Source organism: Opisthocomus hoazin, chromosome 39 (assembly GCF_030867145.1).
Source record: "Opisthocomus hoazin isolate bOpiHoa1 chromosome 39, bOpiHoa1.hap1, whole genome shotgun sequence".
Lineage (NCBI taxonomy): Eukaryota > Metazoa > Chordata > Aves > Opisthocomiformes > Opisthocomidae > Opisthocomus > Opisthocomus hoazin.
In genome coordinates this window covers 463,400-598,539 of record NC_134452.1, presented here as the reverse complement: position 1 = coordinate 598,539, position 135,140 = coordinate 463,400, and the positions used below count along the sequence as shown (strand labels likewise).

Here is a 135,140-nt window from a genome sequence, read left to right as displayed (position 1 = left end):
GGAATGGCCTGGGTGGGAAGGGGAATGGCAGGCGCTGGGAGGAGGGACTTCCACATGCCCATGTCCTTCTGCTCTCTCCAGCTGGCGCGGGACAGAAGCAGGGCTGACGAATACTTGGAGCAGAGCCTGCGGTACCTGGAGGATGCTCAGCCCAGCTTGCGAGAGGAGGCCGTGAGGTTCATTGGTGAGCCACAGCCCTGCAGTCCCTCTTTTGGCAGCCTGGCACCCGCCCCTGCCGCTGCACTGGCACGAGCGTGCTGGGGAGCAGGGGCTCTGACCCTGGTGGTGGACACTGGGACGCAACCTGCGAGCGCTGTGCTGCTGCTGCTGCTAAGGCAGGCGGAGGTGCAGCCTTCAACAGGAAAATGACTCCGTTTTAATAATTAAAAAGATGGAACAAGAAGCCCGTGGGATCCTTCCGATGTGCGGTGAGCTGAGGCAGCAGCGTCCTTCCTGGCCTGTCCCGCTGCCTGCAGGACCTCTACCCCCTCGGCTCTCCCTGGCCCCAGGCTTGCTTCACCAGTTCAGCCCTGGCTGAGGCTCTCCCCAGCCGAAGCCGCGTTTCTTCGTCCCCTGGGCAAGTCTTGTCTGTAGGGAGGCAGAGGGGAAATGGCAGCCCCCGCAGGAAGCGGCATTGCCCGCAGAGCTGCCCGACGCTCTCCAGCAGCCCGTGGCAGCACAGCACCCACTGAGCCAGGGTCTCCTTGTCCCAGAGCCCCAGCTGCTCTGCTGGCCTACAAAACCCAGAGGAAAGGAACGCAGAGCAGAAGAGAGCAGAGAAGCTTTAGCCCAAGCAGCCCCTGCTCAGACATCGCGCCGCAAGAAAAGGCGCCCGCTCTCTGCCAAGCTTGCAGGTTATCGTTGGTCCCAACGTTGAGAGCTGCCCACCTCCAGCACGCTCTGGGCTCGCACATCCTTGCGTGTGAGCCAGCGCAGAAGTTCTCCTTGCCTTGAGTCCCACAGTGCTTCTGCACACACGGCACCCCGGTGTGCAGGGACGCTGCTTTGAACGACAGCCCCGCGAAGGACTCGGGTCGCAGCCGCGTCTCCTGGCCCTGCAGCCATCTTTCCCCACTCCCACAGCTCAGCCTATACCCAGCAGCAGAAGCTGGGCTGTGCCACAGGGGCCTGCCGTCCCCTCCAGCACGCAGCCAGCACAGGGCACAGGAAGGGTGCTCCCAGCTGCGGCCACCCCGTGGGTCTCCGGGCATCCCAGCCAGGCCCAGCGTCTGCTGTTGCTGCACGGCCACATTCCCCCCGTCGTGATGGGCTCCGGAGGGTTTCCCAGTGGAACACAGAGGTCTGGAGGGGGTCCGATGGCAACAAGAGGGTCACCCCCCTACCGAGTTTCCAAGGCAGCGAGTCCTCAGCCACCTTTTCCCATCCCGTCCCAGTTGCCCCCAGTCGCCCGGCCCCAGCCAGCTCGGGCAGAGCAGAGCTCTGAAGGTGCCCCAGCGTGGTCATACTGGGCAGCGGCTCCATGGCAGCTCTCAGCTGCCGGAGGTGTGGGGAGACAGGGGCTGCGCCAGGGTCCTGGGGGCAGTTTGGCGGTTCCCACCAATCGCAGTGCACATGGGCTCCGTGAGGGAGCAACGTCACCATTTCCCCCTCCGCCTACCCAGCCGCTGCCCCGCCAAGTCCAGAAGCCGCACTGATGGCAGCGGCCCCCTCACGGGGGAAGATGGCAGGCCCGAAGCACAGAGCACGGGCTCTAATGGGGCAGAACCCATCCGTATTTTGGGAGTGACAAGAGGATCCCAACAGCTGACTGTGGTGGAGTCCGAAGTGAGCCGAACTGGGAATGAGTGGCAAAAGCACCCCGTTTTGACTGGCCCCGAGGCTCCGTGCGTCCTTGGCATCCACTGTCTCAGGAGAGGGTGTTTCGAGGACCCAGAAGGGTACTGGTGGGCTTCTGGTGGAGCTGTCTTGGAGACGGAGGAAGTTCAACAGCTGTCTGCCTTGCCCGGTCTCTCGGAGGACCCTTTTGTTGTGGGGTTGCTGAGGACTGAAGAACAACAGGCTCCGATCACTACCACAGCTGTGCACCGGTGGCAATATCGCCCCAACCCGATCCCCAGCCAGAAGCTGATCCGTCAAATGGAGAGTCAAGGAGGGATCAGCAGGATTTGCTCATCCTTGACCTGTCCTGTGTGTCTGGCGCGAAGGTCTAATGGAGAGTGGAGACTGACAGCAGGCTGTCGTGGCCAGGATGAAGTCATCCTGGTGACTGTGAGCTCTAGCATGCCGGACATGCTAGAACTTCACTATCCACTGGAGTCCAAGGCAGTGGAGTGGTACGCCACGCTGACGTGTTCTTCTCAATGCACTCGGCAGCAGAGTGTCAGCCAGAGTTTGCTGTCCCTTGGAGGGGCGTCCAGCATGTGGGGTTTGCTGCGGTAGAGCAGGGCCTGTAGGCCTTGCTTGACCAAAGTCAGTGATCGAAGGATGCCCTGATGAAAGACTCAAGGACTGTGGCAAAGTACAGCCAAAGTAAACAAGAACGGAAGCAAAGATTCATAAGGAAATGGGACTGAATGGTCCGCCAAGAAATGCAGGTGGCGAGTAAAGATGTTACTGTGAGAAAGTTATGTTCTGTACTAATGAGCTATATCCTGTACTAATGAGAAACTAGAAATCAAATATAATTAGTAGTTGTCACCATAAATATCAGGTATAATCTGTAGCTGTCACTAGAAAAATGCATGTTCCGATGAGATATTCTTGAAAAACAGTATACAAGGTACTGAATCTATGAATAAAGTTTGACATTTGCAGCATTCATATTGTATGCGTATGCTTTGTCCATCTTCACAACGGACTTGTCGCAACAATTGGTGACCCCGACGTGATTCGAAAAGGGGGACGTGATTCGGTTCGAATCAAGAGACGTGACACAGTCCAAGAGACGATGTGATTCAGTCCTAGACACTATGTGACACCAGGAGACGACGTGATTAGAAGAAGGTAATAATAGTCCAAGAGACGCCTTCTGATGTGGTGGTGAAGGGCGCTGCTCGAGGGGTTGGTTTCCCCGGCGATCGAAGAATATCGTGCAGCGGCGGTTTACCCCTGGCGATCGAAGAATATCGCGCAACGGTGCACCAAGGTGAGCAGCTAGCTATTACTATGGGATCTACTGTATCAGTAGAGGCCAAAGCTGTACTTAATATTGTTATGACTTTGGCGAGTAAGCACGAGGTGCCACTAAAAGAGCAGGATGTAGCAGATTTGTTGCTATGGGGACAGCACAGAAACATATTCCCCTCGGTGGAGGAGGTCTTTGATGATCATTGTTGGAATGCTTTAGAGCGAGATCTCTGGGAATCAGTTACTGTGGGGAATAGAGACGCTGTCCGCTTAAGCCAGATTTGGCGGCTTGTCTCTCAGTTAAGAGACACGAAGACGGAATCAAAAGTTACGCAGGCTGCGAAACAAGCTTTGTCGGCAGAGTCGCCATCAATTACTGCTCTGCCTGTAGATGCGAGAGACTTTTTTGGTAATACTGTACCTCCAACACCCTTGTTAGAAGAAGGTGATGAGGACATGGAAATTCTTATTGATCCGAAACATGTCCCTTTGCCTGAAAAAGGCAGGAGCGGATCCGCAGCACGCCGGGGGGCGTGATTATCAGCAGTATGGGTTTCACTGTATCAGTGTTGGAAAAGGCGGCGCAGAAAAGCCTGCCGGAATTGGCGGATCGAGTCAACGTTAAGTTAACTGAAGGAGAGATATCAGGACTATTATTGTGGTACCGCATACGAAAGCTGATAACAACGACAGATCGGTTGTTCGACTTGGATGTGTGGCAGAGAATCGGGGACTCTGTGCAGGTCGGCAACAAAGGGGAGCGAATATTAGCCCCTGTTTTTCAAGCTGTCAAAAGCGTGATCAGCTGAAAGGAACAAAAGCTCAATTGAAAGATTTTACAGAGAATTTTGAAAGAACAAAGTCTTGCAGTTTAAAATCCCTGAGGAAATCATTACTTGGAAATCAGTGCATACAGCTTTAAATGCTCTAAAACCCGCAGAAACTATCTTACAAGCGGCTGCTACTTCTCCACCGTTATCTCCAAAGCAGGGACACAGCCGCAGCCTTTTGAAATCTTTAACCCCACATACGATGAAATTTCTAACCCAACACGAGAAATGAGGGAGGTAAATCTGCCAGAACCTGACGATCCTTTAAATCCAGAGAAATGGGAAGTGGGGTGCAAAATCCGGCATCCCGAAAGTGTACAACAGGGTCCCTCTACAGCAATTGGCGTACCCGACCTGAAATGAAAGCAGGGTGAATTCCAGCATAAAACCGCGCAGTCCCTTCGACACAGCACAGCCCGCAGTGCCAGCGACCACCACACCAGACGGGGCAGTGAACCTCACACGTGGTGGGGCACACGGCCCCCCCCGGGCAACCGGCGGCACGGACCGGCCTGATTCGAAGATCCGGTAAGAAAAACCTAACAGTAAAATGTATACTGTTAAGCAGGTATTCTTTATTGCGGCGCCGGGCACACGGGGGATTTCTCCTCCAAACGTGCGCGCCAGACACCCTGTTGCTTCAGGTTAAATACAATCACACAGGTAATTATTCATTATATTTCTAGGAACTAATTAGCATATGTAAATATCTTTCACGCATGTCTGTTAGTATCTTTGGGTGGTCTTCGGGGGTCCCAAGATGAAGGCCCATCCTCTTCATCACGCTGTTCACTGATTGACATTTGTTTCTGCGCAAACTCAGTTCTAGCATCACGTATATCATGTCCTTCAGGTTGTTTTGCTCCAGTCTTGTTGCTCTCTTGGTGCCTCCTTATCTCTGTAGCTTAGCGCATTGGCCCTCCCAAGGCTGAGCTGTCTGGAGTAGAGTTATTTAGGAGTCTCTTTTATCCCACAATTATCCCAATTATTTGCTGAAAATCAAGACCATTTTTTTTTCACTTAATTGTTTTGTCTAACGACTAAGTGATAGCTTGTGCCCATGTCCTTCCACTACATTCCTTAATGAGAAAACAGGGATTAGTGTAACAGTTATATTGTTAGATCACTATGCATGCAGAAATACAAGTTACAGTACTAAAGACTACTAAAAACTAGAGAATATTAAGGCCTTTTTGTTATAGTTTCACATTTCTTACAATCCTCTCTATCAGGCCCCCCCCCCCCCCCCCCCCCCAATCCCAGCGCGCCGGCCCGTCCCGGCCAACCCAAAAGCGGCACGGCAAAAACCATCTTCCTGACATTCAAGGACTTAGTTGGAAAAAGTGTGTATAATTCAGTTACTGCAGTAGAATTCCTTGTATCCTTATCACTGCAAACTGTTCTAGCTGATTATAATATTAATGTATGCTAATGAGTTCTTGAGAGTGCCTGCTTTCTAGGGCTCCAGGGTTAAGTTTTGGAGAGTGAATTATTTTGCTGCTTTCTGGTAATAAATTTTGGGCACCCAGGTAGGATCCTGCTCTTGAACATCAATGGTTAGAGGGATCGCAGGACCTCCAGCCGGCAGCGAGGGTTTCTCGGGGAGAACCTCTGATCACTGGACCAAAAGGTTCTGAGCAAGGACCATTAATAAGGCAAAGGCATTCTTCCAAAATTTTTTTTGTTGCCTGCTTGCTAGTCATAGTAAAAGCTTCACAGCATCGGGCTATATCCCCCGGGAGAAGAGAAAGTGCCCTTCCTAAAGCAGAATTGAAAAGAGAGAACTCTGCCTGAAACTGAGGCTTGGGAATTTGTCTGCTAAATGTTGAATATTATTGTAAGTCTTTGTCTGTTCATAAGTCTTTGCAATGCAAAAAAAAAACCAAACAAAAAACTATCATAAGTCTTTGCAATATTTGGATTTAAGTTGAAAACTTGGTGCGCTTGTGCGTGTGCGGTCGCGACTATAAATGTGTGATTTTATGTGTTTGTTGTCATAGTGTTCGTATTTCTGTGTTCTAATAGATTTATTTGGTTTCTGCGATCTAACGGATTTGTCTGGACTTAGTAACTGCCTTTGCGTCTTTGGTTTGGTGAGTTCTGCAGTTATTGTATATACTTAGAGAGTTATACCCTTAGATACATTAATTTAAACCTAAGTGATTAATATGAATACAGGTTATGGTATGCGCTTCACATCTATAAATCTTTTTATTAGCATTTGTGTTCTTCTGTTTGTTTTTAATATTACACTGTAACAGGGCTGTTACTGGACCATAAAGCCAGTGATGATGCTTAAGTGTGTCAATGTAGCACTTGCTTTAAATTCATTAAATAAAAAAGGGGGAGATGTAGAGTAAGCAGTGATTATATTGGTTCTGTGTATAATACGCATAACACAAAAGGCACATAAGGCTGGAGTCACAAATTTTTGTCTGTCATTACAACAAGTTGGGAATCTTTTAAAACTTGCTTGATTGGTATCCCATATATAAATATATCTGAATTTGGCAATTGGACCCATCTGGGACCATCGTTAAATGAGTCGATCGTTCGGCAAACAGCCCTACAAAACTCGTGGACTTATGAGTCTACGGCAATGGCCCTGTTAATAAAAAATTTGAATAAAACAATGTTGCCTCCCCAAGAATTAGAACTCTTGGGCTCAGACCAAGCTGGCGGCTGTTGGTATTTTAGTACCAGCACTGTTAGAGGCGAGGATGATATTGAGACGCGAGTCTCTCCTCAGAAGGAGTGGTATCAAGACAGTTTTTACTGCAATGATTCTGCCCCTCATCTACCATATAACATTACATAACCACGAGCTTTACCACCTAATTATTTTTTGATATGCGGCGATAGGGCATGGCCAGGAGTGCCGGCCCTGCCATTTGGAGGCCATGTTATATTGGAAAATTGACCTTTTTGATGCCACGTAAACAACATTTACAGTGTCTAGTACAAGTGAGTAAAACAGTGAGTGAAATGGGCCACCAAAAAAGAGCAACGGTAATGCTCAACGAAAAATGTGATGATAATGTTGTAGTGTGGGGAAAAGCATTGTCTATTGCTGGTTCTCTTTTTCTTCCACAGTTGTCATCAATCCAAGCGTTGCAATCTCTACACACCCTGGCCTGCTGGGCAGGCAAACAAATGAATAAAACCTCAGAAATTCTGTATGATCTGGCAAGCGACCTAGATAGTGTTCGCCATGCGACTTTGCAAAATCGAGCTGCAATAGACTTCTTCTTATTAGCACATGGACATGGGTGTGAAGAGTTTGCTGGTATGTGCTGTATGAATCTTTCGGATCATTCACAATCGATTCATAAAAAGTTACAAGAGTTGATGAATAACATGCGTAAATTGTGATCTGAAGATCGGTTTGACGACTGGCTGAGTTCCTTAGGAATTGCCGGCTGGATAAAAGATTTAATCAAGTATGGTCTCATTATTTTATGCTCAATTATTGTTTTGCTAATAATCTTTCCTTGTATACTACAATGCGCTATGTCTATACTTATGGGACTGATGGATACGATTTTAAGAAAGAAAAAAAGGGGAACTGTGGGGTTTGCTGCGGTAGAGCAGGGCCTGTAGGCCTTGCTTGACCAAAGTCAGTGATCGAAGGATGCCCTGATGAAAGACTCAAGGACTGTGGCAAAGTACAGCCAAAGTAAACAAGAACGGAAGCAAAGATTCATAAGGAAATGGGACTGAATGGTCCGCCAAGAAATGCAGGTGGCGAGTAAAGATGTTACTGTGAGAAAGTTATGTTCTGTACTAATGAGCTATATCCTGTACTAATGAGAAACTAGAAATCAAATATAATTAGTAGTTGTCACCATAAATATCAGGTATAATCTGTAGCTGTCACTAGAAAAACGCGTGTTCCAATGAGATAATCTTGAAAAACAGTATATAAGGTACTGAATCTATGAATAAAGTTTGACATTTGCAGCATTCATATTGTATGCGTATGCTTTGTCCATCTTCACAACGGACTTGTCGCAACACCAGGACACCTGGAATCGACTGCCCCACCCAGCCCCACCACTTGCCAGGGGCTGATCCAGAGTGCGCTGGAACAGGGGGACGCTCCGGAACTCCTACAGTGCCTTGATGACATCATCGTGTGGGGCAACAGAGCAGCAGCAGGTTTTGAGAAAGGGAACACAAGAGTCCAAATCCTTCTGAAAGCCAGCTTTGCCATCAAACAAAGTAAGGTCAAGGGATCTGCACAGGCGATCTGGTCTTTAGGCGTCAAATGGCAAGATGGCCGTCGTCAGATCCCAATGGATGTGATCACCACGACGGCAGCTACGTCTGCAGCGACCAGCAAAAAGGAAACACAAGCCTGCTTAGGCATTGTGGGGTTTTGGAGAATGCACGTTCCCCATTCCCGCCGGGTCGTAAGCCCTTCCTATCGAGTGACCCAGAAGAAGAGTCGGGCATCGGTCAGTACAATTGCTCAGCGCCCGCTGACCGCTGCCCAGTTAGTTGCCAAGCCGTGGCACCCTCCAGCTAGTTAACCCCCATGTATGCTCAGCATGACACCCTGCGGTAGGGCAGAGTCCTTGGCTGCGTAGTCCTGCTTAGCAGCTGAACCGAAACATCAGCGCGTTATCAGCATCGTCATCAGCCCAAACCCAAACCGCAGCACTCCACTAGCTAGCAGGAAGACAACGAACTCCATCCCAGCTGAAACCAGCACACCATCGGAACGGGGCGGGGGGAGTGAGCGAGTGGATGTGTGGTACTCAGTTGGCGGCTGGGGTTAAACCACGACAGCCCCGAAGCCCCCGCAGAGGCTGGAGCGTAGCCCTGCCACAGTAGCCCAGGGATCCTCCACCGTAGCGGGACCACGCAGCCATCCCTGAGGGCAGCTCGGGGTCCCGCAGAGGGGTCTGGGGTGCGCTAAAGACCTCTGGAGGGGTCTGGAGGGGACCAGTGCTGGAAGACACGAGCTCTGCCTGTTTGGTGGGAGGAGGAGCAGAGTTAGGGCGACACAAAACCAGGATTTCTGCTGGGCTGGAGTGAATCTGACACATTTAACGCCGTTGAGGGGCAGGGGCAGGGCTCTGCAGTGCGCCGAGAGGCAAGGGACGTCGTGGGGGCACGCCGGGGTGTCGGAGCATGGTGCTCTGGGAGACGCGGGAGGGCAGCAGGGAGGTCCCGAAGGGACACGAGGGCAGAGGGGGGCTGGAGGTCCCGCGAGAGCACCCAGGTGCCCGGGGCTGAGAGCCCCGGGGACGCCCTGCCCCTCCCTGCCTGGGTCACACTGGGGCCCTTTGTGACCTCACTTGCTGACATTCCACTGCACTGCACGTGGTCACCACAGCTGCAGCCTCCAGCCCGCAGTGTCCGGCAGGACGGCGACGGGACAGGGCAGGAGCTCGCAGCTGGCGAGGAGCCCCCGAGCGCAGCCCACGTCTTTCCCCGCGGCACCGAGGCTTTTTGCCGAAGCTTCCCCCTTGTCCATCCCTACCCCTTTCGTCCGTCCCGCAGGATGGCCGAGAAACCCCCCAGCCACCCCAGGGTGGCCTGGGAGGAAGACAGTGCTCCCCAGGAGAGCAGCTCTCTGCCAGAGCCCTATGAGTTGTGTGTGGTCCAGCCACTGCAGAATGGTGAGTGAGGGGCCCCGTGGGTCTGGGCAGGGCTGGGGCCAGCGAGCGCACCCCACTCAAAGCCAGCATCACTATGTCCCGGCACGCTGGCAGCGGGGGTCCCACGGGTGGTGGGCGTGATGCTGCCTCAGTGCCGGCTCCCAAAGAGGGAGAGAGCAGAGGGGACCCAGCTCGTGCTCCAGGGCCGTGCTGTGGGACGTGGGGACTTTTCCTGCCCGGCTGCAAGCCAGCTCCTCAGCCCGCTGCACTGGGGGCTTTCCCCGCTGCGCCGTGCTCCAGCATCACAGCCTGTCTGCCGGGCACCCTCCAGCCCTGACACGCACGGGACGACTGTGCCCGGGGAGGGGGCACGGGGCTGGACGGAGGGCAGAGCTCCTGCCTCTGCGCTCTCCTGCCGCCAGACGCTCTCTGCACACCCCCTGCTCTCTTTCTTTATTAGAGTCGGACTGGTTACCGGCGTACCAAGAGGAGAGAGAACTCGTGGAGTTCATCGTGGCCTTCGTCAGCAGCCCAGAAGAGGTAACCGTGGCCATTTCCGATGCGGCTGTGCTGGCGTCTTCTGTCCGTGGTCGTGTGACCCCCTCGCACGCTCCCTGTTTGTCTCTCTGTCGCCCGGATGCCAGGATGCAGAACACAAGATCAGATTTCTCAACAGCATCTGCAGGCTGCTCAGAAGCACGCGGCTCACTGGCTTGTCAGAGGGCCTGGATATCTTCTGCCGCAGATTCAAGCTGGTAGAGAGTATTGAGGTGAGGGGACACCTGGTGGATCTGGGGAAGGGGGCAAGGCCCCCAGCACCCTGTGAGGACAGCGCTTCGGCAGGGTGAGGGTCTGGTGGCACGGGGTGCTGGCAGCTGCCAGGTCCCATCCCAGTCGTGCTCCACAGATGCTGCTGGACGAGGAGCCCAGGGACCAACTGAGCACACCAGTGCGGTACTTCGCCATGGATGCCATCGCCGCATTGAGGTACCTGCCCGTCCCTCCTGGGGACACTGCCCCACAGGTCCGTGTCCACCTGCACGAGGCCTCGAGGCACCTCTCTGAGCCAGCACCAGTGTCCCACTGCCCCCCCCCCCTCTCTTTGCAGCTCAGTGCGGAGGGTGCTGGAGGGCAAAGAGAGAAGCCTCCTAGCAGCCTGCTTCAGGAGCATCTTCTGGCTTCCTCCAAAAGAGGAAATAGAAGCCCAGCACTTCGCTCTCTACTACTCGGTAAGGGCTGGGTGAGCTACAGGAGTCTTCCCTTGGCGCCGAGAGGTCAGGTCAGTCTCCTGGGGGGAGAGGGACCATGGGAATGGCTGCCACAGCCCTTTGTCTTCCTTGCAGACTCTGATGGCCATGGACAACATGCTGGAGAGCGTGGTGCGCAGCTATCCTGCCTCCAGGGTCAGCGAGGGGCTGCAGAGTATCTTGCAGGTCTGGCAAGGGCAAAACGTGGGCTTCACAGGGGCAGTTGCTCCCTGTGGGGGAAGGGGGTGACCCGAGGGGCAGGAACCCCACCACAGACTTTGCTTGAGAAGATCAGAGGAAGCCTTGGTGGACTGAGCAGGGCTGCTTCTGCTGCCGCGCGTGTCTGCTCCCAGGGCTCACCAGCAGCTTCTCTCTTCCCAGATGCTCTTGGCTTTTGCCACCTCGGACAATGTGGCTGTGCAGGAGAGGGCTCTGCAGAGCATTACGTTCCTCAGCCGCTTTCTGGCCGACAAACCCACGGTGGAGGTATGGAGCCAGGCACCCTCCAGCCAGGCCACCTCCCCCATCTCCCTGCACAGCTTTGGCTGCCGACAGCTCTCCCCATGCAGGGCTGCTGCCCAGCTTTGGGAGCCACGGCCAGCACGGCCCAGCAAAGCCCTGACTCTCCAGGGATGCAGACCTGGGCACTCGGGGCTTCAGGGCTTTGGCAACTGCTGCCCACCGTCACCCTTTCTGCTGTTCTGCCTCCCTCGCCCAGGCCTGGGACCACGTTGGAACGGACATGTACGGCCATGTCTGCTACAGAGACATCCACATCCCGATCCTGGGACGGCTGCTGGGATGTCTCATCCTCTTCCAGTCTTCCAGTGAAGCAACAGCCCTTCTGGCTTCAGACGCACTTCGTTTTCTCCAGCAATTCATGAGGAATCAAGCCAGTAAGACAAGTTGGGGTTGGCTCCATCCCTTGGCACACAGACACCTTCTGATGGGTCTGCATCTCCTCCTGACCTCCTTTACCCTCACAGCCGCTTCTCGCGGCATCCCAGCTCTCGGTTTGCTGCAGAAGATGAGTGCTCTCCTGAAGGCCACTTCCCTGTTAGTGAAGAGCACATCCATCTCTGCAGCACCCTGGCCGCCCCCTCCAGCGCTTGTAGCGAGAAGCTGTTCCTGATACCCTCCAGAAATCTCTTCGACCACTCGTGTCCTGCCATCTTGCAGGCAGATCTGAGGGGGGTTGGTAAGCTTGCCGGCAAAGCTGCCGTGTCTCATTGGCTCTTGTGTGTTTGCCCCGCTGTTTAGGCTGCTCACAGCTGCGTTACGAAGTTGAAGTTGCCTACATGCATTGTGCAGCTGCCCTCATAAACAGGGTAAGGAGCTCCTCGCTTGCTGGGACTCTTCTCCGTGGTGTCGGCAGGGCACTCGTGTGAGCAAAGGCGTCCAGAATGAATTGGGCTGTCGTGGCCTCGGTGTCCCTGGTGAAAGCGTTCCTGCTTTCCTTGAGCAGGGATGATGCCATGGCTGCACTCGGCGTCCCAGCAGCAGCTCCAGCCCTCCTGGCCACCAGCAAGTCCTGGTTCGCTGCAGCACCAGCACACTCTGCCCAGGAGCCCAGCCCTTCTCCCTCACCCTGGGGCCCTCTATTCTCATCCTCCCACAAGCAGCAACCGCAGTCCCTGCTGCTGGCTTTCCCGCGGGCACTGCCGCCAGCATGGCTGGCCATCTCTCGCCAGGGCTGTGGCACTCGGTGTGACTTCTCCTCGCTCCCCGCCTTCCTCCCCTAGAGATTCGCACAATACCTCACACCTGAAGAGAGGACAGGCATCGTGCTGGTGGTCATCGAGGCGATGAGAGACTCCAGCATCTTTGACCGGGTGGCAGCAAGGAACATGCTGGAGGTGGTGAAGGAGGACCCTGACTTCTGGCTGGCGGATGTAAGTGGGCTGTGGCTGCGTTTCCCTTCCCTTCAGCCCTGGTAGGCATTGCTCCTCCCTCTCTCTCCATCCCTCCCAAACCCAGCTGTCTCGGGCACCTGAAGCCACCTCAAGGCAGCAGAGAGGGATGACAAGGGCAGCCGAGGAAGCGGCTGCACTCCACTGGCAGCACCATCCTCAACTGTGTCTCCTCCAGGTGTCAGAGATCACAAGATGCATCCACGATAACCTGGAACACATCAACACAGAGTCAGCCCATCAAAGCGTGGAGTCACTTCTTCTCCTGCTCACCAACCGGAAGCCCATCACGGTGTTCATGAGCCTCCTGAAGGTCTCTTCACCAGGAGACAGGTACTCGCCCCAAAAGCCATGAGGGCTTGCTCCCCGATGAGCAGGGCCCCTCCATCCCACCACGTCCTGCGGGGCTGAGCCAGGCCATGCTGCCGTGGCCGAGGCAGCCCTGCTGACACCCTGCCTTGCAGCGCTGATGTGGCCGTGTGGGAGGTGCTGCTTCAGCAGCCTTTCGATAGGATCTTCAAGCAGTTCCTCATCTGGCTCGAGCACAAGATGCATTGCAGGCTTCACTCCTCCATGACAGACATCTGTATCCATCAGTTCTATGTGAGTTACCAAAAAAGGCCTTGATCACCCTCGGCGAGCCCTGCAGCCTCTCCTGGTGTCTCACTGCTGTCTTTGCTTCAGGTGACGGCCCCCAGCGAGCTCCAGTTGGAGGCTGTTGGTGACGAGTCCCAGGTTGAGAGCAATGAGAGGTGCCCAAACCTGGTGACGCGTTCCCTGTTCCTGCGAGTCCTCATCACGCTGTCGGAGAGACCTGACACGGTGAGCAGGGCATCATCTAGGGCAGCCGCGTTGGCTGCTGAGGGCTGGGGCGGTGGGTGGGGTGGTGGCTTGGCCTCGGCTGGGAGTCAGGCAGTGGGGAGACAGCTCCAAATGCCCTCCCTGCCACGGTGGGCCTCACAAAAGGGAAACTCTGTCTTTGATGCAGGCAAGAAAAATGCAGGCCCTCCTGCCACACATCCTGGAGATGCTACAGCATGATGACACCGATGTCAGGATGAAGGTCCTGGTCCTCTTCAGAAATGTGCTGGGCCACCTGACCAGGGACGAGGCCAGCCCCATCGCTGTGCTGCTGGTGGAGGAGCTCCCACCACTCTTTGACCATGTAAGCCAGATGGTGGAGCCTGAGCCCCACAGATGGGCGCCCTGCAAGGACAGTTGCCCTTCAGCCCAGCCCTGTGGGCAGCGCGCGGAGCAGAGTCTGCTCCCCCGCGCTCTCGTGGGATGGCTTCTGGGCTTTGCAGCCCCTATATCTGGGCTCCCCCCTACATCTCCCCTCACCTCAGCCACGACAACGCCCCTGCCCAGCACTGGCAGGCCAATGCTCTTTCTGAAGTCCACCTCTCCTCCTTCACACCAGGAGTCTAGCTGGATGCGAGAGCTTTCTATCAGCCTCTGCAGAATCCTGCTGCAGTCAGTGGTGGCGAATGACGAGCAGATGATGAAGACCAAAGTGTTGTCATTCCTGGTCCCGCTCTTCTTTCACATGAGCGACCGGGTCAAGAGCGTGGCCCAGGTACAGATTTCAAAGCTAAGCGTGGTGCAGGGAAGAGACCCCCGGCCGTTTGGGCCAGGGCACATCCCAGCTTCCTAAGGGCGGGATCACCCCAGGAACAAAGCCAAGAGGAGGGGGACGCCAGGTCTCCTTCCCCAGGCCGTGGTGTCATCTCCCTGCTTCTGCTGTTCTGCAGGCCTCCAGAGAAGCCCTCCTGGCTGCAGCAGAGCTCCTCGGCTGGAAGAAGCTCAAAGCCCGGGTGCAAAGAGGGAAGACATGGAGGATTGGAGAGTGCTTGGTGAGGACTAGCCCCAGGACCTGGAGACCCTGCCCCATCTGAGCCTTGCAGTGGGAGGGAGGGGGTCTCGGGACCCCCAATAGGGCTCCTGGCTAGGAGACGGGAAGGGGAATGGCAGGCGCTGGGAGGAGGGACTGCCACATGCCCATGTCCTTCTGCTCTCTCCAGCTGGCGCGGGACAGAAACACGGCTGACAAATACTTGCAGCAGAGCCTGCGGTACCTGGAGGATGCTCAGCCCAGCTTGCGAGAGGAGGCCGTGAGGTTCATTGGTGAGCCACAGCCCCGCGGTCCCTCTTTTGGCAGCCTGGCCCCAGCCCCTGCCGCTGCGCTGGCACGAGCGTGCTGGGGAGCAGGGGCTCTGACCCAGCTCTGTGCCTAGGGCTTGCCGCGTGTTCCCTGAGGAGCGAGCAGCAGATCTTCCGGCTCTGCAGGGGTGAGTAGGGAGCACGGGCTGGAGGAGATGCCTGGGGATCTCTGCACACAGCGGGGGTTCATCTCGGCTCTGTTGCTTTCTGTCACAGTCCTCAAGAACCTGGAGAGAGACAGCGATGCCTCCGTCCGTTCGCTGGCAGCTCAGACCATCCTCAACCTCAGCCCTCGCAGGCCGTGGTGGCGGACACTGGGACGCAACCTGCGAGCGCTGTGCTGCTGCTGCTGCTAAGGCAGGCGGAGGTGCAGCCTTCAACAGGAAAATGACTCCTTTTTAATAATTAAAGAGCCAGAACAAGAAGCCCGTGGGGTCCTTCCGATGTGCGGCGAGCTGAGCCGGCAGTGTCCTTCCTGGCCTGTCCCGCTGCCTGCAGGACCTCTACCCCCTCGGCTCTCCCTGGCCCCAGGCTTGCTTCACCAGTTCAGCCCTGGCTGAGGCTCTCCCCAGCAGAAGCTGCGTTTCTTCGTCCACTGGGCAAGTCTTTTCTGTAGGGAGGCAGAGGGGAAATGGCAGCCCCTGCAGGAAGCGGCATTGCCCGCAAAGCTGCCCGACGCTCTCCAGCAGCCCGTGGCAGCACAGCACCCACTGAGCCAGGGTCTCCTTGTCCCAGAGCCCCAGCTGCTCTGCTGGCCTACAAAACCCAGAGGAAAGGAACGCAGAGCAGAAGAGAGCAGAGAAGCTTTAGCCCAAGCAGCCCCTGCTCAGACATCGCGCCGCAAGAAAAGGCGCCCGCTCTCTGCCAAGCTTGCAGGTTATCGTTGGTCCCAACGTTGAGAGCTGCCCGCCTCCAGCACGCTCTGGGCTCGCACATCCTTGCGCGTGAGCCAGGGCAGAAGTTCTCCTTGCCTTGAGTCCCAGAGTGCTTCCGCACACACGGCACCCTGGGGTGCATGGACGCTGCTTTGAACGACAGCCCCGCGAAGGCCGCTCGGGTCGCAGCCGCGTCTCCTGGCCGTGCAGCCATCCTTCCCCACTCCCACAGCTCAGCCTAGACCCAGCAGCAGAAGCTGGGCTGTGCCACAGGGGCCTGCCGTCCCCTCCAGCACGCAGCCAGGACAGGGCACAGGAAGGGTGCTCCCAGCTCCGGCCACCCCGCGGGTCTCCGGGCATCCCAGCCAGGCCCAGCGTCTGCTGTTGCTGCACGGCCACTTCCCCGCATCGTGGTGGGCTCCGGAGGGTTTCCCAGCAGAGCACAGAGGTCCAGAGGGGGTCTGATAGCAAAAAGAGAGTCACCTCCCTACTGAGCTTCCCAGGCAGCGAGTTTTCAGCCACCTTTTCCCATCCCGTCCCAGTTGCCCCCAGTCGCCCGGCCCCAGCCAGCTCGGGCAGAGCAGAGCTCTGAAGGTGCCCCAGCGTGGTCATGCTGGGCAGCGGCTCCATGGCAGCTCTCAGCTGCCGGAGGTGTGGGGAGACAGGGGCTGTGCCAGGGTCCTGGGGGCAGTTTGGCGGTTCCCACCAATTGCGGTGCACATGGGCTCCATGAGGGAGCAACGCCGCTATTTCCCCCTCCGCCTACCCAGCCGCTGCCCCGCCAAGTCCAGAAGCTGCACTGATGGCAGCGGCCCCCTCACGGGGGAAGATGGCAGGCCCAAAGCACAGAGCACGGGCTCTAATGGGGCAGAACCCATCCGTATTTTGGGAGTGACAAGAGGATCCCAACAGCTGACTGTGGTGGAGTCTGAAGTGAGCCGAACTGGGAATGAGTGGCAAAAGCACCCCGTTTTGACTGGCCCCGAGGCTCCGTGCGTCCTTGGCATCCACTGTCTCAGGAGAGGGTGTTTCGAGGACCCAAAAGGGTACTGGTGGGATTCTGGTGGAGCTGCCTTGGAGACGGAGGAAGTTCAACAGCTGTCTGCCTTGCCCGGTCTCTCGGAGGACCCTTCTGTTGTGGGGTTGCTGAGGGCTGAAGAACAACAGGCGCCGATCGCTACCACAGCTGTGCACCGGCGGCAATATCGCCCCAAACCGATCCCCAGCCAGAAGCTGATCCGTCAGCTGGAGAGTCAAGGAGGGATCAGCAGGATTTGCTCATCCTTGACCTGTCCTGTATGTCTGGCGCGAAAGTCTAATGGAGAGTGCAGACTGACAGCAGTCTGTCGTGGCCTGGATGAAGTCATCCTGGTGACTGTGAGCTCTAGCATGCTGGACATGCTAGAACTTCACTATCCACTGGAGTCCAAGGCAGTGGAGTGGTACGCCACGCTGATGTGTTCTTCTCAATCCCCTCGGCAGCAGAGTGCCAGCCAGAGTTTGCTGTCCCTTGGAGGGGTGTCCAGGACACCTGGAATCGGCTGCCCCACACAGCCCCACCACTTGCCAGGGGCTGGTCCAGAGTGCGCTGGAGAAGGGGGAAGCTCCGGAACTCCTACAGTGCCTTGATGACATCACCGTGTGGGGCAACAGAGCAGCAGCAGGTTTTGAGAAAGGGAACAGAATAGTCCAAATCCTTCTGAAAGCCAGCTTTGCCATCAAACAAAGTAAGGTCAAGGGACCTGCACAGGCGATCCGGTCTTTAGGTGTCAAATGGCAAGATGGCCGTCGTCAGATCCCAATGGATGTGATCACCACGACGGCAGCTACGTCTGCAGCGACCAGCAAAAAGGAAACACAAGCCTGCTTAAGCATTGTGGGGTTTTGGAGAATGCACGTTCCCCATTCCCGCCGGGTCGTAAGCCCTTCCTATCGAGTGACCCAGAAGAAGAGCCGGGCATCGGTCAGTACAATTGCTCAGCGCCCGCTGACCGCTGCCCAGTTAGTTGCCAAGCCATGGCACCCTCCGGCCAGTTAATTTCCATGTGTATGCTCAGCATGACACCCTACAGTATGGCAGAGTCCTTGGCTGCGTAGTCCTGCTTAGCAGCTGAACCGAAACATCAGCGCGTTATCAGCATCGTCATCAGCCCAAACCCACACCGCAGCACTCCACCAGCTAACAGGAAGACAACGAACTCCATCCCAGCTGAAACCAGCACACCATAGGAACGGGGCGGGGGGAGTGAGCGAGCGGCTGTGTGGTACTCAGTTGGCGGCTGGGGTTAAACCACGACAGCCCTGAAGCCACCACAGAGGCTGGAGCGCAGCCCTGCCACAGCAGCCCAGGGCTCCTCCACCGTAGCGGGACCACGCTGCCGTCCCTGGGGGCAGCTCGGGGTCCCGCAGAGGGGTCTGGGGTGCGCTGAAAGCCTCGGGAGGGGTCTGGAGTGTACCAGTGCTGGAAGGCACGAGCTCTTCCTGTTTGGTGGGAGGAGGAGCAGAGTTGAGGCGACACAAAACCAGGATTTCTGCTGGGCTGGAATGAATCTGACACATTTAACGCCGTCGAGGGGCAGGGGCAGGGCTCTGCAGTGCGCCGAGAGGCAAGGGACATCGTGGGGCCACGCTGGGGTGTCGGAGCATGGGGTTCTGGGACACCCGGGAGGGCAGCAGGGAGGTCTCGAAGGGACACGAGGGCAGAGGGGGGCTGGAGGCCCCCCGAGAGCATCCAGGTGCCCAGGGCTGAGAGTCCCGGGGACGCCCTGCCCCTCCCTGCCTGGGTCACACTGGGGCCCTTTGTGACCTCACTTGCTGACATTCCACTGCACTGCACGTGGTCAGCGCAGCTGCGGCCCCCAGCCCGCAGTGACCGGCAGGACGGTGACGGGACAGGGCAGGAGCCCGGAGCTGGCGAGGAGCCCCCGAGCGCAGGCCACGTCTTTCCCCGCGGCGCCGAGCCTTTTTGCCGAAGCTTCCCCCTTGTCCATCCCTACCCCTTTCGTCCATCCCGCAGGATGGCCGAGAGACCCCCCAGCCGCCACGGGGTGGCCTGGGAGGAGGACGGGGCTCCCCACAAGAGCAGCTCTGCACCGGAGCCCGGTGAGGTGTGCATGGTCCAGCCACTGCAGAATGGTGAGTGAGGGGCCCCGTGGGTCTGGGCAGGGCAGGGGCCAGCGAGCGCACCCCACTCAACGCCGGCATCACCATTTCCCGGCACGCTGGCAGCGGGGCTCCCACGGGTGGTGGGCGTGATGCTGCCTGAGTGCCGGCTCCCGAGGAGGGAGAGAGCAGAGGGGACCCAGCTCGTGCTCCAGGGCTGTGCTGTGGGACGTGGGGACTTCTCCTGCCCGGCTGCAAGCCAGCTCCTCAGCCCGCTGCACTGGGGGCTTTCCCCGCTGCGCCGTGCTCCAGCATCACAGCCCGTCTGCCAGGTACCCTCCAGCCCTGACACGCACGGGAGGACTGTGCCCGGGGAGGGGGCACGGGGCTGGACGGAGGGCAGAGCTCCTGCCTCCGCGCTCTCCTGCCGCTGGATGCTCTCTGCAGCCCCCCTGCTCTCTTTCTTTATTAGATGCGGACTGGTTACCGGTGTACCAAGAGGAGAGAGAACTCGTGGAGTTCATCGTAGCCTTCGTCAGCAGCCCAGAAGAGGTAACCGTGGCCATTTCCGATGCAGCTGTGCTTGCATCTTCTGTCCGTGGTCATGCGTCCCCCTCTCACACTCCCTGTTTCTCTCTCTGTCCCCCGGCTGCCAGGATGCGGAACAGAAGATCAGGTTTCTCAACAGCATCTGCAGGCTGTTCAGAACTCCCAGCCTAGGTGGCTTTTCAGAGGGCCTGGATAACTTCTGCCGCAGATTCGACCTGGCAGAAAATATTGAGGTGAGGGGACACCCAGCGGCTCTGGGGAAGGGGGCCAGGCCCCCCGGCACCCTGTGAGGACAGCGCTTGGGCAGGGTGAGTGTCTAGTGGCACTGGGCGCTGGCAGCTGCCAGGTCCCATTCCCGTTATGCTCCACAGATGCTGCTGGACGAGGAGCCCAGGGACCAACTGAGCACACCAGTGCGGTACTTCGCCATGGATGCCATCGCTGAACTAAGGTACCTGCCCGTCCCTCCTGGGGACACTGCCCCACAGGTCCGTGTTTGCCTGCACGAGGCCTCGAGGCACCTCTCGGAGCCAGCACCAGTGTCCCACTGGCCCCCCTCTCTCTTTGCAGCTCAGTGCGGAGTGTGCTGGAGGGCAAAGAGAGAAGCCTCCTAGCAGCCTGCTTCAGGAGCATCTTCTGGCTTCCTCCGAGAGAAGAAATAGAAGTTTGGCGCCTTTCCGTCTACCACTCGGTAAGGGCTGGGTGAGGTACAGGAGCCCCCAGTCCCTCTGGGCTGCGCCCTGGTCTTGATCTGACCAGAGACCCAAGGCAGGGCAGGGGCTCTGCTTTGCTTCCCCACCCTCATCCCTTCGTCCCCTTCCACCGTGCCCGCGCACATCCCGTGCCGCAGGCTGCCCTGCCCACAGCAGACTGTCTGCCCCTGGGTCTCTCCCGGGCACCGCAAGGCTGGGCAGGAGTCCTCCCTTGGTGCCAGGAGGTCAGGTCAGTCTCCTGGGGGCAGAGGGACCATGGGAATGGCTGCCACAACCCGTTGTCTTCCTTGCAGACACTGTCAGCCATGGACAACATGCTAGAGAGAGTGGTGCGCAGCTATCCTGCCTCCAGGGTCAGCGAGGGGCTGCAGAGTATCTTGCAGGTCTGGCACGGGCAAAGCGTGGGCTTCACAGGGGCTGTTGCTCACCCTGGGGGAAGGGGGTGACCCGAGGGGCAGGAACCCCACCACAGGCTTTGCTCGAGAAGATCAGACAAAGCCTTGGTGGACTGAGCAGGGCTGCTTCTGCTGCCGCGCGTGTCTGCTCCCAGGGCTCACCAGCAGCTTCTCTCTTCCCAGATGCTCTTGGATTTGGCCACCTCGGACAACGTGGCTGTGCAGGAGAGGGCCCTGCAGAGAATTATGTACCTGTGCCACTTTCTGGCCGACAATCCCACACTACAGGTAAGGAGCCAGGCACCCTCCAGCCAGGCCACCCCCCCCATCTTCCTGCACAGCTTTGGCAGCCGGCAGCTCTCCCCGTGCAGGGCTGCTGCCCAGCTTTGGGAGCCGCGGCAAGCACGGCCTGGCAAAGCCCTGACTCTCCAGGGATGCAGCCCTGGGCACTCAGGGCTTCAGGGCTTTGGCACCTGCTGCCCGCCCTCACCCTTTCTGCTCTTCTGCCTCCCTCGCCCAGGCCTGGGACCACGCTGGAACGGACATCTACGGCCCTGTCTGCTACAGAGACATCCAGATCCCAATCCTGGGACGGTTGCTGGGATGTCTTATCCTCTTCCAATTTCCCAATCAGCAGACAAGCTTTCCAGCTTCACGTTCTCTTCGTTTCCTCCAGCAATTCATGGAGAATCAAAAGAGTAAGACAAGTTGGGGCTGGCTTCATCCCTCGGCACACAGACACCTCCTGATGGGTCTGCTTCTCCTCTTGACCTCCTTTGCCCTCACAGCCGCTTCCCGCAGCTCCAGCTCTCGTTTTGCTGCAGAATCTGAGTGCTCTCCTGAAGGCCAGCATCTGTTCTCTGCTGCTCTCCTTCCTACCTCCTTTCAGGATCTTGAAACACGCGGTTTTATGGTCCCCACAGACAAAGACACCATTGATCACCATGCCCCAAAGCCATGTCTTCCCTGTTAGTGAAGAGCACATCCATCTCCGCAGCACCCTGGCCACCCCCTCCAGCGCTCGTAGCGAGAAGCTGTTCCTGATGCCCTCCAGAAATCTCGTCGACCGCTCATGACCTGCCATCTTGCAGGCAGATCTGAGGGGGGTTGGTAAGCTTGCCGGCAAAGCTGCCGTGTCTCATTTGCTCTTGTGTGTTTGCCCCGCTGTTTAGGCCGCTCAGTGCTAATGGATGAAGCACCGCAGCTACGTTACAAAGATGAAGTCAGCTTCTTTCAGTGTCCAACCACTGTCATAAATAGGGTAAGGAGCTCCTCACTTGCTGGGACTCTTCTCCGTGGCGTCAGCAGGGCACTCGTTTGAGCAAAGGCATCCAGAATGAATGGGGCTGACGTGGCCTCGCTGTCCCTGGTGAGAGGGTTCCTGCTGTCCCTGAAGAGGGGACACTCGATGTCCCAGCAGCAGCTCCAGCCCTCCTGGCCACCAGCAAGCCCTGGTTCGCTGCAGGACCACTACACTGGGCCCAGCAGCCAGCACCGCCGGGCGTCTCTCACCAGGGCTGTGGCACTCGGTGTGACTTGTCCTCGCTCCCTGCCTTCCTCCCCTAGAGATTTGCACAATATCTCACACCTGAAGAAAGGACAGACATCGTGCTGGTGGTCATCGAGGCGATGATAGACTCCAGCATCTTTGATCAGGAGGTGGCAACTGACGTGCTGGAGGTGGTGAAGAAGGACCCTGACTTCTGGCTGGCAGATGTAAGTGGGCTGTGGCTGCATTGCACTGCCCTTCAGCCCTGGCAGGCATTGCTCCTCCCTCCCTCTCCATCCCTCCCTCCCAAACCCACCTGAAGCCACCTGAAGGCAGCAGAGATGGATGGGAAGGGCAGCCAAGGAAGTGGCTGCACTCCGGTGGCAGCACCATCCTCAACTGTGTCTCCTCCAGGTGCCAGAGATTATGAGATGCATCCGCGATAACCTGGAACACATTAACACAGAGTCAGCCCGCCAAAGCGTGGAGACACTTCTTCTCATGCTGACCGAATGGTACCCCATCACGGTGCTCATGAGCCTCCTGCAGCTCTCTCCACCAGGAGACAGGTACTGGCCCCAAAAGCCATGAGGGCTTGCTCCCCGATGAGCAGGGCCCTCCATCCCACCATGCTTCCCGTTCGGGGTTGGTCGGCCGTGCCCGCGGCAGCCAAAGCTGGCCACGGCAGCCCATAGCCCTGTTACCACGTAAGACCCCTCCCGCTGCCCAGAGTATCCCGAGAGAGAGGCAGGGTCTGCATCCTGCAGGGCTGACCCACCCAGGCCATGCTGCCGTGGCCGAGGCACCCTGCTGACAGAGCACCCTGCCTTGCAGCACTGCCCTGGCCTTGTGGGAGGGTATGCTTTCCATCTCTCAGCCTTTGGAGACGATCTTAAAAAAGCTCCTCACCTGCCTCCAGTACAAGTACTATGACAATGTTGTCAGCTCCGCGAAATACACCTGCATCCATCACTCCTCTGTGAGTTACCAGAAAAGACCTTGATCACCCTCAGTAAGCCCTGCAGCCTCTGCTGGTATCTCACTGCTGTCTTGGCTTCAGCTGATGGCCCCCAGCGAGCTCCAGGTGGAGGATGTTGATGACGAGTCCCAGGGTGAGAGCGATGAGAGTTGTCCAAGCCTGGTGACGCTCTCCCTGTTCCTCAAAGGCCTCATCACGCTGTCGGAGAGACCTGACACGGTGAGCAGGGCATCATCTAGGGCAGCCGCGTTGGCAGCTGAGGGCTGGGGTGGTGGGTGGGGCGGTGGCTTGGCCTCAGCTGGGAGTCAGGCAGTGGGGAGACAGCTCCAAATGCCCTCCCTGCCACGGTGGGCCTCACAAAAGGGAAACTCTGTCTTTGATGCAGGCAAGAAAGATGCAGGCCCTCCTGCCACACATCCTGGAGATGCTCGAGCATGACATCACTTATGTCAAGACGAAGGTCCTGGTGCTCTTCAAAAATGTGCTGGGCCACCTTACCATGGATGAGGCCAGCCCCATCGCTGTGCTGCTGGTGGAGGATCTCCCACCCCACTTTGAACATGTAAGGCTGATGGGGGAGCCTGAGCCCCACAGATGGGCGCCCTGCAAGGACAGTTGCCCTTCAGCCCAGCCCTGTGGGCAGCGCGCGGAGCAGAGTCTGCTCCCCCGCGCTCTCGTGGGATGGCTTCTGGGCTTTGCAGCCCCTATATCTGGGCTCCCCCCTACATCTCCCCTCACCTCAGCCATGAAAACGCCCCTGCCCAGCACGGGCACGCCAATGCTCTTTCTGAAGTCCACCTCTCCTCCTTCACACCAGGAGTACAGCTGGATGCGAGAGCTTTCCATCAGCCTCTTCCAAGTCCTCCTGCAGTCAGTGGTGGGGAACGACAAGCAGATGATGAAGACCAAAGTGTGGTCATTCCTGATCCCGCTCTTCTTCCACATGAGCGACCAGGTCGACAGCGTGGCCCAGGTACAGATTTCAAAGCTAAGCGTGGTGCAGGGAAGAGACCCCCGGCAGTTTGGGCCAGGGCACGTCCCAGCTTCCTAAGGGTGGGATCATCCCAGGAACAAAGCCAAGAGGAGGGGGACGTCAGGTCTCCTTTCCCAGGCCGTGGTGCCATCTCCCAGCTTCTGCTGTTCTGCAGGCCTCCAGAGAAGCCCTCCTGGCTGCAGCAGAGCTCCTCGGCTGGAAGAAGCTCAAAGCCCAGGTGCAGACAGGGCAGACACAGAGGATTGGAGAGTGCTTGGTGAGGACAAGCCCCAGGACCTGGAGACCCTGGCTCATCTGGGCCTTGCAGTGGGAGGGAGGGGTCTCGGGACCCCCCACGGGGCTCCTGGCTGGGAGACGGGAATGGCCTGGGTGGGAAGGGGAATGGAAGGCGCTGGGAGGAGGGACTGCCACACGCCCATGTCCTTCTGCTCTCTCCAGCTGGCGCGGGACAGAAGCAGGGCTGACGAATACTTGCAGCAGAGCCTGCGGTACCTGGAGGATGCTCAGCCCAGCTTGCGAGACGAGGCCGTGAGGTTCATTGGTGAGCCACAGCCCCGCAGTCCCTCTTTTGGCAGCCTGGCCCCAGCCCCCACCGCTGCACTGGCACGAGCGTGCTGGGGAGCAGGGGCTCTGACCCAGCTCTGTGCCTAGGGCTTGCCGCGCGGTACCTGAGGAGCGAGCAGCAGATCGTTCTGTTCTGCAGCGGTGAGTAGGTAGCACAGGCTGGAGGGGATGCCTGGGGGTCTCTGCACACAGCGGGGGTTCATCTCGGCTCTGTTGCTTTCTGTCACAGTCCTCAAGATCCTGGAGAGAGACAGCGATGCCTCCGTCCGTTCACTGGCAGCTCAGACCATCCTCAACCTCAGCCCTCGCAGGCCGTGGTGGCGGACACTGGGACGCAACCTGCGAGCGCTGTGCTGCTGCTGCTGCTAAGGCAGGTGGAGGTGCAGCCTTCAACAGGAAAATGACTCCGTTTTAATAATTAAAAAGCCAGAACAAGAAGCTCGTGGGATCCTTCCGATGTGCGGCGAGCTGAGCCGGCAGCGTCCTTCCTGGCCTGTCCCGCTGCCTGCAGGACCTCTACCCCCTCGGCTCTCCCTGGCCCCAGGCTTGCTTCACCAGTTCAGCCCTGGCTGAGGCTTTCCCCAGCAGAAGCCACGTTTCTTTGTCCCCTGGGCAAGTATTTTCTGTAGAGAGGCAGAGGGGAAATGGCAGCCCCCGCAGGAAGCGGCATTGTCCGCAGAGCTGCCCAACGCTTTCCAGCAGCCCGTGGCAGCACAGCACCCACTGAGCCAGGGTCTCCTTGTCCCAGAGCCCCAGCTGCTCTGCTGGCCTACAAAACCCAGAGGAAAGGAACGCAGAGCAGAAGAGAGCAGAGAAGCTTTAGCCCAAGCAGCCCCTGCTCAGACATCGCGCCGCAAGAAAAGGCGCCCGCTCTCTGCCAAGCTTGCAGGTTATCGTTCATCCCGACGTTGAGAGCTGCCCGCCTCCAGCACGCTCTGGGCTCGCACATCCTTGCGCGTGAGCCAGCGCAGAAGTTCTCCTTGCCTTGAGTCCCAGAGTGCTTCCGCACACACGGCACCCCGGGGTGCAGGGACGCTGCTTTGAACGACAGCCCCGCGAAGGCCTCCGGTCGCAGCCGCGTCTCCTGGCCCTGCAGCCATCCTTCCCCACTGCCACAGCTCAGCCTAGACCCAGCAGCAGAAGCTGGGCTGTGCCACAGGGGCCTGCCGTCCCCTCCAGCACGCAGCCAGGACAGAGCAGAGGAAGGGTGCTCCCAGCTGCGGCCACCCCGCGGGTCTCTGGGCATCCCAGCCAGGCCCCAGCGTCTGCTGTTGCTGCACATCCACTTCCCCGCACCGTGATGGGCTCCGGAGGGTTTCCCAGCAGAGCACAGAGGTGCAGAAGGGGTCTGATGGCAAAAAGAGAGTCACCTCCCTACTGAGCTTCCCAGGCAGCGAGTTTTCAGCCACTTTTTCCCATCCTGTCCCAGTTGCCCCCAGTCGCCCGGCCCCAGCCAGCTCGGGCAGAGCAGAGCTCCGAAGGTGCCCCAGTGTGGTCATGCTGGGCAGCGGCTCCATGGCAGCTCTCAGCTGCCGGAGGTGTGGGGAGACAGGGGCTGCGCCAGGGTCCTGGGGGCAGTTTGGCGGTTCCCACCAATCGCAGTGCACATGGGCTCCATGAGGGAGCAACGCCACCATTTCCCCCTCCGCCTACCCAGCCGCTGCCCCGCCAAGTCCAGAAGCCGCACTGATGGCAGCGGCCCCCTCACGGGGGAAGATGGCAGGCCCAAAGCACAGAGCACGGGCTCTAATGGGGCAGAACCCATCCGTATTTTGGGAGTGACAAGAGCATCCCAACAGCTGACTGTGGTGGAGTCTGAAGTGAGCCGAACTGGGAATGAGTGGCAAAAGCACCCCGTTTTGACTGGCCCCGAGGCTCCGTGCGTCCTTGGCATCCACTGTCTCAGGAGAGGGTGTTTCGAGGACCCAAAAGGGTACTGGTGGGATTCTGGTGGAGCTGTCTTGGAGACGGAGGAAGTTCAACAGCTGTCTGCCTTGCCCGGTCTCTCGGAGGACCCTTCTGTTGTGGGGTTGCTGAGGGCTGAAGAACAACAGGCTCCGATCGCTACCACAGCTGTGCACCGGCGGCAATATCGCCCCAAACCGATCCCCAGCCAGAAGCTGATCCGTCAGCTGGAGAGTCAAGGAGGGATCAGCAGGATTCGCTCATCCTTGACCTGTCCTGTGTGTGTGGCACAAAAGTCCAATGGAGAGTGCAGACTGACAGCAGTCTGTCGTGGCCTGGATGAAGTCATCCTGGTGACTGTGAGCTCTAGCATGCTGGACATGCTAGAACTTCACTATCCACTGGAGTCCAAGGCAGTGGAGTGGCACGCCACGCTGATGTGTTCTTCTCAATCCCCTCGGCAGCAGAGTGCCAGCCAGAGTTTGCTGTCCCTTGGAGGGGTGTCCAGGACACCTGGAATCGGCTGCCCCACACAGCCCCACCACTTGCCAGGGGCTGGTCCAGAGTGCGCTGGAGAAGGGGGAAGCTCCGGAACTCCTACAGTGCCTTGATGACATCACCGTGTGGGGCAACAGAGCAGCAGCAGGTTTTGAGAAAGGGAACAGAATAGTCCAAATCCTTCTGAAAGCCAGCTTTGCCATCAAACAAAGTAAGGTCAAGGGACCTGCACAGGCGATCCGGTCTTTAGGTGTCAAATGGCAAGATGGCCGTCGTCAGATCCCAATGGATGTGATCACCACGACGGCAGCTACGTCTGCAGCAACCAGCAAAAAGGAAACACAAGCCTGCTTAAGCATTGTGGGGTTTTGGAGAATGCACGTTCCCCATTCCCGCCGGGTCGTAAGCCCTTCCTATCGAGTGACCCAGAAGAAGAGCCGGGCATCGGTCAGTACAATTGCTCAGCGCCCGCTGACCGCTGCCCAGTTAGTTGCCAAGCCATGGCACCCTCCGGCCAGTTAACCCCCATGTATGCTCAGCATGACACCCTACAGTATGGCAGAGTCCTTGGCTGCGTAGTCCTGCTTAGCAGCTGAACCGAAACATCAGCGCGTTATCAGCATCGTCATCAGCCCAAACCCAAACCGCAGCACTCCACCAGCTAACAGGAAGACAACGAACTCCATCCCAGCTGAAACCAGCACACCATCGGAACGGGGCGGGGGGAGTGAGCGAGCGGCTGTGTGGTACTCAGTTGGCGGCTGGGGTTAAACCACGACAGCCCTGAAGCCACCACAGAGGCTGGAGCGCAGCCCTGCCACAGCAGCCCAGGGCTCCTCCACCGTAGCGGGACCACGCTGCCGTCCCTGGGGGCAGCTCGGGGTCCCGCAGAGGGGTCTGGGGTGCGCTGAAAGCCTCGGGAGGGGTCTGGAGTGTACCAGTGCTGGAAGGCACGAGCTCTTCCTGTTTGGTGGGAGGAGGAGCAGAGTTGAGGCGACACAAAACCAGGATTTCTGCTGGGCTGAAGTGAATCTGACACATTTAACGCCGTTGAGGGGCAGGGGCAGGGCTCTGCAGTGCGCCGAGAGGCAAGGGACGTCGTGGGGCCACGCTGGGGTGTCGGAGCATGGGGTTCTGGGACACCCGGGAGGGCAGCAGGGAGGTCTCGAAGGGACACGAGGGCAGAGGGGGGCTGGAGGCCCCCCGAGAGCATCCAGGTGCCCAGGGCTGAGCGCCCCGGGAACGCCCTGCCCCTCCCTGCCTGGGTCACACTGGGCCCTTTGTGACCTCACTTGCTGACATTCTACTGCACTGCACGTGGTCAGCGCAGCTGCAGCTCCCAGCCCGCAGTGTCCGGCAGGACGGCGACGGGACAGGGCAGGAGCCCGGAGCTGGCGAGGAGCCCCCGAGCGCAGCCCACGTCTTTCCCCGCGGCGCCGAGCCTTTTTGCCGAAGCTTCCCCCTTGTCCATCCCTACCCCTTTCGTCCATCCCGCAGGATGGCCGAGAGAACCCCCAGCCGCCCCGGGGTGGCCTGGGAGGAGGACGGGGCTCCCCACGAGAGCAGCTCTGCACCGGAGCCCGGTGAGGTGTGCATGGTCCAGCCACTGCAGATTGGTGAGTGAGGGGCCCCGTGGGTCTGGGCAGGGCTGGGGCCAGCGAGCGCACCCCGCTCAACGCCGGCATCACCATTTCCCGGCACACTGGCAGCGGGGCTCCCACGGGTGGTGGGCGTGATGCTGCCTGAGTGCCGGCTCCCGAGGAGGGAGAGAGCAGAGGGGACCCAGCTCGTGCTCCAGGGCCGTGCTGTGGGACGTGGGGACTTTTCCTGCCCGGCTGCAAGCCAGCTCCTCAGCCCGCTGCACTGGGGGCTTTCCCCACTGCACCGTGCTCCAGCATCACAGCCCATCTGCCAGGTACCCTCCAGCCCTGACACGCACGGGACGACTGTGCCCGGGGAGGGGGCACGGGGCTGGACGGAGGGCAGAGCTCCTGCCTCCGCGCTCTCCTGCCGCCGGACGCTCTCTGCAGCCCCCCTGCTCTCTTTCTTTATTAGATGCGGACTGGTTACCGGAGTACCAAGAGGAGAGAGAACTCGTGGAGTTCATCGTAGCCTTCGTCAGCAGCCCAGAAGAGGTAACCGTGGCTATTTCCGATGCGGCTGTGCTTGCATCTTCTGTCCGTGGTCATGCGTCCCCCTCTCACACTCCCTGTTTCTCTCTCTGTCCCCTGGCTGCCAGGATGCAGAACAGAAGATCAGGTTTCTCAACAGCATCTGCAGGCTGTTCAGAACTCCCAGCCTAGGTGACTTTTCAGAGGGCCTGGATATCTTCTGCTGCAGATTCGACCTGGCAGAAAATATTGAGGTGAGGGGACACCCAGCGGCTCTGGGGAAGGGGGCCAGGCCCCCCGGCACCCTGTGAGGACAGCGCTTGGGCAGGGTGAGGGTCTGGTGGCACTGGGTGCTGGCAGCTGCCAGGTCCCATTCCCGTTATGCTCCACAGATGCTGCTGGACGAGGAGCCCAGGGACCAACTGAGCACACCAGTGCGGTACTTCGCCATGGATGCCATCGCTGAACTAAGGTACCTGCCCGTCCCTCCTGGGGACACTGCCCCACAGGTCCGTGTCCACCTGCACGAGGCCTCGAGGCACCTCTCGGAGCCAGCACCAGTGTCCCACTGGCCCCCCTCTCTCTTTGCAGCTCAGTGCGGAGTGTGCTGGAGGGCAAAGAGAGAAGCCTCCTAGCAGCCTGCTTCAGGAGCATCTTCTGGCTTCCTCCGAGAGAAGAAATAGAAGTTTGGCGCCTTTCCGTCTACCACTCGGTAAGGGCTGGGTGAGGTACAGGAGCCCCCAGTCCCTCTGGGCTGCGCCCTGGTCTTGATCTGACCAGAGACCCAAGGCAGGGCAGGGGCTCCGCTTTGCTTCCCCACCCTCATCCCTTCGTCCCCTTCCGCCGTGCCCGCGCACATCCCGTGCCGCAGGCTGCCCTGCCCACAGCAGACTGTCTGCCCCTGGGTCTCTCCCGGGCACCGCAAGGCTGGGCAGGAGTCCTCCCTTGGTGCCAGGAGGTCAGGTCAGTCTCCTGGGGGCAGAGGGACCATGGGAATGGCTGCCACAACCCGTTGTCTTCCTTGCAGACACTGTCAGCCATGGACAACATGCTAGAGAGAGTGGTGCGCAGCTATCCTGCCTCCAGGGTCAGCAAGGGGCTGCAGAGTATCTTGCAGGTCTGGCACGGGCAAAGTGTGGGCTTCACAGGGGCAGTTGCTCACCCTGGGGGAAGGGGGTGACCCGAGGGGCAGGAACCCCACCACAGGCTTTGCTCGAGAAGATCAGACAAAGCCTTGGTGGACTGAGCAGGGCTGCTTCTGCTGCCGCGCGTGTCTGCTCCCAGGGCTCACCAGCAGCTTCTCTCTTCCCAGATGCTCTTGGATTTGGCCACCTCGGACAACGTGGCTGTGCAGGAGAGGGCCCTGCAGAGGATTATGTACCTGTGCCAATTTCTGGCCGACAATCCCACACTACAGGTAAGGAGCCAGGCACCCTCCAGCCAGGCCACCTCCCCCATCTCCCTGCACAGCTTTGGCAGCCGGCAGCTCTCCCCGTGCAGGGCTGCTGCCCAGCTTTGGGAGCCGCGGCCAGCACGGCCTGGCAAAGCCCTGACTCTCCAGGGATGCAGCCCTGGGCACTCAGGGCTTCAGGGCTTTGGCACCTGCTGCCCGCCCTCACCCTTTCTGCTCTTCTGCCTCCCTCGCCCAGGCCTGGGACCACGCTGGAACGGACATCTACGGCCCTGTCTGCTACAGAGACATCCAGATCCCAATCCTGGGACGGTTGCTGGGATGTCTTATCCTCTTCCAATTTCCCAATCAGCAGACAAGCTTTCCAGCTTCACGTTCTCTTCGTTTCCTCCAGCAATTCATGGAGAATCAAAAGAGTAAGACAAGTTGGGGCTGGCTTCATCCCTCGGCACACAGACACCTCCTGATGGGTCTGCTTCTCCTCTTGACCTCCTTTGCCCTCACAGCCGCTTCCCGCAGCTCCAGCTCTCGTTTTGCTGCAGAATCTGAGTGCTCTCCTGAAGGCCAGCATCTGTTCTCTGCTGCTCTCCTTCCTACCTCCTTTCAGGATCTTGAAACACGCGGTTTTATGGTCCCCACAGACAAAGACACCATTGATCACCATGCCCCAAAGCCATGTCTTCCCTGTTAGTGAAGAGCACATCCATCTCCGCAGCACCCTGGCCACCCCCTCCAGCGCTCGTAGCGAGAAGCTGTTCCTGATGCCCTCCAGAAATCTCGTCGACCGCTCATGACCTGCCATCTTGCAGGCAGATCTGAGGGGGGTTGGTAAGCTTGCCGGCAAAGCTGCCGTGTCTCATTGGCTCTTGTGTGTTTGCCCCGCTGTTTAGGCCGCTCAGTGCTAATGGATGAAGCACCGCAGCTACGTTACAAAGATGAAGTCAGCTTCTTTCAGTGTCCAACCGCTGTCATAAATAGGGTAAGGAGCTCCTCACTTGCTGGGACTCTTCTCCATGGCGTCAGCAGGGCACTCGTTTGAGCAAAGGCATCCAGAATGAATGGGGCTGACGTGGCCTCGCTGTCCCTGGTGAGAGGGTTCCTGCTGTCCCTGAAGAGGGGACACTCGATGTCCCAGCAGCAGCTCCAGCCCTCCTGGCCACCAGCAAGCCCTGGTTCGCTGCAGGACCACTACACTGGGCCCAGCAGCCAGCACCGCCAGGCGTCTCTCACCAGGGCTGTGGCACTCGGTGTGACTTGTCCTCGCTCCCTGCCTTCCTCCCCTAGAGATTTGCACAATATCTCACACCTGAAGAAAGGACAGACATCGTGCTGGTGGTCATCGAGGCGATGAGAGACTCCAGCATCTTTGACCAGGAGGTGGCAACTGACGTGCTGGAGGTGGTGATGAAGGACCCTGACTTCTGGCTGGCAGATGTAAGTGGGCTGTGGCTGCATTGCACTGCCCTTCAGCCCTGGCAGGCATTGCTCCTCCCTCCCTCTCCATCCCTCCCTCCCAAACCCACCTGAAGCCACCTCAAAGCAGCAGAGAGGGATGGGAAGGGCAGCCGAGGAAGTGCCTGCACTCCGGTGGCAGCACCATCCTCAACTGTGTCTCCTCCAGGTGCCAGAGATTATGAGATGTATCCGCGATAACCTGGAACACATTAACACAGAGTCAGCCCGCCAAAGCGTGGAGACACTTCTTCTCATGCTGACCGAATGGTACCCCATCACGGTGCTCATGAGCCTCCTGCAGCTCTCTCCACCAGGAGACAGGTACTGGCCTCAAAAGCCATGAGGGCTTGCTCCCCGATGAGCAGGGCCCTCCATCCCACCATGCTTCCCGTTCGGGTTTGGTCGGCCGTGCCCGCGGCAGCCAAAGCTGGCCACGGCAGCCCATAGCCCTGTTACCACGTAAGACCCTTCCCGCTGCCCAGAGTATCCCGTGCGAGAGGCAGGGTCTGCATCCTGCAGGGCTGACCCAGGCCATGCTGCCGTGGCCGAGGCACCCTGCTGACAGAGCACCCTGCCTTGCAGCACTGCCCTGGCCTTGTGGGAGGGTATGCTTTCCATCTCTCAGCCTTTGGAGACGATCTTAAAAAAGCTCCTCACCTGCCTCCAGTACAAGTACTATGACAATGTTGTCAGCTCCGCGAAATACACCTGCATCCATCACTCCTCTGTGAGTTACCAGAAAAGACCTTGATCACCCTCAGTAAGCCCTGCAGCCTCTGCTGGTATCTCACTGCTGTCTTGGCTTCAGCTGATGGCCCCCAGCGAGCTCCAGGTGGAGGATGTTGATGACGAGTCCCAGGGTGAGAGCGATGAGAGTTGTCCAAGCCTGGTGACGCTCTCCCTGTTCCTCAAAGGCCTCATCACGCTGTCGGAGAGACCTGACACGGTGAGCAGGGCATCATCTAGGGCAGCCGCGTTGGCAGCTGAGGGCTGGGGTGGTGGGTGGGGCGGTGGCTTGGCCTCAGCTGGGAGTCAGGCAGTGGGGAGACAGCTCCAAATGCCCTCCCTGCCACGGTGGGCCTCACAAAAGGGAAACTCTGTCTTTGATGCAGGCAAGAAAGATGCAGGCCCTCCTGCCACACATCCTGGAGATGCTCGAGCATGACATCACTTATGTCAAGACGAAGGTCCTGGTGCTCTTCAAAAATGTGCTGGGCCACCTTACCATGGACGAGGCCAGCCCCATCGCTGTGCTGCTGGTGGAGGATCTCCCACCCCACTTTGAACATGTAAGGCTGATGGGGGAGCCTGAGCCCCACAGATGGGCGCCCTGCAAGGACAGTTGCCCTTCAGCCCAGCCCTGTGGGCAGCGCGCGGAGCAGGGTCTGCTCCCCCGCGCTCTCGTGGGATGGCTTCTGGGCTTTGCAGCCCCTATATCTGGGCTCCCCCCTACATCTCCCCTCACCTCAGCCATGAAAACGCCCCTGCCCAGCACGGGCACGCCAATGCCCTTTCTGAAGTCCACCTCTCCTCCTTCCCACCAGGAGTCCAGCCAGCTGCGAGAGCTTTCCATCAGCCTCTGCAGAATCCTGCTGCAGTCAGTGGTGGATAATGACGAGCAGATGATGAAGACCAAAGTGTGGTCATTCCTGATCCCGCTCTTCTTCCACATGAGCGACCAGGTCGACAGCGTGGCCCAGGTACAGATTTCAAAGCTAAGCGTGGTGCAGGGAAGAGACCCCCGGCCGTTTGGGCCAAGGCACGTCCCAGCTTCCTAAGGGTGGGATCATCCCAGGAACAAAGCCAAGAGGAGGGGGACGTCAGGTCTCCTTTCCCAGGCCGTGGTGCCATCTCCCAGCTTCTGCTGTTCTGCAGGCCTCCAGAGAAGCCCTCCTGGCTGCAGCAGAGCTCCTCGGCTGGAAGAAGCTCAAAGCCCAGGTGCAGACAGGGCAGACACAGAGGATTGGAGAGTGCTTGGTGAGGACAAGCCCCAGGACCTGGAGACCCTGGCTCATCTGGGCCTTGCAGTGGGAGGGAGGGGTCTCGGGAGCCCCACGGGGCTCCTGGCTGGGAGACGGGAATGGCCTGGGTGGGAAGGGGAATGGAAGGCGCTGGGAGGAGGGACTGCCACATGCCCATGTCCTTCTGCTCTCTCCAGCTGGCGCGGGACAGAAACACGGCTGACAAATACTTGCAGCAGAGCCTGCGGTACCTGGAGGATGCTCAGCCCAGCTTGCGAGACGAGGCCATGAGGTTCATTGGTGAGCCACAGCCCCGCGGTCCCTCTTTTGGCAGCCTGGCCCCAGCCCCCGCCGCTGCGCTGGCACGAGCGTGCTGGGGAGCAGGGGCTCTGACCCAGCTCTGTGCCTAGGGCTTGCCGCGCGGTCCCTGAGGAGCGAGCAGCAGATCGTTCTATTCTGCAGCGGTGAGTAGGGAGCACGGGCTGGAGGGGATGCCTGGGGGTCTCTGCACACAGCGGGTGTTCATCTCGGCTCTGTTGCTTTCTGTCACAGTCCTCAAGAACCTGGAGAGAGACAGCGATGCCTCCGTCCGTTCGCTGGCAGCTCAGACCATCCTCAACCTCAGCCCTCGCAGGCCGTGGTGGCGGACACTGGGACGCAACCTGCGAGCGCTGTGCTGCTGCTGCTGCTAAGGCAGGCGGAGGTGCAGCCTTCAACAGGAAAATGACTCCTTTTTAATAATTAAAGAGCCAGAACAAGAAGCCCGTGGGGTCCTTCCGATGTGCGGTGAGCTGAGCTGGCAGTGTCCTTCCTGGCCTGTCCCGCTGCCTGCAGGACCTCTACCCCCTCGGCTCTCCCTGGCCCCAGGCTTGCTTCACCAGTTCAGCCCTGGCTGAGGCTTTCCCCAGCAGAAGCCACGTTTCTTTGTCCCCTGGGCAAGTCTTTTCTGTAGAGAGGCAGAGGGGAAATGGCAGCCCCCGCAGGAAGTGGCATTGCCCGCAGAGCTGCCCAACGCTTTCCAGCAGCCCGTGGCAGCACAGCACCCACTGAGCCAGGGTCTCCTTGTCCCAGAGCCCCAGCTGCTCTGCTGGCCTACAAAACCCAGAGGAAACGAACGCAGAGCAGAAGAGAGCAGAGAAGCTTTAGCCCAAGCAGCCCCTGCTCAGACATCGCGCCGCAAGAAAAGGCGCCCGCTCTCTGCCAAGCTTGCAGGTTATCGTTGGTCCCAACGTTGAGAGCTGCCCGCCTCCAGCACGCTCTGGGCTCGCACATCCTTGCGCGTGAGCCAGCGCAGAAGTTCTCCTTGCCTTGAGTCCCAGAGTGCTTCCGCACACACGGCACCCCGGGGTGCAGGGACGCTGCTTTGAACGACAGCCCCGCGAAGGCCTCGGGTCGCAGCCGTGTCTCCTGGCCCTGCAGCCATCCTTCCCCACTCCCACAGCTCAGCCTAGACCCAACAGCAGAAGCTGGGCTGTGCCACAGGGGCCTGCCGTCCCCTCCAGCACGCAGCCAGGACAGAGCAGAGGAAGGGTGCTCCCAGCTGCGGCCACCCCGCGGGTCTCTGGGCATCCCAGCCAGGCCCCAGCGTCTGCTGATGCTGCACATCCACTTCCCCGCACCGTGATGGTCTCCGAAGGGTTTCCCAGCAGAGCACAGAGGTCCAGAAGGGGTCTGATGGCAAAAAGAGAGTCACCTCCCTACTGAGCTTCCCAGGCAGCGAGTTTTCAGCCACCTTTTCCCATCCTGTCCCAGTTGCCCCCAGTCGCCCGGCCCCAGCCAGCTCGGGCAGAGCAGAGCTCTGGAGGTGCCCCAGCGTGGTCATGCTGGGCAGCGGCTCCATGGCAGCTCTCAGCTGCCGGAGGTGTGGGGAGACAGGGGCTGCGCCAGGGTCCTGGGGGCAGTTTGGCGGTTCCCATCAATCGCAGTGCACATGGGCTCCATGAGGGAGCAACGCCACCATTTCCCCCTCCGCCTACCCAGCCGCTGCCCCGCCAAGTCCAGAAGCTGCACTGATGGCAGCGGCCCCCTCACGGGGGAAGATGGCAGGCCCAAAGCACAGAGCACGGGCTCTAATGGGGCAGAACCCATCCGTATTTTGGGAGTGACAAGAGCATCCCAACAGCTGACTGTGGTGGAGTCTGAAGTGAGCCGAACTGGGAATGAGTGGCAAAAGCACCCCGTTTTGACTGGCCCCGAGGCTCCGTGCGTCCTTGGCATCCACTGTCTCAGGAGAGGGTGTTTCGAGGACCCAAAAGGGTACTGGTGGGCTTCTGGTGGAGCTGCCTTGGAGACGGAGGAAGTTCAACAGCTGTCTGCCTTGCCCGGTCTCTCGGAGGACCCTTCTGTTGTGGGGTTGCTGAGGGCTGAAGAACAACAGGCTCCGATCGCTACCACAGCTGTGCACCGGCGGCAATATCGCCCCAAACCGATCCCCAGCCAGAAGCTGATCCGTCAGCTGGAGAGTCAAGGAGGGATCAGCAGGATTCGCTCATCCTTGACCTGTCCTGTATGTCTGGCGCGAAAGTCTAATGGAGAGTGCAGACTGACAGCAGTCTGTCGTGGCCTGGATGAAGTCATCCTGGTGACTGTGAGCTCTAGCATGCTGGACATGCTAGAACTTCACTCTCCACTGGAGTCCAAGGCAGTGGAGTGGTACGCCACGCTGATGTGTTCTTCTCAATCCCCTCGGCAGCAGAGTGCCAGCCAGAGTTTGCTGTCCCTTGGAAGGGTGTCCAGGACACGTGGAATCGGCTGCCCCACACAGCCCCACCACTTGCCAGGGGCTGGTCCAGAGTGCGCTGGAGAAGGGGGAAGCTCCGGAACTCCTACAGTGCCTTGATGACATCACCGTGTGGGGCAACAGAGCAGCAGCAGGTTTTGAGAAAGGGAACAGAATAGTCCAAATCCTTCTGAAAGCCAGCTTTGCCATCAAACAAAGTAAGGTCAAGGGACCTGCACAGGCGATCCGGTCTTTAGGTGTCAAATGGCAAGATGGCCATCGTCAGATCCCAATGGATGTGATCACCACGACGGCAGCTATGTCTGCAGCGACCAGCAAAAAGGAAACACAAGCCTGCTTAGGCATTGTGGGGTTTTGGAGAATGCACGTTCCCCATTCCCGCCGGGTCGTAAGCCCTTCCTATCGAGTAACCCAGAAGAAGAGCCGGGCATCGGTCAGTACAATTGCTCAGCGCCCGTTGACCGCTGCCCAGTTAGTTGCCAAGCCATGGCACCCTCCGGCCAGTTAACCCCCATTTATGCTCAGCATGACACCCTACAGTATGGCAGAGTCCTTGGCTGCGTAGTCCTGCTTAGCAGCTGAACCGAAACATCAGCGCGTTATCAGCATCGTCATCAGCCCAAACCCAAACTGCAGCACTCCACCAGCTAACAGGAAGACAACGAACTCCATCCCAGCTGAAACCAGCACACCATCGGAACGGGGCGGGGGGAGTGAGCGAGCGGCTGTGTGGTACTCAGTTGGCGGCTGGGGTTAAACCACGACAGCCCTGAAGCCACCACAGAGGCTGGAGCGCAGCCCTGCCACAGCAGCCCAGGGCTCCTCCACCGTAGCGGGACCACGCTGCCGTTCCCGGGGGCAGCTCGGGGTCCCGCAGAGGGGTCTGGGGTGCGCTGAAGGCCTCGGAAGGGGTCTGGAGTGTACCAGTGCTGGAAGGCACGAGCTCTTCCTGTTTGGTGGGAGGAGGAGCAGAGTTGAGGCGACACAAAACCAGGATTTCTGCTGGGCTGGAGTGAATCTGACACATTTAACGCCGTCGAGGGGCAGGGGCAGGGCTCTGCAGCGCCGAGAGGCAAGGGACGTCGTGGGGCCACGCTGGGGTGTCGGAGCATGGGGTTCTGGGACTCCCGGGAGGGCAGCAGGGAGGTCTCGAAGGGACACGAGGGCAGAGGGGGGCTGGAGGCCCCCCGAGAGCATCCAGGTGCCCAGGGCTGAGCGCCCCGGGAACGCCCTGCCCCTCCCTGCCTGGGTCACACTGGGCCCTTTGTGACCTCACTTGCTGACATTCCACTGCACTGCACGTGGTCAGCGCAGCTGCAGCTCCCAGCCCGCAGTGTCCAGCAGGACGGCGACGGGACAGGGCAGGAGCCCGGAGCTGGCGAGGAGCCCCCGAGCGCAGCCCACGTCTTTCCCCGCGGCGCCGAGCCTTTTTGCCGAAGCTTCCCCCTTGTCCATCACTACCCCTTTCGTCCGTCCCGCAGGATGGCCGAGAGAACCCCCCAGCCGCCCCGGGGTGGCCTGGGAGGAGGATGGGGCTCCCCACAAGAGCAGCTCTGCACCGGAGCCCGGTGAGGTGTGCATGGTCCAGCCACTGCAGATTGGTGAGTGAGGGGCCCCGTGGGTCTGGGCAGGGCTGGGGCCAGCGAGCGCACCCCGCTCAACGCCGGCATCACCATTTCCCGGCACGCTGGCAGCGGGGCTCCCACGGGTGGTGGGCGTGATGCTGCCTGAGTGCCGGCTCCCGAGGAGGGAGAGAGCAGAGGGGACCCAGCTCGTGCTCCAGGGCCGTGCTGTGGGACGTGGGGACTTTTCATGCCCGGCTGCAAGCCAGCTCCTCAGCCCGCTGCACTGGGGGCTTTCCCCGCTGCACCGTGCTCCAGCATCACAGCCCATCTGCCAGGTACCCTCCAGCCCTGACATGCACGGGACGACTGTGCCCGGGGAGGGGGCACGGGGCTGGACGGAGGGCAGAGCTCCTGCCTCCGCGCTCTCCTGCCGCCGGACGCTCTCTGCAGCCCCCCTGCTCTCTTTCTTTATTAGATGCGGACTGGTTACCGGAGTACCAAGAGGAGAGAGAACTCGTGGAGTTCATCGTAGCCTTCGTCAGCAGCCCAGAAGAGGTAACCGTGGCCATTTCCGATGCGGCTGTGCTTGCATCTTCTGTCCGTGGTCATGCGTCCCCCTCTCACACTCCCTGTTTCTCTCTCTGTCCCCCGGCTGCCAGGATGCAGAACAGAAGATCAGGTTTCTCAACAGCATCTGCAGGCTGTTCAGAACTCCCAGCCTAGGTGACTTTTCAGAGGGCCTGGATATCTTCTGCTGCAGATTCGACCTGGCAGAAAATATTGAGGTGAGGGGACACCCAGCGGCTCTGGGGAAGGGGGCCAGGCCCCCCGGCACCCTGTGAGGACAGCGCTTGGGCAGGGTGAGAGTCTGGTGGCACTGGGTGCTGGCAGCTGCCAGGTCCCATTCCCGTTATGCTCCACAGATGCTGCTGGACGAGGAGCCCAGGGACCAACTGAGCACACCAGTGCGGTACTTCGCCATGGATGCCATCGCTGAACTAAGGTACCTGCCCGTCCCTCCTGGGGACACTGCCCCACAGGTCCGTGTCCACCTGCACGAGGCCTCGAGGCACCTCTCGGAGCCAGCACCAGTGTCCCACTGGCCCCCCTCTCTCTTTGCAGCTCAGTGCGGAGTGTGCTGGAGGGCAAAGAGAGAAGCCTCCTAGCAGCCTGCTTCAGGAGCATCTTCTGGCTTCCTCCGAGAGAAGAAATAGAAGTTTGGCGCCTTTCCGTCTACCACTCGGTAAGGGCTGGGTGAGGTACAGGAGCCCCCAGTCCCTCTGGGCTGCTCCCTGGTCTTGATCTGACCAGAGACCCAAGGCAGGGCAGGGGCTCCGCTTTGCTTCCCCACCCTCATCCCTTCGTCCCCTTCCGCCGTGCCCGCGCACATCCCGTGCCGCAGGCTGCCCTGCCCACAGCAGACTGTCTGCCCCTGGGTCTCTCCCGGGCACCGCAAGGCTGGGCAGGAGTCCTCCCTTGGTGCCAGGAGGTCAGGTCAGTCTCCTGGGGGCAGAGGGACCATGGGAATGGCTGCCACAACCCGTTGTCTTCCTTGCAGACACTGTCAGCCATGGACAACATGCTAGAGAGAGTGGTGCGCAGCTATCCTGCCTCCAGGGTCAGCAAGGGGCTGCAGAGTATCTTGCAGGTCTGGCACGGGCAAAGCGTGGGCTTCACAGGGGCAGTTGCTCACCCTGGGGGAATGGGGTGACCCGAGGGGCAGGAACCCCACCACAGGCTTTGCTCGAGAAGATCAGACAAAGCCTTGGTGGACTGAGCAGGGCTGCTTCTGCTGCCGCGCGTGTCTGCTCCCAGGGCTCACCAGCAGCTTCTCTCTTCCCAGATGCTCTTGGATTTGGCCACCTCGGACAACGTGGCTGTGCAGGAGAGGGCCCTGCAGAGGATTATGTACCTGTGCCAATTTCTGGCCGACAATCCCACACTACAGGTAAGGAGCCAGGCACCCTCCAGCCAGGCCACCTCCCCCATCTCCCTGCACAGCTTTGGCAGCCGGCAGCTCTCCCCATGCAGGGCTGCTGCCCAGCTTTGGGAGTCGCGGCCAGCACGGCCTGGCAAAGCCCTGACTGTCCAGGGATGCAGCCCTGGGCACTCAGGGCTTCAGGGCTTTGGCACCTGCTGCCCGCCCTCACCCTTTCTGCTCTTCTGCCTCCCTCGCCCAGGCCTGGGACCACGCTGGAACGGACATCTACGGCCCTGTCTGCTACAGAGACATCCAGATCCCAATCCTGGGACGGTTGCTGGGATGTCTTATCCTCTTCCAATTTCCCAATCAGCAGACAAGCTTTCCAGCTTCACGTTCTCTTCGTTTCCTCCAGCAATTCATGGAGAATCAAAAGAGTAAGACAAGTTGGGGCTGGCTTCATCCCTCGGCACACAGACACCTCCTGATGGGTCTGCTTCTCCTCTTGACCTCCTTTGCCCTCACAGCCGCTTCCCGCAGCTCCAGCTCTCGTTTTGCTGCAGAATCTGAGTGCTCTCCTGAAGGCCAGCATCTGTTCTCTGCTGCTCTCCTTCCTACCTCCTTTCAGGATCTTGAAACACGCGGTTTTATGGTCCCCACAGACAAAGACACCATTGATCACCATGCCCCAAAGCCATGTCTTCCCTGTTAGTGAAGAGCACATCCATCTCCGCAGCACCCTGGCCACCCCCTCCAGCGCTCGTAGCGAGAAGCTGTTCCTGATGCCCTCCAGAAATCTCGTCGACCGCTCATGACCTGCCATCTTGCAGGCAGATCTGAGGGGGGTTGGTAAGCTTGCCGGCAAAGCTGCCGTGTCTCATTGGCTCTTGTGTGTTTGCCCCACTGTTTAGGCCGCTCAGTGCTAATGGATGAAGCACCGCAGCTACGTTACAAAGATGAAGTCAGCTTCTTTCAGTGTCCAACCGCTGTCATAAATAGGGTAAGGAGCTCCTCACTTGCTGGGACTCTCCATGGCGTCAGCAGGGCACTCGTTTGAGCAAAGGCATCCAGAATGAATGGGGCTGACGTGGCCTCGCTGTCCCTGGTGAGAGGGTTCCTGCTGTCCCTGAAGAGGGGACACTCGATGTCCCAGCAGCAGCTCCAGCCCTCCTGGCCACCAGCAAGCCCTGGTTCGCTGCAGGACCACTATACTGGGCCCAGCAGCCAGCACCGCCGGGCGTCCCTCACCAGGGCTGTGGCACTCGGTGTGACTTGTCCTCGCTCCCTGCCTTCCTCCCCTAGAGATTTGCACAATATCTCACACCTGAAGAAAGGACAGACATCGTGCTGGTGGTCATCGAGGCGATGAGAGACTCCAGCATCTTTGACCAGGAGGTGGCAACTGACGTGCTGGAGGTGGTGATGAAGGACCCTGACTTCTGGCTGGCAGATGTAAGTGGGCTGTGGCTGCATTGCACTGCCCTTCAGCCCTGGCAGGCATTGCTCCTCCCTCCCTCTCCATCCCTCCCTCCCAAACCCACCTGAAGCCACCTCAAAGCAGCAGAGAGGGATGGGAAGGGCAGCCGAGGAAGTGCCTGCACTCCGGTGGCAGCACCATCCTCAACTGTGTCTCCTCCAGGTGCCAGAGATTATGAGATGTATCCGCGATAACCTGGAACACATTAACACAGAGTCAGCCCGCCAAAGCGTGGAGACACTTCTTCTCATGCTGACCGAATGGTACCCCATCACGGTGCTCATGAGCCTCCTGCAGCTCTCTCCACCAGGAGACAGGTACTGGCCCCAAAAGCCATGAGGGCTTGCTCCCCGATGAGCAGGGCCCTCCATCCCACCATGCTTCCCGTTCGGGGTTGGTCGGCCGTGCCCGCGGCAGCCAAAGCTGGCCACGGCAGCCCATAGCCCTGTTACCACGTAAGACCCCTCCCGCTGCCCAGAGTATCCCGAGAGAGAGGTAGGGTCTGCATCCTGCAGGGCTGACCCAGGCCATGCTGCCGTGGCCGAGGCACCCTGCTGACAGAGCACCCTGCCTTGCAGCACTGCCCTGGCCTTGTGGGAGGGTATGCTTTCCATCTCTCAGCCTTTGGAGACGATCTTAAAAAAGCTCCTCACCTGCCTCCAGTACAAGTACTATGACAATGTTGTCAGCTCCGCGAAATACACCTGCATCCATCACTCCTCTGTGAGTTACCAGAAAAGACCTTGATCACCCTCAGTAAGCCCTGCAGCCTCTGCTGGTATCTCACTGCTGTCTTGGCTTCAGCTGATGGCCCCCAGCGAGCTCCAGGTGGAGGATGTTGATGACGAGTCCCAGGGTGAGAGCGATGAGAGTTGTCCAAGCCTGGTGACGCTCTCCCTGTTCCTCAAAGGCCTCATCACGCTGTCGGAGAGACCTGACACGGTGAGCAGGGCATCATCTAGGGCAGCCGCGTTGGCAGCTGAGGGCTGGGGTGGTGGGTGGGGCGGTGGCTTGGCCTCAGCTGGGAGTCAGGCAGTGGGGAGACAGCTCTAAATGCCCTCCCTGCCACGGTGGGCCTCACAAAAGGGAAACTCTGTCTTTGATGCAGGCAAGAAAAATGCAGGCCCTCCTGCCACACATCCTGGAGATGCTCGAGCATGACATCACTTATGTCAAGACGAAGGTCCTGGTGCTCTTCAAAAATGTGCTGGGCCACCTTACCATGGACGAGGCCAGCCCCATCGCTGTGCTGCTGGTGGAGGATCTCCCACCCCACTTTGAACATGTAAGGCTGATGGGGGAGCCTGAGCCCCACAGATGGGCGCCCTGCAAGGACAGTTGCCCTTCAGCCCAGCCCTGTGGGCAGCGCGCGGAGCAGGGTCTGCTCCCCCGCGCTCTCGTGGGATGGCTTCTGGGCTTTGCAGCCCCTATATCTGGGCTCCCCCCTACATCTCCCCTCACCTCAGCCATGAAAACGCCCCTGCCCAGCACGGGCACGCCAATGCTCTTTCTGAAGAGGAGACTCCTTCACACCAGGAGTACAGCTGGATGCGAGAGCTTTCCATCAGCCTCTTCCAAGTCCTCCTGCAGTCAGTGGTGGGGAACGACAAGCAGAAGATGAAGACCAAAGTGTGGTCATTCCTGATCCCGCTCTTCTTCCACATGAGCGACCAGGTCGACAGCGTGGCCCAGGTACAGATTTCAAAGCTAAGCGTGGTGCAGGGAAGAGACCCCCGGCCGTTTGGGCCAGGGCACGTCCCAGCTTCCTAAGGGTGGGATCACCCCAGGAACAAAGCCAAGAGGAGGGGGACGCCAGGTCTCCTTTCCCAGGCCGTGGTGCCATCTCCCAGCTTCTGCTGTTCTGCAGGCCTCGGCTCTCCCTGGTCCCAGGCTTGCTTCACCAGTTCAGCCCTTGCTGAGGCTTTCCCCACCAGAAGCCGCGTTTCTTCGTCGCCTGGGCAAGTCTTTTCTGTAGGGAGGCAGAGGGGAAATGGCAGCCCCTGCAGGAAGCGGCATTGCCCGCAGAGCTGCCCGACGCTCTCCAGCAGCCCGTGGCAGCACAGCACCCACTGCTCTGCTGGCCTACAAAACCCAGAGGAAAGGAGAGCAGAGCAGAAGAGAGCAGAGAAGCTTTAGCCCAAGCAGCCCCTGCTCAGACATCGCGCGGCAAGAAAAGGCGCCCGCTCTCTGCCAAGCTTGCAGGTTATCGTTCATCCCAACGTTGAGAGCTGCCCGCCTCCAGCACGCTCTGGGCTCGCACATCCTTGCGCGTGAACCAGCGCAGAAGTTCTCCTTGCCTTGAGTCCCAGAGTGCTTCCGCACACACGGCACCCCGGGGTGCAGGGACGCTGCTTTGAACGATAGCCCCGCGAAGGCCTCGGGTCGCAGATGCATCTCCTGGCCCTGCAGCCATCCTTCCCCACTCCCACAGCTCAGCCTAGACCCAGCAGCAGAAGCTGGGCTGTGCCACAGGGTCCTGCCGTCCCCTCCAGCACGCAGCCAGGACAGAGCAGAGGAAGGGTGCTCCCAGCTGCGGCCACCCCGCGGGTCTCTGGGCATCCCAGCCAGGCCCAGCATCTGCTGTTGCTGCACGGCCACTTCCCCGCACCGTGACGGGCTCCAGAGGGTTTCCCAGCAGATCACAGAGGTCTGGAGGGCGTCCGATGGCAAAAACAGGGTCACACCCCTACCGAGTTTCCAAGGCAGTGAGTCCTCAGCCCCCTTTTCCCATCCTGTCCCAGTTACCCCCAATCGTCCGGAACCAGACAGCTGGGCCGTATCCCCAAGAGCATACGGAGATGCCAGGAGGACCCCAAGGGGCCATGGGGATGGCAGGAAGACCCCCCAAGGGGATATGGAGATGGCAGGAGGACCCCAAGGGACCATGGGGATGGCAGGAAAACCCCCCAAGGGCATATGGAGATGCCAGTGTAACCAAGGGGATGAAATCTGTTAACCGTAAACATAAACCATGATGCTAGTTATGTCCCTTGTGCAGCCCCTGCCCATCTGGACGTTAGGTCCGGGAACAGAGAGTTTGGTCTCTATGTAATTAACAATGATAAACAGTAATGGTAAAGGGGGATTTTTAATAGAAATAGCATTACTATGGTTGCAGGTATGTTTGTGGTTTTTATCTATTGTCTAAATTAACTGAAACAAAAAGTCCCATGTTTCCCACCTGGAATGTGAGCGGTGGCCTAGAAGCCAGTCAAGGCAACCTAGCTACAGCGACCTAGGTACAGCGACCTAACTACGGTACAAGAGCCAGAAGAGGACTGCGCATGTGCAGAAGCTGGGGTCAACCAGCGGACACTGTGATGAAGAGGATGAGCCTTCATCTTGGGACCCCCGACAACCACCACTAGGAGGCACTGCGCAAGCGCGGGTGGGAGGAGTGTATGAAAATGAACTAATTTTACTATGAAAGGGATAAGTTATGTAACCTAATAAATATGTATATTTTGATCTATATAAACTACACGGAAAAGGTATGGGGTATGCACGTTTGGTGGAATTATCCCCCGTGCATCCAGCGCTGCAATAAAGAATGCTGCCTTTTAACACTACAGTGGTGTTACGAGGTGTTATTCCCGGATTTTCAGTGACACCAAAAGAACTCTGAGGGGTCAACAGGTTGGCAGGAGGACCTCACGTAGCCGTGAGGACCCTTGGGGACATGGAGAGGTCAGGAGGACCTCTAAGGTCATGGGACCTTCTGGGTACACGGGGATGGCAGGAAGACTCCAAGGAGTCCCTTGGGTGGCAGGAGGACCCCTAACGGGATATGGAGATGCCAGGAGGAACCCAAGGGGCCATGGGGCTGGCAGAAGGACCATAAGGGGCCAAGAGCACCCTTGGGACCATGGGAATGGCAGAAGGACCCCAAGGAGTCATTGGGCTGGCAGCAGGAACCCAGGGGGACATGAAGACCCCGAGGGGCCATGGGGATAGCAGGAAGACCCCCAAGGGGATATGGGGATGGCAGGAGGACCCCAAGGGGCCATGGGGACTCTTGGGGACACGGTGATGGCAGGAGGATCCTTGGGGCTATGGCGGTGGCAGGAGGACCCTAAGGGGGACATGGTGATGGCTGGAGGACGCTAGGGGGACATGGGGACTCTTGGGGACTTGCTGATGGAGGGAGGATCCTTGGGGTCATGGGGGTGGCCAGAGGACACCAGGGGGACTTGGCGACCATCACCATCCTTAGTGTCACCATCCCCAGTGTCCCTGTTAGCAGGGAGCTCCTGGGGCGTCTGGGGTCACCATCACCATCAGTGGGTGGCTCCTACAGGGGGTCTGGGGTCACCATCCCCATCCCCAGTGTCACCATCCCCAATGCCCCCGTTAGTGGGTGGCTCCTGGGGCTCTGGGGTCCCCGTCCGCACTGTCCCTGCCCCCGGTACTGGCCCAACAGCCCTGCTGCCCCCGTCACTCCCACGGCCCGCCCCCCCCCCACTCCCCCCCACCCGCCGCTCCCCCGTTACCCGCCGGTTGCCGCGGCCCCCGGTGCCGGCCCCGCCGTAGAAGTAAAGCTCCCGGCCCACGTTGAAGCAGACCCGGCTGCGTTCGGCCAAGGCCCCCGCTTCCTCGGCTGGCAGCAGGGCCAACTGCACCATGGACAACCGCACCGGCAGCAGCACGGCCGGGCCCGGGCCTGCGGCGGGGCCTGCAGCGGCGGCGGGCGGGGAGGGCCCGGGGACGGCGGCGGGGCCCGCTCAGGGCCGGGGCTCGGGGTCCAGCAGACGGTACGAGCCCTCCCGGGTGCGGAACTGGCTCTTCAGCTCCAGCGGCTGTGGTGGGAGGGCCGCGGGGCCCTCGCCCGCCCCCGGGGCCGCAGCCATCTTCCCGCCGGAAGCGCGGCCCCGCCGACCGGAAGCCGCCCCGCCCGCCGCTGCCGCCGCCATGGCAAAGCACTCTGGCACATTCCCAGGAGGGACTGGGAGGGCCCTGAGGGGCACTGGGAGGACTGGGGGGGCTTCAATGCCACCGTCTGTCCCCAGGAGGGCACTGGGAGGACCTCAGGAGGGACTGGGAGGACCCTGACGGGCACTGGGAGGAACTGGGGGGGGGTTTAATTACACCATCTGTCCCCAGGAGGGAACTGGGATGAGCCTGAGGGGCACTGGAAGGACCTGGGAGGGTATTTAATGCCACCAGATGTCCCCAGGAGGGCACTGGGAGGACCTCAAGAGGCACTAGGAGGACCCAGTGGGATTGTTAATTCCACCAGCTGTCCCCAAGAGAGCACTGGGAGGATGTCAGGAGAGACTGGAGGGCCCTGAGGAAAACTGGGAGGACTTGAGGGAGTCTTTAATGCTTGGGGGCAGCTCGGGGTCCAGCAGAGGGGTCTGGGGTGCACTGAAGGCCTCGGGAGGGGTCCGGAGGGGACCAGTGCTGGAAGGCACGAGCTCTTCCTGTTTGGTGGGAGGAGGAGCAGAGTTGAGGCGACACAAAATCAGGATTTCTGCTGGGCTGGAGTGAATCTGACACATTTAACGCCGTTGAGGGGCAGGGGCAGGGCTCTGCAGTGCGCCGAGAGGCAAGGGACGTCGTTGGGGCACGCCAGGGTGTCTGAGCATGGGGCTCTGGGACACCCGGGAGGGCAGCAGGGAGGTCCCAAGGGAACATGAGGGCAGAGGGGGGCTGGAAGCCCTCCGAGAGTACCCAGGTGCCCGGGGCTGAGACCCCCACGGACGCCCTGCCCCTCCCTGCCTGGGTCACACTGGGGCCCTTTGTGACCTCACTTGCTGACACCCCACTGCGCTGCACATGGTCAGCGCAGCTGCAGCCCCCAGCCCGCAGTGTCCGGCAGGACGGCGACGGGACAGGGCAGGAGCCCGGAGCTGGCGAGGAGCCCCCGAGCGCAGCCCACGTCTTTCCCCGCGGCGCCGAGGCTTTTTGCCGAAGCTTCCCCCTTGTCCATCCCTACCCCTTTCGTCCGTCCCGCAGGATGGCCGAGAGACCCCCCAGCCACCCCAGGGTGGCCTGGGAGGAGGACAGGGCTCCCCAGAAGAGCAGCTCTCTGCCAGAGCCCGGTGAGGTGTGCATGGTCCAGCCACTGCAGAATAGTGAGTGAGGGGCCCCGTGGGTCTGGGCAGGGCTGGGGCCAGCGAGCGCACCCCGCTCAACACCGGCATCACCATTTCCCGGCACGCTGGCAGCAGGGGTCCCACGGGTGGTGGGCGTGATGCTGCCTCAGTGCCGGCTCCCAAGGAGGGAGAGAGCAGAGGGGACCCAGCTCGTGCTCCAGGGCCGTGCTGTGGGACGTGGGGACTTTTCCTGCCCGGCTGCAAGCCAGCTCCTCAGCCCGCTGCACTGGGGGCTTTCCCCGCTGCGCCGTGCTCCAGCATCGCAGACCGTCTGCCGGGCACCCTCCAGCCCTGACACGCATGGGACGACTGTGCCCGGGGAGGGGGCACGGGGCTGGATGAGGGCAGATCTCCTGCCTCTGCGCTCTCCTGCCGCCGGATGCTCTCTGCAGCCCCCCTTCTCTCCTCCTTTAGTAGATGTGAGTTGGTTAGCAGTGTACCAAGAGGAGAGAGAACTCGTGGAGTTCATCGTGGCCTTCATCAGCAGCCCAGAAGAGGTAACCGTGGCCATTTCCGATGCGACTGTGCCAGCATTTTCTGTCCCTGGTTGTGTGACCCTCTCACACTCCCTGTTTGTCTCTCTGTCCCCCGGCTGCCAGGATGAGGACCAGAAGATGAGTTTTCTTGACAGCATCTGCGTGGTGTTAAGAACCGCCCGGCTCACTGGCTTGTCGGAGGGCCTGGATATCTTCTGCCACAGATTCAAGCTGGTAGAGAATATTGAGGTGAGGGGACACCCTGCACCTCCGCGGAAAGGGGCCAGGTTCCCTGGCGCCCTGTGAGGACAGCGCTTGGGCAGGGTGAGGGTCTGGTGGCACTGGGTGCTGGCAGCTGCCAGGTCCTATCCCGGTCGTGCTCCACAGATGCTGCTGGACGAGGAGCCCAGACACCGACTGCGCACATTAGTCCGGCGGCTCGCCATACTTGCCATCACTGAACTAAGGTACCTGCCCGTCCCTCCTGGAGACCCTGCCCTACAGGTCCGTGTCCACCTGCACGAGGCCTCGAGGCACCGCTCCCAGCACCAGTGTCCCACTGGCCTCCCTCTCTCTTTGCAGCTCAGTGCGGAGGGTGCTGGAGGGCAAAGAGAGAAGCCTCCTAGCAGCCTGCTTCAGGAGCGTGTTCTTCCTTCCTCCGAGAGAAGTAATAGAAGTCTGGCGCCTTTCCGTCTACCACTCGGTAAGGGCTGGGTGAGGTACAGGAGCCCCCAGTCCCTCTGGGCTGCTCCCTGGTCTTGATCTGACCAGAGACCCAAGGCAGGGCAGGGGCTCTGCTTTGCTTCCCCACCCTCATCCCTTCGTCCCCTTCCACCGTGCCCGCGCACATCCCGTGCCGCAGGCTGCCCTGCCCACAGCAGACTGTCTGCCCCTGGGTCTCTCCCGGGCACCGCAAGGCAGGGCAGGAGTCCTCCCTTGGTGCTGGGGGGTCAGGTCAGTCTCCTGGGGGGAGAGGGACCATGGGAACGCCTGACACAACCCGTTGTCTTCCTTGCAGACACTGTCAGCCATGGACAACATGCTGGAGAGCGTGGTGCTCAGCTATCCTGCCTCCAGGGTCAGCGAGGGGCTGCAGAGTATCTTGCAGGTCTGGCACGGGCAAAGTGTGGGCTTCACAGGGGCTGTTGCTTACCCTGGGGGAAGGGGGTGACCCGAGGGGCAGGAACCCCACCACAGGCTTTGCTCGAGAAGATCAGACGAAGCCTTGGTGGACTGAGCAGGGCTGCTTCTGCTGCCACACGTGTCTGCTCCCAGGGCTCACAAGCAGATTCTCTCTTCCCAGATGCTCTTGGCTTTTGCCACCTCGGACAACGTGGCTGTGCAGGAGAGGGCCCTGGAGAGGATTATGTTCCTCAGCTGCTTTCTGGCCGACAAACCCACGGTGGAGGTAAGGAGCCAGGCACCCTCCAGCCAGGCCACCTCCCCCATCTCCCTGCACAGCTTTGGCAGCCGGCAGCTCTCCCCGTGCAGGGCTGCTGCCCAGCTTTGGGAGCCGCGGCCAGCACCGCCCGGCAAAGCCCTGACTCTCCAGGGATGCAGCCCTGGGCACTCAGGGCTTCAGGGCTTTGGCACCTGCTGCCCGCCCTCACCCTTTCTGCTGTTCTGCCTCCCTCGCCCAGGCCTGGGACCACGTTGGAACGGACATGTACGGCCCTGTCTGCTACAGAAACATCCACATCCCGATCCTGGGACGGCTGCTGGGATGTCTCATCCTCTTCCAGTCTTCCAGCAAAGCCATAGCCGTTCTGGCTTCAGACGCTCTTCGTTTTCTCCAGCAATTCATGAGGAATCAAGCCAGTAAGACAAGTTGGGGTGGGCTTCATCCCTCCGCGCGGAGACATCTCCTGATGGATCTGCATCTCCTCCTGACCTCCATTGCCCTTACAGACGCTTCCCGCAGCATCCCAGCTCTTGGTTTGCTGCAGAAGCTGAGTGCTCTCCTAAATACCAGCATCTGTTCCCTGCTGCTCTCCTTCCTCCCTCCTTTCAGGATCTTGAAACACGCAGTTTTGTGGTCCCCACAGACAAAGACACCATTGATCACCATGCCCCAAAGCCATGTCTTCCCTGTTAGTGAAGAGCACATCCATCTCCGCAGCACCCTGGCCACCCCCTCCAGCGCTCGTAGCGAGAAGCTGTTCCTGATGCCCTCCAGAAATCTCGTCGACCGCTCATGACCTGCCATCTTGCAGGCAGATCTGAGGGGGGTTGGTAAGCTTGCCGGCAAAGCTCCCGTGTCTCATTGGCTCTTGTGTGTTTGCCCCGCTGTTTAGGCCGCTCAGTGCTACAAGATGAAGCACCACAGCTCCATTGCGAAGATGAAATCGCCTATTCGCAGTGTGCAGCCGCCCTCATAAACAGGGTAAGGAGGTCCTCGCTTGCTGGGACTGTTCTCCATGGCGTTGTCAGGGCACTCGTGTGGGCAAAGGCGTCCAGAATGAATGGGGCTGACGTGGCCTCGGTGTCCCTGGTGAGAGGGTTCCTGCTGTCCCTGGGCAGGGACGATGCCAGGGCTGCACTCGGTGTCCCAGCAGCAGCAGCTCCAGCCCTCCTGGCCACCAGCAAGCCCTGGTTCGCTGCAGGACCACTACACTGGGCCCAGCAGCCAGCACGGCCGGGCATCTCTCGCCAGGGCTGTGGCACTCGGTGTGACTTGTCCTCGCTCCCTGCCTTCCTCCCCTAGAGATTTGCACCCTACCTGAGACCTGGAGAGAGGACAGACATCGTGCTGGTGGTCATCGAGGCGATGAGAGACTCCAGCATCTTTGACCAGGAGGCAGCAAGGAACATGCTGGAGGTGGTGATGGAGGACCCTGGCTTCTGGCTGGCGGATGTAAGTGGGCTGTGGCTGCGTTGCCCTGCCCTTCAGCCCTGGCAGGCATTGTTCCTTCCTCTCTCTCCATCCCTCCCTCCCAAACCCAGCTGTCTCGGGCACCTGAAGACACCTCAAGGCAGCAGAGAGGGATGGGAAGGGCAGCCGAGGAAGCGGCTGCACTCCACTGGCAGCACTATCCTCAACTGTGTCTCCTCCAGGTGCCAAAGATCATGAGATGCATCCGCGATAGCCTGGAACACATCAACATGGAGTCAGCCCGCCAAAGCGTGGAGTCACTTCTTCTCCTGCTTGCCAACCGGAAGCCCATCACGGTGCTCACAAGCCTTCTGAAGGTCTCTTCACCAGCACAGAGGTACTGCCACAAAAGCCATGAGGGCTTGCTCTACGAGGAGCAGGGCCCTCAATTCCACCACCTTCTGTGGGGTTGTCCCAGGCCATGCTCCCGTGGCCAAGGCAGCCCTGCTGACACCCTGCCTTGCAGCGGTGACGTGGCCATGTGGGAGGTGCTGCTTCAGCAGCCTTTCGATAGGATCTTCAAGCAGTTCCTTGCCTGGGTCGAGCACAAGTTGCGCTGCAGGCTTGTCTCCTCTGTGGCATCCAGCTGTATCCATCACTTGGTTGTGAGTTACCAGCAGAGACCTTGATCACCCTCAGCGAGCCCTGCAGCCTCTGCCAGTATCTCACTGCTGTCTTTGCTTCAGCTGACGGACCCCAGCGAGCTCCACGTGGAGGGTGTGGGTGAGGAGTCCCAGGTTGAGAGCGATGAGAGTTGTCCAAACCTGGTGACCTTGTCTCTGTTCCTCGGAGTCCTCGTCAAGCTGTCAGAGAGACGTGACACGGTGAGCAAAGCATCGTCGAGGGGAGCCATGTTGGCCGAGGGCTGGGACAGTTGGTGGGGTGGTGGCTTGGCCTTGGCCAAAGGGAAACTCTATCTTTAATACAGGCAAGAAAAATGACGGCCTTCCTGCCGCGCATCATGGAGATGCTCGAGCGTGATGACCCCGATGTCACGATGAAGGTCCTGGAGCTCTTCCGAAACGTGCTGGGCCACCTGACCAGGGACGAGGCCAGCCCTATTGCTGTGCTGCTGGTCGAGGTTCTCCCACCCCTCTTTGAACATGTAAGGCTGATGGGGGAGCTTGAGCCCCGCAGATGGGCGCCCTGCAAGGACAGCTTCTCCCTGCTGCAGAATCTGACTGTGGAGCATCTGCCTCATTTCACCCATGACAATGCCAACGCTGAAGTCCACCTCTCCTCCTTCCCACCAGAAGTCCAGCTGGATGCGAGAGCTTTCCCTTAGCCTCTTCCGAGTCCTCCTGCAGTCAGTGGTGGGGGGGAATGAGGAGCAGATGATGAAGACCAAAGTGTGGTCATTCCTGGTCCCGCTCTTCTTCCACATGAGCGACCAGGTCGACAGCGTGGCCCAGGTACAGATTTCAAAGCTAAGCGTGGTGCAGGGAAGAGACCCCCGGCCGTTTGGGCCAGGGCACGTCCCAGTTTCCTAAGGGTAGGATCATCCCAGGAACAAAGCCAAGGGGAGGGGGATGCCAGATCACCTTTCCCAGGCCGTGGTGCCATCTCCCAGCTTCTGCTGTTCTGCAGGCCTCCAGAGAAGCCCTCCTGGCTGCAGCAGAGCTCCTCGGCTGGAAGAAGCTCAAAGCCCAGGTGCAGACAGGGAAGACATGGAGGACTGGAGAGTGCTTGGTGAGGACAGGCCCCAGGATCTGGAGACCCTGGCTCATCTGGGCCTTGCAGTGGGAGGGAGGGGTCTCGGGATCCCCCAAATGTCTTCTGGCTGGGAGACAGAAACGGCCTGGGTGGGAAGGGGAATGGAAGGCGCTGGGAGGAGGGACTGCCACATGCCCATGTCCTTCTGCACTCTCCAGCTGGCGCGGGACAGAAGCAGGGCTGACGAATACTTGCAGCAGAGCCTGCGGTACCTGGAGGATGCTCAGCCCAGCTTGCGAGAGGAGGCCGTGAGGTTCATTGGTGAGCCACAGCCCCGCAGTCCCTCTTTTGGCAGCCTGGCCCCAGCCCCTGCCGCTGTGCTGGCACGAGCGTGCTGGGGAGCAGGGGCTCTGACCCAGCTCTGTGCCTAGGGCTTGCCGCGCGGTCCCTGAGGAGCGAGCAGCAGATCTCCTGGCTCTGCAGCGGTGAGTAGGGAGCACGGGCTGGAGGGGGTGCCTGGGGGTCTCTGCACACAGCGGGGGTTCATCTCGGCTCTGTTGCTTTCTGTCACAGTCCTCAAGTACCTGGAGAGAGACAGCGTTGCCTCCGTCCGTTCACTGGCAGCTCAGACCATCCTCAACCTCAGCCCTCGCAGGCCGTGGTGGTGGACACTGGGACGCAACCTGCGAGCGCTGTGCTGCTGCTGCTGCTAAGGCAGGTGGAGGTGCAGCCTTCAACAGGAAAATGACTCCGTTTTAATAATTAAAAAGCCAGAACAAGAAGCCCGTGGGATCCTTCCGATGAGCGGCGAGCTGAGCCGCCAGCGTCCTTCCTGGCCTGTCCCACTGCCTGCAGGACCTCTACCCCCTCGGCTCTCCCTGGCCCCAGGCTTGCTTCACCAGTTCAGCCCTGGCTGAGGCTTTCCCCAGCAGAAGACGCGTTTCTTCGTCCCCTGGGCAAGTCTTTTCTGTAGGGAGGCAGAGGGCAGAGGGGAAATGGCAGCCCCCGCAGGAAGCAGCATTGCCCGCAGAGCTGCCCGACGCTCTCCAGCAGCCCGTGGCAGCACAGCACCCACTGAGCCAGGGTCTCCTTGTCCCGGAGCCCCAGCTGCTCTGCTGGCCTACAAAACCCAGAGGAAAGGAGAGCAGAGCAGAAGAGAGCAGAGAAGCTTTAGCCCAAGCAGCCTCCGCTGAGACATCGCACGGTAAGAAAAGGCGCCCGCTCTCTGCCAAGCTTGCAGGTTATCGTTCATCCCGACGTTGAGAGCTGCCTGCCTCCAGCACGCTCTGGGCTCGCACATCCTTGCGCGTGAGCCAGCGCAGAAGTTCTCCTTGCCTTGAGTCCCAGAGTGCTTCCGCGCACACGGCACCCCGGGGTGCAGGGACGCTGCTTTGAACGACAATCCCGCGAAGGCCTCCGGTCACAGCCGCGTCTCCTGGCCCTGCAGCCATCCTTCCCCACTCTCACAGCTCAGCCTAGACCCAGCAGCAGAAGCTGGGCTGTGCCACAGCGGCCTGCCGTCCCCTCCAGCACGCAGCCAGGACAGGGCACAGGAAGGGTGCTCCCAGCTGTGGCCACCCCGCGGGTCTCCGGGCATCCCAGCCAGGCCCAGCGTCTGCTGTTGCTGCACGGCCACTTCCCCGCACCGTGAAGGGCTCCGGAGGGTTTCCCAGCAGAGCACAGAGGTTTGGAGGGGGCTGGAGGGCAGCCGCCCGGCTCCTGGAGGGACGAGAGGACGATCGGAGCACCTCGCTCACCAGGAATGCCTCCCAAGTGGTCCGCAGGGGCCTGGCGGGCTCCTCAGTAGGCTGGACGAGCACCGCCAGGCTCTGGGGCATCACAAACAGCCATGGAGGCATGCTGAGGGGACTTACGCGGTACCACAGTGAGCAGGGGGACGAACCCCTGGTGCAGTGCAGTGTCTTTGTGAGCTGAGGTCCTGCAGAAGGGGCTGGGGTGCAACGAAGGCCTGAGGAGGGGGTCCTGAGGGGACTTGGAAGGCAAAACGAACAAGTCTGGAGGGGGTCCGATGGCAAAAAGAGAGTCACCCCCCTACTGAGTTTCCAAGGCAGCGAGTCCTCAGCCACCTCTTCCCATCCCGTCCCTGTTGCCCCCAGTCGCCCAGCCCCAGCCAGCTTCGACAGAGCAGAGCTCTGGAGATGTCCCCCCCCCCAATGGCTATTTCTTGCCGTTGTCCAAATCAGACGTCATCCACCAAACATTACAGAACACACCAACACAGGGTACTTCATCCCATTGCCCTCGGTGCCGGCAAAACAACATGGATTGCAAGATCATGCTTCAACCTCCCATTCGCTGGCCGTTTCTCCTGATCTTCCAAAATATACATTGGCCACCAAGGATTACCATATTGAACTAATTGCTTCCTTGTGAGGGGATCACCTCCCTCCGAAGCCCATGGTACAATAAAATAACCTCTCCACTTTTCGACTGATCGGTTAACACAACAGCCCCCCACACACCCACCCTAGAGGGGATCGTTTTCAAATCCCTCTGCCTACAACCTGTGTGTCACCTAAGTACAATCGATACACACACAGTGTGCAGCCAAACTACCTCAGCCGAGATGTTTACACGTATATGTATACGTCTACATCCCCTGAGGGACACCACTAGTTACCGGCCTCCAACTAGACCCAGCGCCGCTGATGACAACCCTCTGAGCTCTCTCATTCAGCCAGTTCTCACTGACCACTCATCCAACCCACACTTCCTGGGCTCCCCTAGGAGGATGTTATGGGACATAGTGTCGAAAGCCTTGCTGAAGTCGAGGTAGACAACATCCACTGCTCTCCCCTCATCTACCCAGCCGGGCATGCCATCATAGAAAGCTATCAGATTGGTCAAGCACGATTTCCCCTTGGTGAATCCATGTTGACTACTCCTGATAACCTTCTTTTCCTCCACTTGCTTGTTGATGACCTCCAGGATAAGCTGCTCCATCACCTTTCCCGGGATGGAGGTGAGGCTGACCGGCCTGTAGTTCCCTGGGTCCTCCTTCTTGCCCTTTTTGAAGATTGGAGTGACATTGGCTTTTCTCCAGTCCTCGGGGAACCTTGAACAATGAGCAGTTACCCAAAGATCCAGACAAAGTGAAGTGCACGCGACCCGTGTGGTGGAACTTTGTACAGAGTGAACCATCATCGTATGTCAACTCCTCGGCAGTTGAGACCTGGCAAGATGGACAGGAACAAACAGTGGATGAATTGGCGGGTCATCTCCGGCAATACAGAGTGTCTCTTCCTCCCTATGGGCCTGTGTATCAGCTGTGGAGAAACTGCTAGACACGCTAGCCGAGGAACTCCGTGATCCCCAGCCAGAAGCTGATCCGTCAACTGGAGAGTCAAGGAGGGATCAGCAGGACTTGCCATCCTTGACCAGTCCCGTATGGCCGGTGTGAAAGTCTAATGGAGAGTGGAGACTGACAGCAGGCTGTCGTGGCCTGGATGAAGTCGTCCTGGTGACTGTGAGCTGTAGCATGCCGGACATGCTAGAACTTCACTATCCACTGGAGTCCAAGGCAGTGGAGTGGTACGCCACGCTGATGTGTTCTTCTCAATCCCCTCGGCAGCAGAGTGCCAGCCAGAGTTTGCTGTCCCTTGGAGGGGTGTCCAGGACACCTGGAATCAACTGCCCCACACAGCCCCACCACTTGCCAGGGGCTGATCCAGAGTGCGCTGGAGAAGGGGGAAGCTCCGGAACTCCTACAGTGCCTTGATGACATCATCGTGTGGGGCAACAGAGCAGCAGCACGTTTTGAGAAAGGGAACACAAGAGTCCAAATCCTTCTGAAAGCCAGCTTTGCCATCAAACAAAGGTCAAGGGACTTGCACAGGCGATCCGGTCTTTAGGTGTCAAATGGCAAGATGGCCGTCGTCAGATCCCAATGGATGTGATCACCACAACGGCAGCTACGTCTGCAGCGACCAGCAAAAAGGAAACACAAGCCTGCTTAGGCATTGTGGGGTTTTGGAGAATGCACGTTCCCCATTCCCGTCGGGTCGTAAGCCCTTCCTATCGAGTGACCCAGAAGAAGAGCCGGGCATCGGTCAGTACAATTGCTCAGCGCCCGCTGACCGCTGCCCAGTTAGTTGCCAAGCCGTGGCACCCTCCGGCCAGTTAACCCCCATGTATGCTCAGCATGACACCCTACGGTATGGCAGAGTCCTTGGCTGCGTAGTCCTGCTTAGCAGCTGAACCGAAACATCAGCGCGTTATCAGCATCGTCATCAGCCCAAACCCAAACCGCAGCACTCCACTAGCTAGCAGGAAGACAACGAAGTCCATCCCAGCCGAAACCAGCACACCATCGGAACGGGGCGGGGGGAGTGAGCAAGCGGCCGTGTGGTACTCAGTTGGCGGCTGGGGTTAAACCACGACAGCCCTGAAGCCCCCACAAAGCAGCCCTGCCACAGCAGCTCAGGGATCCTCCGCCCCGGCAGGACCATGCAGCCGTCCCCAGGGGCAGCTCGAGCTCCCACAGAGGTGTCTGGGGTGCACTGAAAGCCTCGGGAGCGGTTCGGAGTGGACCAGTGCTGGAAGGGACAAGCTCTTCCTGTTTGGTGGGAGGAAGAGCAGAGTTGATGATTCGAAGATCCAGTAGGAAAAACCTAACAGTACAATGTATACTGTTCAGCAGGGATTCTTTATTGCGGCGCCGGGCACACGGGGGATTTCTCCTCCAAACGTGCGTACCAGACACCCTGTTGCTTCAGGTTAAATACAATCACATATGTAAATATTCATTATATTTCTAAGAACTAATAAGCATATGTAAATATCTTTCACGCATGTCTTTTAGCATCTTTGGGTGGTCTTCAGGGGTCCCAACATGAAGGCCCATCCTCTTCATCACGCTGTTCACTGACTGACATTTGTTTCTGCGCAAACTCAGTTCTAGGATCACGTACATTTTGTCCGTCAGGTTGTTTGGCTCTGGTCTGGTTGCTCTCTTGGTGCCTCCTTATCTCTGTAGCTTCACGCATTTGCCCTCCCAAGGCCGAGCTGTCTGGAGTAGAATTATTTAGGAGTCTCTTTTATCCCACAATTATCCCAATTATCTTCTGAGAACCAAGACCACTTTTGTTTCACTTAATTATTTTGTTTAATGACTAAGTGATAGCTTGTGCCCATGTCCTTCCACTACATTCCTTAATGAGAAAACAGGGATTAGTGTAACAGTTACAACGTTAGATCACTATGCAGCAGGAATACAAGTTACAGTACTAAAGATTACTATAAACTAAAAAATATTAAGGTTTTCTGTTATAATTTCACATTTCTTACAATCCCCTCTATCATTGAGGCGACACAAAACCAGGATTTCTGCTGGGCTGGAGTGAATCTGACACATTTAACGCCGTCGAGGGGCAGGGGCAGGGCTCTACAGTGCGCCGAGAGGCAAGGGACGTCGTGGGGCCACGCTGGGGTGTCTGAGCATGGGGCTCTGGGACACCCGGGAGGGCAGCAGGGAGGTCCTGAGGAGACACAAAGGCAGAGGGGGGCTGGAGGCCCCCCGAGACCACCCAGGTGCCCGGGGCTGAGAGCCCCGGGAACGCCCTGCCCCTCCCTCCCTGGGTCACACTGGGGCCCTTTGTGACCTCACTTGCTGACATTCCACTGCGCTGCACGTGGTCAGCACGGCTGCAGCCCCCAGCCCGCAGTGTCCGGCAGGACGGCGACGGGACAGGGCAGGAGCCTGGAGCTGACAAGAAGCCCCCGAGCGCAGCCCACGTCTTTCCCCGCGGCGCCGAGGCTTTTTGCCGAAGCTTCCCCCTTGTCCATCCCTACCCCTTTCGTCCGTCCCGCAGGATGGCCGAGAGACCCCCCAGCTGCCCCGGGGTGGCCTGGGAGGAAGACAGGGCTCCCCAGGAGAGCAGCTCTCCGCCGGAACCCGGTGGGGTGTGCATGGTCCAGCCACTGCAGATTGGTGAGTGAGGGGCCCTGTGGGTCTGGGCAGGGCTGGGGATAGCGAGCGCACCCTCTCAACACCGGCATCACCATTTCCCGGCACGCTGGCAGCGGGGCTCCCACGGGTGGTGGGCGTGATGCTGCCTGAGTGCCGGCTCCCGAGGAGGGAGAGAGCAGAGGGGACCCACCTCGTGCTCCAGGGCCGTGCTGTGGGACGCAGGGACTTTTCCTGCCTGGCTGCAAGCCAGCTCCTCAGCCCGCTGCACTGGGGGCTTTCCCCACTGCGCCGTGCTCCAGCATCGCAGCCCATCTGCTGGGCACCCTCCAGCCCTGACACGCACGGGACGACTGTGCCCGGGGAGGGGGCATGGGGCTGGATGGAGGGCAGAGCTCCTGCCTCTGCGCTCTCCTGCCACCAGACCCTCTCTGCAGCCCCCCTGCTCTCCTCCCTTATTAGATGTGAGCTGGCTACCAGTGTACGAAGACGAGAGAGTACTGGTGGACATCATTGTGGGCTTTCGGAGCAGCCGAGAAAGGGTAACCGTGGTCATTTGCAATGCAACTGTGCCAGCATCTTCTGTCCCTGGTCGTGTGTCCCCTCTCACGCTCCCTGTTTGTCTCTCTGTCCCCCGGCTGCCAGGATGCGGAACAGAAGATCAGGTTTCTCAACAGCATCTGCAGGCTGCTCAGAAGCGCGCGGCTCACTGGCTTGTCAGAGGGCCTGGATATCTTCTGCCGCAGATTCGACCTGGTAGAGAATATTGAGGTGAGGGGACACCCGGTGGCTCCGGGGAAGGGGGCCAGGCCCCCCAGCACCCTGTGAGGACAGTGCTTGGGCAGGGTGAGGGTCTGGTGGCACTGGGTGCTGGCAGCTGCCAGGTCCCATCCCGGTTATGCTCCACAGATGCTGCTGGATGAGGAGCCCAGGCGCCATGTACGCACACCAGTCCGGCGGCTCGCCATGGATGCCATCGCTGAACTAAGGTACCTGCCTGTCCCTCCTGGGGACCCTGCCCCAGAGGTCCGTGTTTGCCTGCACGAGGCCTCGAGGCTCCGCTCGGAGCCAGCACCAGTGTCCCACTGGCGCCCCGTCTCTCTTTGCAGCTCAGTGCGGAGGGTGCTGGAGGGCAAAGAGAGAAGCCTCCTAGCAGCCTGCTTCAGGAGCATCGTCTGGCTTTCTCGAAGAAAACAATTAGAAATTGGGTACCTTTACACCTACAACTTGGTAAGTGCTGGGTGAGGTACAGGAGCCCCCAGTCCCTCTGGGCTGCTCCCTGGTCTTGATCTGACCAGAGACCCAAGGCAGGGCAGGGGCTCTGCTTTGCTTCTCCACCCTCATCCCTTCGTCCCCTTGCGCCATGCCCGCGCACATCCCGTGCCGCAGGCTGCCCTGCCCGCAGCAGACTGTCTGCCCCTGGGTCTCTCCCGGGCACCGCAAGGCTGGGCAGGAGTCCTCCCTTGGTGCCGGGAGGTCAGATCAGTGTCCTGGGGGGAGAGGGACCATGGGAATGGCTGCCACAACCCGTTGTCTTCCTTGCAGACTCTGTCAGCCATGGACAACATGCTAGAGAGAGTGGTGCTCAGCTATCCTGCCTCCAGGGTCAGCGAGGGGCTGCAGAGTATCTTGCAGGTCTGGCACGGGCAAAGCGTGGGCTTCACAGGAGCTGTTGCTCACCCTGGGGGAATGGGGTGACCCAAGGGGCAGGAACCCCACCACAGGCTTTGCTCGAGAAGATGAGAGGAAGCCTTGGTGGCTTGGAGAGAGAGCAGCTCTGCTGAGAGGGACTTGGGGGTACTGATAGACAAAAGGCTGGACATGAGCCGGCAATGTGCACTGGCAGCCCAGAGGGTCAACCATGTCCTGGGCTGCATCAGGAAAAGCGTGGCCAGCAGGTCGAGAGAGGTGATCCTGCCCCTCTACTCTGCTCTGGTGAGACCTCACCTGGAGTACTGCATTCAGCTCTGGAGTCCTCAGCACAAGAAGGACATGGAACTGTTGGAGCGGGTACAAAGGAGGGCTACAAAAATGATCCGAGGGCTGCAGCACCTCTCCTATGAGGACAGGCTGAGAGAGTTGGGCTTGTTAAGTCTGGAGAAGAGAAGGCTGCGGGGATACCTGATTGCAGCATTTCAGTACTTAAAGGGAGCCTATAGGAAAAATGGGGACAATCTTTTTAGTAGAGACAGCAGTGACAGGACGAGGGGTAATGGTTTTAAACTAAAACAGGGTAGGTTTAGGCTAGATATAAGGAAGAAATTCTTTACAATGAGGGTGGTGAGACACTGGAACGGGTTGCCCAGAGAGGTAGTGGAGGCCCCATCCCTGGAAACATTCAAGACCAGGTTGGACAGGGCTCTGAGCAACCTGATCTAGTTAGTGGTGTCCCTGCTCGCTGTGGGGGGGTTGGAGTAGATGACCTCTAAGGGTCCCTTCCAACCCAAAACTTTCTATGATTCTATGATTCTACGACTGAGCAGGGCTGCTTCTGCTGCCGCGCGTGGTTGCTCCCAGGGCTCACCAGCAGCTTCTCTCTTCCCAGATGCTCTTGGATTTCGCGACCTTGGGCAACGTGACTGTGCAGGAGAGGGCCCTGGAGAGGATTACCCTCCTCAGCCACTTTCTGGCCGACAAACCCACGGTGGAGGTACGGAGCCAGGCACCCTCCAGCCAGACCACCTCCTCCATGTCCCTGTACAGCGCAGCAGGGATGCTCAGGGCTTTGGGGCTTCAGGGCTTTGGCACCAGCTGCCCGCCCTCACCCTTTCTGCTCTTCTGCCTCCCTCGCCCAGGCCTGGGACCACGTTGGAATGGACATCTATGGCCCTGTTTGCTACAGAAACATCCACATCCCGATCCTGGGATGGCTGCTGGGATGTCTCATCCTCTTCCAGTCTTCCAGCAAAGCCATAGCCGTTCTGGCTTCAGACGCTCTTCGTTTTCTCCAGCAATTCATGAGGAATCAAGCCAGTAAGACAAGTTGGGGTGGGCTTCATCCCTCCGCGCGGAGACATCTCCTGATGGATCTGCTTCTCCTCCTGACCTCCTTTGCCCTCACAGCCGCTTCCCGCAGCATCCCAGCTCTTGGTTTGCTGCAGAAGCTGAGTGCTCTCCTGAAGGCCAGCAACCTTTCCCTGCTGCTCTCCTTCCTCTCTCCTTTCAGGATCTTGAACCATGTGGTTTTATGGTCCCCACAGACAAAGTTACCTTTGATCACCATGCCCCAAAGCCATGTCTTCCCTGTTAGTGAAGAGCACGTCCATCTCCGCAGCACCCAGGCCGCTCCCTCCAGCGCTCGTAGCGAGAAGCTGTTCCTGATGCCCTCCAGAAATCATCTCAAACGCTCATGTCCTGCCATCTTGCAGGCAGATCTGAGGGGGGTTGGTAAGCTTGCCGGCAAAGCTGCCCTGTCTCATTGGCTCTTGTGTGTTTGCCCCGCTGTTTAGGCCGCTCAGTACTAAGGCATAGAGCACCGCAGCTGCGTTATGAAGATGAAGCCAACAACTGGCAGTGTGCAGCCGCCCTCATAAACAGGGTAAGGAGCTCCTCGCTTGCTGGGACTCTTCTCCGTGGCGTTGTCAGGGCACCCGTGTGAGCAAAGGCATCCAGAATGAATGGGGATGACGTGGCCTCGCTGTTCCTGGTGAGAGGGTTCCTGTTGTACCTGAGCAGGGACGATGCCGGGGCTGCACTCGGTGTCCCAGCAGCAGCTCCAGCCCTCCTGGCCACCAGCAAGCCCTGGTTCGCTGCAGGACCACTACACTGGGCCCAGCAGCCAGCACCGCCAGGCGTCTCTCACCAGGGCTGTGGCACTCGGTGTGACTTGTCCTCACTCCCCGCCTTACTGCCGTAGAGATTCACACAGTACCTCACGCCTGAAGAGAGGGCAGACATCGTGCTGGTGGTCATTGAGGCGATGAGAGACTCCAGCATCTTTGACCAGGAGGCGGCAACTGACATGCTGGAGGTGGTGATGGAGGACCCTGACTTCTGGCTGGTGGATGTAAGTGGGCTGTGGCTGCGTTGCCCTGCCCTTCAGCCCTGGCAGGCATTGTTCCTCCCTCCCTCTCCATCCCTCCCTCCCAAACCCACCTGAAGCCACCTCAAGGCAGCAGAAAGGGATCTGAAGGGCAGCCGAGGAAGCGGCTGCACTCCACTGGCAGCACCATCCTCAACTGTGTCTCCTCCAGGTGCCAAAGATCATGAGATGCATCCGCGGTAACCGGGAACACATCAACATGGAGTCAGCCCGCCAAAGCGTGGAGTCACTTCTTCTCCTGCTTGCCAACCGGAAGCCCATCACGGTGCTCACGAGCCTTCTGAAGGTCTCTTCACCAGCACAGAGGTACTGCCACAAAAGCCATGAGGGCTTGCTCTGCGAGGAGCAGGGCCCTCCATTCCACCACCTACTGTGGGGCTGACCAAGGCCATGCTGCCGTGGCCAAGGCAGCCCTGTTGACAGAGCATCCTGCCTTGCAGCGCTGACGTGGCTGTGTGGGAGATGCTGCTTCACCAGCCTTTGGATAGGATCTTCAAGCAGTTCCTCGCCTGGTTCCAGCAGAAGTTGCGCTGCAGGCTTGTCTCCTCTGTGACATCCAGCTGTATCCATCACTTGGTTGTGAGTTACCAGCAGAGACCTTGATCACCCTCAGCGAGCCCTGCAGCTTCTGCTGGTATCTCACTGCTGTCTTTGCTTCAGGTGACGGACCCCAGTGAGCTCCACGTGGAGGGTGTGGGTGAGGAGTCCCAGGTTGACAGCGATGAGAGTTGTCCAAGCCTGGTGACCCTCTCTCTGTTCCTCGGAGTCCTCGTCAAGCTGTCACAGAGACGTGACTCAGTGAGCAGAGCATCGTCCAGGGGAGCCGCGTTGGCCGCTGAGGGCTGGGGCGGTGGGTGGGGTGGTGGCATGGCCTTGGCCAAAGGCAAATTCTGTCTTTGATACAGGCAAGAAAAATGACGGCCTTCCTGCCGCGCATCATGGAGATGCTCCAGCATGATGACACCGACGTCACAATGAAGGTCCTGGAGCTCTTCAGAAACGTGCTGGGCCACCTGACCAGGGACAAGACTGGCCCCATTGCTGTGCTGCTGCTGGAGCAGCTCCCACCCCTCTTTGAACATGTAAGGCTGATGGGGGAGCCTGAGCACCATAGATGGGGACACTGCAAGGACGGCTTCTCCCTGCTGCAGAATTTGACTGTAGAGCATCTCCCCTCACCTCAGCCACGACAACACCCCTGCCCAGCACTGGACGGCTGACGCTCTTTCTGAAGTCCACCTCTCCTCCTTCCCACCAGAAGTCCAGCTGGATGCGAGAGCTTTCCTTCAGCCTCTTCCGAGACCTCCTGCAGTCAGTGGTGGGGGATGACGAGCAGATGATGAAGACCAAAGTGTGGTCATTCCTGGTCCCGCTCTTCTTCCACATGAGCGACCAGGTCGACAGCGTGGCCCAGGTACAGATTTCAAAGCTAAGCGTGGTGCAGGGAAGAGACCCCCGGCCGTTTGGGCCAGGGCACGTCCCAGCTTCCTAAGGGCGGGATCACCCCAGGAACAAAGCCAAGAGGAGGGGGATGCCAGGTCTCCTTCCCCAGGCCGTGGTGCCATCTCCCAGCTTCTGCTGTTCTGCAGGCCTCCAGAGAAGCCCTCCTGGCTGCAGCAGAGTTCCTCGGCTGGAAGAAGCTCAAAGCCCAGGTGCAGACAGGGCAGACAGTGAGGACTGGAAAGTGCTTGGTGAGGACAAGCCCCAGGATCTGCAGACCCTGGCCCATCTGGGCCTTGCAGCGGGAGGGAGGGGGTCTCGGGACCCCCCACAGGGCTCCTGGCTGGGAGACAGGAATGGCCTGGGTGGGAAGGGGAATGGCAGGCGCTGGGAGGAGGGACTGCCACATGCCCATGTCCTTCTGCACTCTCCAGCTGGCGCGGGACAGAAGCAGGGCTGACGAATACTTGCAACAGAGCCTGCGGTACCTGGAGGATGCTCAGCCCAGCTTGCGAGAGGAGGCCGTGAGGTTCATTGGTGAGCCACAGCCCCGCGGTCCCTCTTTTGGCAGCCTGGTCCCAGACCCTGCCGCTGCGCTGGCACGAGCGTGCTGGGGAGCAGGGGCTCTGACCCAGCTCTGTGCCTAGGGCTTGCCGCGCGGTACCTGAGGAGCGAGCAGCAGATCTCCTGGCTCTGCAGGGGTGAGTAGGGAGCACGGGCTGGAGGGGATGCCTGGGGGTCTCTGCACACAGCGGGGGTTCATCTCGGCTCTGTTGCTTTCTGTCACAGCCCTCAAGAACCTGGAGAGAGACAGCGATGTCTCCGTCTCTTCCCTGGCAGCTCAGACCATGCACAGGCTGGGCTCTCCGTGGCGGCGGCGGTGGCGGACACTGGGATGCAACCTGCGAGCGCTGTGCTGCTGCTGCTGCTAAGGCAGGTGGAGGTGCAGCCTTCGGCAGGAAAACGACTCTATTTTAATAATTAAAAAGCCAGAACAAGAAGCCCGTGGGGTCCTTCTGATGTGCAGTGAGCTGAGCCGGCAGCGTCCTTCCTGGCCTGTCCCGCTGCCTGCAGGACCTCTACCCCCTCGGCTCTCCCTGGCCCCAGGCTTACTTCACCAGTTCAGCCCTGGCTGAGGCTTTCCCCAGCAGAAGACGCGTTTCTTCATCTCCTGGGCAAGTCTTTTCTGTAGGGAGGCAGAGGGGAAATGGCAGCCCCTGCAGGAAGTTGCATTACCCGCAGAGCTGCCCGACGCTCTCCAGCAGCCCGTGGCAGCATAGCACCCACTGAGCCAGGGTCTCCTTGTCCCAGAGCCCCAGCTGCTCTGCTGGCCTACAAAACCCAGAGGAAAGGAACGCAGAGCAGAAGAGAGCAGAGAAGCTTTAGCCCAAGCAGCCCCTGCTCAGACATCGCGTGGCAAGAAAAGGCGCCCGCTCTCTGCCAAGCTTGCAGGTTATCGTTCATCCCGACGTTGAGAGCTGCCCGCCTCCAGCACACTCTGGGCTCACACATACACTTGCGCGTGAGCCAGGGCAGAAGTTCTCCTTGCCTTGAGTCCCAGAGTGCTTCCACACACACGGCACCCCGGGGTGCAGGGACGCTGCTTTGAATGACAGTCCCGCGAAGGCCTCCGGTCGCAGCCGCGTCTCCTGGCCCTGCAGCCATCCTTCCCCACTCCCACAGCTCAGCCTAGACCCAGCAGCAGAAGCTGGGCTGTGCCACAGGGGCCTGCCGTCCCCTCCAGCATGCAGCCAGGACAGGGCACAGGAAGGGTGCTCCCAGCTCCGGCCACCCTGCGGGTCTCCGGGCATCCCAGCCAGGCCCCAGCATCTGCTGTTGCTGCATGGCCACTTCCCCACACCGTGACGGCCTCCGGAGGGTTTCCCAGCGGAGCACAGAGGTCTGGAGGGGGTCCGATGGCAACAAGAGAGTCACCCCTGTAACAGACTGGAAGATGATTCCTGTCGAGTGCACATCTTGTGCGACTACGGAAACTACCATAATGTGAAATAACAAAGCCACCTAAGCCATGGAACAATATACAGGATATCTGTGGGTTTGAGACTGGGCTAATATAGAAGTCCAGTGAGGTTTGAGACTGAGCTAATGTATATTGCCTATGCAAGGTGAGCGGGCAGCGGCGGGGAGGCTGTAGCAGCGCACCAAAAAAGGACATTTAAAGGACACCGAGGAAGAAGAGACTCTTCATCCCGAAGACCACCAGAAGAACTATAAAGACCACCAGCATCACAAGACGCATGCGTCAGTAAATGATGCCACGTAAGCACAGAGAATCAAAAGAAGGAGGAGACTTTGCGGAAACGAACAGCTCGAAAAAGATATCAAGACGGCCGGCGCCACCAGAAGGTGTGCGTGTTGGTGGAACACCGACTCCCCGCGAACCCAGCGCTGTTTGCTTGCTTTTTATTGCCTTAAATATTAAGAAAGAAAAAGATAATGCAAATAGCGCATTATCATTTATAACAAACCCCCAAGGAGTTTCCCAGGCAGCGAGTCCTCAGCCGCCTCTTCCCATCCCGTCCCAGTTGCCCCCAGTCGCCCGGCCCCAGCCAGCTCGGGCAGAGCCCAGATGCCCCCCCCCAGCACCCCAAATGCCCCCCCCCAGCCCATAGTCCCAACCCCCGGAGCCCCCAGGCCCCCCCCGTGCCCCTCGCGTCCCGTTACCCGCACACGCGTGGGAGCCCCGCGCTCGGACAGGCCGGGGGGGTGGGGGGGGTGGGGGGGGTGGGAACACGGGACGCCGCTCCCGCCAGGGCGCGTCCCCGCTGAGGGGCTTGGGGGGCTTGGGGGGGGGGGGGGGGGGGGGCGCGCATGCGCATCGCGACTGCGCACCGCGTTACCTGCGCCGCAGATTCGCGTTACCCGGGGTGTGGAGAAGGGCGGCACACGGGGACACCGCGTTCCGGTTTGGGATGTCACGGTCTTCCCCATCCCCCGTGTTCCTTCCCTCCTCTGCTCTCGGTTTTTTAGTCCCCCTCTCCCCCGCTTCGGCGTGGCGAAAGTGCGGCGGCCCCCAGCTCTGCCTCCCTGCAACGCTCTGCTGCCGCAGATTCGCCACCGCCGCCCGCCCCGCTCCTCCGCCTTCTCCCCCGCTTTCGCTCTTGTTTTTATTGCTTTTATTCTGTGGAGGTTTTTTTTTTTATTCCCCGCGTCGCTCCTCCCCGTCCTTCCCCGGCTGCCGTTCCGCCCGCGGCCGTGGCGAATCTGCGGCGGCCCGGCCGTTGGCGGCGGCCCGGCCGTTGGCGGGCGGTGGATCCGCTCCCTTGCGCGGCCTTTGCGCGCTCCCCCGCCCCGGTCCGGCCCGGCCCCTCCGCGCCGGGCGATGCCCCCGGGGAGGCGGTGAGGAGGGAGAGCTCCGCCATGGAGGCCCCGGAGCCGGGCCGCGACCCCCCCGAGCCCGGCAGCGAGGCCCCGCCGCCCGCCGAGGCCTCCCCGGCCGGGGCTGCCGGGGGCAGCGAGGACGTGCGGCTGCGGCCCGGCGCCAAGCGAGTGACGTTCCCCTGCGACGAGGACATCGTCTCGGGGGCGGTGGAGCCCAAGGACCCCTGGAGACACGGTAACGGGGGTGTGTGTGGGGGGTGGACACCAGGTTTGGCTCCCGGAGGTGGGGAACTGCGGCCAGAGCAGAGACCGCACCACGGCCCCCCGGCCTGGGGGAGAGACCCCCGGCCTGGGGGAGAGACTGCTCAGCCCTGGATGCAGACCCCCGATCTGGACCCGGCCCTGGACAGAGACCCCCGGTCTGGGAGAGAGGCCTCTCAGGACAGGATGGAGACCCCTGGTCTGGAGGAGAGGTCCCTCAGGGCAGAGACCCCCAGCTTGGAGGAGAGGCCTCTTGGCCCAGAGCAGAGACGCCCGGCCTGGGGGAGAGGCCCCTCGGCTTGGAGCAGAGACCCTTGGCCTGGGGAAGAGGCCCCGCAGCCCCTGACAGAGACCACCAGCCTGGGGCAGAGACCCCTCGTCTGGGGGAGAGGCCCCTTGGCCCATGGCTGAGACCCGCGGCCCTGGACGGAGACCCCCGGCCCCAGATGGAGATCCCCCTCGGCCTGGGGCAGAGACCCCCAGCCTGGGGGGAGAGACCGCTCAGCCCTGGGCAGAGGCTCTTGGTCTGGGGGAGATGCCCCTCGGCCTGGGACAGAGACCCCCATCCTGGGGGCGAGGCTCCCCAGCCTGGGGCAGAGACCCCCGTTCGCAGCCAAAGCTGCCCTGGGCTGGGGTACCCAACCGCAGCCTTTGGGAATCCCAACTTCAACGCTGAAACTGTGGGCCTGGCGAAACCATGGAGGTGAATCGGTGCTGCTGGTGGGAGCGGCGGTGATGGTTGGGCTCAGCCGGTGCGGTGGGAGAGCCCTGGCTGCCCGCTGCCGTCGAGGAGGGCGATGGTCCCACGGCAGCAGCGTGGAGAAACCAGTGGCTCTTCCCCAAAGCTTCCCCTGCCCAGGGGAGGAGGAAGGAGAGGACCCGGAGCGCCGTCCCTCCGAGGTTCCGGAGGTTTTGGTAACGTCTCTGGATGCTGACGCCCACCCCAGCCCCTCCGGCAGTGCGGGGAGCTCAATGTGGGGAGCGGGGGAGCGTGGCGTTCCCGGGAAACGTCCCCAGCGAGGAGCACGGCCTGAACGTGAGCTCCAGCAATCTCTGGTCCCCGTTCTCCCGGTGTCCGTGGACCCGCTGGCGGTGGGTGCCGAACCCGTCGGGGGCTCCGCTGGAGGCCCCTCTGCCGGGCTGGGTGAGGGGCTTTGCCCCGGGATGCCGCCAGCCCTCCCGATAATCCCGTAACGTGGCTGCCTGCGCATTTCAGGAGGTTCTTTGTACCGTGCCAAAACAGGGGAACCGGCCAGAGATGCGGCGAAGGACGTTGCGCTGCGGTCCGAGCACCAAAAGCATCGGTCACCGGCAGCCGCACCTCCTTTTTGGGCCTTTCTTTTTTTCCTTTTCCTGAGTCGCAAGCCAGAAATTGGGTTTCTCCCGAGTCTTTCCCGGGCGCACGCCTCCTTGGGTGACGAGATGCGTTCCATTTCCACTGCGCAGACCCCAGCCGTGGCCTAAGAAGCGCTGGGTCTCGTTCCGGAGCGCGGGTTGGTTCTGGTTTTGTTGCTCGGCGTCAGCTGGCTTATCCCGCGGCGGGGACCGGCAGCCAGACGCCTCCGTGAAATACCTCCGGCGGTGGGGGAGAGCGGCTCGCGGGCGCCTTTTTGTTTGCGTTTGTCCTGGTTTTGGTAATTTACCTGCAATCAGATGATTTTTGCGCCGCTCTGATCCTGCTCCGGCTGATGACGCACCATTCGCCTGGCGGAGCCAACCCCGGGGGTTTGTCCCCCGAGCCCTTCTCCGCTGCTCCGCAAAGCGGACGTCGCTCGGTGCTCCCAAACGAGCCGCGCTCTTCCCACGCGCCCTGATCCCGGAGGGAGCCCGGGAGGGGCGAATTCCTCCGCTGAGCTCGCCTTTCCCAAAGCTGCGGGCGCGCTGGCTCGGAGCCGGAGGCTTTCCCCGAAGCCTGGTGTTGGGGACCTTTCCTTAAAGCTGTTGAACTTCAGGCTTGGTCCCCGAAAGCGCCTCTGCTCGTTGAACTTCCTTCTGGCTACTCGAATCCGAGGTCTCCTCCCCAGCCGGTACCGGCAGGGCTGGTTTTGCCGGGTGGCACGCGGCACGGGGCTTGGTGCCGAGCGGCCGGGGCCCGCCTCGCCGGTGCGCTTGCCAGGCCTTGGAGGAAGAGGAGGGTGAGGAAGGCGTGTGGTTGGCTGCGAAGCTTCCCTCTCCGGGGAGATGTGTTCCGAGCAGCGTGGGCGTTGTTTAGCGGGTGGTGGGTCCGTCCGCTCCCGGTTCCTCAGCCCCCACGGCAGACGCTCGGTTGAATTTTTAAACCAGTGATACCCGAACATCAGCAATTCCCTCGCCTCTCACAGAAACCCCCTGCCTGGACCCCAGGAGGCGGTCGGGGGCTTGAGAGCACCACGTTTCTCACCAAATCGAGCACCGTTTCTTTAATATTTCTCTTTTTTCGCTTTCTTTCCCCTCCCCCCCGGCAACTGCTGCGCCTTTAAAGCATCCTGACGCGACGGAGCTACCGCAGCTCCCAGACAAGCGGCCTCTCTGCAGGCCCGTGTCGGGTTCCGCTCGTCAGCCCTCCTTTCCCTGAAACCTCGCCGGTGAGCCTGAATTATTTCTGCCTTCAATTCTTTCTTGCCAGGCTGCAGTACCGGCCTCTCTGCCGCCTCGCCCGGCTCGACGTCCAGGTTAAATGACAGCGCTTTCCGCTCTGGCCTTCCTCTTCGCTCCTCCCGTTGGGCGCCCGCGTGGCCGGTGCGTTCTGCCGACGGAGGTGCTGCGCCGGGTTTAACCCAGAAGAACCCGAAAGCTCATCCTGTTTTTTCCCAGCTTGTTTTCCGCCAAACCCTGTCCTGATTTAAGCCTGCGCAGGTCCGAGGAGTTGGCCAGGATGGAAATACCCGGCGGTGAGGAGGTTCGGGGCCAGAGCGCAAGACGAGGCGGGGAAAGTGCCCCTGGATTTCTTCTCCCCCCTCCTACAGCTTCGCCAGCCGCTTTGTTAGAAAGCTCTGGACCTCAGCGCGTGGGGAGAGGAGCCAAAGGCTTCCCTGGCCATCAGGATGCGTCTTCTGCCATCTCTGATGGAAAGCACAGGAGGGGAAAGACGTCTTCACCTCATTCCCCCGCTGCAGCCGGGAAACCGCAGACGGGTCGCAAAGGAGCGGGTGTGGAAACACAGGGGGGAAAAAAAAACCTGGAGGCGGCGTGTTTGGTGTGGCCTGGCGTTGGCGTGGGGGGGACCCTGGTACTGCCTTCCTCTCCCTGCGCTGGGTGCCACTGGACCGAGAGTGACGGAGCCACTCGATGGCCAGAAAACTCCTGTCTTGGGGTGGGGGTTTTTTACACTTCCCAGGAGAAGAAAATAATTTTCTTCCAGCTTTGTGGGAAGACGGGAAGCGAAGCCTCGCGCGGGAGAAGCGGCAGCAGTCTGCTCCCGAGCGGTGGCAAAGAGTTGGAGATCTGATTTGGTGACCTTGGGCGTGGCGGTAAATCGTTTGGTCGCATGGAAGTCACTGCCTTTTGCTTGCCGGATTTTGGGACGTACCGCTCGAGCAGCGCCGGGATAGGGACATCCCCGCTGCTGACGTTGGCTCTCGCCTCCTGTTCCTTAGGCTCTGCCTCCCGGGACGTGGACTGGAAGCGAGCGCAGGGAGCAAAACGAAGCAAAGCGCGGCGTGAGCCTGTGAAAAATCAGCTTTTCTTCTCGGTGGCACAGCAGCTTAGCAGACGAGGTGGCTGCGGCCGGCAGCTGATGCCACCTTGTTAATAAATAATGACCTGTTTGCTCTGGGCTGCGTTGGCCGGGGTTGGCTGCGGACAGAGGAGCGGGCGAAGCAAAACCGCGGGCAGAGCGGTTTGGGGGCACGGAAACGCTGGGCTTTGAGAGGATTTACGCGCCAGTCCCTCCTCGGTGCTTCCTCGCTGGCAGCGGGGCCTCTGCGTCATCCCGATATCCCAGGGGATTAAGGGCCTTTCAGGAAGGGTAAATCCCCGGGGATTTGGGGAGCCTTTTGGGGGGATTTGGATCTGTTGCTGCCTGAGTTGTGGCACCCCCGGGGGCTCCTCGCAGAGAGCCATAGCGAAAAAGCCCCGCAGAGCTTGTAGTTAAGGGCAAAACCCCCCAAAACGGCGCTTTTGGTGACTGGGAAGAGGAGAGCGGCACGGGGCTGTTGTTGTCTTTTGCAGAAAGAAGTGTTATCTGCAATGTTAAACTTTATCCATGACCCTTTCTGGGTTTTTTTTTCTGAATTTTGCAGGCTCACTGCCGGTGCCTTGCTGGCTGAGCGGCTGTGGTTTGTGTTTTCCAGTGCCCGTGCCGTTGCTGGAGCAGCGCCCGGTGCAGCCGGTGGCTGCTCTGCCAGGAGCCGTGGGCAAAAATTAGCAGAAAATTATCGGGTGGAACACATCGAGTTACACAGGAGGTTGGGAAATAACCCTGGTTGTCACTCCTCGGCTCTTAATCCGCCGAGCAACAATGAAGAGATCAATTAATAAGGTAGTTAACTCTGTTTGGGCGTATTAGCGCAGGGCTTTAAAATGTCAGAGGGGGTCAGGACGCGAGCGGGGTCCAAGCCGGGCGTCGTTTGGGCCGTAAATCTTAGTTCTTCGTTAGGGAAACGCATGGAAGTCTTGTGCAGCTGCAGGGAGAACCTGGAGCACCGTGCGACGAGCTCTGGGTGCCGTCTCGTTTGGTCCTCGAATGTGATCATTGCAGGGGCAGGCTTTGAGGAAGGGGAGGATCCGGGACGCCATCGGGGATGCTCCGGATGGAAACCTGCACGGTCTCCAGCCTGGTCTTGCTAACAGCAGATGTTTGAAGCCGCGGGTGATTCCAGGCGAGCAGAGCGCGGCCCCGTCGCCTGCCCAGCCGGCTGCAAATCTGCATTTGATCCAGACCCGTCTGCGGAACAGCTCTGCTTTATTTTGCGGACGGCGTTGGCAGTGTCGAGCCCTTCCGCCGGCTCCCGTGCCACAGGATCGGCTTCAGCCCTCGTCTGCCGCGCTGCTCTGCCAAAACAAAGACTTTTCCCAGAAATTTCGGGGGTTTTTTGAAGGCGGGTGTTGCAGTTGCTGAAAATATTTGCTGGGGAGCCGCAAGACGGAGCTCAACAGGAAATATCAATATTGACTGGCAGGCTTTGTTACGGCCAACGGGCAGCAGAGCGGCGCTTTGCGAAGGTGGAGAAGAGAACGGAGCAGGGATGGGATGCTCTAAAAACCGGCCGGAAGAGCCTTGTTGACTAAACCCCCTGATACCTAGCGAGGAATTGCCCTCAGAGGGTCTCAGCGCCGATCGTAAGGATGCGTCATTTGGGCCAAGCGAGGAATGTTTTTCGCGGCTCTGAGTTTCAGCAGAGCGAGGTGGCCTCGGAGCGAAGCCTGAGCCTCTCAAGAAGAAGAATCGCCGCGCGGCGTTGGCGTTCAACCTCCTTAAAGGCTTCACGAGAGCAAAACCGAGATCAAATCCTAACTGCTCCTACCAGCTCTGGGGAAGGAGGAGCAGGTTAGAGGTTCCCACCGGCGATCTGGATCCGCTGGTGAGCGTTTCACCGCGTGGAGGGAATCATCCCGGGATGTTCTTCGGGAGCGGGCAGTCGCCCCAGTCCTCACGGACCGCCGTGCCAAGCGTGGGTCTCGGTGCGTGGGCCAGTTAGCTTCTCAGTGCAGGTCTCTGTGTGAAGAAGGAGGTTGGAAGCGGCTGGAGAGGACCACGAGACCTGATACTGCTTCCTGCTGGGCTTCCAGCGAGGCTTGGCGAGCGCCACGAGCTGGGACCGGAGATGTTCCAGGACGTGCGCAGAGGGAAGCAGTAGCAAATCCCTGTCCTCCAGCAGTGAGGGCTGTGAAGATTCAGGGCTTCCACCTTGGAATCTGGGGAGAAATCCTTCAGCTGGGACGTTTTGGAGCGGGCTCCGCAGACGCTGGGTTCACCCTGGCGCTCCCGGGATGCTCGTCCACGTGAGGACGGTGGCGATACTCTTTTCCTCTCCTCTCTTTCCCAAAATCCCGTTGGGTCTTTTCTGAGGAAAGCGTTCACACGGCAGATGGGATCAGAAATGTCGCAGAGCGTTGCTAATCCCCTCGCTAACCTGAATGTTTCTCTTCTTAGATGCGGGGCTCGCTCGGCCTCAGTGGATTTTCCTCCCCGGCACCTTCTGCAGCTCCTGGGGAACCGTCGAGCTGGCACGTCCCCGCGTTGCTTCAGAGGAGCAAATGCTCTCTGTTACCTGGGGCTTTTGGGGCGTGAAGCCGTTCTTAGGTCTTCCCTAGTTAAGCGCTGGCTTGGGCTGTGTTTAAAACTGGGCTGCTTTGCTCGGCGGGCCGTGAATTGTCCCTGCGAACCTCACCGTGGTGGCCTGGGAAGGCTTTCGGGGCTAAAGGCTGCTGAAAAGGCGTTTTTGGCTGGTGCGGCCAAGCCGGAGCGCGGCGTTGCCTGTGCCACGTGTCGCTCTGACCACATCCCGCTGGCAGAGATGCCTGACGGGTTGGGTGCAGACAGGGAGAAGATTAAAATAGTCTTATCTCTTTTAATTTTCCGAGCTGGCAGAGTGTTTAGGGTCCAATCGAACCTTTTGGATGTCGTAATCCTCGGGGACAGGAGGCTGGGGGTTGCTTTGTGCTCGGCCAGACGAGGTTCCCGGGGAATCCGGTTTCTCCAGGTCGTCGTTTGACCAGGGACGGCTTTCGTGTTTGTTCGGGCCAATGGCCGAACCGAAATCACGCCGAAAGCGGAGGTGGGCATGGCCTCACGTGGCTAATGATCCCCATGGCAGCTCCCGCCGCCCGTGTCGGCTTCCCCGGCATGCGGAGCGGCGGCATTACCCGTGATTCAGGGAAGGCAGAAGCGGTGAGTAAATGCCGCTTGGCTGCGCGGAGCCGAGCTTGGCGGCGGTGACGGCAGCCAGACGCCCCTCCCGCAGCTTCCCGGCGAGGAGCTGAGCTCCGGGGATGCGTTCGCCGGAGGATGAGGGCTCTGAGGGCTTTTAGCCGATGTCTCACTGCCTCGGGCCGAGCCCCGAGTCCTCACTGCGCTGCTCCGGCCGTCTCCGGAAGCCGATGAGGGAAGATGTGGGGTTGTACGTGGGGGTGGACGCACCCTGTCCAGCTCCATGCCCGCGCCGCGATCGAGTGAAAAACCAAAGCTGAGTGAAACTAAAAGCAAGAGGAACGCATTAGCGCCGTTTATTAATCACTGCAGCCGATTGCTGAGGGGGAATTGGGGTTTTTTTGTCCTGTGATTCCTTCTAAAATCTTCTCTGCTTCTGAAAGAGCATCTCTCGTGCCAGAACGCGGCGGGAAGAGCCGGGTGCGCTGCTCTGGCCGCTTTTCTGCCCGAGCGAGACGGGGCTGGCTCCCGTCGACGTGTTTGAGCAAGCCCGGCTCAGGTTTTGCTTCGTTCCGTTGCGTCTGAACAGCCTTCATCCCTGTCATCTGCTGGCAGGCTCCTCTGCCAGGCGTAAATCCCAGTGGATGGCAGCGTCTGGTGGGCGAAGGCGGCTGTGTCGGTTCCGAACCGTAACCTCCGTTCTTAACCCTCTGCCTTTTCAGCCCAGAATGTGACTGTCGAGGAAATCGTGACCGCCTACAAGCAGGCCTGCCAGAAGCTGAACTGCAAGCAGATACCCAAACTCCTGAGGCAGATACAGGTACAGCGCGTGCTGGCTCCCGCTTCAAACGTGGCAGTGAGAAGTTACATTCAAAAGTTAAAATCAAATTAAAAAGTCAAAAATTAAATGAAAAAAAAAATGACAACTCCTGTTTTAATAGCCCGAGCAGGTTTCTGGACAGGTGAAACTTGCTGCAGAGAGCAAAGGTGAAGGAGCTTGGTCGCAAAACACTCTGTGTCACTCAGGGTGCGACCGTTTTGAGACGAAGGCGCCGGGTTTCCCTGGGGAAGCGGCATCCGTCTCCTCGGGGTGCCCTGCCAGAGGCGGGCTCTGGCGTCCCCACTGTCCCCTCCTGGCACGCCTTCGAGACTCGCAGGGGCTGGTTGGCGAGGCGGTTTGTGCCTCGGGGTCTGTTTGACGCGGAAATCGGCGCGTGCGGTCAGGGGAGGGAAGCCCGCGGCAAGACCGCGACGACGCTGTGGTTTCCCTGCTCACGCAGGGTGAAGAAAAGTCCCGCTGACATCCTGCGGCCTGCGAGTGGCACACCGGAGCTCGGTGTTTAGAGCTGTTCCCTTGGCCTGGGAGGGAAGAGTTTCGCTTTCTCACCCGCTGGGCAGCTCCGGTGCCTCCGTGCACAGAGACAGACCCTCATCTTTGCCAGCCCCCCTTCCTCGCAGAGCCCCGAGGCCTCGTCCCGGGGAGGGTCACCAGCTCTCCCCGCGACTTGCGCGGGGACCCAGCCTGCGAAGCGCGGTCTCGGCTTTGGAGCGAAGCCTGGGCTGAGAGTTCCCTCATCCTCTCGTCGTTTTGGGGAGGATTTGCTCGATTTGCCGCGTTACCTCGTTATCCCAGCGCATGAATTCGCCTCCCCTTCCCCCCCGCCTGCCTCCTCCTCCTCCCGAGTGTGAAATGCCGCTTTTTCTTTTGCAGGAATTTAAAGACCTGGCTCCCAGGATAGACTGCTTAGATCTGAAAGGTAAGCCCCTCTGCCGTCACCGGAGGATTTTCTCTCTCCTCTGGGCGGTCGTGGTGTTTCGTTCCGTGGCTCCGGCTCTCGCTGGAGCCGTGGTCCCAGCTGGGGCTCTTGCAGGCCGCAGCAGGAGAGCGCCTGAATCCCAGCGAGAGCAGGAGAAGTCAACACCAGAGGTGTTTCTGTGCCAGGAGTTCTCGACAGCCTGGCCGAGGAGCAGCAGAACGGCAGCAGCAGAGCTTCAGCGGCCCCTCGTCCCCCCCCGCCCCCCGAAACAGCTCGTTGTGGCTGAGCCGGAGCAGGTTTGCTGGAACACTTTTCCGAGCGATGTCTGGAAACTCCTCGCACACTGGGAATACTGGGAAGGTGTTCCGGTTCGTTCTGTTTCCTGCAAACGTCTTCGTGAGTGGTGGTTTTTGCGGGGCATCTGCGGCACTGCAGGAAGGAGAGGAAGAAGGTCGCCCTCATTTCCCCAGGCAGATATTTTGCCGGGGTTTCTGCCCACAGCGGGTCGCCGCCTCTTTTCTGGTCTCCTTCCCTTCCAAAAGAGCTGCTTCTCCCGCGCCGCGCTCGGGGCTGCTGCCCAGAGCCAGCCTGGGAGGCCAGCAGCAAGAGCAGCCGCGTAGCGGGGGTAGGAGATGGAGTGGTGGGCGCTGGCCGGAGCGTTCTTCCTCTGTGGAGCGCTGGTGTTGGTGTTGTTCCTCTCGGCCCTTGGTCGTCCTGGTCCTGCTGAGGTCCTGCCCGGGCTGTTCCGGTTTCCCACCGAACTCGGCGGGTGCTGGAGTGGATGGAATTTTTCTGTGGCAAACTGCGGCTTGGCTCCAGGGACAGAAGCCACCTGCGGGGACGGCAGCCTTGGGGTTTAATCCGTAGCACGTGGTGCCCGTTGTCGCTGACTCAGCGTTGCAGGGGGAATCCCGAAGGCTGGGAACCCCTTGGGAGCTGCCGTAACAAACCCCAGAAACTGCCGGAGCCGCTGTGCCTGGAGGAGGAGAGCCGTGCTGCCGGAGGAGTAACAACACGACCCTGCCCAAACAACGCCCCCAGAATAAATCTTTCACAGCCCCCATTGCCGCCGTTCGGACTCGGCTCTGCCGGGCTGGATCTTTGTTCTTGGCTGCTCACAAACCCCGCAGCCGCCGGCTGGCTGGGCAGCCAGACCGCGCGTCCCCCTTCCCCTGCAAGTGGGGGTTTCTCAGCAGACCCCAAGCGATGCAGACGCCCGGCTGCTGGTTGCTTGACGCCACTGCACACGCTAGAACGCCGGCACAGCCCAGGCTCAGGCTCTGGCGAAGGGTTTGCAGTCCCGCTCCACAGCACGTGCTTTGCCGGACCGTTTCCCACCCGGCGTGCCGCCGTTTCTCCCTGCGCTGGGTCCCCTCGCGATGGTTGTTACAACGGAAACAAAGCTCTGGGTTTATTTGAAGCGGCGTTCCACCTTTTTCACGGGGACTGGTGTCGGCCGTGGCCTCCTCCCGCTTTCGAGAGGTGGGAGGGAGCTGAGGAGGGCGCGCAGCTCGCCCTGGTCTTGTTGAGTGGGTTCCCGGCTCCGCAGGGTGAGATCAGCCCGTGGCTCGGCTCCGGCGTGGGAAGGGTGATCTGTTTGGGAAGCACGGGCTGGTTCCCCATCGCCGGCAAGGCCGCACCAGCCGGGGAGGTGGCGGTGGGGCTGCCGGAGACCCCAGCGGGCGACCGTTTGCCGCCGCGTTTTCGGCTGCCGATGTTTCGGAGGGGACGGTGCGGCCGAGCTGGCGGCCGTTGCCTCGTTCTTCGTACGGGGGCTGAGATCTGCTGGCGTCGGGAGGAAAGGCGGAGCTTCCACCCTCCCGGTTCCAGGTCCTCCCCTCTCCAAATTCGCTTTGCCCCACAGAATCACCCCCCAGCAATCCATGTGGTGTCCGAAACCCCCGTTTTTTCCACCAAAATTGGCTTGTGCAGCGGTGCGGGAGGAGCTGCAGCGCCGTGAGCTGGCGGGGATGAGCTGTCGTGGCTGGCCAGCACCTCGGGCCTCGGAGACTTGGCTGCTGCACAGGGCTGGTCCAGGGAAATACGCAAATAAAGGAGTAAATAAACAGCCCCAGGTCTTGGGAAACGAGGCGGCTTCTGCCAGCACTTCCTGAGATGGAAACGTGAGGAACTGAACAGGTCAGAGGCGGCAGATCAGCGCGTGTATTTACAGTGTGTGAGCAGGGATTGAATTTTGAGGCCGCGGCGCTTTTATGTAGCGAAAGGAGTCCTCAGACGGCACTTGGTTCGTCAGCGGGGATGCTCGTGGCGTAATTCCCGATGGACTGGAGCTGGCGAGGGGCCGGCTCGCTGGGAAGACGGCTGCCTGCCCAGGGGGGAGGCTGAAATCCCGGCTTTCGGCAAGGTTTAGGCGGAGAAAGCGCTGCTGCGGCGGCTGATGTGCGTCGGGTGAGCGACCGGGCTGGTTGGTAGGTGGATTTGCAGAATCCTCCGAGCTTGCTGCGGGCAGCCGGGTGAGAGACATCCTTCCCGAAGTCTCCTGGCAGATCCCGAGCTCGGCTTGTGGGGCTGCTTGCGAGCCCTGGTGCGGGTTTTGGGGCTCCCCGTGCCGGCCAGTCCCCGCCTGTTAACAAGAAATCCTGCTCCGAGGTGCTGCTTCCCGCTGCCAGGCCAGGCGCGTGGGGCTAACTCAGGGCGGGTGCCCAGTGCTGGGTCTGAATTTGCATTCGGGCCGGGGGTCTGCAGGGTGGGCTGCCTCTGGACGGGGGAGAAAACCGCTTCCCGCGTGTCCTCTGTCCTGCGGCGTGGGGCTCTCGAGGTCCCGGCCGGCCGCGCCACGTGCTGCAGCGCCCAAATTGACTTTATTCTGCTCTTTCCCCAGGGGAGAAGCTGGATTACAAAGCCTGCGAGGCGCTGGAAGAAATTTTCAAGCGGGTCCAGTTCAAAACTGTTGATCTGGAGCAGACGAGCTTGGATGAAGATGTAAGTGGCCGTGAGCTCTCCCAGCTTCTCGTTCCTGTTCCACAGCAGACGCGAAGCTCAGGGCGTCTGTGCTCAAGTCCTTCGCTCCTCCTGGGCACTGCCTTCTTTTCTGGGGGCTGTGCTGCGTCACTGGGCCCCCTCCCTTCGTCCCCACGCTCTTACAGAATCACAGAATGACAGAATGGTGGGGGTTGGAAGGGACCTCTGGGGTCAGCCAGCCCAACCCCCTACCAAAGCAGGGTCACCCACAGCAGGCTGCACAGGACCGCGGCCAGGCGGGTCTGGAATATCTCCAGAGAAGGAGACTCCACTGCCTCCCTGGCCAGCCTGGGCCAGGGCTCCGGCACCCTCTGAGGGAAGAAGTTCTTCCTCATGTTCAGCTGGAGCTTCCTCTGCTCCAGTTTGTGCCCGTTGCCCCTTGTCCTGTCGCTGGGCACCACTGGAGTTTGGCCCCGTCCTCCTGACCCCTCCCCTGCAGGTATCTGTGAGCATATATTAGGTCCCCTCTCAGCCTTCTCTTCTCCAGGCTGAACAAGCCCAGCTCCCTCAGCCTCTCCTCATAGGAGAGATGCTCCAGTCCCCTCACCATCCTCGTAGCCCTAAACGGGGCTCTGGCGCAGCGTTTGCTGCTCTGAAAGGAGGAGGTTGGCCACTGGCTCTGAAGCCCGGGTGGCTGCAGAGCTCGGAGGCATTTTTAAATACGTGTTTCAAAAGCTGTTCTGCAGGAGTTGCGGGCAGCTCTCGGATAGCTCCTTGGGGCGGAGGATGGAGTTCAGGCTCCCTTCTGCATGTCCCGTCCCATCCCGACTTGCCTTCCTCCTCCCTGGTAATGCCTCGGGCCCTGAGTTCAGGCCGCAGCGGGTAAGCGGAGGAGGTTAAATATTAAGGAAGTGGTTAAAAATTATTTTAGCAGGCTCTGCTGCTGAATTCACCTTGTCCCAGAGCATCCCCTTTCAGTCCTTGCGTCTTCAGGGGTCTTGTTTTTCCCATCATCCATCCCTGGCTTCCGACCTGTTCGCTTGGAAGCTCTGGGTGATTTTTTTCCCCGCTGGAGCAGCACTTTGGGAAGGCCCCGCAGCCGCGAGCTTCTCGGAGCCGCTGCCCGCGTCCGAGACGACGGGGGCCAAGATGGGACTTGGCCGGTGGCTCCGGGTCCGACCCCGTGGCTGTGCGGGCTCTGAGCTGCCATGGTTCCTCGCTGACCCCGTCCCACGGCCGCAGGACGGGGACGTTTTGGGGATGGACGAGTCCCCGGAGAGCACCGCAGCCCGGCGAGTGACGTGCTGGCAGAGCGGGGACGGGCTGGCTGAGCTGGTGACATCCGCGGCTGTAAAACCATCCCGTGCTTCGTTCGACTCATTACCTTGCAGGAGGAACAATTGCGCGTTGATAATTTAAACGTAGCCCGTGGCTTCGGAGCTGGATGGAGGGATTGCAGACCTCGGCGCTTTGCGCTTCTCTCTTCCAGTTTCGTTAGAGCAAGGCCGGCTGCGAGGCACGAGGTGTCCGATGTGTCTCCATGTCTGCTCCCGGCGGGGGAAACTCCCGTGGAGGGTGAACACCGGACCCCCGCCACCCCGAGACCTCCCGCTGCTGTCCCTGTCCCTCCCGTTCATTCGGCATCAGCGGCCTTTTTCCCTCGGGGGTGTCACTCCAGGGCCTTCGTCACCCGGCGCTCAGATGCTTCTCCTCCTCGTTTCCTGCCGAGCAGCGCCCCGTTGCCCGCGGAAAGTCCTGCTGTTCCCCGAAAACCCCTTCTTTCTCTTGTCCGTCTGCGTGCTGGCGTTTTCCAGTCCTCCGCAACTCGCCGCAGATTTTTTTGCTGGGAGCCTCGCAGCGCTTTTGTGGCCCTTCTCTGCCCATTCCAGCCTACGTTTCAGCTCATTTTCTCCAAAGAGGCTCGTTAGGTAATTAAGCAAATTGCTCCGCTTCTGCCGGAGGAGCCTTAGACATTTCACAGGCACGAGTCCTGCTCTGCTGATCCCTTTCACTCCTCACCCTGCTGTAAATCTTGGGGTTTACGCCCTGGTTTTTTCCGAGCCCGACTGGGTGATCGGGTGGTTTCTTGGCTGGGGAAGCAAACACACACCCCACGCCCCCCCCCATTTTCCCACGTCCTCGGAAGCATTCGAGTGCCTGTGCGTCCTGGGTGCCGCAACCGGCTCCGGCCGCGTTCGCTTTCTCCCCGGGTGCCAAAAGGGGCAGAGCGGGGGGGTTTCAGCCTCTGCACGCTGCCGTCTCGAGCTTGCTGGTGGAAATCTTTGCCCCGTCGGCTTTACCCCGGGAGGCGGCTCTGCCGGCACAGCCTGCGGCGGGAACGGCTGTGCCGGAGCTGTCGTCCCATCCCAGGCCTTGCTGGGTCCCCGTCTGCCCCGGTGACAGTCCCCGAGCGCATTCCCCATGGTGGGGACATCAAAATGTGGCGAGATGCCTTTTTTTTTTATTATTATTATTATTCCTGGAGTATCCGTGGGCAGCAAATCTGCAGAGAGTCCTCCAGCGAGAGCGGGGGGAACCCGGCTGTGCCGTGGCCGGGGCAGCACCCTGGGCTCCTCAGGGCTGGCGAGGGGAGGGGACGCGGTCCGGGGCTGGGCGAATTCATCACCCGGGGGGGCCAATTTGTCTGCGCTGGAAGTTGAGTGAAGGGGTTTTGTTGCCTGGAGGGGAGGTCCTGGACCGTGTCCGTGAAAGCTTCAGGGCTTAATATTGGAGCGGTGACGTGAGGTTGTGGAGAGGTGGCCGGAGGAGCCGGCTTCTGCCCGAGCCGCTTGCGTCCTAGCACAGCAAAAATCGCAAAATCTCTTGGTTTTCCACCCCCCTCCTCAAACCCCTCTCGGCCTCCGCCTGCTCAATGCCGCTTTTCCCTCTGCCTTCGTTCCGCAGGGCGCCTCGGCGTTGTTTGACATGATCGAGTATTACGAGTCGGCGACGCACCTCAACATCTCCTTCAACAAACACATCGGCACCCGAGGCTGGCAGGCAGCCGCCCACATGATGAGGAAGGTTTGTGCTCGTGCTGGAAGATTTTCAGCGCCCGCTGGAACTCCCTGGGGTGGGCTCTGAAGACCCCCGCGTGCTGCCCGAGACCGTGGGTGGGGTTTTGTGTTCCGCTGTCCGGAAAACCCCCGAGGTTCAGAGAGACCTGGTTAACCCAGGCTCGGAGGCAGGAAAAGAAATCACCCTTCCCACCCGCCGCGAGGTTGCTTAACGCCTCTGCGAGCACCCGAAGCGGAGAAAATGGAAATGCAGATCCCTGAAGGAAAAAAAAAAACCCCAACAACCAAAGCAGGCTGTGGCTAGTGGCGTGCGTGCGGGGTCAGCCTCTCCGGCTGGGCGTTCATTCTCTCGACAGCAGAGTGACGAGCGCCCGTGTTTGGCTTTGTGGGGCTAATTAACCTCATTGCTCGGCGCCTGCGCTCGCTCTGGAAGCCGAGCGCAGAGGAGGCAGCGTCTCGTGCTCCCCGTTCGGGGCGCGGCACGAAAACCCGCCCTCCGTCCGCAATTACCTCTCAACCTGCTCGTTTCGCCCAGCGCTGCCAGCGCGTTTGCGCAATGCCGGGTGGAAAGCCCGCGCTCCCCGTGGCGTTCCCCGCCATGCGGGCTTTGCGGTGGGGCCGTTATCAGCGACCGGAGCTCGCGTGGCGCGGGCGATGCCCACCCCGTGTTCTGGAGAAGCCCAACGTCACCGACGCCGGGGCCATGCTGTAAAACCAGCGGCATGAGCTCGGTGGCAGGGAAGGAGCTCGAGACGCCCTCAGGGCAGCTGCAGTGTGGGGGGTCTTTAATTTCTCGGTAGAAATGCGGAGGCTGGAGGGGTTTATGTTGGCGTGGAAAATGGCGAACCAGCCGAATAGAGGCCATCGGCACTGCGGATCTCGAGCGGGAACGGACGGCATGTGGGAAGCTGGAGAAGGGCCTTGAGGCTCGGAGGAAAACCCCGAGCGAGGGACACGTGGCTCAACGCCGTCCCGGATCTGCGAAGCTCGGGGCAGCTCGTCCTCGGATCAGTGAGGACGAGGGAAGCTTCCCTTTGGAGAAGGCAACGCCGCTATGGTCACCCGAAGCGCATCCTCACCGGTGCTTCGGCTCGAGGGCCTTTTTATTATTATTATTATTATTATTATTATTATTATTATTATTATTATTATTATTATTATTCCTGGAGTATCGCTCCAGTCACGGCTGGCATGGAAGCAGTTCTCTGGGAGAAAAGGCGTTTGGTCTGGAATTGCGTGGTTCGAGCGCGGAGCTCGGCGCGGGGTCATCTGAGCGGTGCCGGGGTTATCTGAGCGGTTCCTCCTGGCTCCATACCTCATCTCCGAAGCCCGTGGGGGGACCAAAATGACGTTTCAGCTGAGCCTGAGTTATCCCAGGAGCTCTTACCTGAGCAGCCCAGCAACGGCGTTGGGATGGGACTTGGGCTGTAAAACAGCTTGGCCTAGAAAAAGCCCTCAAAAAAAACCAGCGGCCGGGGCCGAGCGCTCATCGCTCTTGTGTTTCCCCCCCTCAGACGAACTGCCTGCAGTACCTGGACGCGCGGAACACGCCGCTGCTGGACCACTCGGCTCCCTTCGTGGCGCGCGCCCTGCGCATCAGCAGCAGCCTGGTCGTCCTGCACCTGGAGAATGCCAGCCTCTCAGGGCGCCCGCTGATGCTGCTGGGTGAGCCCCAAGACGCCGGCGCCGGGCTCACCGTCACGGCGAGCTCTCGTGGCCAGCGCGGATCGAGGTTGGGGTGTTCCCACGCGGGCGGGCCGTGGGTGTAAGACAGCGGCTGGGTGGCCTGCATCGTTGAGCTGATGAATTGGCAATCAATCACAGCCCAGGCTAATGGCGGTGTTGTGATAGCAGCGATGAGCTAAGGGTTCAGGCAGGGGAGTGTTTCGGGGGGTTAAATCGTTCGTTAGGTTGGCTTAGCCGGAAAATGGCAACGTGCCGGCGAGGGCGCATGCCCTGCGTGAATTGCTGACGCCGCTGGCAGCCCCCTCATCCCGGCACCGGCCGCCGCCGCTCCCCTCTGTGGGTGGGAGGGCGGAAAGGGGCTTGCGCGGGATCCCGAGTGCCTCGGAAGCGCAGCCGGGGGCTTCCGGCCGTGCTCTGCGGCGTCGCTTCAGGCTTGGACGGGCGGAAGTGCTTGTAACGGCGTGGCCGGGACGCTGCCGAGCCCGTGCGTCGCGCGGAGGCCGTGGGCCAGCGCCTTTCTCCTAGCCGTCGCGGCATGGGGGTGAGGTGCTGGGTCACCGTCTTTTCAGCCACGGCTCTGAAGATGAACATGAACCTGCGGGAGCTGTACCTGGCCGATAACAAGCTGAACGGGCTGCAGGACTCGGCTCAGCTCGGCAACCTGCTGAAGTTCAACTGCTACATCCAGATCCTGGACCTGAGGAACAACCACCTCCTGGACTCAGGTGAGGGCATCTCGCTGCGCCTGCAGGCAGAGCCCCCGTTTCCTGGGGTTCGCACCCAGGGTTGAGGCGGCGAGCGAGGAGCTGGGCTGCGGGACGCCGAGCTCGAGGGGCTGCCGGTGCGTCCCCGAGCTGCGCCGAGGCGGGAGGGATCCACAGAGCAGCTTCGGCATCTCAGAAGGATTTTGGCAGGGTAAACCGCTCGGTTTTTAGAGCTAAGATCATTAGAGAAGCTTTGCTTGCGTTCCGGGCTGGGCTGCGAGGTGCACGGCAGCTCCGGGAGGTCAGGAGAGGCGAGGACACCTCAGCGTCGCGTCTTTCGGCTCGCTCCATCCCTTGCTCCCACCTGGTTTTTCCCTTCCCCGCTCCCCGGAGCCAAACGAGCGGTCAAATTCAAGATCAACCCAGGAATTGCGAAACAATCCCAGCCCGGCCTCCAGTCCCAGCTCATTCTGCTCGGCGATGCCGATTACTCAGCCGAGTGCCACGGTTTGGCGGAGGAGCCGCGCGTGCTCCACACCAGCTCTCCCGGCTGCCAACGCGTTGGGTACGAAGGTAGCCGAGCGTCACCGAGTCGGATGTCACCGCCGCTGTTGTGGCCACCCGTGCTTCCGGATGGGTCCCACCCTGAGGTGCAAATATTAATTTGCCACCTTCCGGGTCAGCCGCCACGGCCCTCGCATCTTTGGGCACTTAATAACCAGCGGCACCGGGGCTGCACATGTCGGAAGCCGCTCGCTGGGCGTTGCTGCGGCTTCCCGCAGCGTCGCTGGCATCGGGGTGCTGCGCGCTTATCGAATAAATACTTTTAAAGCGATTTAGACGGGCGCCTGCCCTCAGCCCGGGCAGGGTGGGACCAGGGAGGTGTGGAGAGCAGTGGGGGATCTGCATCTGCGAGCAGCTCACACAGAATCGCCAAATCCCAGCATGGCAGGGGTTGGAAGGGACCTCTGTGGGTCACCCAGCCCAGCCCCCTGCCCAAGCAGGGTCACCCAGAGCAGGCTGCACAGCACCGCGGCCAGGCGGGGCTGGAATATCTCCAGAGAAGGAGACTCCACAGCCTCCCTGGGCAGCCTGGGCCAGGGCTCCGGCACCCTCAGAGGGAAGAAGTTCTTCCTCATCTTCAGCTGGAGCTTCCTCTGCTTCAGTTTGTGCCCATTACCCCTTGTCCTGTCGCTGGGCACCGCTGCAAAGAGTCTGGCCCCGTCCTCCTGACCCCCCCCCTGCAGGTATTGATCGGCATTTCTAAGGTCCCCTCTCAGCCTTCTCTTCTCCAGGCTGAACAAGCCCAGCTCCCTCAGCCTCTCCTCGGAGGAGAGATGCTCCAGTCCCCTCATCACCCTCGTAGCCCTGCGCTGGGCTCTCTCCAGTAACTCCTCATCTTTCTTGAGCTGGGGAGCCCAGCACTGGACTCTCTCCAGTAGCTCCTCATCGTTCTTGAACTGGGGAGCCCAGAACTGGACACAGGACTCCAGATGGGGCCTCACCAGGGCACAGCAGATGGGAAGGAGAACCTCCCTCGACCTGCTGCCCACACTCCTCTTGATGCACCCCAGGATCCCGTTGGCCTTCTTGGCACCCAGGGCACGCTGCTGGCTCATGGTCACCTTGTCGTCCCCCAGCACTCCCAGTCCCTCTCTGCAGAGCTGCTCTCCAGCAGGTCAGCCCCAGCCTGTACTGGTGCCTGGGTCTCCGTGATGCCGTGTCCGGCGGAGAAAGGGGGACAGTGACGTGAAGCCTGCGCCCGACCACCCCACGTCCCCACGCCTCTGGCTCCCTCCCCGGGGTTTTCACACCCTGCTCCGAAGGCTCCAACCCAGCATTAATTAATTTGAGGCGTCAGGATGCTGAATTGCCGGTTTGCGGCCCGGGGAGCGACGCGCTTCACCCGCGGCCGAGCTCGAGTGAAGGGGTTTGGAGGAGGGGGACGGTGCCTGGGGACGCTGCAAGCACCGGCGCTTGGTGTAAGGATGCCGTGGCCTTGCCCGGGCACCGCCGTCCTCCCCGTCCATCCCACCCCGGACCGGGCAGCGCTGTCGGAGCTGGCAGGAGAGCGCTGAACCCCCGGCTGTTTTCCAGGCTTGGCGTACATCTGCGAAGGGCTGAAGGAGCAGCGGAAAGGCCTGGTCACTCTGGTTTTGTGGAACAACCAGCTGACTCACACCGGCATGGCCTATCTGGGGATGACGCTGGTGAGTTGGGGCTTGGCGCCTGCCGGGAGCGGTGATGACTGAGCGCCGGGCGCTCGGCTTTGGTCCCGGAGAGACATCTCTCCGGCGATGACCAGGTCCCGGCAGCGGTGGGAGCGCGCCGGCCGAGCAGCTCGGCAGGATGTGCCCCCTGTCCCTCGTCCCCCTCGGCGGCTGCTCGGCGTCCCTGGGCTCGGCGCCGTGGTTGGAGAAGCAGCCGGGAATTAAACCGACCGGGGACATGAGACAGCCGCGCCGTCCCATCCCCCTCGAGCTGATTTTTTTTCCCCTGGGTACCCACAGCCTCACACGCAGAGCCTGGAGACCTTGAACCTGGGCCACAACCCCATCGGCAACGAAGGCGTCCGCAACCTGAAGAACGGGCTGATCGGGAACCGCTCCGTCCTTCGCCTGGGCTTGGCATCCACCAAACTGACCTGCGAAGGTGAGCGGAGCCTGGCGCGTGCCGCGGGCCCCGGTTCAGCTTGCGGTTCGCCCGGCAGAAGCTCTGTGTCCCCCGCGGAGCTTCGCTTGCTCTAGAGCAGCGCACGGGATCCGCTCTGGGCTTGGTCCGGCTCGGCTCAGCCCGGTGGCTGCGTGGCGTTGCCGGGGGGGGGACACGGCCCGGCTCTACCCGAAACACCACGGCTGGGCTGTCCATGTGGGTTTGGTGCCTCCGGCGTCTCCTGCGCCGCACAGAAACCTTCTTGCTGAGCACGCAGGGGGTTCCTAGGACACCCCCCATCCCTCCCAAAACACCAAGCTCCTCTCGAGGCCACCCCGAGGAGGAGCAGCGGCGTCCCGGCACGTGCCCTGCCGTCCCCAGCTGCTCTCCCGTCCCTTGCAGGGGCGGTGGCGGTGGCGGAGTTCATTGCCGAGAGCCCGCGGCTGCTTCGCCTGGACCTGCGAGAGAACGAGATCAAGACGGGCGGCCTGATGGCCTTGTCACTGGCTCTGAAGGTCAACCACTCCCTGCTGCGGCTCGACCTGGACAGGGAGCCCAAGAAGGAGGCGGTGGGTAACGCGCCCGCTCGCCCGCCCCTCTCTTGCCCTTCGGGGGGGGTGTCTCGTTGAGCCCCCCCAGCAGGAAAACGCCGTCCTCGGGGGGTGACGCCTCCCGCCACCACCACGTATTTTTTTTTGGCCGAAATGAATTCCCGCCCAGCCTGCGGCCGCGGGGTTTTGCGCGAAGGTCGGGCCGTAAGATAACGGCTGCTTGCGGTGACGCCGCAGCGGAGGTCTGGGGGGCGTTTCTGAGAGTCTCCAGTCTGGCCCCCTGCTCTGAGCAGGACCCAGCCAGCACCCGTCACCTGGGGTCGTGCTCCATCACCCGGGGTCCTGCTTTGTCACCCGGGATCCTGCCCCGTCACCCAGGGTCCTGCTCCGTCATTCGGGTTCCCATTCTGTCACTCGGGGTCCCGCTCCGTCACCCAGGGTCCCGCTCTGTCACCCAGGGTCCCGCTCTGTCACCCGGGGTCCCGCTCTGTGACCCGGGGTCCTGCTCCGTCACCCAGGGTCCCCCGCTCCATCAACCAGGGTCCCGCTCTGTCACTTGGGGTCCTGCTCCATCACCCGGAGTCCTGCTCCGTTGAGCAGGGGTGGGAGTCCCACAGTTGTGACAGGGATCACTTTGAGAAGAAGCCCCTGGAGGACTCAATTCTCGGGTGATTTAAGTGTTTCTTGGGGGAACACCAGTCACGTCTTAACTGGGCCGGAGGAAGAAACCGCCCCCTGTTACCCTGTGCCTGGAAAATAGACGTGGAGCCGGTCGTTCCCGGACGGCTGAGTTCTGCACGTCCCGAGTGACCGAGGGTTTCTCTTCCCTGGCAGGTAAAAAGCTTTATCGAGACGCAGAAGGCTCTCCTGGGCGAGATCCAGAACGGCTGCAAGCGCAACTTCGTCCTGGCCAAAGAGCAGGAGGAGAAGGAGCAGAAGCTGCAGCAGTCGGCCTCGATGCCGGAGATCACCGCGTCGGAGCCTCTGGAAGAGGGTGAGGCAGAGGACGGGCGAGCCGGAGGCACCGCCTCCGCTCCAGGAGAGGGGGAAGAAGCCAGGGAGACCCCGCTGGCCTCGGAGAACGGGGACGCGGAGCCAGCGGAGGACGATGATGGCGACAGAGGCGACGTGACGGACTCGGATTCGGACACGGACGAGGAGGCGGACGCTGGGTTGGAGACAAAGGACTTGAGCGAACCGACGGGACGCCCCGACTCCAGCGACGGCCATTCCGCGCCCCAGCTGCTGCTGTCCCCGGAGAAGCCGAGGGACCGGCCGCCCCCCTTGCACATCGCCGAGGAATCACGGCGCGACGCTGACGCGGGGAATCCCACCGCCTCCACACCCTCCTGGGGAAACGAGAGAAGGATTTCGGTTTCCAGTCCCGGGCGAGGCCACAAAATCTTTGTGGTGACACGAGTGGAGAGCCTGCCGGAGCGGACAGCCGATGCTGCGCGCCCAGGGGAGAACACTGACGCTGCCGCGAAACCCGCCGAGAGCCCGGCTCCGGCCGCGGAACCCGAATTCCCAGTGCCGCAGGCGAACGGAGCCATTCCCGAATCCTCTGCCGGCTCGAGCGCCGGCCGCAACCTGGCAGCCCGCGAGAACGCGGCGGGCAACTCGCCCCTCACCAACGGGCTGAAGACGGATTTTGCTCCTGCGCTGCCAGACGCGTCCTCGGACGGCGACAGGAAAACGGCGAGCTGCAGCGCCAAGCACGGTGAGCGCTCCCGCCCCGAGCCCCCGCGCCCCTTCCCGAAACCACCGCGGAGCCCGGGATGAGCCTGGAGCCGTCCCCGCGCCGGCGTCTTCCCGGGGCTGGGAATCCCCCACGTCCTTCCGACGGGATGCACACGGCGGCAGTGATTTTTTGGGGGGGGGGCTGCTTTTCCCGCGGGGGTTTTAACCCGAAGCGAATCTCCCTGCGTTCTTTGCTCCTTAATTAGGCTTCTGAGCGAGCTGAAGTTAATGAACCTCCTTGAGCCTCTTCGTTAGTGGTCAGGCTAACCCGCCGCGTGTTTTTTTTTGGGGGGGGGTGGCTTGGGGCGGGAAACGGGGAAGGCGGGCGGGCGAGGGCAACAGCGGCCATTTGCTTGCAGAGCTGAGTTGCTCCAAGAATGAGCAGGAGCTGGAGGAGCTGCTCCTCGAGGCCAGCCAGGACGCGGGGCAGGAGTCGCTGTGACCCCAGGTGAGCGGCACCGGGGGCCGGGGACACGGGCGAGGGGTCCCGGGGGGGCCGGGGACGCCATCGCTGCCCTCTCTCATCTCCCTCGCAGGTCTTCGAGGCTGCTCGGCATCGAGGGGAGGCTCTGCCGTCGCTCCGTTCTCTTCCCACCCCACGCGACGACGGAAGAACCCAGCCTCGAGCTGCGGGACAAAGGGTTCTTTTAAATATCTGGCTTTATTCCCCCAACAGTTTTCTGCCCCCGGACTCTTCCCCGGGGCGACGGAGGGAGGGGAAGGAGAGCAGAGCGAACCCCCCCGGCTCCCAGCCGCCCCCGCCGCCTTCGCCGTCTCTTTTTTTTTCTACCTTTCCCGGCGGAGGAGACCCCGCGCCGGGGCGAAGGCAGCACCGCGACGTCGCTGGCGCCGGGGAGACGAAACCCACACACTACAGGGGAGCGAGCGCCGGGAGGAGGCGGCGCGGACGCGGGAGGGGGGAGCGTCGCTCACTAAAGACACCCAGGACAGGCCGCGGCCGCGGCCGCCGCGGTTATTTATTGTTGAGTTTCCCGTTTGTTCGTTCGTTTTGTTTTTCGGTATCTTATTTATCGTCCGCTGCGAAGTGGCTGGGTGGGGAGGGGGGGCGGTTTAGAGGGTGGGGATAGGATTCACGAATCCCTTCTGGGCTAACCTGCATCGGGGCTGCCGGAAAAAAAATACCAGAAACACAAAAAAGCAGCGTTGGTGGAGCCCCCTGCCCTTCTAAAAATCCACCCCCTCCTAAAAATCCACCCCCTCCTTCTAAAAATCCACCTCCTCCTTCTAAAAATCCCCTCCCCTTCTAAAAATCCCCCCACTTCTAAAAATCCCCCCCCTTCTAAAAATTCCCCCCCCCCCCCCCCGAAAATCCCCATCCCTGGGGCTGGAAAAGGAGCCGGCCGTGCCGGCGCGGCATCTTCCCAGCGAGGTGGGGACGCCCCCCCCCCCCCCCCAAAGCTTTGGGTGCCGGATCCGTGGTGGGAACCCATCGCTCGACGGGGAGGAGCCGGCTGCCCTCGGCGATTCCTCCGGTCCGGCTCGGGGGAAAAGTGGCCGGCTCGGGGGGGGCGGCCGCGGCGGTGGTTTTCTCAGGGAGGGTGCCGGGGGTCCCGCTCGGCGTCGCCGCCGCCTTTTTTTTTTTGGGGGGGGGGGGGGGGGGGAATGAGGACGCGTCGCTTTTCTTAATCTTAAGTGCAATAAATCAATCAGGGAGCTGCGGCGCCGGGGGGGGGGGCCGGGGGGGCCGGCGGCCGTCGTTCTGCTGGTGTTGGGGGGTTGCTTTCCGTCGTGGGGGTTTTGGGGGTTGGTTTTTTGTTTTTTTTTTTTGTTGGATCACAGTTTTCTATTAAACGAGATCTGCATTCGTCACCGACTCCCCCCCCCGCCTCTCTCTTCCAGCGCTCGCCTCGTCTCCTTGCAAAAATCAGCTTTTTGGGGGGGGGCTGTCTGTTACGAGAACAAACCAGCTAAATTCAGAAATTAGCCTCCCCCCCCCCCGAAAAAAACCCCCACCCCATTTTCCAATTTGGAGTTTCGGAGCGGGTGGGGGGTGCCGGGGGGCCGCTCTCTGGCCATTAATTAATTCACGCTGACGATGCGCGGTATCCCATCGGCTGCTCCTGGTGTCCCGTGTCCCCCCCCCCAGTGCCACCATCCCAGAGGCAATTTGGGCTGATTTCCCCCCAAAATGGGCAGCCCTGCAACCCCTGAGGGCTTTTTTCAGCGCCCCCCCTGCCCAGGGAGGACACAGGACCCCCCAAAAGCTCCAAGCCAAGACACAGAGCAGGAGGTTGAACTGGTTTATTATGGGATGACCCCAGGGGCCCAGGGGGGCTTCACCTCGGGGGAGGGGGGGGGGGGGGGCACAGCTCGGGGGCATCCCAGCTCTGGGGTCACCCTGGCACTGGGCTTGCTGGGGTCCCCCCTATGTCCCCTCCATGTGATGGTCCCCAAAGGGGGCACGGGGAGTGGCAGTGGGTGCTGAGCTCCCGAGGGGGGGGCGGGGGGGGGGCGTGAGGTCACCCGGATGCCAGGGTCCCTGGAGTGGCAGTGACCCCCCCCCCCCCCCGAACCCGCTGGGTCACCTGATATCTCCCCTAGTCCCTTCCAGTCTCTCCCAGTCCTGCCCAGTCTCTCCCAGTCACCCCAGCTCCATCCTCCGGTGGCGTTTCCCCCCCCACAGTGTCTCTTCTTGGGGACAGAGATTGTCCCCATCCCCAAACAGGTCCCCAAATGGGGGGAGGACAAGGGGACATGGGCATCCTCAGGTCCCCGACCACGGGGACAACGCCGGCGCCACCGCCATCACCCGTAGACCCCGTCCTCGTCACTCGGGGTGGGGACACTGGACGCTGCGGGACACGGTGGCGGCGGCGGCGGCTTTCTTCAGGCGGTCGAGGCCGCGTAGGAGCCCCATCTTGTGCCGGATGGAGTGGTCCAGGTTGACGGTGACGCCGAGGAAGGCGCGGGCGTCGCGGGTGTCAAAGGGGAAGTCGCAGGCGAGGAAGGTCTGGAAGAGCTCGGGGTCCCCGTCCAGGCTGAGGACGTTGTGCAGGGGTTGCCGCAGGGCGCTCAGCTCCCCCACGTTCTCCTGGAAGATGCTCCACAATGTTCGAGTGCCGAAATCCGGCGCCGGCCCGCTCTGCCACGCATCCTCCAGGCACTGGAGAACCCAGCTCAGCCGGCACGGCCACTGGTCGGCCATCACCACCCAAGCGGCCGCGGCGCGGGGCGAAGGGGTGCCGGGGGTGCCGGCGCGGTGCAGGAGGAGCCGTAGGGTGATCGGTATGGTGTTGACGATGCGGCGGACGTGGGCGCTGTTGGTGGGGAGGTAACGGGTGAGAGGGTCGGCACCATCGTGGAGGCAACGGAAAGCTTCGTGGATGCAGCGGACAGCTTCGGCGTCCATCTCCTGCCAGCTGGGAGCCGCTGGGATGCCCTGGCACTTGGCTCGGCGGCGTTCCACGTTGCTGGTGATGATGCGGTACATGAGGTCCTCCCGCGTCTGGACGGCGGCTTCCAGGCACCGGAGGCGGGAGCGGGCGCCCATCTCCGGGATGGAGAAGGGCAGCGTCACCGTCCGATTGAGGTACAGGTAACCGTTGTCGGCAAGACCCTTCATGCAGCCCGTCTGCTCCAGGCAGGGGATGATGACGCTGGGGTCCACAGCCAGGATGAAGATGAAGGGCGTGTTGGCCTCGGAGAGCAAGGTGCTCATGGCGTTGAGGACACCAGCCACCTTCTCCGGGTAGCAGACATCCAGGCTGGTGATCTCCAGCACCACACGGAGCCGTCGGCGCTCAAAGATCTCCATGAAGGCCAAGAAGTCGACGAGCACCTCCACCTCCCTGCGCACCTTGCTCATGAAGCCCAGCTGGCTGGTGAACCTCTCGCTGTTGGTCAACCGTTCGATCTTCTGCTTCTCGCTGACCAACAAGTTCTTCAAGACAGAGAAAGCTCCCAGCACCAAACTGGAACCGGAGAGCGAGGTGACGGCACTGCCTACCACCTTCAAGGTGTGGTGGTCCTTGATGCCTGGCACCAAAAGGGCCACCAGCAGGATGCTGAGGCCGGCAGCCAGGATGAAGAGCATCCCCCAGAGCTTGAGGCAGGTGTCCCTCTTGAGGACCCACTCCTTCTGGCTAAAGCCGGAGGCGAAGCGGGGCCGGGTGCCCATGACGTGGTAGACGCTGAGGGGCAGAGCCCCAAAATGGTGGCGGACGCTGTCGCAGAGGGTGGTGACCAAACCGGCCCAGAGCTTGTCACAGCCGGCATACTGCCAGGCGCTGAAGTGGATGAAGACAAACTCGATGTTCTTCCTCCTCAGGTGGCCCTCGGTGATGATGGGTTTGTAGAAGGCCATGTACCAGAGGGCCAGCAGCAGGCCCCAGCCCCGGGGGCTCCGCGGCTGCTGGTGGCTCCGGTGCAGCTCGGCCTCCTCCCGCTGCGCCATCTCCTCCCGCATGAAGCCTGGGGGACGGACCAGGGGTTAGGAGGGGCTCCGAGGTGGGGTTGGGGGGAGCGTGGGAGGGGGGCTGGCACAGCGGGCACCCAGAATTGGGGGGAGAAATGGGATGGGGTGGGGTGGGTGCTGGTGTGATGGGGAGCCCGAATGTAGGGAGATGGGGGATGGGTGCTCGTGCAAGCAGCGCCTCAAACCCCAGGCAGAAACTGGGCTGGGATGGGGATGGGATGGGGATGGGATGGGATGGGATGGGATGGGATGGGGTGGGATGGGATGGGGTGGGGTCAGGATGGGATGGGATGGGAGGGGGATGGGATGGGATGGGATGGGGTCAGGATGGGATGGGATTGGAATGGAATGGGATGGGACGGGATGGGATGGGATGGAATGGGATGGGATGGAAGGGGATGGGGATTGAGATGGGAAGGGGATGGGGATTGAGATGAGATAGAATGGGATGGGATTTGGATGGGATGGGATGGGGATGGAGATGGGGATGGAGATGGGATGGGGATGGGATAGGGATGGGGATTGAGATAAAATGGGTTGGGATAGGATGTGGATGGGATGGGATGGGGATGGGATTGGGTGGGGATTGGGATGAGGATCAGATTGGGATGGGGTGGGGGTGGGATGGGATGGGGATTGGGATAAAACGGGTTGGAATGGGATGGGTTTCGGATGGGATGGGATTGGATGTGGATGGAAGGGGATGGAGATGGGATGGGTATGGGAGGGGATTCGGATGGGATGGGGATGGGAAGGGGATGGAGATGGGATGGGTATGGGAGGGGATTCGGATGGGATGGGGATGGGATGGGGATGGGATGGGATAGGTTGGGATGGGGATGGGGATGGGATGGGATAGGATGCGGATGGAATGAGATGGAATAGGGATGGGATGGGATGGAGTGGGATGGGATGGGATGGGATGGGATGGGATGGAGTGGGATGGAGTGGGATGGGATGGGTGCTGGTGCAATGGGGCACCCCAAATCTGTAGAAGACAACAGGGTGGCAGGAGAACCAACCAGGACCCTGAATCTGGGGATAAGGCGGGGGGAGCAGGGCGAACGCTGCTGCAACAGGGCCCCAGACCCAGGGTGCTGGTGGCATGGGGACCGCCAGCACCCGGCGGGGGCTGGCTGGGAGGCTCTTGGGGAGGGCGACCCTTGGTGGCCCCTTGTCCCCGCACCCACCGGTGACCTTGCCCAGCAGGGAGTAGAGGCGGTGGCCGCAGGGAGCGTAGAAGCCGACGGTGACAGGGGTGGCCGTGTGGCAGAGCGTCTTGGAGAGGCAGCGGCAGTAGATGTCATCCTCCGTCAGCGGCTCTGGGGACAGGGAGGGGACAGCTGGGGTCTCACCAAGCTCCCCTGCAGGCACTGGGGAGCTTCCCCCCCCCCCCCCATGGGGACACGGGTGCTGAAGCCACAGGTACCCCAAATCTGGGGGGAGGGGCAATGGAGTGGGTGCTGGGGCCATGGGGACCCCAAACCTGGGGAGGAGCCTGATTGGTGGAGATTATTATTAACGGTGGGTATAATTAATGGCAGAAGAAGCCGTGCTGGTGACTGCTGGGATCCTGGGATGGGGATGGGATGGGTTGGGATGGGATGGGATGGGGATGGGGATGGGATGGGACGGGATGGGGATGGGATGGGATGGGATGGGATGGGATGGGATGGGATGGGATGGGGATGGGATGGGATGGGATGGGATGGAATGGGATGGGATGGGATGGGATGGGATGGGATGGGATGGGGTGGGATGGGGATGGGGATGGGATGGGGTGGGATGGGATGGGGATGGGGTGGGGATGGGGATGGGATGGGATGGGATGGGATGGGATGGGAGGGGATGGGGATGGGGTGGGATGGGAGGGGATGGCATGGGATGGGATGGGGATGGGATGGGGATGGGGTGGGATGGAGTGGGATGGGATGGGATGGGATGGGATGGGATAGGATGGGATGGGATGGGATGGGATGGGATGGGATGGGATGGGATGGGATGGGATGGGATGGACAGGCAGGACAGACAGGCCCAGCCCCTCCGGCTCCCCACCCCACCAGTGTCCCCGCCACCCTGTACCTTGGTGCTCGCTGGGCTCCACCTCCACGAAGGCACCGTCGCGGCAGGTGCAAGAGTCCCCCCTCGGTGCCAGGCAGGCCAGCCGCTCCTCGCAGCACCCCGGGGTGCCCACCGGGCTCCCCCCACACGCTGGCGAGCAGGTACCCTGCCGGGGGGGGGGGGGGGGAGGTGGTGGACAGGTCACCCACTGCACAGCCCAGGGACACCCTGGGGCCAGGGGGACTTGGTGACATTGAGACAGGGAGACACCAGGACATAGGGGAACCACAGGCACATGGGGACATGGAGACATGAGGGTGGGGGACAGGGGGACATGGTGACATAGAGACACAGGGACACAAGGACAAGGGAACACGGGGATAGGGGGACACCATGGGGACACAGAACACCACTGGGACATGGGGACACCATGGGGACACCATGGGTATATGGGGACACAGGGACAGGGGAACATGGGGACACATGGACATGGGTACACCATATGGACACAGGGAAACCGTGGGGACATGGGGACACCATGGGAACATGGGGACAGTGTAGGGACATGGGGACATGGGGACACCATGGGAACATGGGGACACCATGGGAACATGGGGACAGTGTAGGGACATGGGGACATGGGGACACCATGGGAACATGGGGACAGTGTAGGGACATGGGGACACTGTGGGGACACAGGGACACCATACGGACATGGGGACATAGGGACACCATGGGGACACGTGGACACCATGGGGACTTGGGGACACCATGGGTACATGGGGACACCGTGGGGACATGGGGACTCGGGGACACCATGGGGACAGCGTGGGGACAGAGCCATCTCATGGTTTTGGGGTAGTTTTGGGGGATCAGCACCAAAATGCTGCTCCTGAACTGGGTGACCCCGTCCTTGTCCCCAAGGGCCGCAGGGACCCCATGTCCCCTCCCCGGTGCCCCTGTGGGGACGCTGGGGGGGGACCTGGATGGTGGGGGTCTGGGAGGGGTGTGGGGACAGACTGGGCCAGACTGGGACGGATTGGAGTGGGGTCATGGGGACTAGCCAGGATGAACGGGCCTGCTGGGTGCTGGGAGCCAGGCTGCAACTGGTGCTGGGGACACTGGTGAGCGTGTGACTGCCTGAACTGGTAACACTGGAGGCTATGGGTCAGGCTGGACTGGGAGCACAGGGGGCCATGGGGCAGGCTGGACTGGGGACACCTGAGACACTGGGACTGCCTGGACATGGGATACTGGTTGCTATGGGACAGGCTGGACTGGGGTACATTGGTACAAACTGGACTGGGAGCAATGGTGGCACTGGGACAGCCTGAACTGGGAGTACTGGAGGAGCCTGTACGAGGGGCACAGCGTCAGCAGGGACTGGGGACACCAGCGACCGCAGTCCAGCCTATACTGGGAATACTGGGACAGCCCATACTGGGGACACCAGTGAGGGGACAGTTATACTGGGGGATACTGGTGCCCCTAGCCCAGCCTATACTGGGGATGCTGGTGACCATGGGCCAGCCTGTACTGGGACAGCTGTATCCCTGTATACAGGGGACACCTATACTGGGGACACTGGTGCCCCTAGCCCAGCCTTTACAGGGCACATCGGTGACCCCAGCCCAGCCTGTACTGGAGATACTGGTGACCACGGGACAACCTATATTTGGGACACTGGTGACCCTAACCCAGTCTATACTGGGGACACTGGTGACCCTAGTTCAGCCTATACTGGGGACACTGGTGACCATGGGACAGCCTCTACTGGGGACACTGGTGCCCCTAGACCAGCATATACTGGGGACACTGGTGACCATGGGCCAGCCTATACTGGGGACACTGGTGACCCTAGCCCAGCCTATACTGGGGACTCTGGTAGCCATGGGACAGCCTTTACAGGGTGCATCAGTGACCCTAACCCAGCCTATACTGGGGACACTGGTGACCCTATCTCAGTCTATACTGGGGACACTGGTGCCCCTAGCCCAGCCTTTACCGGGCACATCAGTGACCCTAACCCAGCCTATACTGGGGACACTGGTGACCCTATCTCAGTCTATACTGGGGACACTGGTGCCCCTAGCCCAGCCTTTACCAGGCACATCAGTGACCCCAGCCCAGCCTATACTGGGGCCACTGGTGACCATGGGGCAGCCTACCCTGGGGACAATGGTGACCATAACTCCGCCTATACTGGGGCCACTGGTGACCCTAGCCCCGCCTATACTGGGGATAGTGGTGGCTGGGACCCCCCGCACCCTCTCCATCCCCAGCACCCTCCCAGGGCACCCCAGGGCCACCCCCCTGCCCCAGGGCCTCATCCTGCCCCGTCCCCGTCGCCATCCTACCCCTGGCAGTGTCGCCGGCTCCATCCCCGCCTGCCTCCGGCCACATCGGTCCCTGACGCCGCCTCAGCGCCGGATTTATACCGGGTCAGGATCCGGCCCTGCCGCTGTCAAGCCGGGGAGGAAATAATTAGGTGTGGACCAGGCAGAAATTCCGGCTGCGCCGGCGGGAGCTTGTCCTGAGTCAGGGCCCAGCAACGCCCGGCCGGATCCAGCCCCACGGAGGGTTTGGGGTGCGGGGTGGGCTGGGGAGACGGGGCTGGGCACGGATCCTGCTGGAGGTGGGGAGGGGGATGGGGTGCTGGGGGAGGGGGGCTGTGGGGGTGGGTAGGGATGGGGGATGCAGGGACGGGGGGGACATAGAGGATGGGGGGGATGTAGGGATGGGGGGACGTGGGGATGCAGGGGATGGGGGATGCAGGGATGGGGAGGGACATCGGGGATGCAGGGACATGAGGGACATCAGGGATGTGGGGGACAGGGGGGACATCAGGGATGCAGGGACAGGGAGAACGCAGGAGACATGGGGGATGTCAGGGACAGAGAGGGACATAGAGGATGGGGGGGGATGTAGGGATGGGGGGACGTGGGGATGCAGGGGACGGGGGGATGCAGGGATGGGGGGGACATGAGGGATGCAGGGAGAGGGAGAACGCAGGAGACGGGGGACATCAGGGACAGAGGAGGAATGCAGGGGACATGGGGACGGGGGGACCTCAGGGATAGGGGTGACAAAGGGGACATCAGGGATGCAGGAGACATGGGGGATGTCAGGGACAGAGGGGGAATGCGGGGACATGGGGACGCAGGGACATGGGGGACATCAGGGGTGCAGGTGACAAAGGGGACATCAGGGATGTGGGGAGAGGGGGAAAGTGGGGGACATTGGGGATGCAGGGGATGGGGGACATCAGGGATTCAGGGACAGGGGAATGCGGGGGACATGGGGACACAGGGACAGGGGGGACATCAGGGAGGTGGGGGACAGGGTGGACATGGGGTGTGGGGACATGGGAGACATCAGGGATGGGGTGAGAGGGGGAATGCAGGGGACATGGGGACACAGGTGACTTGGGGGACATCAGGGATGTGGGGGACAGGGGGCACAAGGGGACGCACGGATACGGGGGACATCAGGGATGCGGGGATGGGGGGGACATGGGGACACAGGGACATGGGGGACATCAGGGATGCAGGGAGAGGGGGAATGCAGCGACATGGAGGGATGTGGGGTACAAAAGGGACAGAGGGGACATCGGGGATGCAGGGACACAGAGGGTGCGGAGGACAGGAGTGACATCAGGGATACAGGGACAGGGCGATGCAGGGGAGGGGGGGATGCAGGGGACAGGGGGGACATCAGGGATGCAGCAGACGGGGGACATGGGGACACAGGGACAAGGGGGACATCAGGGATGTGGGGGACATGGGGGATGCAGGGACACGGGGGGACATTGGGGATGTGGGGGACTGGCTGAGTGCGGGGCACACGGGGGGACAGCGGAATGCGGGGGACAGGGGGACATGGGGGGATGCAGGGACATGGGGGATGAAAGGGATGTGGGGGGACGTGGGGGACGCAGGGACACGGGGGGACATCGGGGATGCGGCGACCCTGGGGACAAGGGGACCCCCTGGCAGGCAGGGACAGGGGACAGCTGCTGCCTGTGACATGCCCGCGCAACCATCGCCGTGACATCGCCGTGACATCGCTGCTTCCTGTGGCTGGTGGCTCCTGCCAGAGGAACCTGCTGGCCTGGGCACCGACGGCAGGCGCCAGCCACCAGCACCGATGACATTCGCTGGCCACCCACACTGGTGACACTGGCCGGCCACCCAGCCCACCACCAGAAGTGGGGTTTCCCACCCCAAAACCAGCTTGGGCCCCCCCTGACCAGGAAAGGGTTAATGGGAGGTGGCGAGGGGACTGGATTTGCCCAGGGGACACAAGGGAGACCACAGGGGACGTGGGGATAGGGGTGCAGGGGCACAGGGACAAGGAGGGGGTGAGGGGGACATGGGTGGTACAGGGAACAAGGGACATGGGGACACAGGGGATGGTGGGGACACGGGGGACAAAGGACACGGGGACACAGGACATGGGCACACAGGGGATGGAGGGGACGTGGGGGACATGGCGACACACGGGATGGTGGGGCATGGTGGCGACATGGGGGACATGAGGGACAAGGGACATGGGGACATGGAGGACAAGGGACATGGGGACATGGGGACACAGGGACAAGGAGGGGACGAGGGGGACATGGGGGCTGCAGAATTTGGGGGGGGTTGCAGGATTTGGGGTGCTGGGGAGCCTAGGGCTGGGTGCTGGGTTCAGGGAGGGGGCACCAGGTCTGGGTGTTGGGTGCTGGGAGGGGTCCAGGCTGGGTGTTGGGTGCTGGGGGGCTCCAGGGCTGGGTGTTGGGTGCTGGGAGGGGTCCAGGCTGGGTGTTGGGTGCTGGGGGGCTCCAGGGCTGGGTGTTGGGTGCTGGGAGGCGTCCAGGACCCAGGGCTGGTCCTGCTTCTGGACATGGTTCTGGTCCTGGTCCTGGCTGTGGTCCCAGTCTTGGTCCTGGTTCTGGCCCTGGACATGGTCCCAGGGCTGGTTCTGGTTCTGGTCCCAGTCCTGGTCCTGGAGACGGTCACCACCTTCGTCCTGGTGCCAGGCCTGGTCCTGGTCCTTATCCTGGTCCTGATACCAGTCCCAGTCCCAGTCGTGGCCTGGGACAAGGTCCTGATCCTGGTCCTAGTCCCCAGGCCTGTCCCAGTGCTGGTCCTGGACGTGGTCACCACGCAGGGGCTCATCCTGATCCCAGTGTTGATCCTGGTTGTGGCCCCTGATCCTGGGTCCAGTCCCAGTCTCAAGCTGGTCCCAGTCCCAGTTCTGCTCCCGATCCTGGTCCCAGTCTTGGTCCCAACTCTGATCCTGGTCCCAATCCCAGTTCTGGTCCTAATCCTGGTCCTGGTCCCACTCCTGCTCCCGAGCTGGTCCCAGTCTTGGTCCCAACCCTAATCCTGGTCCCAGTCCCAGTTCTGGTCCCAGTCGTGGTCCTGGTTCCAGTCCCAGTCCCAAGCTGATCCCAACCCCTCTCCTGCTCCTGACCCTGGTCCTGGGAGGGTGTCCTGGGCTGGGTCTCCCCAGGATGGGGGTCCCTGGGGTCTCCCTGGGGTGGGTGTCCCCGGGGTGGGTGTCACCGGGGTGGATGTCCCTGGGGTGGGGGTCCCTGGGATGGGTGTCCCCATGGTGGGTGTCACTGGGGTGGGGATCCCTGCGTGCATGTCCCCGGAGTTGGGGTCCCTGTGATGGGTGTCCCTTGGGTGAGTGTCACCAGGGTGAGGATCCCTGGGGTGGGTGTCCCCTGGGTGTGTGTCCTGGGGTTGTGGTCCCTGGGATGGGTGTCCCTAAGGTGGGTGTCCCTAGGGTGGATGTCCCTGGGGTGGGGGTCCCTGGGGTAGGGGTCTCCTGGGTGGATGTCCCCAGGGTAAGTGGGTCCCAGGGTGGGGGTGGGGTGTCCCTATCCCCTGCGGTGACACTGAGGCCACCCAGCCGGAGTCCCAGCCGCCAAGCCAGGCCATCGCCCTGCGGGTGAGCGGGTGCCACCTCCGCCACTGCGGCCACCGGCTGCCACCCGCCACAGTCAGCCGGCTGGAGGTAGCCGGGGACGTCACCCTCGCCTGCGCCAAGATCTGGGCCACCCCCAGGGACACCCACCATCGGGCACCAGGGACAGGGATGAGGGTGGGGATGGGGATAAGGATGGGGTGGGGACAAGGACAGGGACAAGGGCAGTGATGGGGAGAGGGATGAGGACAGGGGTGGGGACAAGGCCGTGGTGGCTCTGGGCACGGGGATGGGGACGAGGACAATGATGGGGAGATGGACAAGGACAAGGCTGGGGACATGGACAATGGTGGGGACAAGGATGGGGGGACAAGGACCTAATGGCTCTGGGCACAGGGCTGGGGACAAGGACCAGTTGGGGACAAGGACGGGGTGGGGACAAGGGTGGGGGGACAAGGACCTGGTGGCTCTGGGCATGGGAACGGGGATGAGGACAATGATGAAGAGAGGGAGAGGGACAAGGCTGGGGACAAGGACTGGGTGGGGACAAGGACAAGGCCATGGTGGCTCTGGGCACGGGGATGGGCATACAGACAGGGCTGGGGACAAGGACGAGTTGGGGACAAGGACGGGGTGGGGACAAGGATGGGGTGGGGACAAGGACAATGATGGGGAGAGGGACGAGGACAGGGGTGGGGACAAGGCCATGGCGGCTCTGGGCACAGGGCTGGGGACAAGGACAAGGTGGGGACAAGGACGGGGGGGACAAGGTCATGGTGTCTCTAGGCATGGGGATGGGGACGAGGACAATGATGGGGAGAGGGACAAGGACAAGGCTGGGGACATGGACAGGGGTGGGGACAAGGATGAGGGGAGAAGGACCAGGTGGGGACAAGGACAATGATGGGGAGAGGGACGAGGACAGGGGTGGGGACAAGACCATGGTGGCTCTGGTAATGGAGATGGGGACAAGGACAGGGACAAGGACAATGATGGGGAGAGGGACAGGGACAAGAGTGGGGACAAGGACAGCGATGGGGACAAGGTTTCCCTGGGACACGGGCCATGGGGGGTCTGGGCCTTGGGGACAGGGGACACCGGGGTCCTCCCAGTCTCCCCCATTCCCCTCCCAGTCCCCCCAGGGCCACCCCCTGCAGCCCTCCCGCCGCTAGGGGGCAGAGCGCCACCCGCCGCCCGGACCGCGCATGCGCCGCCCGCTGCCAGCGCCCGGGCCCGCCATGCCGAGTGAGGGCACTTCCGGGTGGCGGCCGCGCCTGACACGTGACGCGGGACCCCGAGTCATGTGACCTGCGGCGGCGTCAGGCAGGAGGTGTGGGATCGCTGGAGGGGGGCTGCGGTTTCCGTGGGGCTGGGGGGGGGGGGGGTGTCCCGGGGGGTCTGAGGGTCACCGTGGGGCTGGGGGGGATCCCGCGGGTGGGGGTCTCTGGACGTGGGGGTCTGGGGGGTCCCGGGGGTCCCCGTGGGGCTCGGAGGGTCCCGTAGGGGTCTCTGGACGTGGGGGTCTGGGATTTCCGTGAGGCTGGAGGGTTCCGGGGGGGTTTGGGGGTCCCCGTGGGGCTGGGAGGGGTCCGGGGGGGGTGGTCTGGGGGTTTCCGTGGGGCTGGGGGGGGATCCCGGGGGGGAGTCTCTGTCTGGACGTGGGGGTCTGGGGGATTCCCGGGGGTTCTGGGGTCCCCGTGGGGCTGGGAGGGATCCTGGGGGGGGCTGGGAGTTTCCTTGGGGTTGGGGGGGGGGTCCCGTGGGGGTCTGGGATTTCCGTGGTGCTAGGGGTGTGGGTCCCTGGGGGCTCTGGGGTTTCCAGGGCGCTGGGGGGGGTTCCCTGGGGGTCCCCGGGAGGCTGGGGGATGCCCTGGGGGTCTGAGCACGGGCGAGGGGGACGGAAGACACCCTGCAGGACCCCGGGGCCAAGCCGGGGGGGTTCAGCCCCCCTGACCCCCCCCAGGCCATGGCCGCCCCCCGGGTGGTGCCGGGCGAAGCCTCCGAGAGCGACTCGGAGCCGGAGCTGCTGGGGGGGGTCCCCGGGGGAGCCCCCGGGACCGGGCTGAAGGTGCCGGGCGAAGCCTCCGAGACCTCCGAAGAGGAGGGGGAAGAGGATGGGGGGGGGCAGAGGCCGAAGCCCCCCTCGGCGGCAGAGGAGCCGGCGGCGGTTTGGGGGGGCGCCCAGGGGGGCCCCTCGCTGCTGCAGCAGCGGCTGCTGGAGGGCTCAGGGCGGCTGCGGGGGGCAGTGGGCAGCGCCCTGCGACAGAGCTACGGCACCGCGGCCCGGGTGCTGGGGGGGCTGGGGGGGGCCCTGGGCCGGGCGCAGGCTGCCGCCGCCTCCGCCGCCCACTGCCTGCGCCTGGCTCGCCGCGACCTGCGCGCCGTGGCCGCCACCGTCGACATCGTCACCGCCTGCCGCCTCCTGCCCGACATCCGCGGGGAGCTGCCGCCGCTCTGACCGGGGGCACCAGGACCTGGCACAGCGGCCACCGCCATTGCCATTGTCACCACCTGCCCAACATCCGCGGGGAGCTGCCGCCGCTCTGACTGGGGGCACTGGTGGCACTGGGATCTGGCACCGCGTCCGCCTTCCTCACTGCGGCCACTACCATCGCCATCGTCACCACCTGTCTGACATCCGCCGGGAGCTGTGGGCGCTCTGACCGGGTGGCACCGGCATCTGGCACCGGCATCTGGCACCGCGTCCGCCTTCCTCGTGGCCATCGCCATCGTCACCTCCTGCCTGACATCCACCAGGAGCTGCCGGTGCTCTGACCGGTGTCGGTGTCCCCATGGTGGCACCGGGATCTAGTGTTGTGTCCATCTTCATCACTGCAGCCACCACCATTGTCTGCCTGACATCCATGGGGAGCTGCCAGCGCTCTGACCAGTGGTGGTGGCACTGGTGGCACCGGGATCTGGCACCGCATCCACCATCATTGTGGCCACCACCATCGCATCGCCATCGTCACTGCCTGCCCGACATCTGCCGGGAGCTCCTGGTGCTCTGACCGGTGGTGGTGGCACCAGTGGCACCAGGATCTGGCACCGCATCCGCCTTCCTCACTGTGGCCACCACCATCACCATCGTCGCCACCTGCCCGACATCCACTGGGACTTGTCGGCGGCCCCCATGTCCTCGCGGCATCATCGTCAACGCGTCCTCCGTGGTAGGGTGGTCACAGTCGCCATCGTGTCCTCCCAAGGGTGCGGCTGCGGCTGTCCCCAGAGTCCTCCATGCCATGGTGCCACCGTCCCCGAACTGCGGCCCCGCGCCGCCTCCGGTCCCTGTTGTCCCCAAATGCCACCGTTTTGCGCGAGACGGAGCTGAATAAAGGCCCGGCGGTGGCAGAGCTGCAGCGGGGAGCTCAGCCGGCGCCGTGGGGACGGCGGCGTCACCAGAAGGGGGACGGGGACACCCCGGAGGGGGGGTGGTAGCGGTGACATGGGTGCTGGTGTCACGTCGTGGTGGCCTCTGAGCTCGGTGGCAGCCAAGGGGACGGCAACAGGGGGGACACAAAGCCCCCCCCCACTCCCCATGCCCCCAAGAAGCCGGACACTCCGTGGGGGGCCACACCAGGGTTTATTTAGGGGGGGGACACACACTCACCCCGCCAGCGCTGTCCCCCGGTGGGGACAGAGGGAGGGGTGAGGGTCCCCCAGGGGGGTACGGGTGGGTCACATGCGGGTGGCCAGGCTGTCCATGTACTCCTGCAGCGCCTGCAGCCGGGCGTCGATCTCGGCCAGCTCGGCCGAGGGCTCCTCGGAGCGGTTCTCTGGGGGGGAAAAAAATGGGTTAAAAAAGGCCTGAATTGGGGTGGGGGGCACCCCGAAAATGCGGGGGGAGGGGGTGTTATGGGGGTGGGGGCTCACCTTTACCGGGGCACTTCCTGGCAGCATTGCTCGCAAGCGGCTTGGGGCTGGCGGCTGGGCGAGGGGCCTGGGGGGGGGGGGGGGGGGTGACTCTGTTGTAGCCCCCCTGCCAGCACCGTGGTCACCCCGCTTTGGGGGTGCAGGGGAGGGGACCCCAAAAAGGGGGCGGGGATCCCAGGCATCTGGGTGGCCACTCACCACACTGGGGCCGTTGCAGGACGAGGTGCTCAGGGGTCTCTGGGGGCGGGTCACCCTCCTGCCCCTGCCCGAGGAAGGGGGGTGGGGGGGGGGTTAAGGCATGGTGGGGGGGGGTTTGGGGTGCCCGGGGGGGGTCGGGGTGCCCCCACGCCGGTGGTTACCTGGGGATCAGGGACTCGGAGCGCTCATCGGCTTCGCTGCCGGAGCTCACCGCCGAGCGTCGGCTCCGGAAGCTTTCAGCTGCGGGGAGAAATGGTTTGGGGGGGTTGGGGGGGAGCCCCAGAAATCAGTGGGTGCCCCCCACCCACCCCCGCTGCTCCCCACTCACCCGACGAGCTGCGCCCGTGGCTCCTCGCCGGGCTGGCGCTGCCGAAAGTCGCCCCGCGCCGCTGGCTGCACCCAAGGGAGACGGTGGGGGGGTGGCAGGGGGATGTGGGGGGGCCCCCCCCCCCCGAGTGCCACGGGAAGCGGGGGGGGGACACGGTGACAAGGTGGCTGTCACCCACTTACTTTTTGAGCTCGGCTTCCTTCTGCCGGCGCTGCCGGGCCCTGACGAAGGCGGTGGGGTCGAAACGAGGCGGGCGAGAGCCTGGCAGGGAGGGAGGGAGGGGGGTGGCAGGGTGGGCACGGGGGGGGGGGGGCAAACCCCCTTTGGGGGTGGGTGTGTGTCCCCCCCTCACCCCGTGAAGTGTCCCCAAACGTCCCTCACCCGCGGGTGACGGCGACCGCGGTGGAGGGCGGCCCTGGCTGCCGCCGCGGCTCTCCCGGGATGCCGAGCGTCGCTCCTGCGGGCGAGGGGCCGCGCCGGCGGGGGTCTGGCAGCTGCCGAGAGGACCGGTTGCCGTGAGGGGGGGGGCACCCCACGAGGACAGGGGCCCCCCAGTGTCCCCCCCCCCACCCCCCAGCCTGGCCTCACCCCCTCTTGCAGGAGGCCAGCTCGGCCGTCAGGCTCTTCACCCGCAGCTGCAGCCTCTGCTGCGACGCCTTCGCCGCCGACAGCTGCGAGGAGGTGGGGGGGGGAAAGGCTATGCCAATGGCAGACCCCCCCCCCCCAAAAAACACGGCCGGCAGCCCCCCCAGACTGCAGGCGAACCCACCTCGGCGGCCAGCTTCTGGTGCTCGCGCCGGTGCCGGGCTTTCTCCCGCAGCAGCTCGTCCTCGGAACGCCGCACCGCGTGCCGCAACGCCGTCTCTGCCGCCCGCTGCTCCTCCAGCCTGGTGGGAGTAAAAAGAGGGGTGTGAGGGGGTGGAATTTGGGGGTGGGGGGTGCTCTGACCCCGAACCCTTCGCCCGGTGACGCCGGCGCCGCTCACTCGTCCCGCAGGCGCCGGACCTCGGCATCTCGGCCGTCGTCCCCGCGCCGAGCCCGCAGCCGCACCAGCTCCTGCCTCAGCTCCCGCAGCAGCGCGGCAGGATCCGGCCTCCCCACGTAGGACAGCGGCAGCGGGTAGTGGATCCTGGAGGGGGACAGCGGTCACAAGCAGCCCCCCCCCCCCCCCCCAAGCCCTGGGCTCCCCCCAGAAGTCCCCTTCAAAGCCCTGGGCTCCCCCCTGCTCGCCCCCATCAGTGTCCCCCCCAAAATCTGCTCCCCCCGCCCAAACAATTCCACTCCCCCCATGCACCCCCCACCCCAAAATCCACCCTAACCCCCCCCCTCCCTGACCTGCCTGGACCTGGCTCCCCCTTTCCCAGGGCTGCACCCCCCCCATCTCTGGGTGCCTCTCTGGCTCCCCAGGGTGCCCCCCATTCCTGCAGCCCCCCCCTGCCCCCCTCAGCAATTCCACTCCCCCCCCAACCCAAAATCCACCCTAACCCCCCCCCCCCCCGACCCACCTGGACCTGGCTCCCCCTGTCCCAGGGCTGCACCCCCCCCACCTCTGGGTGCCTCTCCGGCTCCCCAGGGTGCCCCCCATCCCTGCAGCCCCCCCCCAGCAATTCCACTCCCCTCCCCACCCCAAAATCCACCCTAACCCCCCCCCCCCCCGACCCGCCTGGACCTGGCTCCCCCTTTCCCAGGGCTGCACCCCCCCCCATCTCTGGGTGCCTCTCCAGCTCCCCAGGGTGTCCCCCATCCCCGCAGCCCCCTCCTCCCAGCAATTCCACTCCCCCCACCCCCCCAAAATCCACCCTAACCCCCCCACCCGCCTGGACCAGGCTCCCCCTTTCCCACACGGGGCTCCCCCTTTCCCAGGGCTGCACCCACCCCCCATCTCTGGGTGCCTCTCCGTCTCCTCAGGGTGACCCCATCCCTGCAGCCCCCCCCCCAGCAATTCCACTCACCCCCCCAACCCAAAATCCACCCTAATCCCCCCCTGACCTGCCTGGACCTGGCTCCCCCTTTCCCAGGGCTGCACCCCCCCCCATCTCTGGGTGCCTCTCTGGCTCCCCAGGGTGCCCCCCATCCCCGCAGCCCCCCCCGGTGTGTCCCCCCCCGTTCACCTGTCGAACTCGACGGAGTAGACGAGGATGAGGTAGCGCTTGGTGCTGAGGGGGGAAGCGGTGGGAGGGGGAGGCCGGGCGATCGCCCCCGTTTTCCGGCTGCGCAGGCTCTCCAGGTCGGCGTAGGTGAGGAGCTCCAGGCTGACGGACTCGCTGCTCTGCAGAGGGGAAATGTGGGGGGGGGTGGGGTGCTGGGATCCCCCCCCCTTGAAACACCAGCGGGGGGGAGAGGGAGCAATGCTGGCCTCACCTGCGTCAGCGCCGACTCCAGCATGCCGCAGAAAACCCCAAACTGCTTGAAATTCCCCGTTTTGCGGGTCAGCTCCTCGATGACTGTGAGGAGGAGGGGGCTTTGGTCCAGCGGCTTTTGGGGGGGGCCCCCTTAGCCCGCCCCCCCCCCCCCGTCAAGGCACTCACAAGCGGCGTCGAACTGCCCTCTCCACTGGTCGGTGGTCAGGTTGGCCTCCACCTCCACCTCCAGCGCCGAGCGGGCGAGGGTCAGCCGGACAGCGTGTGGCCCGTGCCGGAAGGCGCAGTCGGCCTGCAGGTACCGCAGCTCCTCCATGGCGCTGGGGGGGGCCTGGGGGGGGCACCTTTGGGTGTCTGCAGAGATGCGGGGGGGAAAGGGGGAGCCCCGTCTGGGAAAGGGGGAGCCAGGTCCAGGCGGGTCAGGGAGCAGGGGGTTAGGGTGGATTTGGGGGTGGGGGGTGCATGGGGGGAGTGGAATTGCTGAGGGGGGCGGGTGGGGGGCTTCAGGGATGGGGGGCACCCTGGGGAGCCGGAGAGGCACCCAGAGATAGGGGGGGTGCAGCCCTGGGAGAGGGGGAGCCCCATCTGGGAAAGGGGGAGCCAGGTCCAGGTGGGTGGGGGGGGTGGGGGAGTTAGGGTGGATTTTGTGGGGGGTGGGGGGGAGCTGCGGGGATGGGGGGCACCCTGGGGAGCCAGAGAGGCACCCAGAGATGGGGGGGGGGGGTACAGCCCTGGGAAAGGGGGAGCCAGGTCCAGGCAGGTCAGGGAGGGGGGGGTTAGGGTGGATTTTGGGGTGGGGGGTGCATGGGGGGAGTGGAATTGTTGGGGGGAGCAGATTTTGGGGGGACACTGATGGGGGCGAGCAGGGGGGAGCCCAGGGCTTTGAGGGGACACTGGGGTGAGCCCAGGGCTTTGGGGGGGCTGCTGGGGGGGAACCAGGGCTTGGAGGGGGTTGCTGAGGGGAGCAGGGGGTTCCCAAGGCTCCTGGGGGCGCTGCTTGGGGGGGCCCAGCGCTTTGGGGGGAGCAGGGGGAGCCCAGGGCGTTGGGGGGGCTTCGGGGGGCGGGGCAGGGCTTTGGGGGTCTGCTGGGGTCAGCCCAGGGCTTGGGGGGGGCCCAGGGCTATGGGGGGGGGGGCTGCTTGGGGGGGCAGGGCTTCCGGGGGATTCGAGGGGACCGCCGGCCCCGGTCACTCACCGCTCACCGCGCTCCGCCGCCGCCTCAGCAGCAGCCCCGCCCCCGGCTGCCCTGCCCCCGTCCCATTGGCCGGATGCGCCTCGCCGCGCCGTCTCATTGGCTACAGCCGCCGCCTGTCGCCACGCGCCCCGCCTCCCCACGGGCGGCCGTTGGCCTCTTGGCGGCCCCGCTGCGGCCCTCTAGCCTCCCGCTCCTATTGGCTGGCAGGAGGAGCCGGCCTCCCGCCTCCGCCAAGCCATTGGTTGCCGCGGCTGTCAGTCATTCCTCCCGAGGCTGGGAGTTGCATCCTCTCATTCGCGGGGAGGAGCCGCGAGTTCGATCCCAGCGCCGGGGAGACCACGCCCCCAACCTTTGCAGTCACCGCGTGGCCACGCCCCTTTCCATTGATAACTTGCAGCGCCCCGCTCCATTCATGCCTGCGGCGGGGAGCAGGGGCAGGGAGAGCACGGAAAGGGGGGGGGGGGGCAACTGAACGTCGAAATCAGTTTAATTAACCAGGGACAGACTGGGGCGGGGGCGGGGGGGCAGGACCTGCCGCGTCGTTGGGCACGAGCAGCTTGGCCTGGGGCAGGGAGAGGCGTTCGTGGGGTTGGAGACCTGGAAGGGGGGGAGCTGGGGGACACAGAGGGTTGAGGGCTCTGGAGATGGGACCCGGGGCCGTACGGGGCTGGCTGATGGCAGCCATGGCAGGATGGAGGCCATGGGTGGCTGAGGGGACGAGAGCAGGGAGGTGGGGGGGGGTGTCTCCGGGTGCCACCTCCATTGCCATGAAAATCACCCCAGAAACAGCCCCAGTGTCATGGCGATGGCTCCATCCCCCAGGCCCTGACTCTGCTGCCATGGCAGTGACCCTGGAAACAGCTCCCACTGCCATGGCAATGGCTCAGTCTCATGGGTACCAACTCCGTCGCCATGGCAACCACTCTGCAACAGCCCCCGGAGTCCCCAGTGCCATGGCAACGGGTCTGTCACGTGGATGCCAACCCTGTTACCATGCCAACGACCCCAGAAACAGCCCCAGTGCCATGGCAACGGGTCTGTCACGTGGATGCCAACCGTTACCATGCCAACAACCCCACAAACAGCCCCAGTGCCATGGCAACGGGTCTGTCACGTGGATGCCAACCCTGTTACCATGCCAATGACCCCAGAAACAGCCCCCAGTGCCATGGCAACGGGTCTGTCACGTGGATGCCAACCCTGTTACTGTGCCAATGACCCCAGAAAAAGCCCCAGTTCCATGGCTATGGGTCCGTCACGTGGATGCCAACCCTGTTACCATGCCAATGACCCCAGAAACAGCCCCCAGCAGCATGGCAATGTGTTCATCACCTGGCTACCACGTCCATTGCCATGGCAACAACCCCCGTAACAGCCCCAGTGCCACAGCGAGAGCTCCCATCACTCGGGTTCCACCCTAGTTCTACAGCAGCGACCCCAGAAACAGCACCCGGCGCCACTGGCGACAGCTCCATCACCCGGGTACCGACTCCGTTCCTCCATGTAGCTTCCTCACCTGGGTACCTGTCGCGTTAGAAGGGGTCAGGGAGCCTGACAAGCGGTGAAAGGAAAGCCGTCCCGTTGAGTCACGAGGTTCAGAGCAGACCCCCCTCTCCGCAGAGAAGAGTCCGGGTGTGGCTGGATCTACTCCTGGTCCCAGACTTGGTCAGCGGTTGATGTCCGAAGGGTTAAGTGTGGAGCTACTCATCAGATGCAACTCGCCCGCCAGAGCCCCGCCAAGGACTTTCACTGGAACAGTTGAAACAATAAATAATTTATTCGAGCGCCAGGAATCACAGATCCGGGGTCGCCACCGATCAACGCACCGTCTACAAAAGTTGAGTTCAAGGTAACGGTTCAGCGCTCTTGTTCACGGCACGTTCCCGGGGATACGTCCGGCAAAGTCAGCGGCGCGACGCTTACCAAAAAGGCGTCCCTCCTCGGGGGGGGGAGAGAGGTTCGGGCCCATCGACCCCCTCCGTCAGGTAAAGGTCTCGCTTGGCTCCTCCTCCCAAAGAGGGTTTTCACGTGCCAGTTTTTAAACGTTTGAAAATCGTTTGGTGAGGTGGGATGAAGTCAATTATTGTGTATCGATTGGCTCTTGGCGTGGTACGTTGCGTCGTCACAAGCGGGACGTGGCAGTTCAACACGCCGGTTTCAAAATGCCTTCGAGCTCTGCGGCCACCCGGGCTTCAGAGCCAGCGGCCAACCTCCTCCTTTCAGAGCAGCAAACGCTGCGCCAGAGCTACGTAAGAGCGTGGGGACGAAGGGAGGGGGCCCAGTGACACAGCACAGCCCCCAGAAAAGAAGGCAGTGCCCAGGAGGAGCGAAGGACTGAGCACAGACGCCCTGAGCTTCGCGTCTGCTGTGGAACAGGAACGAGAAGCCGGGAGAGCTCACGGCCACTTACATCTTCATCCAAGCTCGTCTGCTCCAGATCAACAGTTTTGAACTGGACCCGCTTGAAAATTTCTTCCAGCGCCTCGCAGGCTTTGTAATCCAGCTTCTCCCCTGGGGAAAGAGCAGAATAAAGTCAATTTGGGCGCTGCAGCACGTGGCGCGGCCGGCCGGGACCTCGAGAGCCCCACGCCGCAGGACAGAGGACACGCGGGAAGCGGTTTTCTCCCCCGTCCAGAGGCAGCCCACCCTGCAGACCCCCGGCCCGAATGCAAATTCAGACCCAGCACTGGGCACCCGCCCTGAGTTAGCCCCACGCGCCTGGCCCGGCAGCGGGAAGCAGCACCTCGGAGCAGGATTTCTTGTTAACAGGCGGGGACTGGCCGGCACGGGGAGCCCCAAAACCCGCACCAGGGCTCGCAAGCAGCCCCACAAGCCGAGCTCGGGATCTGCCAGGAGACTTTGGGAAGGATGTCTCTCACCCGGCTGCCCGCAGCAAGCTCGGAGGATTCTGCAAATCCACCTACCAACCAGCCCGGTCGCTCACCCGACGCACATCAGCCGCCGCAGCAGCAGCACTTTCTCCGCCTAAACCTTGCCGAAAGCCGGGATTTCAGCCTCCCCCCTGGGCAGGCAGCCGTCTTCCCAGCGAGCCGGCCCCTCGGCAGCTCCCGTCCATCGGGAATTACGCCACGAGCATCCCCGCTGACGAACCAAGTGCCGTCTGAGGACTCCTTTCGCTACATAAAAGCGCCGCGGCCTCAAAATTCAATCCCTGCTCACACACTGTAAATACACGCGCTGATCTGCCGCCTCTGACCTGTTCAGTTCCTCACTTTTCCATCTCAGGAAGTGCTGGCAGAAGCCGCCTCGTTTCCCAAGACCTGGGGCTGTTTATTTACTCCTTTATTTGCGTATTTCCCTGGACCAGCCCTGTGCAGCAGCCAAGTCTCCGAGGCCCGAGGTGCTGGCCAGCCACGACAGCTCATCCCCGCCAGCTCACGGCGCTGCAGCTCCTCCCGCACCGCTGCACAAGCCAATTTTGGTGGAAAAAACGGGGGTTTCGGACACCACATGGATTGCTGGGGGGTGATTCTGTGGGGCAAAGCGAATTTGGAGAGGGGAGGACCTGGAACCGGGAGGGTGGAAGCTCCGCCTTTCCTCCCGACGCCAGCAGATCTCAGCCCCCGTACGAAGAACGAGGCAACGGCCGCCAGCTCGGCCGCACCGTCCCCTCCGAAACATCGGCAGCCGAAAACGCGGCGGCAAACGGTCGCCCGCTGGGGTCTCCGGCAGCCCCACCGCCACCTCCCCGGCTGGTGCGGCCTTGCCGGCGATGGGGAACCAGCCCGTGCTTCCCAAACAGATCACCCTTCCCACGCCGGAGCCGAGCCACGGGCTGATCTCACCCTGCGGAGCCGGGAACCCACTCAACAAGACCAGGGCGAGCTGCGCGCCCTCCTCAGCTCCCTCCCACCTCTCGAAAGCGGGAGGAGGCCACGGCCGACACCAGTCCCCGTGAAAAAGGTGGAACGCCGCTTCAAATAAACCCAGAGCTTTGTTTCCGTTGTAACAACCATCGCGAGGGGACCCAGCGCAGGGAGAAACGGCGGCACGCCGGGTGGGAAACGGTCCGGCAAAGCACGTGCTGTGGAGCGGGACTGCAAACCCTTCGCCAGAGCCTGAGCCTGGGCTGTGCCGGCGTTCTAGCGTGTGCAGTGGCGTCAAGCAACCAGCAGCCGGGCGTCTGCGTCGCTTGGGGTCTGCTGAGAAACCCCCACTTGCAGGGGAAGGGGGACGCGCGGTCTGGCTGCCCAGCCAGCCGGCGGCTGCGGGGTTTGTGAGCAGCCAAGAACAAAGATCCAGCCCGGCAGAGCCGAGTCCGAACGGCGGCAATGGGGGCTGTGAAAGATTTATTCTGGGGGGGTTGTTTGGGCAGGGTCGTGTTGTTACTCCTCCGGCAGCACGGCTCTCCTCCTCCAGGCACAGCGGCTCCGGCAGTTTCTGGGGTTTGTTACGGCAGCTCCCAAGGGGTTCCCAGCCTTCGGGATTCCCCCTGCAACGCTGAGTCAGCGACAACGGGCACCACGTGCTACGGATTAAACCCCAAGGCTGCCGTCCCCGCAGGTGGCTTCTGTCCCTGGAGCCAAGCCGCAGTTTGCCACAGAAAAATTCCATCCACTCCAGCACCCGCCGAGTTCGGTGGGAAACCGGAACAGCCCGGGCAGGACCTCAGCAGGACCAGGACGACCAAGGGCCGAGAGGAACAACACCAACACCAGCGCTCCACAGAGGAAGAACGCTCCGGCCAGCGCCCACCACTCCGTCTCCTACCCCCGCTACGCGGCTGCTCTTGCTGCTGGCCTCCCAGGCTGGCTCTGGGCAGCAGCCCCGAGCGCGGCGCGGGAGAAGCAGCTCTTTTGGAAGGGAAGGAGACCAGAAAAGAGGCGGCGACCCGCTGTGGGCAGAAACCCCGGCAAAATATCTGCCTGGGGAAATGAGGGCGACCTTCTTCCTCTCCTTCCTGCAGCGCCGCAGATGCCCCGCAAAAACCACCACTCACGAAGACGTTTGCAGGAAACGGAACGAACCGGAACACCTTCCCAGTATTCCCAGTGTGCGAGGAGTTTCCAGACATCGCTCGGAAAAGTGTTCCAGCAAACCTGCTCCGGCTCAGCCCCAACGAGCTGTTTCGGGGGGCGGGGGGGGACGAGGGGCCGCTGAAGCTCTGCTGCTGCCGTTCTGCTGCTCCTCGGCCAGGCTGTCGAGAACTCCTGGCACAGAAACACCTCTGGTGTTGACTTCTCCTGCTCTCGCTGGGATTCAGGCGCTCTCCTGCTGCGGCCTGCAAGAGCCCTAGCTGGGACCACGGCTCCAGCGAGAGCCGGAGCCACGGAACGAAACACCACGACCGCCCAGAGGAGAGAGAAAATCCTCCGGTGACGGCAGAGGGGCTTACCTTTCAGATCTAAGCAGTCTATCCTGGGAGCCAGGTCTTTAAATTCCTGCAAAAGAAAAAGCGGCATTTCACACTCGGGAGGAGGAGGAGGCAGGCGGGGGGGAAGGGGAGGCGAATTCATGCGCTGGGATAACGAGGTAACGCGGCAAATCGAGCAAATCCTCCCCAAAACGACGAGAGGATGAGGGAACTCTCAGCCCAGGCTTCGCTCCAAAGCCGAGACCGCGCTTCGCAGGCTGGGTCCCCGCGCAAGTCGCGGGGAGAGCTGGTGACCCTCCCCGGGACGAGGCCTCGGGGCTCTGCGAGGAAGGGGGGCTGGCAAAGATGAGGGTCTGTCTCTGTGCACGGAGGCACCGGAGCTGCCCAGCGGGTGAGAAAGCGAAACTCTTCCCTCCCAGGCCAAGGGAACAGCTCTAAACACCGAGCTCCGGTGTGCCACTCGCAGGCCGCAGGATGTCAGCGGGACTTTTCTTCACCCTGCGTGAGCAGGGAAACCACAGCGTCGTCGCGGTCTTGCCGCGGGCTTCCCTCCCCTGACCGCACGCGCCGATTTCCGCGTCAAACAGACCCCGAGGCACAAACCGCCTCGCCAACCAGCCCCTGCGAGTCTCGAAGGCGTGCCAGGAGGGGACAGTGGGGACGCCAGAGCCCGCCTCCGGCAGGGCACCCCGAGGAGACGGATGCCGCTTCCCCAGGGAAACCCGGCGCCTTCGTCTCAAAACGGTCGCACCCTGAGTGACACAGAGTGTTTTGCGACCAAGCTCCTTCACCTTTGCTCTCTGCAGCAAGTTTCACCTGTCCAGAAACCTGCTCGGGCTATTAAAACAGGAGTTGTCATTTTTTTTTTCCATTTAATTTTCGACTTTTTAATTTGATTTTAACTTTTGAATGTAACTTCTCACTGCCACGTTTGAAGCGGGAGCCAGCACGCGCTGTACCTGTATCTGCCTCAGGAGTTTGGGTATCTGCTTGCAGTTCAGCTTCTGGCAGGCCTGCTTGTAGGCGGTCACGATTTCCTCGACAGTCACATTCTGGGCTGAAAAGGCAGAGGGTTAAGAACGGAGGTTACGGTTCGGAACCGACACAGCCGCCTTCGCCCACCAGACGCTGCCATCCGCTGGGATTTACGCCCGGCAGAGGAGCCTGCCAGCAGATGACAGGGATGAAGGCTGTTCAGACGCAACGGAACGAAGCAAAACCTGAGCCGGGCTTGCTCAAACACGTCGACGGGAGCCAGCCCCGTCTCGCTCGGGCAGAAAAGCGGCCAGAGCAGCGCACCCGGCTCTTCCCGCCACGTTCTGGCACGAGAGATGCTCTTTCAGAAGCAGAGAAGATTTTAGAAGGAATCACAGGACAAAAAAACCCCAATTCCCCCTCAGCAATCGGCTGCAGTGATTAATAAACGGCGCTAATGCGTTCCTCTTGCTTTTAGTTTCACTCAGCTTTGGTTTTTCACTCGATCGCGGCGCGGGCATGGAGCTGGACAGGGTGCGTCCACCCCCACGTACAACCCCACATCTTCCCTCATCGGCTTCCGGAGACGGCCGGAGCAGCGCAGTGAGGACTCGGGGCTCGGCCCGAGGCAGTGAGACATCGGCTAAAAGCCCTCAGAGCCCTCATCCTCCGGCGAACGCATCCCCGGAGCTCAGCTCCTCGCCGGGAAGCTGCGGGAGGGGCGTCTGGCTGCCGTCACCGCCGCCAAGCTCGGCTCCGCGCAGCCAAGCGGCATTTACTCACCGCTTCTGCCTTCCCTGAATCATGGGTAATGCCGCCGCTCCGCATGCCGGGGAAGCCGACACGGGCGGCGGGAGCTGCCATGGGGATCATTAGCCACGTGAGGCCATGCCCACCTCCGCTTTCGGCGTGATTTCGGTTCGGCCATCGGCCCGAACAAACACGAAAGCCGTCCCTGGTCAAACGACGACCTGGAGAAACCAGATTCCCCGGGAACCTCGTCTGGCCGAGCACAAAGCAACCCCCAGCCTCCTGTCCCTGAGGATTACGACATCCAAAAGGCTCGATTGGACCCTAAACACTCTGCCAGCTCGGAAAATTAAAAGAGATAAGACTATTTTAATCTTCTCCCTGTCTGCACCCAACCTGTCAGGCATCTCTGCCAGCGGGATGTGGTCAGAGCGACACGTGGCACAGGCAACGCCGCGCTCCGGCTTGGCCGCACCAGCCAAAAACGCCTTTTCAGCAGCCTTTAGCCCCGAGAGCCTTCCCAGGCCACCACGGTGAGGTTCGCAGGGACAATTCACGGCCCGCCGAGCAAAGCAGCCCAGCTTTAAACACAGCCCAAGCCAGCGCTTAACTAGGGAAGACCTAAGAACGGCTTCACGCCCCAAAAGCCCCAGGTAACAGAGAGCATTTGCTCCTCTGAAGCGACGCGGGGACGTGCCAGCTCGACGGTTCCCCAGGAGCTGCAGAAGGTGCCGGGGAAGAAAATCCACCGAGGCCGGGCGAGCCCCGCATCTAAGAAGAGAAACATTCAGGTTAGCGAGGGGATTAGCAGCGCTCTGCGACATTTCTGATCCCATCTGCCGTGTGAACGCTTTCCTCAGAAAAGACCCAACGGGATTTTGGGAAAGAGAGGAGAGGAAAAGAGCATCGCCACCGTCCTCACGTGGACGAGCATCCCGGGAGCGCCAGGGTGAACCCAGCGTCTGCGGAGCCCGCTCCAAAACGTCCCAGCTGAAGGATTTCTCCCCAGATTCCAAGGTGGAAGCCCTGAATCTTCACAGCCCTCACTGCTGGAGGACAGGGATTTGCTGCTGCTTCCCTCTGCGCACGTCCTGGAACATCTCCGGTCCCAGCTCGTGGCGCTCGCCAAGCCTCGCTGGAAGCCCAGCAGGAAGCAGTATCAGGTCTCGTGGTCCTCTCCAGCCGCTTCCAACCTCCTTCTTCACACAGAGACCTGCACCGAGAAGCTAGCTGGCCCACGCACCGAGACCCACGCTTGGCACGGCGGTCCGTGAGGACTGGGGCGACTGCCCGCTCCCGAAGAACATCCCGGGATGATTCCCTCCACGCGGTGAAACGCTCACCAGCGGATCCAGATCGCCGGTGGGAACCTCTAACCTGCTCCTCCTTCCCCAGAGCTGGTAGGAGCAGTTAGGATTTGATCTTGGTTTTGCTCTCGTGAAGCCTTTAAGGAGGTTGAACGCCAACGCCGCGCGGCGATTCTTCTTCTTGAGAGGCTCAGGCTTCGCTCCGAGGCCACCTCGCTCTGCTGAAACTCAGAGCCGCGAAAAACATTCCTCGCTTGGCCCAAATGACGCATCCTTACGATCGGCGCTGAGACCCTCTGAGGGCAATTCCTCGCTAGGTATCAGGGGGTTTAGTCAACAAGGATCTTCCGGCCGGTTTTTAGAGCATCCCATCCCTGCTCCGTTCTCTTCTCCACCTTCGCAAAGCGCCGCTCTGCTGCCCGTTGGCCGTAACAAAGCCTGCCAGTCAATATTGATATTTCCTGTTGAGCTCCGCCTTGCGGCTCCCCAGCAAATATTTGCAGCAACTGCAACACCCGCCTTCAAAAAACCCCCGAAATTTCTGGGAAAAGTCTTTGTTTTGGCAGAGCAGCGCGGCAGACGAGGGCTGAAGCCGATCCTGTGGCACGGGAGCCGGCGGAAGGGCTCGACACTGCCAACGCCGTCCGCAAAATAAAGCAGAGCTGTTCCGCAGACGGGTCTGGATCAAATGCAGATTTGCAGCCGGCTGGGCAGGCGACGGGGCCGTGCTCTGCTCGCCTGGAATCACCCGCGGTTTCAAACATCTGCTGTTAGCAAGACCAGGCTGGAGACCGTGCAGGTTTCCATCCGGAGCATCCCCGACGGCGTCCCGGATCCTCCCCTTCCTCAAAGCCTGCCCCTGCAATAATCACATTCGAGGACCAAACGAGACGGCACCCAGAGCTCGTCGCACGGTGCTCCAGGTTCTCCCTGCAGCTGCACAAGACTTCCATGCGTTTCCCTAACGAAGAACTAAGATTTACGGCCCAAACAACGCCCGGCTTGGACCCCGCTCGCGTCCTGACCCCTCTGACATTTTAAAGCCCTGCGCTAATACGCCCAAACAGAGTTAACTACCTTATTAATTGATCTCTTCATTGTTGCTCGGCGGATTAAGAGCCGAGGAGTGACAACCAGGGTTATTTCCCAACCTCCTGTGTAACTCGATGTGTTCCACCGGATAATTTTCTGCTAATTTTCGCCCACGGCTCCTGGCAGAGCAGCCACCGGCTGCACCGGGCGCTGCTCCAGCAACGGCACGGGCACTGGAAAACACAAACCGCAGCCGCTCAGCCAGCAAGGCACCGGCAGCGAGCCTGCAAAATTCAGAAAAAAAAACCCAGAAAGGGTCATGGATAAAGTTTAACATTGCAGATAACACTTCTTTCTGCAAAAGACAACAACAGCCCCGTGCCGCTCTCCTCTTCCCAGTCACCAAAAGCGCCGTTTTGGGGGGTTTTGCCCTTAACTACAAGCTCTGCGGGGCTTTTTCGCTATGGCTCTCTGCGAGGAGCCCCTGGGGGTGCCACAACTCAGGCAGCAACAGATCCAAATCCCCCCAAAAGGCTCCCCAAATCCCCGGGGATTTACCCTTCCTGAAAGGCCCTTAATCCCCTGGGATATCGGGATGACGCAGAGGCCCCGCTGCCAGCGAGGAAGCACCGAGGAGGGACTGGCGCGTAAATCCTCTCAAAGCCCAGCGTTTCCGTGCCCCCAAACCGCTCTGCCCGCGGTTTTGCTTCGCCCGCTCCTCTGTCCGCAGCCAACCCCGGCCAACGCAGCCCAGAGCAAACAGGTCATTATTTATTAACAAGGTGGCATCAGCTGCCGGCCGCAGCCACCTCGTCTGCTAAGCTGCTGTGCCACCGAGAAGAAAAGCTGATTTTTCACAGGCTCACGCCGCGCTTTGCTTCGTTTTGCTCCCTGCGCTCGCTTCCAGTCCATGTCCCGGGAGGCAGAGCCTAAGGAACAGGAGGCGAGAGCCGACGTCAGCAGCGGGGATGTCCCTATCCCGGCGCTGCTCAAGCGGTACGTCCCAAAATCCGGCAAGCAAAAGGCAGTGACTTCCATGCGACCGAACGATTTACCGCCACGCCCAAGGTCACCAAATCAGATCTCCAACTCTTTGCCGCTGCTCGGGAGCAGACTGCTGCCGCTTCTCCCGCGCGAGGCTTCGCTTCCCGTCTTCCCACAAAGCTGGAAGAAAATTATTTTCTTCTCCTGGGAAGTGTAAAAAACCCCCACCCCAAGACAGGAGTTTTCTGGCCATCGAGTGGCTCCGTCACTCTCGGTCCGGTGGCACCCAGTGCAGGGAGAGGAAGGCAGTACCAGGGTCCCCCCCACGCCAACGCCAGGCCACACCAAACACGCCGCCTCCAGGTTTTTTTTTCCCCCCTGTGTTTCCACACTCGCTCCTTTGCGACCCGTCTGCGGTTTCCCGGCTGCAGCGGGGGAATGAGGTGAAGACGTCTTTCCCCTCCCGTGCTTTCCATCAGAGATGGCAGAAGACGCGTCCTGATGGCCAGGGAAGCCTTTGGCTCCTCTCCCCACGCGCTGAGGTCCAGAGCTTTCTAACAAAGCGGCTGGCAAAGCCGTAGGAGGGGGGAGAAGAAATCCAGGGGCACTTTTCCCGCCTCGTCTTGCGCTCTGGCCCCGAACCTCCTCACCGCCGGGTATTTCCATCCTGGCCAACTCCTCGGACCTGTGCAGGCTTAAATCAGGACAGGGTTTGGCGGAAAACAAGCTGGGAAAAAACAGGATGAGCTTTCGGGTTCTTCTGGGTTAAACCCGGCGCAGCACCTCCGTCGGCAGAACGCACTGGCCACGCGGGCGCCCAACGGGAGGAGCGAAGAGGAAGGCCAGAGCGGAAAGCGCTGTCATTTAACCTGGACGTCGAGCCGGGTGAGGCGGCAGAGAGGCCGGTACAACAGCCTGGCAAGAAAGAATTGAAGGCAGAAATAATTCATGCTCACCGGCGAGGTTTCAGGGAAAGGAGGGCTGACGAGTGGAACCCGACACGGGCCTGCAGAGAGGCCGCTTGTCTGGGAGCTGCGGTAGCTCCGTCGCGTCAGGATGCTTTAAAGGCGCAGCAGTTGCCAGGGGGGAGGGGAAAGAAAGCGAAAAAAGAGAAATATTAAAGAAACGGTGCTCGATTTGGTGAGAAACGTGGTGCTCTCAAGCCCCCGACCGCCTCCTGGGGTCCAGGCAGGGGGTTTCTGCGAGAGGCGAGGGAATTGCTGATGTTCGGGTATCACTGGTTTAAAAATTCAACCGAGCGTCTGCCGTGGGGGCTGAGGAACCGGGAGCGGACGGACCCACCACCCGCTAAAAAACGCCCACGCTGCTCGGAACACGTCTCCCCAGAGAGGGAAGCTTTGCAGCCAACCACACACCTTCCTCACCCTCCTCTTCCTCCAAGGCCTGGCAAGCGCACCGGCGAGGCAGGCCCCGTGCCGCTTGGCACCAAGTCCCGTGCCGCGTGCCACCCGGCAAAACCAGCCCTGCCGGTACCGGCTGGGGAGGAGACCTCGGATTCAAGTAGCCAGAAGGAAGTTCAACGAGCAGAGGCGCGTCCGCCGGAGCAATTTCAGCTGCCGAATGATGAACGAGAGATAAACAAAACCCTGAATAAAAACAGTTCTTACCCACACGTGAGAGGATGAACAAAAGCGGCGCCACGGGCAGCGCGCTCCCGAAGCCGAGGGAAAGACAGGGCCCAGGTGACGGCTTCCAGAGCCGCGACGACCGGCAGCACACGGGATTCCTCGCTAACGACAGAGAGGAAATTCGCTTTCGGGGACCAAGCCTGAAGTTCAACAGCTTTAAGGAAAGGTCCCCAACACCAGGCTTCGGGGAAAGCCTCCGGCTCCGAGCCAGCGCGCCCGCAGCTTTGGGAAAGGCGAGCTCAGCGGAGGAATTCGCCCCTCCCGGGCTCCCTCCGGGATCAGGGCGCGTGGGAAGAGCGCGGCTCGTTTGGGAGCACCGAGCGACGTCCGCTTTGCGGAGCAGCGGAGAAGGGCTCGGGGGACAAACCCCCGGGGTTGGCTCCGCCAGGCGAACGGTGCGTCATCAGCCGGAGCAGGATCAGAGCGGCGCAAAAATCATCTGATTGCAGGTAAATTACCAAAACCAGGACAAACGCAAACAAAAAGGCGCCCGCGAGCCGCTCTCCCCCACCGCCGGAGGTATTTCACGGAGGCGTCTGGCTGCCGGTCCCCGCCGCGGGATAAGCCAGCTGACGCCGAGCAACAAAACCAGAACCAACCCGCGCTCCGGAACGAGACCCAGCGCTTCTTAGGCCACGGCTGGGGTCTGCGCAGTGGAAATGGAACGCATCTCGTCACCCAAGGAGGCGTGCGCCCGGGAAAGACTCGGGAGAAACCAAATTTCTGGCTTGTGACTCAGGAAAAGGAAAAAAAGAAAGGCCCAAAAAAGGAGGTGTGGCTGCCGGTGACCGATGCTTTCGGTGCTCGGACCGCAGCGCAACGTCCTTCGCCGCATCTCTGGCTGGTTCCCCTGTTTCGGCACGGTACAAAGAACCTCCTGAAATGCGCAGGCAGCCACGTTATGGGATTATCGGGAGGGCTGGCTGCATCCCGGGGCAAAGCCTGACGGGTTCGGCACCCACCGCCAGCGGGTCCACGGACACCGGGAGAACGGGGACCAGAGATTGCTGGAGCTCACGTTCAGGCCGTGCTCCTCGCTGGGGACGTTTCCCGGGAACGCCACACTCCCCCGCTCCCCACATTGAGCTCCCCGCACTGCCGGAGGGGCTGGGGTGGGCGTCAGCATCCAGAGACGTTACCAAAACCTCCGGAACCTCGGAGGGACGGCGCTCCGGGTCCTCTCCTTCCTCCTCCCCTGGGCAGGGGAAGCTTTGGGGAAGAGCCACTGGTTTCTCCACGCTGCTGCCGTGGGACCATCGCCCTCCTCGACGGCAGCGGGCAGCCAGGGCTCTCCCACCGCACCGGCTGAGCCCAACCATCACCGCCGCTCCCACCAGCAGCACCGATTCACCTCCATGGTTTCGCCAGGCCCACAGTTTCAGCGTTGAAGTTGGGATTCCCAAAGGCTGCGGTTGGGTACCCCAGCCCAGGGCAGCTTCGGCTGCGAACGGGGGTCTCTGCCCCAGGCTGGGGAGCCTCGCCCCCAGGATGGGGGTCTCTGTCCCAGGCCGAGGGGCATCTCCCCCAGACCAAGAGCCTCTGCCCAGGGCTGAGCGGTCTCTCCCCCCAGGCTGGGGGTCTCTGCCCCAGGCCGAGGGGGATCTCCATCTGGGGCCGGGGGTCTCCGTCCAGGGCCACGGGTCTCAGCCATGGGCCAAGGGGCCTCTCCCCCAGACCAGGGGTCTCTGCCCCAGGCTGGTGGTCTCTGTTAGGGGCTGTGGGACCTCTTCCCCAGGCCAAGGGTCTCTGCTCCAAGCCGAGGGGCCTCTCCCCCAGGCCGGGGGTCTCTGCTCTGGGCCAAGAGGCCTCTCCTCCAAGCTGGGGGTCTCTGCCCTGAGGGACCTCTCCTCCAGACTAGGGGTCTCCGTCCTGGCCTGAGAGGCCTCTCTCCCAGACTGGGGGTCTCTATCCAGGGCCGGGGGGCCTCTCCCCCAGGTCGGGGGTCTGCATCCAGGGCTGAGCGGTCTCTCCCCCAGGCCGGGGGTCTCTCCCCGGGGCCAAGAGGCCTCTCCCCCAGGTCGGGAGTCTCTCCCCGGGGCCGGGGATCTCTCCCCCAGGCCGGGGAGCCGTGGTGCGGTCTCTGCTCTGGCCGCAGCTCCCCACCTCCGGGAGCCAAACCCGGTGTCCACCCCCAACACACACCCCCGTTACCGTGTCTCCAGGGGTCCTTGAGCTCCTCCGACCCCGAGACGATGTCCTCGTCGCAGGGGAACGTCACTCGCTTGGCGCCGGGCCGCAGCCGCGCGTCCTCGCTGCCCCCGGCAGCCCCGGCCGGGGAGGCCTCGGCGGGCGGCGAGGCCTCGCTGCCGGGCTCGGGGGGGTCGCGGCCCAGCCCCGGGGCCTCCATGGCGGAGCTCTCCCTCCTCACCGCCTCCCCGGGGGCAGCGCCCGGCGCGGAGAGGCCGGACCGGGGCGGGGGGAGCGCGCAAAGGCCGCGCAGGGGAGCGGAGCCTCCGCCCGCCAACGGCCGGGCCGCCGCAGATTCGCCACGGTCGCGGGCGGAACGGCAGCCGGGGAAGGACGGGGAGGAGCGACGCGGGGAATAAAAAAAACCCCCACAGAATAAAAGCAATAAAAAAAAGAGCGAAAGCAGGGGAGAAGGCAGAGGAGCGGGGCGAGCGGCGGTGGCGACTCTGCGGCGACAGAGCGTTCCGAAGAGGAAGCGCTCGGGGCCGCCGCACTTTCGCCACGCCGAAGGGGGGAGAGGGGGACTGAAAAACCGAGAGCGGAGGAGGAAAGGAACACGGGGGATGGGGGAGGACCGTGACATCCCAAACAGGAGCGCGGTGTCCCCGTGTGCCGCCCTTCTCCACACCCCGGGTAACGCGAATCTGCGGCGCAGGTAACGCGATGCGCGGTCGCGATGCGCATGCGCGGCCCCCCCCCCGCCCCAGCCCCTCAGCGGGGACGCGGCCTGGCGGGAGCGGCCTGGCGTGTTCCCGCTCACCCCATCCCCCCCGGCCTGTCCGAGCGCGGGGCTCCCACGAGTGTGCGGGTAAACGGGGCGGGGGGGGCGCGGGGGGGGCCTGGGGGGTGGGGGGGTGCATTTGGGGATCTGGGGGGGACATCTGGGCTCTGCCCGAGCTGGCTGGGGCCGGGTGACTGGGGGCAACTGGGACGGAATGGGAAGAGGTGGCTGAGGACTCGCTTCCTGGGAAACTCAGTAGGAGGGTGACTCTCTTTTTGCCATCGGACCCCCTCCAGACCTCTGTGCTCTGCTGGGAAACCCTCCGGAGCCTGTCACGGTGCGGGGAAGTGGCCGTGCAGCAACAGCAGACGCTGGGCCTGGCTGGGATGCCCGGAGACCCGTGGGGTGGCCGCAGCTGGGAGCACCCTTCCTGTGCCCTATCCTGGCTGCGTGCTGGAGGGGACGGCAGGCCCCTGTGGCACAGCCCAGCTTCTGCTGCTGGGTCTAGGCTGAGCTGTGGCAGTGGGGAAGGATGGCTGCAGGGCCAGGAGACGCGGCTGCGACCCGAGGCCTTCGCAGGGCTGTCGTTCAAAGCAGCGTCCCTGCACCCCGGGGTGCCGTGTGTGCAGAAGCACTCTGGGACTCAAGGCAAGGAGAACTTCTGCCCTGGCTCACGCGCAAGGATGTGCGAGCCCAGAGCATGCTGGAGGTGGGCAGCTCTCAACATCGGGATGAACGATAACCTGCAAGCTTGGCAGAGAGCGGGCACCTTTTCTTGCCGCGCGATGTCTGAGCAGGGGCTGCTTGGGCTAAAGCTTCTCTGCTCTCTTCTGTTCTGCTCTCTTTTCCTCTGGGTTTCACAGAATCCCAGAGTCTTAGCATGGTCGGGGTTGGCAGGGACCTCTGGGGTCACCCAGCCCAACCCCCTGCTGAAGCAGGGTCACCCAGAGCAGGCTGCACAAGCCCGCGTCCAGGCAGGTCATGAATATCTCCAGAGGAGACGTCACAGCCTCCCTGGTGTTCTGGTTTTGGCTGCAGCCGGCAACAAAAGCGCCATGTGGCCGCCCCTCCCCCTGCTGGGGTGTGGAGGAGAATGGAAAGAAACAGGCAGAAACTGGTGGGTCGGGATAAGGGCAGTTGAACAGAACAGCAAACAAAGGGAACAGTACAACAACGATACAGATAAGGAGAAAACACGACACGAACTGCACGACCCACAGAGCCGCTCTCCCGGACAGGACCTGCGCCCGCGCTCCCGAGCGGCGAGCACTCGTTCCTGCCGCGCCGCCCCCCCCCCCCCCCCCCAACGGAACCCAGCATGACGGCACACTGTATGGAATACCCGGCTCTGTTTGCCCAGGCTGGGGTTGGGTCAGCCCACGCGGCTGTGCCCCTTCCTGGATTCTGGTGAAAATTAACCCTGTCCTGGCCGAACCCAGGACACCTGGGCAGCCTTTTCCAGTGCTCCGTCACCCTCAGAGGGAAGAAGTTCTTCCTCGTTTTCAGCTGGAGCTTCCTCTGCTTCAGTTTGTGCCTGTTGCACCTTGTCCTGTTGCTGGCCACCACTGGAAACAGTCTGGCCCCGTCCTTTTGAGAACCCCCCTTCAGATATTGATCGGCATTTCTAAGGTCCCCTCTCAGCCTTCTTTTCTCCAGTCTGAAGAAGCCCAGCTCCCTCAGCCTTTCCTCACAGGAGAGATTCTCCAGTCACCTCATCATCCTCGTAGCCCTGTGCTGGGCTCTCTCCAGTAGCTCCTCATCTATCTTGAGCTGGGGAGTCCAGAACTGCATGTAGTACTGCAGATGCGCCCTCACCAGGGCAGAGTAGAGGGGGAGGAGAACCTCCCTCGACCTGCTGGCCACACTCCTCTTGATGCACCCCAGGAGACCATTGGCCTTCTTGGCAACCAGGGCACACTGCTGGCTCATGGTCACCTTGTCGTCCCCCAACACTCCCAGTCCCTCTCTGCAGAGCAGCTCCCAGCAGGTCAGCCCCAGCCTGTACTGGTGCCTGGGGTTGTTCCTCCCCAGGTGCAGGACCCTGCCCTTGCCCTTCAACTCCATCAGGTTCCTCTGCGCCCAACTCTCCAGCCTGTCCAAGTCTTGCTGGATGGCAGCACAGCCTTCAGGTGTATCCACCACTCCTCCCAGTTCTGTGTCATCAACAAACTTGCTGAGGGTACACTCTAACTCTTCATCCAGGTCGTTGCTGAAGAAGTTGAATAAGACTGGGCCCAGTACTGAGCCCTGGGAGACACCACTAGTTACAGGCCTGCAACTAGACCCAGCGCTGCTGTGACAACCCTGTGAGCTCTACCATTCAGCCAGTTCTCAATCCACCTCACAGGTTTTGTAGGCCAGCAGAGCAGCTGGGGCTCTGGGACAAGGAGACCCTGGCTCAGTGGGTGCTGTGCTGCCACGGGCTGCTGGAAAGCGTCGGGCAGCTCTGCGGGCAATGCCGCTTCCTGCGGGGGCTGCCATTTCCCCTCTGCCCTCTGCCTCCCTACAGAAAAGACTTGCCCAGGGGACGAAGAAACGCGTCTTCTGCTGGGGAAAGCCTCAGCCAGGGCTGAACTGGTGAAGCAAACCTGGGGCCAGGGAGAGCCAAGGGGGTAGAGGTCCTGCAGGCAGCGGGACAGGCCAGGAAGGACGCTGCCAGCTCAGCTCGCCGCACATCGGAAGGACCCCACGGGCTTCTTGTTCTGGCTTTTTAATTATTAAAACGGAGTCATTTTCCTGTTGAAGGCTGCACCTCCACCTGCCTTAGCAGCAGCAGCAGCACAGCGCTTGCAGGGCGCGTCCCAGTGTCCACCACCATGGCCTTGAAGAGCCCATGATGAGGATGGTCTGAGCTGCCAGTGAACGAACGGAGGCATCGCTGTCTCTCTCCAGGATCTTGAGGGCTGTGACAGAAAGCAACAGAGCTGAGATGAACCCCCGCTGTGTGCAGAGACCCCCAGGCATCCCCTCCAGCCCGTGCTCCCTACTCACCCCTGCAGATCTGAGAGATCTCCTCCTCGCTCCTCAGGGACCGTGTGGCAAGCCCTAGGCACAGAGCTGGGTCAGAGCCCTTGCTCCCCAGCACGCTCGTGCCAGCGCAGCGGCAGGGGCTGGGGCCAGGCTTCCAAAAGAGGGACCGCGGGGCTGTGGCTCACCAATGAACCTCACGGCCTCCTTTTGCAAGCTGGGCTGAGCATCCTCCAGGTACCGCAGGCTCTGCTCCAAGTATTCGTCAGCCCTGCTTCTGTCCCGCGCCAGCTGGAGAGAGCAGAAAGACATGGGCATGTGGCAGTCCCTCCTCCCAGCGCCTGCCATTCCCCTTCCCACCCAGGCCATTCCTGTCTCCCAGCCAGGAGCCCTGTGGGGGGTCCCGAGACCCCTCCCTCCCACTGCAAGGCCCAGATGGGCCAGGGTCTCCAGATCCTGGGGCTTGTCCTCACCAAGCACTCTCCAGTCCTCCACGTCTGCCCTGTCTGCACCCGGGCTTTGAGCTTCTTCCAGCCGAGGAGCTCTGCTGCAGCCAGGAGGGCTTCTCTGGAGGCCTGCAGAACAGCAGAAGCTGGGAGATGGCACCACAGCCTGGGGAAGGAAACCTGGCATCCCCCTCGTCTTGGCTTTGTTCCTGGGGTGATCCCGCCCTTAGGAAACTGGGACGTGCCCTGGCCCAAACGGCCGGGGGTCTCTTCCCTGCACCACGCTTAGCTTTGAAATCTGTACCTGGGCCACGCTGTCGACCCGGTCGCTCATGTGAAAGAAGAGCGGGACCAGGAATGACCACACTTTGATCTTCATCATCTTCTCGTCATTCCCCACCACTGACTGCAGCAGGATTCTGCAGAGGCTGAGGGAAAGCTCTCGCAGCTGGCCGGACTCCTGGTGGGAAGGAGGAGAGGTGGACTTCAGAAAGAGCATTGGCCTACCAGTGCTGGGCAGGGGTGTTGTCGTGACTGAGGTGATGGGAGATGTAGGGGGGAGCCCAGATATAGGGGCTGCAAAGCCCAGAAGCTATCCCACGAGAGCCCGGGGGAGCAGACCCTGCTCCACGGGCTGCCCACAGGGCTGGGCAGAATGGGAAGCTGTCCTTGCAGGGTGCCCATCTGTGGGGTTCAGGCTCTACCATCTGGCTTACATGTTCAAAGAGTGGTGGGAGAACCTCCACCAGCTGCACAGCGATGGGGCTGGCCTCGTCCCTGGTCAGGTGGCCCAGCACATTTCTGAAGAGGACCAGGACCCTCGTCTTGACATCGGTGTCGCCATGTTGAAGCATCTCCAGGATGTGTGGCAGGAGGGCCTGCATTTTTCTTGCCTGCATCAAAGACAGAGTTTCCCTTTTGTGAGGCCCACCGTGGCAGGGAGGGCATTTAGAGCTGTCTCCCCACTGCCTGACTCCCAGCTGAGGCCAAGCCACCGCCCCACCCACCACCCCAGCTTTCAGCTGCCAACGCAGCTGCCCTAGATGATGCCCTGCTCACCGTGTCAGGTCTCTCCAACAGTGAGATGAGGCCTGTCAGGAACAGGGAGGCCGTCACCAGGCTTGGATTCCTCTCATTGCTCTCAGCCTGGGACTCATCATTAACAGCCTCCAACTGGAGCTCGCTGGGGGCCATCAGCTGAAGCAAAAACAGCAGTGAGATACCAGCAGAGGCTGCAGGGCTTACTGAGGGTGATCAAGGCATCTTTTGGTAACTCACAGAGAAGTTATGGATACAGTTGTGTGTACTGGAGCCATCAAGACTGCAATGCAATTTGTGCTCAAGCCAGATGAGGAACCTCTTTAACATGTTCTCCAAAATCTGGGGAAGCATCAGCTCCCACAAGGCCAGGGCAGTGCTGCAAGGCAGGGTGCTCTGTCAGCAGGGCTGCCTTGGCCACAGCAGCATGGCTTGGCTCAGCCCTCAGGACATGGTGGGATGGAGGGCCCTGCTCATCAGAGAGCAAGCCCTCATGGCTTTTGGGGCCAGTACCTGTCTCCTGGTGAAGAGATATGCAGGACGCACATGAGCAACGTCACAGGGCACCAGTCGGTCAGCAGGAGAAGCAGTGATTCCACGCCTTGGCGGGCTGACTCCATGTTGATGTGTTCCAGGTTATCCTGGATGCATCTCATGATCTCTGGCACCTGGAGGAGACACAGCTGAGGATGGTGCTGCCACTGGAGTGCAGCTGCTTCCTCGGCTGCCCTTCTCATCCCTCTCTGCTGCTTTGAGGTGTCTTCAGGTGCCCGAGACAGCTGGGTTTGGGAGGGAGGGATGGAGAGGGAGGGAGGAACAATGCCTGCCAGGGCTGAAGGGCAGGGCAACGCAGCCACAGCCCACTTACATCCGCCAGCCAGAAGCCAGGGTCCTCCTTCACCACCTCCAGCATGTTCCTTGCTGCCTCCTGGTCAAAGATGCTGGAGTCTCTCATCGCCTCGATGAGCACCAGCACGATGTCTGTCCTCTCTTCAGGTGTGAGGTATTGTGCAAATCTCTAGGGGAGGAAGGCAGGGAGCAAGGACAAGTCACAGTGAGTGCCACAGCCCTGGCGAGAGATGCCCGGTGGTGCTGGCTGCTGGGCACAGTGTAGTGGTCCTGCAGTGAACCAGGGCTTGCTGGTGGCCAGAAGGGCTGGAGCTGCTGCTGGGACACCGAGTGCAGCCCTGGCACCGTCCCTGCTTGGGGACAGCAGCAACCCTCTCACCAAGAGGTGGCTGTCGCGAGGCCACATCAGCCCCATTAATTCTGGACGCCTTTCCTCACACGAGTGCCCTGACAACCCCTCGGAGAAGAGTCCCAGCAAGCGAGGAGCTCATTACCATGTTTATGAGGGCGGTTGGACACTGCGAGTAGGTGACTTCAAATTGGTAGCGCAGCTGTGAGCGGCCTAAACAGCGGGGCAAACACACGAGAGCAAATGAGACACGGCAGCTTTGCCGGCAAGCTTACCAACCCCCTCAGATCTGCCTGCAAGATGGCAGGTCACAAGCGGTCGAGGAGATTTCTGGAGGGCATCAGGAACAGCTTCTCGCTACGAGCGCTGGAGGGAGCGGCCGGAGTGCTGCAGAGATGGATGTGCTCTTAACTAACAGGGAAGACATGGCTTTGGGGCATGGTGATCAATGGTGGCTTTGTCTGTGGGGACCATAAAACCGCGTGGTTCAAAATCCTGAAAGGAGGGAGGAAGGAGAGCAGCAGAGAACAGATGCTGGCCTTCAGGAGAGCACTCAGTTTCTGCAGCAAACCGAGAGCTGGGATGCTGGGGGAAGCGGCTGTGAGGGCAAAGGAGGTCAGGAGGAGAAGCAGATCTATCAGGAGGTGTCTGTGTGCCAAGGGATGAAGCCCACCCCAACTTGTCTTACTCTTTTGATTCTCTAGAAATTGCTGGAGGAAACAAAAAGCGTCTGAAGCCAGAAGGGCTGTGGCTTCACTGGTAGACCGGAAGAGGATAAGACATCCCAGCAGCCGTCCCAGGATCGGGATGTGGATGTCTCCGTAGCAGGCACAGCCATACGTGTCCGTTCCAACATGGTCCCAGGCCTGGGCGAGGGAGGCAGAACAGCAGAAGGGGTGAGGGCGGGCAGCAGGTGCCAAAGCCCTGAAGCCCCGAGTGCCCAGGGCCGCATCCCTGGAGAGTCAGGGCTTTGCCAGGCCATGCCGGCCGCGGCTCCCAAAGCTGGGCAGCAGCCTAGCACGGGGAGAGCTGCCGGCTGCCAAAGCTGTGCAGGGAGATGGGGGAGGTGGCCTGGCTGGAGGGTGCCTGGCTCTGTACCTCTAGTGTGGGATTGCTGGACAGAAATTGGCACAGATACATACTCCTCTGCAGGGCCCTCTCCTGCACAGCCACGTTGTCCGAGGAGGTGGCAAAATCCAAGAGCATCTGGGAAGAGAGAAGCTGCTGGTGAGCCCTGGGAGCAGACATGCGCGGCAGCAGAAGCAGCCCTGCTCAGTCCACCAAGGCTTCCTCTGATCTTCTCGAGCAAAGCCTGTGGTGGGGTTCCTGCCCCTCGGGTCACCCCCTTCCCCCAGGGTGAGCAACAGCCCCTGTGAAGCCCACGCTTTGCCTGTGCCAGACCTGAAAGATACTCTGCAGCCCCTCGCTGACCCTGGAGGCAGGATAGCTGAGCACCACGCTCTCCAGCATGTTGTCCATGGCTATCAGAGTCTGCAAGGAAGACAAAGGGCTGTGTCAGCCATTCCCATGGTCCCTCTCCCCCCAGGAGACTGACCTGACCTCCCGGTACAAAGGGAGGACACCTGTAGCTCACCCAGCCCTTACCGTGAAGTAGAGAGCAAGGTGCCGGGCTTCTATTTCCTCTTTTGGAGGAAGCCAGAAGACGCTCCTGAAGCAGGCTGCTAGGAGGCTTCTCTCTTTGCCCTCCAGCACCCTCTGCACTGAGCTGCAAAGAGAGAGGGAATCCAGTGGGCCACTGGTGCTGGGAGCAGTGCCTTGAGTCCTCGTGCAGGTGGACACGGACCTGTGGGGCAGTGTCCCCAGGAGGGATGGGCAGGTACCTCAATGCGGCGATGGCATCCATGGCGAAGTGCTGCACTGGTGTGCTCAGTTGGTCCCTGGGCTCCTCGTCCAGCAGCATCTGTGGAGCACGGCTGGGATGGGACCTGGCAGCTGCCAGCACCCAGTGCCACCAGACCCTCACCCTGCCCAAGCGCTGTCCTCACAGGATGCCGGGGGGCCTTGCCCCCTTCCCCGGAGCCACCGGGTGTCCCCTCACCTCAATATTATATACCAGGTCGAATCTGCGGCAGAAGATATCCAGGCCCTCTGACAAGTCACCTAGGCTGGCAGTTCTGAACAGCAATCGTATGCTGTTGAGAAATCTGATCTTCTGTTCCGCATCCTGGCAGCCGGGGGACAGAGAGACAAACAGGGAGCGTGAGAGGGGGACACACAGCCATGGACAGAAGATGCCAGCACAGCCGCATCGGAGATAGCCATGGTTACCTGTTCTGGGCTGCTCCGAAAGCCCATAATGAAGTCCATGATGAATTCCACTAAGTCGCTCTCCTCTCTGTAGACAGGTAAACAGCTCACATCTAATAAAGAAAGAGAGGAGTGGGGCTGCAGAGAGCGTCCGGCGGCAGGAGAGCGCAGAGGCAGGAGCTTTGCCCTCCATCCAGCCCTGTGCCCCCTCCCCGGGCACAGTCGTCCCATGCGTGTCAGGGCTGGAGGGTGCCCAGCAGACGGGCTGTGATGCTGGAGCACGGCGCAGCGGGGAAAGCCCCCAGTGCAGCGGGCTGAGGAGCTGGCTTGCAGCCGGGCAGGAAAAGTCCCCGCGTCCCACAGCACGGCCCTGGAGCACGAGCTGGGTCCCCTCTGCTCTCTCCCTCCTTGGGAGCCGGCACTCAGGCAGCATCACGCCCACCACCCGTGGGACCCCATCTGCCAGCGTGCCGGGAAATGGTGATGCTGGCGTTGAGCGGGGTGCGCTCGCTGGCCCCAGCCCTGCCCAGACCCACGGGGCCCCTCACTCACCAATCTGCAGTGGCTGGACCATGCACACCTCACCAGGCTCTGGCAGAGAGCTGCTCTTCTGGGGAGCCCTGTCCTCCTCCCAGGCCACCCTGGGGCGGCTGGGGGGTCTCTCGGCCATCCTGCGGGATGGACGAAAGTGGTAGGGATGGAAAAGGGGGAAGCTTTGGCAAAAAGCCTCGGTGCCGCGGGGAAAGACGTGGGCTGCGCTCGGGGGCTCCTCGCCAGCTCCGGGCTCCTGCCCTGTCCCGTCGCCGTCCTGCCGGACACTGCGGGCTGGAGGCTGCAGCCGTGCTGACCACGTGCAGCGCAGTGGGGTGTCAGCAAGTGAGGTCACAAAGGGCCCCAGTGTGACCCAGGCAGGGAGGGGCAGGGCGTCCCCGGGGCTCTCAGCCCCGGGCACCTGGATGCTCTCAGGGGTCCTCCAGCCCCCCTCTGCCCTAGTGTCCCTTCGGGACCCCTCCCTGCTGCCCTCCCGGGTGTCCCAGAGCCCCATGCTCAGACACCCCGGCGTGCCCCCACGACGTCCCTTGCTCTCAGCGCACTGCAGAGCCGTGCCCCTGCCCTCAACGGCGTTAAATGTGTCAGATTCACTCCAGCTCAGAAGAAATCCTGCTTTTGTGTTGCCTCAACTCTGCTCCTCCTCCCACCAAACAGGAAGAGCTCGTGCCTTCCAGCACTGGTCCCCTCCGGACCCCTCCCGAGGCCTTCAGTGCACCCCAGACCCCTCTGCGAGACCCCGAGCTGCCCTCAGGCATGAAAGACCCCCCCAAGTCCTCCCAGTGTCCTCATGGTCTTCCCAGTGCTCTCCTGAGGACAGATGGTGGCATTAAAGACCCCCCCAGGTCCTCCCAGTGCCTCCTGAGGTCCTCCCAGTGCTCTCCTGAGGACAGATGTTGGCATTCAGGACCCCCCACAGGTTCTCCCAGTACACCCGAAAGTGCTCCCAGTGCCATGCTGAGGTCTTCCCAGTGCACTCCTGGGCATAGCGGGTACTGCTGGTGGCATTGCAGCCCCCTCAAGGTCCTCCCAGTGCCACCCAGGATCCTCCCAGTGTTCTCTGGGGGTCATGTGGTGGCATTAAATGTCCCCCAGTTTGTCCCAGTGCCCCTCAGGGTCCTCCCAGTCCCTCCTGAGGTCCTCCCAGACCGTCCTGGGGACAGCTGGTGGCATGAAAGCCCCCCCAGTCCTCCCAGTGCCCCCCAGGGCCCTCCCAGTCCCTCCTGAGGTCCTCCCAGTGCCCTCCTGGGGACAGAGGATGGCATGAAAGAGCCTGCTAGTGCCCTCAGGGTCATCCCAGTGCCCTCCTGGGGACACATATTGACATTAAAGACCCCCCAGGTCCTCCCAGTGCCCCTAAGAGTCCTCCCAGTCCCTCCTGAGGTCCTCCCAGTGCCATCCTGGGGACAGCTGGTGGCACTAAAGACACTCCCAGGTCCTCCCAGTGCCCCTCAGGCTCATCCCAGTGCCCTGCTGGGGTCAGACGGTGGCATTAAAGCGCCCCCAGTCCTTCCAGTGCCCCTCAGGGTCCTCCCAGTACCCTCCTGGGGACAGACAGTGGCATTAAAGCCCCCCCAGTCCTCCCAGTGCCCCTCAGGGCCCTCCCAGTGCCTCCTGGGAATGTGCCTGAGCGCGTTGCAATGGCGACGGCGGCGGCAGTGGCAGGCAGGGCTGCTTCCACAGAATCACAGAATGGTAGGGGTTGGAAGGGACCTCTGTGGGTCATCTAGTCCAACCCTCCTGCCGAAGCAGGATCACCTACAGTAGGTTGTAGAGGACCTTGTCCAGGCGGGTCTTGAATATCTCCAAAGAAGGAGACTCCACAGCCCCTCTGGGCAGCCTGTTCCAGGGCTCCGTCACCGTCAGAGTGAAGAAATTCCTCCTCATATTCAGACGGA

At 61.5% G+C, this 135,140-nt stretch overlaps 7 protein-coding genes and 1 long non-coding RNA gene across 15 annotated transcripts; 3 read left to right on the top strand and 5 right to left on the bottom strand.

The window, feature by feature from the left end:
• Positions 1-57,287: 57,287 nt before the first annotated feature.
• On the bottom strand, positions 57,288-67,025 carry LOC142365393 (uncharacterized). Of its 2 annotated transcripts, none has more exons than XR_012766457.1 (2): positions 66,910-67,025; positions 57,288-59,319 (listed from the first exon to the last, which is right to left on the bottom strand). It is a non-coding gene; the product is annotated as an uncharacterized LOC142365393 (long non-coding RNA). The 2 variants fall into 2 exon arrangements; XR_012766458.1 differs by lacking the exon at positions 66,910-67,025 and adding an exon at positions 66,734-66,776.
• A 274-nt stretch (positions 67,026-67,299) lies between these two features.
• LOC142365391 (protein phosphatase 1 regulatory subunit 37-like) lies at positions 67,300-90,522 on the top strand. The gene is made up of 13 exons (XM_075446136.1): positions 67,300-67,625; positions 75,164-75,261; positions 76,153-76,198; positions 79,041-79,141; positions 82,025-82,144; positions 83,652-83,802; positions 84,393-84,548; positions 86,625-86,737; positions 87,038-87,179; positions 87,582-87,748; positions 88,565-89,450; positions 89,830-89,918; positions 90,007-90,522. Exons 1-12 carry the CDS (start codon positions 67,430-67,432, stop codon positions 89,910-89,912), a joined length of 2,259 nt encoding a protein of 752 aa, XP_075302251.1. The 5' UTR covers positions 67,300-67,429; the 3' UTR covers positions 89,913-89,918; positions 90,007-90,522.
• On the top strand, positions 76,573-79,034 carry LOC142365392 (uncharacterized). Of its 2 annotated transcripts, none has more exons than XR_012766455.1 (2): positions 76,573-78,337; positions 78,418-79,034. XR_012766455.1 is itself a non-coding variant. In XM_075446137.1 (2 exons), exons 1-2 carry the CDS (start codon positions 76,980-76,982, stop codon positions 78,156-78,158), a joined length of 1,077 nt encoding a protein of 358 aa, XP_075302252.1. In that variant the 5' UTR covers positions 76,573-76,979; the 3' UTR covers positions 78,159-79,034. The 2 variants fall into 2 exon arrangements, 1 of the variants encoding a protein (XP_075302252.1); XM_075446137.1 differs by having other exon boundaries at positions 76,573-78,028; positions 78,131-79,034.
• A 1,487-nt stretch (positions 90,523-92,009) lies between the features above and the next one.
• NKPD1 (NTPase KAP family P-loop domain containing 1) lies at positions 92,010-98,428 on the bottom strand. Of its 2 annotated transcripts, XM_075446175.1 has the most exons (4): positions 98,324-98,428; positions 95,988-96,132; positions 95,096-95,227; positions 92,010-93,901 (listed from the first exon to the last, which is right to left on the bottom strand). In XM_075446175.1, exons 1-4 carry the CDS (start codon positions 98,345-98,347, stop codon positions 92,259-92,261), a joined length of 1,944 nt encoding a protein of 647 aa, XP_075302290.1. In that variant the 5' UTR covers positions 98,348-98,428; the 3' UTR covers positions 92,010-92,258. The 2 variants fall into 2 exon arrangements, with proteins under 2 accessions (XP_075302290.1, XP_075302291.1); XM_075446176.1 differs by lacking the exon at positions 95,096-95,227.
• A 4,550-nt stretch (positions 98,429-102,978) lies between these two features.
• On the top strand, positions 102,979-105,241 carry BLOC1S3 (biogenesis of lysosomal organelles complex 1 subunit 3). 2 transcript variants are annotated; one of them, XM_075446152.1, is made up of 2 exons: positions 102,979-103,212; positions 103,846-105,241. In XM_075446152.1, exon 2 carries the CDS (start codon positions 103,849-103,851, stop codon positions 104,338-104,340), a length of 492 nt encoding a protein of 163 aa, XP_075302267.1. In that variant the 5' UTR covers positions 102,979-103,212; positions 103,846-103,848; the 3' UTR covers positions 104,341-105,241. The 2 variants fall into 2 exon arrangements, with proteins under 2 accessions (XP_075302267.1, XP_075302266.1); XM_075446151.1 differs by having other exon boundaries at positions 103,150-103,212; positions 103,827-105,241.
• Positions 105,242-105,446: 205 nt separating this feature from the next.
• On the bottom strand, positions 105,447-111,734 carry CCDC61 (coiled-coil domain containing 61). Of its 4 annotated transcripts, XM_075446114.1 has the most exons (16): positions 111,663-111,734; positions 111,353-111,585; positions 109,837-110,252; positions 108,810-108,995; positions 108,643-108,725; positions 108,393-108,550; positions 107,267-107,410; positions 107,051-107,168; positions 106,870-106,952; positions 106,663-106,775; positions 106,464-106,542; positions 106,282-106,346; positions 106,115-106,193; positions 105,954-106,017; positions 105,756-105,822; positions 105,447-105,658 (listed from the first exon to the last, which is right to left on the bottom strand). In XM_075446114.1, exons 3-16 carry the CDS (start codon positions 109,931-109,933, stop codon positions 105,561-105,563), a joined length of 1,434 nt encoding a protein of 477 aa, XP_075302229.1. In that variant the 5' UTR covers positions 109,934-110,252; positions 111,353-111,585; positions 111,663-111,734; the 3' UTR covers positions 105,447-105,560. The 4 variants fall into 4 exon arrangements, with proteins under 4 accessions (XP_075302229.1, XP_075302230.1, XP_075302233.1 ...); XM_075446115.1 differs by lacking the exons at positions 106,870-106,952; positions 111,663-111,734 and having other exon boundaries at positions 107,287-107,410; positions 108,810-108,972; positions 111,353-111,569; XM_075446118.1 differs by lacking the exons at positions 111,353-111,585; positions 111,663-111,734 and having other exon boundaries at positions 108,810-109,030; positions 109,837-110,009.
• Positions 111,595-124,673, bottom strand: LOC142365379 (uncharacterized). Its single transcript, XM_075446120.1, has 4 exons — positions 124,020-124,673; positions 116,131-116,228; positions 115,193-115,238; positions 111,595-112,347 (listed from the first exon to the last, which is right to left on the bottom strand). Exons 1-4 carry the CDS (start codon positions 124,636-124,638, stop codon positions 112,082-112,084), a joined length of 1,029 nt encoding a protein of 342 aa, XP_075302235.1. The 5' UTR covers positions 124,639-124,673; the 3' UTR covers positions 111,595-112,081.
• On the bottom strand, positions 112,354-114,817 carry LOC142365378 (uncharacterized). Its single transcript, XM_075446119.1, has 2 exons — positions 113,054-114,817; positions 112,354-112,973 (listed from the first exon to the last, which is right to left on the bottom strand). Exon 1 carries the CDS (start codon positions 114,409-114,411, stop codon positions 113,233-113,235), a length of 1,179 nt encoding a protein of 392 aa, XP_075302234.1. The 5' UTR covers positions 114,412-114,817; the 3' UTR covers positions 112,354-112,973; positions 113,054-113,232.
• Positions 124,674-135,140: the final 10,467 nt, after the last annotated feature.

Excerpts from the sequence above, each read along its gene's own strand:
- LOC142365391 (XM_075446136.1), top strand. The coding sequence starts at position 67,430 with ATGGAGGCCCCGGAGCCGGGCCGCGACCCCCCCGAGCCCGGCAGCGAG. Across the intron at positions 87,180-87,581 it reads CACCAAACTGACCTGCGAAG|GGGCGGTGGCGGTGGCGGAG; the intron begins GTGAGCGGAGCC and ends CGTCCCTTGCAG. Across the intron at positions 89,451-89,829 it reads GAGCTGCAGCGCCAAGCACG|AGCTGAGTTGCTCCAAGAAT; the intron begins GTGAGCGCTCCC and ends ATTTGCTTGCAG.
- LOC142365392 (XM_075446137.1), top strand. The coding sequence starts at position 76,980 with ATGGAATTTTTCTGTGGCAAACTGCGGCTTGGCTCCAGGGACAGAAGC. Across the intron at positions 78,029-78,130 it reads TTCCACCCTCCCGGTTCCAG|CGGTGCGGGAGGAGCTGCAG; the intron begins GTCCTCCCCTCT and ends TGGCTTGTGCAG.
- NKPD1 (XM_075446175.1), bottom strand. The coding sequence starts at position 98,347 with ATGGAGCCGGCGACACTGCCAGGG. Across the intron at positions 95,228-95,987 it reads GGAGCCCAGCGAGCACCAAG|AGCCGCTGACGGAGGATGAC; the intron begins GTACAGGGTGGC and ends CCCTGTCCCCAG. Across the intron at positions 93,902-95,095 it reads CCTGCTGGGCAAGGTCACCG|GCTTCATGCGGGAGGAGATG; the intron begins GTGGGTGCGGGG and ends TCCGTCCCCCAG.
- BLOC1S3 (XM_075446152.1), top strand. The coding sequence starts at position 103,849 with ATGGCCGCCCCCCGGGTGGTGCCGGGCGAAGCCTCCGAGAGCGACTCG.
- CCDC61 (XM_075446114.1), bottom strand. The coding sequence starts at position 109,933 with ATGAGACGGCGCGGCGAGGCGCATCCGGCCAATGGGACGGGGGCAGGG. Across the intron at positions 107,169-107,266 it reads GTCCGGCGCCTGCGGGACGA|GCTGGAGGAGCAGCGGGCGG; the intron begins GTGAGCGGCGCC and ends TACTCCCACCAG. Across the intron at positions 106,194-106,281 it reads CCACGGGCGCAGCTCGTCGG|CTGAAAGCTTCCGGAGCCGA; the intron begins GTGAGTGGGGAG and ends TTCTCCCCGCAG.
- LOC142365378 (XM_075446119.1), bottom strand. The coding sequence starts at position 114,411 with ATGGAATTTTTCTGTGGCAAACTGCGGCTTGGCTCCAGGGACAGAAGC.
- LOC142365379 (XM_075446120.1), bottom strand. The coding sequence starts at position 124,638 with ATGTCACGGTCCTCCCCCATCCCCCGTGTTCCTTTCCTCCTCCGCTCT. Across the intron at positions 116,229-124,019 it reads CAAGGACCCCTGGAGACACG|CCCAGAATGTGACTGTCGAG; the intron begins GTAACGGGGGTG and ends CTGCCTTTTCAG. Across the intron at positions 115,239-116,130 it reads AACTCCTGAGGCAGATACAG|GAATTTAAAGACCTGGCTCC; the intron begins GTACAGCGCGTG and ends TTTCTTTTGCAG.